Raw genomic sequence first — 141481 nt, 5'->3', positions numbered from 1 at the left:
AAAGTTCTTCTTATATCAAAATATAGAAAATAATCTTTTGTTATAAATAGGTTTTATTTTCTTTGCTGATCATTTTGAACATAAAAAATCATAAATCCATTGCAAAAAAAATAATTTCGTGAAAGTGAACTATTTCCTTTAACTGCGCAGGACGTGGGGCTCAGGAAGTTGCGTCGCATTTTCCTGACTGGGAAGAGACAAATGGCGACCTTGAAACGCTACTGGAGCGCTTCGATGCGTTTTGCATCCCACGGCAAAATATCGTCATGGAACGATTCAAGTTTTATAATCGAACCCAAGGGCCGGGCGAGCCCATCCTGCAATTCGTGGCAGCTTTGAGGACCATGGCTGCAACATGCGAGTTCCCGGATCGCGACAATATGCTACGGGACCGCGTTGTGATGGGTGTGAGGGACTCCCGCACACAGCAGGCCCTTCTGAAGAAGTCTGGCCTCTCGCTCACACAGGCGATTGACATCGCACTTGCCGAAGAAGCGGCCAGCCGTGACTCCAAGTTGATCAGCGCCGGAGACGAGCAGCGGCCGCCGACTGAGAGTGGAGTAGCTGCATCTATGGTGGCCCGACAGTGTCGCTTCTGCTGCCAATCTCACCAGATGGCTCGAAAGTATTGCCCAGCGTGGGGCAAAACGTGTGCAGTGTGCCAAGGCACGAACCACTTCGCCGGCAGCCAGCAGTGCCCGGGGCGCGCCGCTGAGCCGCGCCCGCGCCGCCCAGCCGGCGGCAGCGCTCAGCCGACGGCGCGCCGATCAGCTGACTGGCGGCCGGCTCCAGCCGCCGCGCAGGGACGGCGGCCGGCGAGTCGGCCGGCGGCGGCGGCGGTACAGCCGGAGGTATCACCGCCAGCCAACGTCAGCCCGGAGGCTGAGTTCGACATCATGACGACCGAAGGTTTTCCAAGTAAGGCCCACAAAACACTTTTCACTGCGGGTGGAGTGCCGGTGACATTTTTAATCGACTCCGGTGCTGAATGTGACGTCATTACACGTGCTGACTATGTGCGGCTGACGGGTGACGAGCAGGGTGAGCGGCTGAGGCCGTGCTCGACGGCACTCCGCATGTATGACGGGGGACTCGTGTACACGGATGGAAAAGTGAATCTTGAACTAAGTAACCCTGTGACGGGGCACAACTGTACGCTACAATGTAAAGTAGTCAAGGCGGCTATCGCGCCGATCCTTAGTCTAAAGACATCGCTCCGTCTAGGGCTGATCGACGTCAAAGACAGTGACCCGTTGGAGTATGTGTACCACTCACCTAACAGCCGGTCACGGGCACCGACCCCCGCCCCTCCGCCCACTGGCCGGTCACGAATTATCGACCAGTATCGGGATGTGTTTGATACAAGCAGGGTGGGTCTGATTTTGAAAGACTACGAGATTGTCACCGATCCCTCTGCGGTCCCCGTGGTCGACGCTCCTCGCAGGGTCCGTATTCACGTGAGGGACAAACTGAAACGGAAGTTGGACGAGCTCGAGGCTCTTGGCGTCGTGTCACCGATCGTTGAACCCACTGACTGGGTTTCCCACCCCGTGATCGTAGATAAGCCGTCAGGTGACATCCGACTCTGCATCGACCCCCGCCATCTAAACAAGGCGGTGCGCCGGGAGCACTATCCAACCCCGACTGTTGACGAGATAACCGCGCGTATGAGTGATGCTAAAGTGTATAGCGTGTTGGATGCCGCAAACGCCTTCTGGCAGATCGGATTGTCGGAGGCGTCAGCGCGTTTGTGTTGCTTCCACACACCCTTCGGCCGGTACGTGTGGAAGCGCCTGCCGTATGGTGTTACTTCGAGCCCTGAAATCTGGCAGCGAGTCATCAATGATCTAGTTAGTGGTCTACGCGGTGTAGAGGTTATCGCCGATGATGTAGTGGTTGTAGGCAGGGGGGCGTCCATGTCTGAGGCGGAGGATGATCACGATCGAAATCTCTGTGCGTTCCTCGATCGCGCTCGATCCAGGAACTTGGTGCTCAACCCGGACAAATTCCGCTACAAGGTCCCGGAGATCAAGTGGATGGGTCATGTCCTGACCTCCGAGGGAGGCATGCGGCCAGATCCGGCGAAAGTCGCGGCTGTTCACGAGTACCCAGTCCCCACTGACGTGCCCAGTCTGAAACGGTTTCTAGGCATGGTCAGTTTTCTCTCCCGCTATATTCGAACGTCTCCCACCTCCTGGCGCCGCTCCGCGCGCTGACACAGTCGCGCAACGAGTGGTCGTGGTCCCACGTGTGTCAAAGCGCATTTGACCGGGTCAAAACGCTGCTGACGAGCGCGCCAGTTCTGAAATTCTACGATCCGCGGTCACCGGCTACCGTCCAGTGCGATGCCTCGAGCTATGGCCTCGGCGCCGTCCTGCTTCAGGGGGGACAGCCTGTCACATATTGTTCCCGCTCACTCACGGCATGTGAAATCGCGTACTCCCAGCTGGAAAAAGAACTACTGGCGATCAGTTTTGCGTTGACGCGGCTCGATCAGTATGTGTATGGCCGGCACGTGACTGTGGAGACAGATCACAAACCGCTGGTGCCGATCATGGCAAAACCCCTGTGTGATGCCCCGTTGCGTCTTCAGCGGATGCTGCTTCAGCTCCAACGGTACGATTTTAAAATTGTGTATCGTCCCGGCTCACAGGTCCCTGTAGCCGATGCCCTGAGCCGAGCCCCAGTCAAAACGCCGCAAGCCGCGTTCGCTGTGGAGACCTCGTCACTTCGCCTCGTTGATGGCATTTCTGTGTCTCCGCAGCGGCTGGAGGCGATTCGGGCCGCCACTGAGGCGGACCCTGTTCTGACGACGGTCATCCGACAGCTGCAGCTGGGATGGCCGGATGACCGGCGCCGCCTGCCGGCCAGTCTAAGGGCCTTCCACCACCTCCGTGGGGAGTTGGCCTCGGAAGACGGCCTGCTATATAAGGGACGGTGGTCTGGTGATACCCTCGTCTCAGCAGCGGGACATCATTACCAGACTTCACAGCACCCACATCGGGGTCGCCTCAATCCTCCGGCTGGCGCGACAGAATGTGTTCTGGTCGGGATGACAGCCATGATTAAGAGGCGGTCCTCCGGTGTCCGGTTTGCCTGGCATACCGGCCCTCGCAGCCACCAGAACCTCTGTCCCCGCACGAGATACCGAGTCGGCCTTGGGAAAAAGTGGCCATGGATTTGTTCGACCTTCGTGGAGAGACGTACCTGCTGATTGTGGACTATTTTACGAATTTTGTGGAGGTCGAGCCCCCAGCCGCTTCACGGCCGCACATGTGATATCTGCCCTGACCTCTCAGTTTGCTCGGTACGGCCTACCAGAGACCCTTATCAGTGATAACGGACCCCCTTTCAGCAGTGAAGAGTTTCGGTTATTCACTAAGGAGCTGGACATTCAGCACAAGACCAGTAGTCCGCGCTATCCCCAGTCGAACGGCAAAGCAGAAAATTCTGTTAAAACCGTGAAAAACCTTATGCGCAAGGCTATGGAAGATGGCAAAAATCCACTTTGGGCGCTACTCATGTGGCGCAACACCCCCAGTGAGGGGATGTCTGTCTCACCGGCACAAAAACTGTTCGGTCGCGCCTGTCGCACGTTCCTACCGGCCCTCCGGTCCACCCTCCTCCCGTGCCACCCCTCCGACGTGCCGGAGGCCCTCGCGCGTCAGAAGGCCCGTCAGGCTTCGTACTACGACAGAAAGGCTCGACCTCTGCCTCCCCTGATTCCCGGCCAGTCGATTCGGATGCGTCTTCCCGGTCAGATTACGTGGTCCCCTGGCATATGCCTTCGCGACGCAGGCCCCCGCTCCTACTGGGTCCGGGTCGACGGCGTTACGTATCGCCGCAACCGCCGTCAGCTACTGAGCACCAGTGACCCGCCTCCGCCGCCCCCGCTGGTGGTTGAGGAGCCGCCCGTTTCTCCGCCGGACCGGCCCGTCTCTGAGCCGCCTTCGTATATGCCCCGTGGGACCGATTCGCCGATGTCCTCACCGCCCTCTGCGCGGCGCAGCTCTCTGGGCTCCGACTCCCCGGCCCCGGCACTGGACCCCGGTGACTATCGCAGTTCCCTCCGCCGATCGGGGCGCGTCTCCCGGCCCCCGGCCTACTTGGCCGATTATGTGCCGCGATAGCCTCTGTCCGGTGAGATCGTGACTCGGCGCCCCTACATCTGACTTGTAGTATATGCGTGTGGTAACTTGTGTCCCCGTTTTGTCTAATACACCAGGTATTGGTGTTATTGGGCTCAATCGGTGTTATTGGTGTTATTGGATTGTTCTGATGAGAAGAGGAGATGCGTCGTGCGTATCTTAAATGCACCGTACATTGCGCGTGCCTCCGCTGAGTGCATCGTATGTTGCGCGCGTGCCGCGATATGGTGCAGTGTGATGTTGCTTCGAGTGTTGCCGCGATTGATTGTTCTGATGAGAAGAGGAGATGTGTCGTGCGTATCTTAAATGCACCGTACATGTGTTTGATGCTGCCCCTAGATGGCAGCACAAGGGAGCTAGCTGTTGTTGGCAGGAGAGCGCCATGTTGTTGTTATTGTTTTGTTGTGTACTGAGCTGGTCGGAGTGACCGCTCCGTGTTTAGGAGATGAGCCTTGCCCTTATTCGTTCAACTTGAGTGCTCTGCTGGAACTCAATACAGATACTCAATACCATTACGTTACCTTACGTTACAGTGACTTTATTCCGACTTGCATTTACAGCAGCTAGCATCGCCTGGTGACAGCCCGTTCGTTTTTTCACGGTATAATGGTCGATTAATATTTTGGTTCTGTACCGTGGTCCGTGAATTGCATCGGATTTCGTCAAACTTAAAACATTTTTGCTGGTTTATTTATATCTCAGCTTCCATTTTGAGCCTATTATTGTACTTCGGTTAGAGTTTTTATTGCAACAACATTCAATTACAGCATGGGAAGTAACGTTATCTCTTCTCGGTAGTCGGTTGGTTTTGTTCCAAGGGCCTATAGTATGGCGATGCCGCCATACAGCAGAGATTTCCTACAAATTGGTAAAATATTTTAATTGCCGCTCAATTATTTCAATAGCAGCTATGCTTCGGATGTTTACGTTTCACAGGCGGCTCTCGCAACTCCACTGTATCGGGGTCTCTGTTGGCGAAAGAACAGCACGGTCGGTGAAAGCTTTCAGGTGGAAGTAGGACGCCACTGTACGCACACGCACTCGCCCAAGGCTAGCGGTGACGTGTTTACTGCGCGCCTCACGGTAAAGGTCACCACAGGCTGTTCACCGATTACACCGGACAGATTCACCGGAGGACAGCAGGGCAGAGTTTGTGAACACCTGGGCTGTATCAACACCCGTAGTTGGAAAATCATGAAATGTTTAACGCATTACAGTAACATTTTATTTCACAATAACAGACATTTAAGGTACATATTACAGTAAATGCTATTTTCAAACTAAAGACTTTTTATCACAATTCAGTTAGTGGTCAAATTTGCTGGTTAAATCTTGGCTTTCCTTTGATGTGCATGATTGTGGAATTGAGTATGACCTTTCGTGTGTTACGTGCTAATTGATCTGTGACATGTGTGTGTGACGCATGAGAATTGATGTGAATGCTTAGCGCTTACAGCGTGACTAATGACACAATGACTAGACGATCATCCCCGTATCAAACAAAACTTTGGTCGACGGAGATTTAATGGATATTAGGTATTGACTTTTAAGAAAGTGTGAGGACCAACAGTAAGCTCAGCTTACCATGACGGAGCAGACGTAACGACGGTTTTGACGTAATGTCTCACAGGATATGTGCAGAACAATCACAGACGGAAATTGTTACTTGGCAGGCGGATACGGTTATTATAATAATTTCGGCACTGATACCTAACGTAGGCACCGGGGTTAATGTGACGGTGATACGGGACGACTCGCCGCCACGAGGTGGGGCCACCAGCACGTTGAAAGACTACGGCTGGCATGAGGTCATCTGGCGATCGGGTGCTTGGAGTGTCCGGACGTAGAGTCTTAGATAGGAGGATAAGTCGCCCAACTCTACGGGCCGGGAATAGCGTATAGGGGCAACTCCCCCTGGGCAATACGCGCTGCGCGGCTGCGCCTGATCAGCCAGCCCAGCAGTTTTGGACACTGCCAGTGACGAGGCGCCAGAGGGGTACAGATCGAATAATGGGTGACGTCTGTGTGACCCCACGACAGTCATTAAGAGAGGATATCAGTTGCCCTCGTTTCCGTTTTCCTTGTTCTAGCGATATGGAAACCCGAAGGCGTGAAGGCGTCTGCCCGCGGGGTATGACGGAATTGGCGTGGACTGCCCAACCATGGCCTCTTCAGCAACGGGAGGAGACGAGAAATATTATAATTCGTGCCTGAAGCCGACCATTCGGAAGGTTTCGCTCGCGGCGGCGATGCCAATGGCAAATTTCGACTCAGAGACGATTCTTTTGTCGAGGACAGGCTCGTGGCCATCTGCTTGACAGTGGTGTCAAGATGTCATGAAAACCCTTGGGAGAGGGTGGAGGCGTGCGGTCGAATTGGTCTGAGGGAGACGATTCGAAGTCTGAGGTCTTCCTGCGGGTAAGAGGATGGGGAAGATGATGCAAAAAGCTACGACAGCGAGTCCGCGGACAGCTTGTCTGGGAAGAATCCCCCTCTACGTTTGCGTCGGTTCATGCAGCGGTCACGCTGGAGGTCCACAGGGACCGGTGACCACCAGGTCGCTTTAGTCCTATAGGGATATAGGGCGATGAGAGTGAGAAAGAGCGTGCACAGTTCGATGCATTTTGGGCAAGGGCCTGCATCTTTAGTGTGTATCTTTGACGATCTAGCTACTGAGCTGGATTATCTTTTATCTGGTTTGACGTAACTTGCTAGGTGTTCTGTGAACCAGGTGAAGCACTTTTTAAAACCTTTTGACAGAATTCGAAACAGAAAATGTCGGAAAGATCAAGTGCGTTGCGATCCAGATCTTGGAGGGTCCATGAGGACAGACCAATGCTCGCTGGCAACAACCGGACGGTTTTGGGGCGTTAGCACGGTGAAATATTTGGTCTTTTGGTTTCACGGAATCAGTCATTTAAGCTTATAAAATATGCAACAAATTGGTGACATTTGTTTCAACATCAAAACAGGGAAACCGGTCAATTACCGTAAGGTTACTTTGGTTAAAAGTTTTTCATATCAAATGACAGTAAAGGTCTTGAGATGAGGTTTTGAATTTACGTCGTACACGTCTGATATCTTGTTGTGGATGAACACGTGATAATTCTCGATGGACTGGCAACCCAATTTACCCAGTGACCGCTACTGAATGTCATAACCGCTGGTCTGTTGACATGGGCGTTTGCAGAGATAAGTCGGACAAAGGTCGGCGAGATCAACTCAACCAGCGACTGCTATCCCATAAAGTCGTGAGTTTCCTTTTAAGACAGCAGAGTGACTATACCCCGCTGTTGGGATAACGTAAAAACATCCTCTGAGAATGTCAACAACCAAATGGTCGGGTGGCTCTTGTCTCGACTAGCACGATGTCCTCTGACTACCCTGAGAGTGCAAAGGCGGAATACGGTGATCAGTTGGCGTTCAGGGCAAATGGTCGCAGGTATCCTCAGTCGAACCCTTACGATGGCCAGTAATGTCACGAGCGGGATCTCAGCTCATCGGTGGCTAAGACGCAGCCAAAGTGGGATGACACAGCATGAGATGCTGTGAGTCTCCAAAGGAACATTCGTTCCCCGCCCCCGGATCGGTCGGCCCCATACACGTGAGGAACACTTCACGAGTACTGGTACGTCGCTTACCGTATACAAAGGTGGCAATGTTTAACTCCTACGAGGGGTCAAACATCACAGGCGAGACCCAGGCGTGGCGGCATGTCAAGAGGTATTCTGTGCGACTACCGGGCAACCATGGCCGCCCCGAGACCTTTGTCACTATTCTCGCCCCGCACACTCAATAAGTAGGGATGAAGACATTTGTTGCAGAAGTTCTGACAACAGATCAGCTCACCATTTCCTTGTATAACAGAACCCTCCCGTGAGGAATCAAACGACAGGGACAGCAGTACGAGTAAAGGTAACTCATGGAAGTAACAGACTTCCAGCCCAATTTCCAACGGACAGTGGGTGAATGACATGCGGTACGCAGCACAAGATAACGGGTCAACCGTCCAGTCTTCAAATTCCTCAGAGGTCAGATTTAACCTTTGATATGGTGTGGTTATGTGGTCGAAAGGATTGCTTCGTTACAGTTATCAAATTATTCATGCTCTGGTGCAGCAATGGGAGACGAAGAAGGCCGGGGGCTAACGAATAGGAAACAGACGTTATCATGTAGGCATGACCGAAGGTCTGTGTTCAATAGTTATAAAACTATTATTTCGTGGAAAATGTTGTTTTACTTAGGGCCATGTACTGGTAACCAAAACAGTCAAACGGCGTGGCAATAGACGTGGGCGACGGAATCGTCATGGCTTGGTGATGTCGGACACTGGACTGTGGGCATGTGGAAGCAACCGATTTTGACACGATTGTCATTTAATTGAATCGTCTTAAAAGCTAGTTCAAAAACACATTGGCGGTAATACGAGTACATAGAGGCAAATTGGTTCAGAACCCATAGGTGGTAATCATCATTTTGTTATAAAAAACGGAGGAATGTGAGAAAATTGGTTCCTGGCTGCAGATAATCGCGAGTACAATAAGGGCAAAACGCAAAGCACACCTCACGGAACAGAGAAACAAAAGACAGTGACAGAATGACAGACGAACGCTTGTTCTCTCCTTCTCTCTCTTCTCTCTCTCTCTCTCTCCTCTCTCTCTCTCTCTCTCTCTCTCTCTCTCCTCTCTCTCTCTCTCCTCCTCTCTCCCCCTCTCTCCTCCCCTCTTCTCCCCTCCTCCTCTTCTCTCTCTCTCTCTCTCTCTCTCTCTCTCTCTCCCTCTCTCCTCTCCTCCTCCCTCCTCTCCCTCTCTCTCTCCCTCATCTCTCTCTCTATCCCTCTCTCCTCCTCTCCTCCTCCTCTCTCCTCTCTCCTCCCTCTCTCTCTCTCCTCCTCCCCTCTCCTCTCTCTCTCTCTCCCTCTCTCTCTCTCTCCTCTCTCCTCCTCTCTCCTCTCTCTCTCTCTCTCTCTCTCTCTCTGCAGAAGAGCAGTGCCTCTCCCCAGGGGCATCTCCATAATTACGCATTTCCAGAGTTCCATGACCCATGGCCTCAAGAAGCGAGCGGCGCGGACCAGCGCGGACGCTGCGAGGTCATTGTGCGTTTCAGCGCGTCGAGGAGATGGCGTGCCCACGCATTTACATAACCTTAGGAAGTAAAGGTACACCTGGTGTGGTTTCATCGCTGTATTATCTGCACACCACAAGGTAGCCTTTGGATATACAGCTTGAAAGAAAGTTTGAAAAAGTATGATCAACTTTCGTATCTATCCTACCCCATTTCATCAACAGGTCTCAGGGAGGGGAAAAGGTGACTATGCTTGTGTTCACAGCTGTTGGCTCCGGTGCACATATCTTGCTATCAACAGGTGATGGCCGATCAGAATCAGCTGCAACATCGGTGCCAGATAACGAGCGGCAGCCCGCGGTTGCGGGAGGGTCGTACACTGCTCAGCTCTGACCCTGAGCGCGCGCTGTTAGTACTTCGGCTGGAATGGAGCGGACAGACCATGGACAGTGCATGATCTACATGCAAAGCAGCAATGCCGGCTCTTCGGTGCGACCGATTTCTTATCAACTCAACTCGTATCTTCTGCACACCTACTTCTGCACAAGTATGAAGTGAGAGACAAACCGAACGACCGAGGTGTTGCTTTCGCGGTCATCGAGGGAATGTGAGATGAAGGTACCCCGTCTAACGATTAATTATGCGAACCGTGAAATGGCGATATCCTGTTATTGGAACAGTGTAACAAAAATATTCCAGATAGGCAGTCGCGCAGTGGATAGACAGTCGGAAATATAAGGGACAGCTGGCGCAATGCATCGGTACTTTTGCAGCAACAAGACATCGAGTGAGTTTCGTGTTATCAACATCAGGAAGGGTGATGGGGAATACACATTTAGAAGGTACATGGTTATGTCCGAGCGATAATTACGGCGTGGCTGTTCAGATACGCGACACACAAAGCACGGCACACTGATTGGAGTGATGGTGCGTTGACCTGAATGTTACGCAGCGACATGTTATTTTGACATGCTTGCGGCAATAGCGGTGACGGTATTTAGATATGCAATTGCAGGTGGCGCCTTAAACGTTGTCGGTAGTATGAACACCGGTACAGATTGTTGTGCATTGTTCGATACTCGATAGGGAGCGGATAATGATGCTACATTGCACCATGGTGGTGGTAGATTAGAATATTGCGATAGGACAATTGGTAAGATATGTGAATGCTATATAGAAATACCATGGCGCCGATCGCCGGCTGCGCCAGCCCCGAGACGGCACGGGCTAGAGACGGGCGCGGCCCTGTGCGGTGAATGTGCGAAGGTATAAATAGGCGCGTTTGAGACCTTCGCTCGCTCTCTCTCCGGGGCTCTTGCTCTCTGGTTCGCGCGCGGGCAGTGGTGGTCCCGACGCCGCCCGTGGTGGTCGCCTTGTGCGTCTGGTCTACAAACATGTAAGTTCTTGGGCCTTATCTCCTGCCCAGTCGGACGTCTCTAACCGGACTCTTGCCAAGCCCTATCCACGCCACTGGTTCCGACCGGCGGAGTGAAAGGGTTAGAGCCTGACTTCGGTTGAGTCTCTGCTGCGGTCGGAGATATGTCTCAGGCACAGACACGCACATATAGTCACACTGGCGTAGGAAACAACACTTCAGGATGGCCGCGGTACTGTGGGCAGTTTTAGGTTCGATTGATTGGTCTATATGTCTTTTTGAGACACCGTGTTTCGGGACTCGACTCAGTCCATTTCGGCACGTTTGGCTGCTATGAGTCAGTTCCACCCCTTTGGCAATATTATTTCGGTGTCATGATTTCGGCTTAATCATTGTTTCGGCTTTCATTGAATGTTTCGGCACTTTGGCAATATTTACTTGATGACTTTAGCAGTGCACGGTTACCGTGACATTGCTCGTTTTCTGGCACTTTTGTTTGATTTGTTCGCTTTTATTTATTTCGGCCTTTTCATTTTCAATACATATTTAATATGTATATCTTACTCCGTTCTTTTTCGAGGTTGGAAGTGATTGTGGAAACGCTGGCAATATGATGATTCGGACGGGTTTGTGGGACACATGGTTTTTGGTCGATCAGTAAATACCCCTAGACAACGGCTAAAGGATTGTTGAGTGTTAAGACGATACCCCTAGACAACGATTGAGTAGGATTGTGCAGATGACACAGATTAGAATACCCCTAGACACACGAGGAATATTAGCAGAAGTTACCACAACAGCCAGTAGGCGGGCCTGAATCCATCCTCACACCCATCCTTTACCCACTCTACATCCTCATCCTTATCCCCATCCCAAACACCACTTATAAATTCACAATATCTACGAGGGTACCAAACTACTGGCGGATCTAAGGGGGACATTTGGGGCAAATGCCCCCGGCCCGCCCTGCAGCACCCGATATCGACGAAAATTTTCGTTTTTTTTTAGGATAAAACGAAAACTTAACAACTTTTATTAGAAAAAGTATCCTTTAAACTGCACAGCAGTGCGAAAGGATTCGAAATCCGATGAGTTTTGAGAATTTGGGGAAACTTTTTGGGGGGTATAGCCCCTCGCAGCGTCCAAGACCGCCTTTCTATATCTACCAATAGGATTTGGAGGAATCTGGAGGATTTTTGTAACTGATCTGGAGGATTACAGCCTTCCCCATCTGGCAGCACTGTTCAGCATGGCTTTGGATTCAACTCAAGGCGCTCAATGCTATAAACATTTTCAAATTTAATGAATTTTCTTGTTGGATTTGTTTTTGATAGGCCACGGAACAGGAAACGGATTTTGAAAGGTATTTTTATTGTGAGTTTATCTGTGCCGGGTGGGGTGGATTTGTGTCAAGTTTCTTTTCTGTGGTTAGTTGAGATACAAATCAAAATAGTTTTTATATTGATTTGCCATCGGGATTATTAGGTAGGTACCTATCCTACGAAGTATGTAGTCTACCTGAAGTCAAGTCTATATAAACCCCTCACCCAGATTCGTTTTGGTCCTCTGCTCTCTTGTTTCCATGATCCTGATCCTCTCCTTCTCTTCTGCGTCTCAATCTCCTGCTTCAGGTTGAGACCCTGCTGTGGTTGGCCATTTCGAGTTGTGCTTTTGGAGCTTGCAGCAATGCGTGTTGCAAGTAACTCACCAGAAAAGATGATGCTCTGAGAATTAATAAACAAAAGCCCACAAACTAGACCTGTAATTGACAAGTTACATGGATAAGTTTGAGTTATTATATCATTAAAAAAGTCTTGAAATGTGTGTAGCGATCATGAAATACATGCCCTCTGCGGGCTTTGTCCACCTCTCCCAAACATCCACCCCTGCTAAGGGTTTGGACAGACAACCTATCCGATGGGGAAGCCTGGAGTTCCCCCAGGGTCCAATCTTATAAAATGTCTTACTATTCTATTGACGGTTTGGTACATTTATTGTGATGTCAGTGTCTGTCAGTGCTGGAGTCTGGGTGACTGAGTCTTGACAACTCACCTCAACCTGGGTCCTGCCCCGACCAATGTTTCCTCATAATGTCTCCAGGTCTCCACTGCTCTCCTCGCCTGTTTCAGCTGTCTACCCCTGCACGCCTGATTCCTGACTCCCTCTCTCATTCGATTTACCCAGTTTTGCCAATGTTCTGAGTGTGCAGTTGCTACTTTTTGGTGCGCACACACCCCATACTCTATCCAATTACGCCTGACAGTTGCTGAAAGTGCCTCCCACCAGACTTCTGAATGGCTACTACTTGCATATGCTATCTGGCCTGAAGCTCCCCCAACTAGCTGCCATGGCTCTCGGCAGCTGGGCTTAATAGGTCACAGGTCAAAGTCATTTGGTCGTTCATAAAATGTCAAGGACATGTGTAAAATTGATCAACTGGAGGGTACTGAAAGTTTCGTCGCAATTGGCGTCTTTTTATGCGAGTTATGAGTTATCCGCGAAAAACCAAGGAGGGTCCGTTCGACCCCCCCCCCCCATACGGGCGAGGGTTAGGCCACATTCGGAAAGTCAAGCTACATCTACTAGGCATCAGCCTATCACGGGCGTTTGACTAGTAAAATATAGACATTTGCAGCCTTTTTTTGACGTTGAATTTGCTGATTTAGTTATAGGTCGTCAATCGTCATTATGTGCCTGCCGCCGCTTTTGTCGTCTTCATTGTTGCTTTGTGGTTTTTTAGTTTTGATCATATCATCCTCCATCAGGCTTGTTTCTGGGTGGTTCTGGAGACAGCGTGTCGATCCAGCTGTAACGTCATCCGGAGGTGCAGAGTGATGGCCAGCCACGCGGCGCGCGTATCGACATTGACCAGAAACTATCACATCATCTCCAGGTCAGTACCTAATTGTGAACCAACGCGTCCACAGGTCAGCTGTGTCCCTTTTCGTCACTAGATCAGCGACGTGATGGCAATTCTGTGACCCGTCACCGCGTCCTTATGTAGGTGGGTGGCTCGGGAGAACTTTTGTGTTGCCGGGATGGGATGTCTGCTAATGCAGGTGCCGCTGCAACTTAGTGTCGTGACTTATGATGGGTCTCAGGTTCGGGTTTCGATTTCTCGAGTGAGAAATGTGTGTACAGGCTTATGTACTGTTATTATAGCTGAGTGTGCGTCAGGAAACGTTATGAGCTATGAGTCGTGGTCGCCGTGGCTCGTAGTGGTATTTGACGACCGTCGTGACCTGTGACGGTCACCGTGACTGCTATGTGATGGTCGCCGCGGCTGGCATATGACGGCCGCCCGTGACTTCTATAACGGCCTTCGTGACTGAAACGTGACGGTCGTCTTGACATGCCGCGACTCGCTGCTTTACAGGTCACTGGTCGAGGGCGCTCGAGCTGACGGTGTCTTCCGACGGCTCCACGGTGACCAGCGCCGCCACCGCCGAGACCATCCGACTCCTGAAATGCTAACGGCCGTGCACGAACAAGAGGCTCTAAGCATCCAGGTGCAAGGCAAGCGCCATGCTCAGATGTTTCCGAAGAAGGCCGCACAGTGCACTTTAGGGGTGAGCTCGGGTGTAGTGCGCGCCGACGGATAGGATGAAATGACGGGCCGGCCATCAGATTTCACTTCAGTGCGGGGATCAAGACGGTCGGAGCCGATGTGGCTCGGTTGATGGCAGGCTGCGGAGTCGGAGTCGGAGTCGGAGTCGGAGTCGGTCGGAGTCGACAGTTGTGACCGGAGTCGGAGTCGGAGTCGGAGTCGATTTTAGAAACCCGAGCGGAGTCGGAGTCGGAGTCTCGAAATCTGTCGACTCCGCAGCCCTGTTAGGTCTGCGGAGTCGGAGTCGGGAGTTGGAGTCGGTCGGAGTCGACAATTCTGCCGGAGTCGGAGTTGGAGTCGGAGCTGGTTTTTGAAAGCCGGAGTGGGAGTCGGAGTCGGAGTCGCCGAAAATCCATCGACTCCGCAGCCCTGGTTGATGGTGTGGCAGGGTTGATTGAGAGTGAAAGCGAGACCCGGATCTGTAAAGAATACGCCGATACGGGTCTCGAACGTCGTCTCGCAATTTGTGCTCTGTAATATGGCGGCTATGCCGTGGTATCATTCACTCTCGGTGCGCTAATAAATAATAAATAGGACAGAGGCTGGAATTAAGATATTATATTTGGATGTAAGGGGCAGGTTTGGGCCAGCGCTATTTTATAAATCGTGAGCGTGCTAGTTGCAATCAATCGTGCGCTTCTTGTTGAGCATCTGTGAGCGAGAAAATACTTTCTTTGGAACTTAGCAGTTCGTCGTGAAATATTTGTATCTTTGGAGTAAGTTGTCAGAACATGAATGCATTTTTGGTGTCCACTGCAGCTGCTGTTCTGGAACAGAAACATGCCGAGATCGGCTGTGTTTGTATGTTGTGGCAAAATCAAGCAGCCGTACCATGAATCAAAAGCGATATGTGAATTAAAGTGAATATTTCACTATTTTTCAGTTTTATCATACAGATCACAGAAATGCGTCAAATACTGATCTCACCCGGTTCCAAACAAAAACGCTTGCGATCACTGGAAAATAAATAAACAATAGATACCCATGTGGCTGCCTGGCGTGATCCGAGACTCTCTCTCTCTCTCTCTCTCTCTCTCTCTCTCTCTCTCTCTCCTCTCTCTCTCTCTCTCTCTCTCTCTCTCTCTCTCTCCTCTCCCTCTCTCTCTCCCTCCCCTCTCCCCCTCTCTCTCTCTCTCTCTCTCTCACTGTTGTTGCTGACGCACACGGCCGAATCGGCCAAGATGGAGAGCACGGAACGATGCTGGTGACTGGCGGACCAGCGAAAACAGGAAAGGAGATGAAAAGCTCTAGCTCCCGTCTGCGCGCGGAAGGGCGCTGATTGGCGCGGCTCACAGACTCCATTGGCTCATCAGACTGTTGTTGGTTTTCTCCTCCCCTCCCACAGGCCTAGCCAGGTAGCTTAGTTGTGCGCGGAAGCGAGCGGCCAGAGCGGGGCTAGGCGTCGCCCTCCCAGGTACCGGGCAGTGCAGCTGGACTTGCCGCGGATGGTCCCTCTCTGATCTCGGCACACTCGGCAGAGTGCGGCCGGACACGCCATGGAGTTGCATAGCGTGGATAGGCCGTATGGTGTCGCTGTCGTTGTTATAAAAGCGTAAGTAGAAGGTTGAAGCAAGATAGAATGCCATCTTTTTTCGAGCTTTGTTACAAATTATTAGTATTGGCCGTTTCACTACATATAATATCGCAAAGCACAGCTTTATGCGCTGGCTACAATATATGCGCGTCGGTTGCGGCAGTAATCATCGAAGAAATGTATGATTTATGAACGTTTCTTGGTCATAGAATGATAATACATTGCAATGATTACCTGTTGTAAAGAAAACTCCTATACTGCCGCTCTATCGTCCGGAATTATTCGTGTTTGATTACGGTGATTCCGCCACTCTATCAGCTGATTTTTGTTTCCGAGTCACGTGACCAACCGGTGTCTCCCTGGTTTGTCCGTATGACGTTGGTGGACGGCTCGCTGTGGTCGTTTGCCGCCGCCCAGCTGTCTCGCAGCGGTCACCACTATTTATACAGGGTATATTGAATTATTTATACAGGGTATATTGAATTAGGGGGTATGTCCAAGTTTAGTATGCATGATCTCCAGTTATACAAATTATTGTAATTAAGGATTAATATCTACATTACAATTTTTTTAAATTTAGAGAACGTATACTATTTATATCACTGTGGGTTTGTCGATTCTCCATCAAGGCCGTATCCATATTGACGTACTACCGTGGGCATGTGGATAATATCAAGATACCGATAATATTATCTTACCTGAAAATCTGTCAGGACTAAAAGTAATTCTTCAATCAAGTGATTAATTCCTTCCTTCCATTCATTCATTCATTCATTCATTCATTCATTCATTCATCCATTCTGATTCACTTATTCATTTACTCATTGTTAAATGTGGGCCCTGTTTCACCGGTGATAGCAGCACCCTGCTATTCCATTTTGCGAGCTGACAGTTCAGTTCAGTTCAGTTCAGTTTATTTTGGTAACCAAGGACAAGAAACCGGAGAAAATACCTAATCGCGGATCGGCGCAAAAGCAAAATGCTTAAATTAAAGCGCAAAACATAAACACAAATAGACTCACAAAAAGGAAATATTTGCATGAAAATGAAGTGCAAAATAAGACCACCTGGCAACAGGTCACAATGGCCCCGCCAGCAGCCCGCCGTGCAGCCCTCCGGACATAGTCACCACTCACCAGATTGAGTCAGGTCAAGGTATCAGGTCAATGTATTTCACTTTCAATCTCACCTTGCTTAGGTAACTTTATTAGCTAGATATTTATTCCATTTTTAAAGATTACGGTTGAATTGTTGAATGTGTGCCTGACACTGAACACATGACAGGAGAAAAGGGTCCTACTGGCTCGCAGTGCATGTTGCAAGTTTTACAGCTCAGTCGAGGGAGGTTTGGTCAATCGTTGTCATTTTTAGCACGTGCTATTTTTGTCACACGTGCTAAAAATGACAACGATTCTGCTATTTTTGACAACAATGAGGCCGATTTCACTCCTCAGCGAGGAAATCAAGATTTTGGAAAGATAAACACTGATTTTGGAAAAGAAGTGCTGCCACCTGGTGCCCCGACTGGAAAAAATGCCTCCACTACGCTGAAGTTCTCGGCGGAGGTGATGCGCCGAAATTTCGGCGCAAGGGTTTATGCGCCGAAATTATTTTACCAAGCCATGCTTCATGCGCCGAAAATTTTCAAGGCTTACTGATGGCTGCAGGCTGTAGCCACGCACTTTTCGTCGAGGGGGGGGGCTGGCGTGTGTGTGTGGCTGTCTTCCAGTGACTACTGTCTACAGACGGTTGTTGGCACGGTCGACGGGATCGGGCAGACAATAGACATCAGCAGGCCATGCGGGACCGAGCACCAGCGTTCGCTATCACAAAATCTCCTGACTCACAAACTCACTGGCATGTTCCATAATGTAACCTTTATTTTGTTGCCCGGCTCTGATCAGCAGTAGCGCCCAACCGGTGACCGACGCCTGACGGGGCAGATACCAGGCCACGCGGGACCGATTGCCAGCGTCCGCTCGCAAACCACACGTCGGAAATACAGGAATCACAACGGTCAATACGCACACGATAGCATACGTTATCTGAACTAGGGAATCCGACAATCCATAACCTCACTCTCGACCGGTGAACTGTTCCCGCCGTGGGAGAGTCACAATGAGGTTCACTGAACATGACTTAAATACCCTGAGACGAACACGAGACAAGATAAGTGATATTTAAGATGTTTAACTCCCGAAGACATTTAATCCTCGCCGGCCGAGGGGGGGTTGGTGCCACCCCCTGACGGTTTTTTCGCGATTTACGCCGAAGTACGTCGAAAATTTTCGGCGCAAACGCCCAACTACGCTCGAGTTCTCGACGAAAGCGTGCATTTTTTCCAGTCGGGCCTGGTGCAAGACGAAGAAGCCAGCTATAATATGCCCGTTATTTGTATGGTAGTTTGTTTTGTGGCCTGAAGTTGGAACTTAAAATTGAAGCATCCGAAAATGATCGATATTGATCGAAAACATGATGTTGATGAAAAAAATAATATTTTAAGTTGAGAGAGGAGGCCATTTTATCCAGATGCAGTAGTTTACTTCTTGAAATTATTTTTGCTAATGACGGCTGCTAATTATCCCTCATTACATGGCAGTCGTCGTAAGCAAAAATAATTTCAAGAAGTAAACCACCGCATCTGGATAAAATGGCCTCCTCTCTCAACTTAATATATTATTTTTTTCATCAACATCATGATTTCGATCAATATCGATCATTTTCGGATGCTTCAATTTAAAGTTCCAACTTAAGGCCACAAAAAAGGGTATACTTCAACGTTGGACTACCATACAAACAACGGCCATATTAAAGCTGGTTTCTTCTTCTTGCACCAGGTGGCAGCACTTCTTTTCCAAAATCAGTGCTTGTATTTCCAAAATCGTGATTTCCTCGCTGAGGAGTGAAATCGGCTTCATCGTTGCTAAAATAGCTGATAGCGTTGTCATTTTTAGCACATGGTTGCCAAAAAATGGCATGTGCTGAAAATGACAACGATTGACCAAACCTCCCCCGACTGAGCTAGCTTGTGGCACTGTCCTGGCATTGGTCTAGCAAATTTATCAGTATGCATATTTGTCATAAGAAATAACTACCTAATAATATTGGCCAGTGTGGGAACTGGGATGAGTGTTTAGTTTGTCCTGTTTTCAGAAGACCTCCAACTGAAACCTATTTCTTTATGTAACATATTTGCATATCAAAGATTTTCATATTTGGATGGGCTATTTCCTTTGTTAGATCAATGCTAGATTAATTAACACTTGTCCATGGCTTGCATCTTTTGTGTGAACTTCTGACTACCTACCTGACTTGCTACTTGTTACATTACAGGTATTTTGATTTATGGAAGATGGAGGCTCACTTACTACCATTGCTGCTGGCAGTGATGATTTTCCTAAGACCAGCACCTGTCAGCAGCCATGACATCAGTGAGTCAGTGCTGGGCTCTTTCCGCCACTTTCTGCCAGCAGCGTTTGGCGACTACAATGGAGACAAACAAACGGACCTCTTTGTGCTGGACATGGACCGAAAAGGCCTGGAGATCCTCCTAGCGCAGCGATCCGAGACCCCTATGATGCGCCGCAGTGGCATTCACTGCGTTTATCCCGACCTAGTGATTGAGTCGGTGGTGCCCAGCGACTTTGATGGCGACGGCGCCATGGACGTTCTCGTTGTCACTCGAGAGGCGACTGTAGCACCGCCCACGCACGACCTGACCGCCTTTGTGCTCTGGGGCGACACGCATAACCTCAGTTGTGCACGGAACGAGTCGCTGAACATCCTCCTTCGCGGCCAGCCGCTGGCGGTTGATTACAACGGAGACATGGTGACCGACCTCTTTGGTCAAACCCGTAACGGCTCTCGCACGTTCTGGCTGTTCGGGCGGGACCGGCACGTGAGGAGGGTGGTGCTCGACCACGCCGACTCTGCGCCGCTGCGGCTGCCCAGCTCCAGCGCCTTTGTGGACGTCACCGGCGACCTGACAGCTGACCTGGTCATCGCCACCGAGTCAGGCTACGAGACCTGGGTGCACTCCGACGCCGGCTGGACACTGGAGAGGACCATTGCCCTTCCGGCCGGTGCTAAGATTGTTGGTCAGTCGGCTTTCTTCGACGTAGACTCGGACGGAACAATAGAGCACCTGGTGCCGGTCTGTTTCGACTCTGCGTGTACCAACAGCTCACTCCTCATAGCTCGCCACAACGGAACGTGGACAAACATTCTACTGGAAACGGAAGATTCTGTCCATGGCAAATGGGGCTTTATACCTCCACGCGATGACGTCTACCGCGAGTCAATCACTCCGCGCGTCGGGGACTACAATCTGGACGGCTTCCCGGACCTTCTGATATCGCTGGAGAGCAAGGACGGCCAGGTGGCTCCCCACCGGACGTTCCTGCTCAGCAGCGTGCCGTGCGACTCTCAGCCGGCGTGCCGCTTCCCCCGCGGCTTCCGCGCTGAGTGGAGCACGTTCGCCGGCTATCCCGACTCCCCCGCGGCCGCCTTCTACGACATCAGCGACGACGGCCTCCTGGATGCCTTCGTGGTCCATCGCGTTGATGGCGTGTATACTGTATCCGCCGAGCGTAACAGCGCGGATTACGACGCTCTCTTCCTTAAGGTCATAGTGCTGGACGGTGGATGTTTCAGCAACTGCAGTTACGGTATCCACATACCGTATGGTACGAACAAGCCGGGGCCGGCGATGCGCGGACGTATGACGTTGGTGGACGGCTCGCTGTGGTCGTTTGCCGCCGCCCAGCTGTCTCGCAGCGGTCACCACGCTCTACAGCTCCCCTACACTGTCCTCGGGCTGGGACGAAGTCCAAATTTCGTGGACGACCTCGTGATTGGGGTTCCTCGTGTGGCGCACGTCGAGTCGCCGTTGACCCAGCAGTGGACGCAGCTTATTCCCAACTCACAGATGATTGTGGTGCCCCATCCTCCCGAGGAGCCGTCACACTGGGTGAGCAAGCTGTACGTCACCCCGGGACAGACGATCCTGGCCACGCTGATAGCGCTGCTGGGAACCCTGGCGTTGACGCTGCTGGTTATTGGCCTGCTGCACTGGAGGGAGAAGAGACAGGACCGACGGGAAAGGATGCAGGAGGCACACCGGTTCAACTTTGACGCCATGTGAACAGTGCTTTGTGACGTTTGCAAATAGGACGTCCACCAATGTGATGTTATTTAGCGGGGATAGTCCAATCAGTGTTCATAAACCGGAACATTCGTAACGACAGAAGACTGCTCACGAGAGCTTCTGAGGTACGACTGTGCTCTCGGATGGCCTTATTTCATCGTGATGAGTGATACCCAAGGACCAGGACATTTGCGAGAATTTCCTGATCGATGACTGTACGCTGCTGGGGTGGAGAGCTAATTTACGTATCACGGATGATCGTATTTATCCGCTAAATCCCGGCGAAGGCTTCCAGAGTAGGTTGACAGCGCGTGATTGGAGTGATTTCCGGATGTGAATGGTGACGTCGGATAGTATTCGCTCTCTTTAAGTGGTAAGATGCTGCTAGTCCTGGTACGTTGCTAACTATTTGCTTGCCATTGCTCCTGTAGAGGCAATCTTCGTCTCACTAAAATGGTTAAAAGTGTTTGGATTGCCAGGGGTGTGCCATTTTGGCTATATTTTGAGCGTGACTGGAATTTAGTCGGGTGAATGTGTGTGTAGAGGGGGGGGGAGGGGTCACTGGTCGTGCTTTGACGCCACATTCATTAGCTGCTTCAGTACCTATCGTATGTGCTCATGTTGCGGAGAATGTCTAATGTTGCGTGTTATGACTATCAAGGGATATCGAGAGTTGTAGAGCTAGTCCATTTTCTGGTGAGGAGCGCTGGGAACCCTGTTTTTATAGGAGCGCCGGTCCAAGTTGAAGAAATTAGCGGGGAGTCTTATCAATTGTGCGTAGGCTTATCTAAAGGTCTTTCGTTCGTTTTGTTTAATCAAAATCATAGAATGCATACCTAGCCGCTGCGTTTTCGGCGACGTATCCACATGACGTTCCTTGTTGGAGATAGTCGGAAGTAGGTATGTTATTCACCGTCGTTTCTGTGTTTGCACAATGCTTGGTTTAACAAGGCAATATTTATTTGGATGTTTATTCATAGTGTATGATTTAGTGGCGTCTCTGTGTATAGTACCTATAGGGTGAGACGTGCCTCGCTTTTGTTTGTGGGCTGCGAAATATATCATGTTGTACACTTGCATTCTTCTGCTGGAAAATGGTTGTATCTTATTTATGAGTAATAACTACGTTTATCTATTTCTTAGTTTAGATGTAACTAATCCGTAGTGCGTAGAACTAGAGACCATGGCCAGATATATTGAGTTATCAGTTCACCATTGGAGCGGGATGATTAACTAACGTCTACATGGTGGTCACGGGGCGTCGATGCCCAACGCAATCTCGGCGCCCCTGAGATTGAAAAATACAAAGCTAGAGGTGAATGTAGTCTGGTATAATCGAATATCGTTCCAGCTTCAGCCGCCCCTGAGCGGGCGGTGCTGCTGTAGGCGGTGGGCGACACAACTATTGATATCCCAGGGGCGCTACGGGTTCCTGTTACGATAGGCAGACCACGGGGCACGGACCAAAGCGAACGAAATGTGGGCCCTGGCCCGAGCAGGTAGGTGCTGATTGGTGAGATAGGTCCTCAAATTATCATAACTTCCTTCGATTCCTCTGATCCATGCTAATGACGTACCAATCATTTTCTACGTCTCAAACCTGTGATTTGGCGTGGACGGTAATCTCTATCCGGCGTGAGCACTGAGCAGCTCCTCAGCCATCGGGGACGTGATCAGGGGTTGGACGGAGGCGTTCGCAATTGCTGTTATAACTGCTTTACCTATGGCTTTATTGCCCCCGCTGCCCTATATAAGAACGGTTAGGTATCTGACCCGAACTCAGTTCAAAGCTATAAGCTATGAAAATGTCTGATGCCCTAGCCCACGCCCCACAGTCTAAATAGGTATCTAATTTGATAACTGTATGCGTCAGACGTCAGTCTTCGAGAAACGAGGCTTTTGCTGGTCTATAAGGGCCCCAAGCCAGTCTATGAGGATCCAAGCCAATCTCTGAGGGCCCTATGCCGAGCTGTGAGGACACCCAAGACGATCTGTTTTGGTCCAAGCGGATCTATTATGAATTTATGACCCATCATCGGATTCATTTAGCTGCCTCTGTGGCCTCAGAGGGGCCCACATACGTCTAAGCGATTTCCCATCCCACTGACGTCCTGATAAGGCCTTTGCCCGACGTCAGCTTCTGATGGCCGTGTGCTGAGCTAAGCTGAGACCCCACACCACCCGGCTTCTGATGGAACGGACCGAACGGGACCAAACGCTGTAAAAGTCGCGAGAGCCAGCGCTAACGTTCGCAATGTAGGGGAGACCCGGGAGATGTGGGCTCCCGGAAGGTATGGGCCATCGCAGTTTTGAAGAAGTGTTGCGTATTTTTACACATTGGACCGCGTAAACTGGAAGCAGCCATTCCGTTATACAACCCACGTGATTTCCAAAATCTTCCTCAGTCTTTGGCAATGAGCGGTCAGATAAAGCGTTTTTGCCCTCTTCGAGTAAAATACGGTACATACAGAAAATTCGTGCTAAATTTTAACCAGGCTCGTTTTATGATGTCAGACGATCGGTAATAAAAAGTTTAAAGCATGCAACTTACCTAACCCTCGCCGGCACAGGGGGGGGGTAAGGTTTTTCGCGAATAACTCGCGTAAAAAGCGGCCGATCGCGACGAAACTTTCAGTACCCTCGCATTGATCAATTTTACACTTACCCTGAAAATTGCATGACCCTGACCCTAATGACCTTTGACCTGTGACCTCTTTTCCTTGACCATGTTTGGCCGAAATCGCGATTCGGCGTATATCGGCTCGCATTAGCCGCGCGTTTGCAAGCTTTTCGTGGTTTCAAACGTTCAAACATGTGATTTGATGTTGCTCCCATGCATTAGGATGGGTGTCAAGGTCACCTGAAGGTCAGGTCAGGTCATTGACCTTTGGTGATCTCGGTTCACTTTAACCCTATTAGTGGCAGGGGGGTTGTTTTTATCCACCCCTCAGGTTTTTCGGGAATATCTCCGAAACCGCCGAAGCTACGATGCTGAAATTTTCTGCTTTTTCCTAAAACTAAATTGGGCACATTCCCTGAAAATTTCAAGTTCATAACTTTACCAGGGGCGGCTCCAGAGCACTGGGAATTGGGGGGTCCTATTCGTAAAGCGAGTCATTTGGGCGAAGATCACGATGCTGCACCAGTTTTACGAACAGTGAATGAAAGGTATCATGTGATAGATAACATATACAGTTATTGTGCATCCTCTTTTTACACGTTTTTGCTATAAGGCGGATCCAGGCGTCCAAAAAGGGGGTTATGTTTTACCTCCCAACATAGGTGCCCTGACACCACCTATGCATGACCAATACAATTGTAGTCGTTCTCTCATAAGAAAATTGTAACATAACAAGACCATTACCACCCTTTTTAGAAACAGTACCAACAAAACCTTATTTACTATACTTTTTGTGTACCCCCAATCTCAATGATCTGTATCCGCCTATGATTTTTGAAAATGCATATTTTAGGATCCATGTGAATTCCTGGTTCATTCTCTATCGATCGGCAAAAGTTGCGTTAAAGGGACCCTCCCACCTTAAAAAAAGTTAATGAATTGGCACGAAAGTGATGTCGCTCGGTTCAGAAAGAGCGAAAACGAATATCTACCAAATTTCATCGAAAAATATTCACCGGTTTTCAAGATATTAGACTTTTACTTTTATTTACTTTTTGGGATCTCCGCTGTTCCTAGCGACTTTATTTGAAAGTGCGGCATTTGTTGCGCGCAAAGCAGCATATACCACCGCGTGCTACCAAACGTTTTAGTAAAAGATTTAAAAATCGTTAGATCTCCGCTGACGTCACAAATTCTAAGGGGGCATACCAATGCACTAGCCCCTTAGAATCCGAAAACTGCAAGTTTGAAATTCCATATCTCCGAATTAAAGCATTTGTCGATGTTGTGAGTGCCCAAACCGGTATTTGCAGGCCATGGCCACCAATTTGGCTATCTCAACTCAAAACTAATGTTAAGGTGGGAGTGTCCCTTTAAGATTGGTTCAGAAACCTGGCCGTGATAAACAATCTAAAATGTATCTGCAATTTGCCCGTTTTTACCCCCCTCTACCCCCCCCCCATTGACATTTTTAATTTTTATTTTTTAGAAATGTAGATCACGTTGAGCGAAATCGAATGCCGTTTAAATTTTGAAAATCGGCCGGTTAGATCTCGAGATATCAAGGGGGGGGGGGGGGTCGTAAACAGCCCCCCCCCCCTGCCACTAATAGGGGTAGCCAGGAGCCTGCCACTAATAGGGTTAACGAGTTTTACATGTTTCTAGGCTAGTTTTTGGAGCTGAATTCGAATTTAGCAACTATTAACATTTACGAAGTAGTTATGGTACTTTCGTAACATGTTACGAAGCTGTCAGAGGCGGATGACATGTATTACGAATACCCGTCGCGACCCCTACCGGTTGACCTGACCTGACCTGACCTGACCTGACCCGACCTGGTCTAAACGCTTAACGACATCATCTATGATAAAAACTAACACGATATTCGTGATCAGCACCCCGGAAAACCCCTTAGCAGCCACGCTTTACGACTTTCTAACAGGTCCCGATATTCCCGATTTTTGGGTCATTGACCTGACCTGGAAGGTCAACCGATGACCTAGGACCTTAAAATTGGGTATCATTGGCTTCCTCTCGTGACGGGCAACACGCTCGTTTTTTTTCCGCGAAGCTCTAGCTCCATCACGGGCCAAACGCGAGGGGGGGTCGTACCAACCCCCCCCCCCTTGTGCCGTCGAAGGACTCAAAATGGCCTGTGCCGGCGAGGGTTAAGACTGGATAGACAATTTGAAGCTCTTGAAAGATTATGAGCTGAGATACTAACGCACATTCTGGCATCCTAACCGGGAGGTCGGGCCACCCACCCCCGTTGATCCTAAATCAATAAAATGATGCTTTCATTGAATGTCCTCTTCAATAAGTTTTATTTTTGTCGCGCAAGGTCGAAAATTTAACTACAAATTTCATTCAAACAGAAAAATATTATTTATTTTATTCCATGGAGCCTGATTGAGTTTACCAAAATACGTACCTACCTATATGTGCCCACGTGACCTCCATGAAATAAGATGTTGGCCGCTTATGCGGTTCCTGGGCTCTGGCCTCTGAGAGAGATCAAAGTAGATACCACTTACCAGCTACGAGTATTGTTCTCATATCGAGAAAATGATATGAAATATGGCACCGGCCCATACCTCCCGGTGTATTTTGATGGATCGAAAAAACGCATGATTTATTGAAAGTTATCTCGAGACAAAATAGTTGATCCCAGATGCCTAATATCAGGCAAATTTTGCAGGCGAAATGCAATTTCACGTACACAGAGTGAAAAACCGGGTCTAGCCACTTCCCACTGGAAGAAAATTGCCTGGTCACAAAAACCGGCCCATACTAATTTAGCGTGAGAAAATATTGGCATTTCGTAAATGAAATGACCTGGCTAAGGAAAAATCCTTATCTTGGATATTGAATAGCCTAATCGGAAATAAAATAAATTTGCAAAATAGTTGGCATACCATAAAAAACCTTAAAAGCCATCGTAACAACCGGTAATAGAGCGAGCAACTGGCTGAGCATTGTCCGCGCACACCTCCCGCCTCCTGCCGTGTGTTTGACCCATGCACGTTCACTACGAAGAGAGAGAGCGTCAGGCTTGTCCGCCCGGTGGACTCCCGTGAGACCCATCGCTCCGGCGCCGCGCGCGACGATGGCGCCGCGTGAGCCGCGCCGTTCCGCGCCGCTCGGCAGACCTCGACGGTCGCGACGCCTCGTCGCGTCGCGATTGTCCTCGCGCGGTGCGCGCCAAATCGATTTTGTGCCGGCTGCGCACAGATAAAGCACACGCGACGGCTTCTTGGTGCAGTCCCTGGACAGCTAGGTCAGCTCGCGCAGCGGCGCGGTGACGGCGGCGGCGGCGCCATGACCGGTGCGAGACGGCACGGCGGAGGATTTTACCGCGCCCCGGCCGCCCTTCTGGGTGTATGAACCCGCCATCCGGTTCTCTGTAAAATAAAAATGCTTATAGGCTACAGCGGTAAAAGGCGGCTGCGTTTTCAGCATAACTTATAAGCTACGTCTTCGCTGCACATGTGAAAATCTCAGACTCAGGTTATTTAATGTCAGGGCAGCTGGTCACGTAGGTCATTCAGCTTTAACTAAGAAACACAAACAGCCAAAAAACACGTCGGTTTTTATGGAACATATTTTCTGACGCCATCGTGTAGACCTCACAATGTATGTAAATGACGTTTATGAGACCATTGAATCTTTCTCGTTACGATGCTCCTAATGACATGATTTTGATTCAACTTTATAAAGCCTACCTCAGGTCAAGGTAACCACCTCCCTAAGGTCGACCATGTTGCATGCGAAAAGATGCGCTAAGATCATCCCCATAGCTCTACCTTGTAATCAAAAGTTATTTACGAAATAGCTTATGACTGCGTATGACCTCAGTTGACCTTTAGCATGACTGCTGACCACCAGCCGCAGCTTTTCTATGACAGATGGGTAGATATACCTGTCTTAATATTTCTCGAAAATATATCGTGGTTTTTAGGAGGCTATTTATTCAAAACAAGAGGCGTTTGCAGTTGCGGTTACAGTTGTATCATCGCTTTATTGTCCCATTGCTTTATAATAGACATGGTGAGGTGGCATGTTTTTGACCTGAGGTCAAGTAGAAGCGATAAAAGAATCTGATCTAAACAACTTTGCATCACTAGTACCCCATGGCTGGCTGGCTAATAATTTACAAAGTTCTAGCAAAATATAATTCAATCGTGTAGTTATTTCTCGATCAATCCCTTCCTGCAGTCGCCCCTTACTTAACCCTCGCCGGACCTATTGGTTTTCTACATACGCGCCGGCCGAGGGGGGGGGGGGCGGGTACGACCCCCCCTCGCCGTTTCGCCCCTGGTGGAGCTAGCGCGTCGCGGAAAAAAACGAGCGTGTGCGCCGTTACGAGACGCAGAGATTGGTACCCGATTTTAAGGTCCTAGGCCAACCGGTGACCTCTGAGGTCAGGTCAAGTGCCCCAGGGTACGGTTCAGTTTTTGGTGAATAACTTCGCAAAAAACGGCCGCAGAGCGCCGATTTTGGCAGCATCGTGTTCGCCTCGCTCAGACGCGTCGAATGATATACTTTTTGTCCGGGTCAGGTCAACTTGGGGTGTTGACCTCAGGTCAAGGTCAGGTCAGCACCCCAAGGTCACGAAGTTGGTCGAAAGAGGTCATGTCGCATATCATTCGATTCGGCAGGCCTTCCTGAGTCCATTGGTGCCTTTCCCGACTCGCTAGCTCAATTTGATCAAGAGTTATTGACGAAAAACTAATTTGACCTTGATGACGTCATAAATGACGTCACGCAAGGTCAACATTGCAAAAGTGACGCATCTTACCTTGCAAGGAGTGCATCAAATCACGATTCTGTGTGCTTGAGATAGTTGCAGATCGTTCCCGGCGCCAGAATAGCAGTTTGAATTTTTCCCCATTGACTTATAATGGTGAGGTCACGAAAATGACCTGACCTCATATGACCTTTAGGAAAAATCCGAGATATACAAGTTGTGGGACTCATAATGGATACTAGATCCTGCAAGTTTCATTTCCCTGTGACATCTCCTCTGGCAGTGAGGGCGTTGCGAAGTTGCGACATCTGAAGACCGTGCAGAGGTTCACTTATGACGTCATAGGTCAGTGACCTGACCTGACCCAAAAATGCGGTTGGTGTCAAAAGATCCGGCTTGGATCAAAGGTCAGGTATGCCAAGTTTCAGCTCTCTATAGCCAGCGTGTTCGGAGCTATCGCGAAAAAACCCTATGGGGGGGGCGGCACCCCCCCCCCGGCCGGCGAGGGTTAATGTCCCATAAGACTCAGCCGCTGACCGCATGACTGATACAGTGGCACATCTACCTCTGATTGATCGGCCCATCAATCAGTACTGATTGTAGCCGCGGGGAGCTGCCGTGTGCGGCGCGACAGGACACCGTGTCACATATTTACCGACATGCACCCCTGTTTATGACCACACGTGCCACGTGGCACACACAAAAGCGGTTACCAGACGGAATAGTGTGTGTGTACGGGCATTGTACAAATGTCAAGCGGGTATCATCGAAATGAAAATCAGCGCCAATACAGACATCGTGTGTGGGATTGGGGCTTTCCTAAGAAGCTAATTAAAGTTATTTGTAAGTACTATATCTGCAAGCGTCCGGCCCGCTGCTGAGTTCAGCGAAATTTTGGAATACGCTCTTGCCTGTTTTGACATCTCATCGTAGATGTGGCAAGTGGTAAAGGGCGGATTCACGGAAAAGGACATTATGGGATTTCTGGGATTTGAGGCATCATCAGTCCCACATGCAGCATCCGAAATCCGAATTGGTAAAGATGTGCCACATTCCCGCAAAGATGGGATAAGAAGCCGTGGCAACCATAAAAAAATGGTTTGCTCTGAACAACAGAGCAACGCATAAGAAGAGAAATATGAGGAGCTCGTTTTCTTATTCGAGTGCCTACCTACGTACGAGTCTAGTCTCATTTCTAACATCTACATAATAAGCTGCACGGAAGACGAATTGATGGAATATCTATATCTTGAACTCAAATAACGGTGATATCATGTTCATAGTTCAAGTTATTAGTAAAATGAAACGATCTTCGATAATGTATTGTTACGATTTGTGATTGAGAAACAGTGTGGAGTGTAGACCACTCCATTTGACCACAGACCTACTGCGTCTTCTACTTTACTTCCCAGCTAGCGCCCGACCACAACACCATGCACCGATCGGACCACACGCACACTCGCTCGTGCACGCCCACCTGGCAGTCCCGTACCGTGGGGACCCTCCCCTCCGCTGCCGCCCGCGCGTACTGGACAACACAGGAAATGGGACGGCTGGCCACTCTTTCAATTTGGCGCGAATCGGGCGCGTGATAAATGGCGCGAACGGTGTGAAAATTGAAAGATGATAGCTGGCCAGGTAATGAGCGAACAGACCGATCCTTTGTCCAGGCGGACGTAATTAGGGGCTAATTAAACATGCCGCCCGGCGCCGCGCCACGCCGAGACGGTAATGGCGGTGATGGGGCAGTTTTGGCGCCACCAGTTTTCTGTCGACGAAAGTGGCGCTGGTGGAAGCGGCCGAAAATATCGTGCCCTCCCGGAGTCGGGCGGCTCGTTTGATCGGCAGGGCTTATCCTGGTGCCCGCGGACCAGCCAGGAAGGCCGGCGGTGGTCTGTGCGAACCGGACCGTCTTGGTCCGTGGACCGTGAGGCCTAAGGACCATGTCGGACCGGTCCGGACCGGTTGGACCAATACTACCGGAAGCTAGTGTCACGGAGACCAAAGGGACTATATTTTCCTTCATTGCAATATCTTCAGACGTGGGCGGTAAGGCGTTCTCAAAGCTAATGAATAGCGCACACACAACTGGCAAGTGGCAACCACAATCACTTGTGCGTTCATTGTAAATTAATTACAATGATACCTACTATGATACAATGATATTACAATGATACAAATTAATAACAATAAAATTACAAAACCACTAAAAGTAGGTGTGTAGCTGCCCAGGCTATTCACATGAACATAACAACCATGTTTCGAGACATACCTACAGCGTGCCTCCATTCAATTGACATCAGCTCTGTTTTGTGCCGTGTGGATGGTCGAGGTCAGTTCTTATCTTTCCGCAATAAGTAGATAAGTTCTTTGTGATAGCGACATGATGCATCAATTACAAGGCTGGTGCTGTATCACATCAGCCGTTATCATAGGTGGGTAAGTCCGTTAAATCGCTAATCCGTTAGGATGGAACTAAATTTTGGGTTAACGATTAACGGACTCGCTAATTTTTTCCACGTGTAACGGACCGTTATAGTTCCGTTACTTTTCGGCTCCGGTAATCGTTAAAATTTAGTCCGTTAATCCGTTAACCGTTACTATTATTTCGAAGCAAAAAGATTACTGTTTAGTTACTGGTGTGTATGAAACCTTCATGTGGCAAAGTTTTTTTCCTTTTTGGATCTGGCAAACAAGAACATAAGTTACTTGAGTGCGCCTCTTGAGCTGTTTGTGTGCGCCTCATCTCTGGTATTCAATGTGTTGCGGCAATATACGTTGCAAATTGTGATGCACACGCCTGTCATTGGAACGCTGCCTGGCTGAGAGGCGGAGAGAAAGGGTAGAGCTGCTTGTCAGGCGAGCTGAATCGTCGGTAATGCAGGTTGAAATCGGTCGCAACTCGCATCACACATATCATCACCATGTATTATATTTATAAATAGGTATATCTTATCCATGCCGTCACCGATCAGGCGCAATTGTTGGCAGGTCTTCGAGTGCAGAACCGCGCTACGACAAGTGAGTGGCACCTAGCCGTTAGCGTAGGTTGGTCGAGTTGTCCTCAGAAAAATGCACAAGCATTTCATATTGTTTATTACCGTGTAAAATGTTAACGATTAACGGACTAAAGCAACTTCCGTTACTCTTGTTGTGAATTAACGGATTATCGTTTAACGGAACTAACTTTTTAGTTAACCGATTAACGATTAACGAAACTAACTTTTTGATTAACGAGAGAGAGAGAGAGAGAGAGAGAGAGAGAGAGAGAGAGAGAGAGAGAGAGAGAGAGAGAGAGAGAGAGAGAGAGAGAGAGAGAGAGAGAGAGAGAGAGAGAGAGAGACCATTTATTCAATAACAAACATATGAATATAACAAATAAAGTATGCAATTGGCGCAAAAGTGCTACGCACTTAAATCATGGCGCCGCTTGCTAAACGAGAAGTACTTAACATATTTAGCAACAATAATAATGATGAAACACAATGAAACAAGAAGAACGGAATAAAAACATTTATGTTGCAAAACATGTCAAAGTGATCGTCGATCGACCGGACCGCCCAAGCCCGGTAACGCTCCACGACCCCGGCGGCACTGCAAGGCTGCCCCGCACCGCGCCCACTCGTCCGACCACGGTAGTGGTGAGGATTGGGACTGGGATGTTGTATATTATAAGCGATGGGTATGGATGATGAAGGATTGGACAGCGGTGGCAACCACACGGCCCTCCTCACGACTCAGGTCTGTACCGTGGATAAGGATGTCGAGTTGTTTGGAGGAAGGGAGAGTGGAAAAGTCAGTGCGGATGACGGGCGACACGGTGTTGTAAAGAATGTTTCGCTGAGTATGATAAAGTGGACAGGAAAGTAGGAAATGTTTTGTGTTCTCAGAATTATAGCCGCAAGTGCAAGAGGGTGAATTAGCTTGTATGGAGAAAAGATGAGCATTAAGTTTTGAAGTATTCAGTCGTAGTTTTGTGTGTAAAATGTTGCCTGTTTTTGTGCCTAGGAAATAATACAGAGGTGGACGGGGTTGTGTAATCAGTTCTTTTAGGTGTTTTTTAAAGGTAAAGTAGTTATTGTTTGTGCGTAGATGTTCGGGCAATGTGTTCCAGAGGCTTGTAGAGGATGGGACGAAGGATCGGTGATAGGATGTGGTTCTAGCCAATGGTATTGTTTGAGCTGAAATATTTCGTAAAGTTCGTGTTGTGTTTTGCTGTCTTGTGTTAGGAATAATGGTCTTAATAAATTCGGGAACTATAGGATTGAATATTAATTTGTGATAAAACTGAAGTTTGTGGATTTTCCGTCTGTCGGTCAAAGAAGTCCATCCTAGTTCTCGTCGCAGTCCGTTAGTCGATGTCCGAAGTCCAGTCCCAGTGATCAGTCGTGCTGCTCTGTTTTGTGCTTTTTCTAGTCGCATGCCGTCAGTCGTTGTGATGTGTCCGTCGTAAGTGATGTCACAATAGTCGAGGAAAGGTTGAACGTAAGTAATATAGAGAGATAGAAGCATTCCTTTAGGTATGTGTTTTGCTATTGGGTATAAAGGGCCCATATAACGATTAAATTTTAGAAGGACGTCATTAATGTGTGTGTGAAAGCGTAGATCTGTGGATAGTGTGAGGCCGAGATGTTTATGGTCATTTACTATTGGAATGGGGTTACCGCCGAAGGTAAGGGTTGGTCGATTAGTTTGTTGTCGATGTGAGAAAGTTTGTTGTGTGGTTTTCGTTGCATTGAATGTTATAGCCCATGTTTGTCCGTAGTTGTGTATGATGTCTAGGTCTGTCTGTAGTGTCGTTTGTGCGTCGTGAAAGTTGTCAGTTGGAGAGTAAGACGAGTATAAAGAACAGTCATCGGCATAAAAAAACATTTTGTTTGTGGTTTTGTCCACATAGTCCGTTTAAATATAAAATCGCCAGAAGTGGCCCTAAAAACCGATCCTTGCGGTACCCCAGCGTCAGTGTCAGTGTCTGTGATGTAATATTATTAATGTCAACTGTCTGCTGTCGGTCCGATCAGATAAGATTCAAGCCACGTCAGTAAGTTGTCCGTTATTCCAAACTCCTTTTTACACTTAATAAGAAGACCCTTGTGCCAAATCTTTTCAAAATATCGAGAAATGTCTAAGCATATTGTGGTGAAGTCGCGTCCGTTGTCGAGAGATTTGTACAGTAAGTCTGTCATGTATGTAAGTTGCAGTTGAGTGTTGTGTCCTGGTCGGTATCCACTTTGTCTGTCGGTTAGAAGCGAAAATTCAGTAATGTGTTGATATAATGAGCGAATATAATTTTTTCAAAACCTTTTGATATGCACGGAAGTAAACTGATTGGGCGATAATTATTTAATTCAGACGGAGTTCCCTTTCGCTTAAATATTGGTCGAACTTTAGCCTTTTTCCAAGATGTGGGTATATTCCGGTGGTGAGAGATTTGTTAAAAAGTTGTGTCAAAGGTTCGTAAATCAGTAATGCTGTCATTTTTAAAATTTTCGTAGGCAATCTGTCTGAACCACAAGCTTTATTAGCGTCTAAGCTGTTCAGGGTTCGAAGGACTTCACCAGGGGTGATGTCAATGCTGCTGAGAGTGGGTACTGGTTCAGTGTTTCTTGCTGTGTATGTTTGAAGCTGTGCAATGTGTGCGTTTGTGATGTCAAGTTGTGTTTGTGAGGCAAAGTATGCATTCAGCATGGTGGCTTTGTCAGTGTCAGTTGTCGCTGTTGTGCCATCGTGTTGTATGAGTGTCGGTATGGAATGGTTTTGTTTATGACCTGTTATGTCTCTTAAAATTTTATGATATTTGTGAGGGTCGTGTTTGTTCTGAAGTAGAAGTGATACTTTATTTTTTACATGTTCGTCGTAAAGTTGTCTATTCAAATTTGTCACGAAGTTGCGCTGGGTTTTCCATTTTACCCACGCTTGTTTGTCGGTTTTTCGTTTTCGGGCAGCATTAAATAAACGTTCACGTTTCCTAATTTCCTTCAAAAGTTCTGGTGTCACCCAAGGTTTGTCATGTCTTCGTTTGCTTTGTTTTATCGGTATGCACTCTTTGGCTGCGTCAATTATACGGTTAGAAAAATCAGTCGCTGCGTCATCAGTGTCCTTGTTAAGAATTGTTGTCCAGTCTGTTTGTTGTAAAATGTGTGTTAATTTATCGGCGTCTGTATTTGCATAGTCCCAGTACTCGGTCACATATTTGTCATCATTCCTTTCTCCCTGGATTGATAGCGTCACAAATACAGGAAAGTGGTCAAGTGTTGAAAATGAAGAGAGAAGTCCGCTATCAATGATTAATTTAGTATTGGATGTAAAAAAGGTCTCGTAGGTTGTATGTGTCATTTTCAATACGCGTAGGTTGGTCGATGAGTTGCGTTAGTCCAATGGTGTCAGTTGCGTCTCTTAATTTTCGGTCGAAAGCTGTCAGTCCACTATGTTGATAGGTATCTGGAGGGAGGAATAGGTTGCCAACATTTAAGTCGCCTGTCAATAATACATTTGGGGAGTAGAGATGTGCACGAGTCACACTGTCGGTTAGTCTGTCTATAAACTCTTCTTGTCGATGTGCTGGAATATTGGGTGGGAGATAGATTGAGCACAGTAAAAATGTAGAGTCTTTTGTTTTTATTTTTATCCAAATCCATTCTTCACCAGGCAATTCGGGTGAGGAAATTCTGGAAAATGTAAGTGAGCTGTGAATGTATACTGCCGTGCCTCCTCCGTGTCTGTCTCTGTGTCTTGTAATGGGTGGATGAAAATTGTCAATAGTATAAAGGTTCGGGTTAATTGAGTCGTCCAATTTAGTTTCAGTGAGTGCGAGAATTGTGATTTTATTAACGTCGACAAAATTTGTTAGCTCTTGGACCTTGCCAGTGGCCGTTATACTGTTTATATTTACATGGGCTATCGTAATATTATTCGATAATTTCTTGTTATTTATTGGCCCAGGGTTCGATTCAATTCCTCCGATAATCAAAAGAATACGCATGTCTGGAGGATAATTAAATAGTTTAAATGATGCATGATTTGACACAGAATCGGGAGAGAATTGGGTAAGGTTGAAGCGGGTTTTGGGAAGCGTTGGGGGAAAGGAGAGGAGGGGAGAGGCGGCCTGAGCGTGTGCTAGAGGGCGGCGGGGCGTCCACCGCGGTCCGGACGAAAGAGAGGAGGAGCAAACGTACAGAGATACACTATGCAATTGGGTCAGGGGATCAATGAAGCTGACGGAGAACAAAGTAGTATAACAACGTTTCAGAGAAAGAAAGGGAAAATAGGACCGGGATGAGGGATGTTCCGCAGTCGGACGGTGGCCCGGCGCAGGGACAAAAGTCACAGGTCAAACGATGCCCACCTATGGCCGTTATAACGTCAGTCACATCCGTATCCGTCGTTCCACATCACTCGTGACACCGTGACGCTGCTCTGTCTGTCGTGACGTCACACACAGTCCGTGACGTCACAGTGCGCGGCGGCACATAATCAGAAATGTTCCGTTGTCGCCACGGCTTTTATACCCCTTTGCAGCGCATTTCCACGGCACTAACAGGCGTCTGAAATCCATGTTTTCGCCCATTACCAGTGTGTCCAGTGGCCGTTTTTACAGCGGGCTCTACGGTGATCAGACCGGGAAAGGCGGTGAAGACTGGGGCGGCCCGTGACCGAGAGGACCGAGCACGGTTGGAGGGGCCGGGTGGAGGGAAGGGGAGGAGAGGGGCTGAAGTCCCGGTCGAGGACGGACCCCGGATGGAGGACCGATTCCGGATGACCCCGGAAGACGGCGTTTGGAGGAGAGCTGGCGTTACAAGTCGACAGATCTCGTGGCGGTGGTATGCCATTCCTTGATCATCTTGCACCTGCTTGGCCCCTTCCCATCCAGAGCAGCGGTGCAACAGCACAGTTATAGGTACCAGTGTGACCGCATGTGTCTCCCCAATACCTCTCCAAATGACCCGATGCTTATTGCTTTGGTATGACGAATGTTGACATGTGTACCAAGTCCAAACAAACGATATGTCCATAAAAGTTAGAATGATACGCATATTTGATTGCGATAGTGTGCATTTGAACTGTAAAAAAATGGGCAAAGGACTAAAGCAGATTGATCACCAGGGTTCGCACTTCACACGATCAAATGGCGTGCCAAGTGGAAGGATTATTTTCTGTTTTACGCTACGGGATAACACTAGTCTACAATGCTACATCACATTTTAGCTATCAAATGGCCATAAAAATGCTTAGCTTTTACTAATCTTTTTATGTCGTCTGTCCAACCGTTTTGCCATTTCCAGCATAAGACCAGCCTGGCGAGACCCAGGGCCAGGTGCTCCTGGCCCGACAGGAGGTCCGTTTTTGCGCGCGCCGCCCCCGCGCCGGCGCCGGTTCCGCCTGATTTCGCGCGCCTTTGGTTGCCATGACTACGGAAGCACGGTTGTTACGCCGTGCACAATGAATCGCGTCACGGCGATTTCAAATTACTATAGATGTAAATAAATCACTTTAATCAAGCCCGCCGGCGGTGTCTCCTGCTACCGGACTGCGACCGTGGGCTCCGCGTTTCACATGGTGGTCAGTCCATTGGTGAGATAGGTGAACGTTGTCGCATGGCAGTGACTGGTGCTACTGCTGACCGGCGACGGCAGACTTGATATGCCTAGTAGTTAGCATGATGGGGTTTTGAAAGAAGGAAAGCATACCAATTTATATATGTAGTCGGAAAAGTGCTTCCTAAATATATTTAACTTTTGTTTGATCATACTTATATTCATAAAGGCCGCCATGGCGCCTCACATTTTTGTCATGAGCTGCTATCCAATTGATATGTTATATTCTAATGAATCTCGCTGACATAATAACCTCACCCAATCATTTTTGCATTTATATTCTGTACTACATTGTCAAAAGCACGGTGATCAAAAGCGGCCCCCAGTCAGGCGCCCGTTAGCCGCGCCAGCCCGAGCCAGCACCATTCACTCTGATGGTGCCTCAGCGGCGATCGCGGCTCGCCGGAGCCATTTTCGGCGCGGTGCGGCGGGTAATTGTCGGCTGTCGTGACCGACGGACCGCCCCGCCGCTGCGCACCGCCCACCGCCCACCGCCGCCGCCGCCGCCGCCACCGCTGCGTCATCCTGGGACGGAGCGGCCGACATTTTTATGTGAGCTGCAATGGAGCTGGCCGGGTGAGGGCCGGGCTGACTGCGGCCGGGTGGGATGGGAACTGCCGAGGGCAGCTGGTGCCCTGAGACCAGCCATCGAACTTCCCGGAGGTCCAGTCACGACAATTCGTCGAGGCTGCCGAGACGAGCCCGGTTGGAGTGATTGTAGCTATACTAGCCATGGAACTAGCAGTATCTCGCAGTTATCCGCTCCATATCCACCATTTATCCTTCACCGTTCCCCGTTTACTGTTCGCCGTTTAGGTACCGTTCAACGCACACCGTCTGCCGTTCACCGTTTATCGTTTACCGTTCGACATCCACCATTCGCCATTTACCGTTCACCGTTTACTGTCTACCGTTCTCTGTTCCCCGTTTACCGTTCTCCGTTTACCGTTTTCAGGTTAAAGTTCTTTGTGGCCGCCGGTACGGCGTGTTTTTAATTTGGTTGCGTCGAGCCGATCTTGTGACGTCATTTTCGCTCACTCTCACTTCCGTTTCACAATTGTTTACGTTCCCTCGCGTTTTCCTTATTTCCGTTGAACTGATCAGCCCACGAGGGAGAAACGTATGTTATTTATTTTTTCTAATGTGTTTCATGTTTTTGCCATATATTATTGATGCGTGTACCCTGTGAGCTCGTTGGTTCCGCAATTTAAATAGGGCAAATGTGTTATATGACTAGAAATCGATTGGCTGTGGGTCGGGAGAGTGCGCCAGTTTGTGTGACAGCGGCCACATTTTGCCCCACAGGTCAAAACGTACCAGTACCTAAGTACGTGCCAAAGTACCAAAGAACCAGAGCCACTACGGACAGCTATGGCTGATGCTCATCGTTGATTTAGTGTCTTTTGTTTTGTTTGCCAATTCGTTGTCTTTTATATACATGTAGTTTATTTTATCCTTTGTTTTTCACCACTGGCGTATGAAGGCCGGTTCAGTTTTGACGTATCCCAAGTGGGATGTAGAGTAAATGAATTGTATTGATTTTGTTGCCATGAGTAGTGTTTGGCAAAGTCGATTAACCATGTACTTACCCACTGACTCGTATTTGCCCACTGATGCTGCCCTTGACTAACTCGAGCACTGACCAATGATTGACCAGCTGATTCCTGTTGACCCACTCCGTACTTGCCTGTAGTTAGCACATGGTCTTCAATCCTGTCTTGGCTGTGATACCTACCTTACCTACCTGATGATGGATGGTCAGAACAGTCAAGATGAGTCGTCGGACGGAGCCAGGGCTCGGAGGACCACAGAGAAGGGTGCACAGTACCAGCTCAGCGTGAAGCAGAAGCTGTACAAGCGTGCACTGAGTTCCGTCCGTGCATCAGGTCAGAGGTTGTGCACAGCAGTATCACAGAATGAAAGGCACGAGCAAGTCAGAAGTGAGTACGAGAAATGGAAAGGGCTCTGCCAAGATCTGGTGGCGGCTGATGAAGGGTTGCGGCTGCTACTACCTCCAGAAGATGTTGTCTACCATGCGGACAGACACTCCAGGCAACTTGAAGAAAATGATGCAGTCTCAGCAAAAGTGATCAAGTTCCTGAGTACTGTTCAGCAAGTAGAGGCAGCTGATGATGTGGAACCACAAGACAGTGCGTCCAACCTGTTTGCGACCACCAGAACAGCTCTGTCGACCAGGGTAAGTCATCAGTCAGGTGACTCGACTACAAGCTCTGCAAGGCTGAAAGAAATGACAAGACAAGCCGAGTTAGCAACAAGAGCTGCCCTAATGAAGAAGAAACTTGAACTGAACAAGAGAAAACTTGAAATGCAGTATGAAGAAGAAAGGACAAACTGATGACCGAACTCGCTGTGAGTGAGGCAAGAACAAGAGCGATTGACAAGTTTGAAAGAGAGCTCACCAACAGTGCTGAAGGATGTCGACCTGAACCGGATGCAGCTGCAGAAAGGCTACAAGTGATGCACCAAATGGAACTGAATGATGGTGTAAGAAGAGGCCAAGAAGCAGAGCAAGCGGAAGGTCAACAACTACAAGCGACTGTGGTACGACCCAGTCAAGAAACTGAGCAATCCCGAGTGGCTTCAAACCAGAACACAGGTGTGGTTGAAGATCTCGTGAACCTCCTGAGGGAGGAAGTGAGGCAGAATCATCTTCCTTCACTGGAGCCAGATGTTTTCCATGGTGACATTGGCAAGTTTGACCTCTGGCTCAAGGGCTTTGAGACTTACATCGAGCACAGAACCAGCTCACCGATTGAACGCCTTCACTACCTTGGCAAGTATACCACAGGAGAAGCCAAGCATGCAATCATGGGATATCTTCAACTTCGCAGTGAAAATGCCTACCAGCAGGCGAAGACCAAGCTCATGGACAGGTATGGAAATGAGTTTGTGAAGGCATCAACACTCAAGAACAGAATCCGTAGCTGGCCTGCCATAAGAAGCGGAGATGGAAAGGGGCTAAGGGAGTTTGCTGACTTCCTGGAGCAGTGCCAAGCTGCGTCAAGTGCAGCTGGCCACCTGCGAGTGCTGGATGACCAGCACGAGAACAGCATCATGCTGAAGAAGCTGCCAAAGCCTCTTGTTGACCGCTGGAGAAGGTATGTAGACCAGAGGCTCTACGAGCCAGCTGAAGGTGATACGGCAGGGTTTCCTCGATTCTGGGAGTTTGTTAGATTCCTGTCCAAGGAAGCCAGAGTTGCCTGTGGACCTATCCAAGATCCTGTCACACGAGATGAGAGAGGGTGGACGTGGAGACAGGAGGGTGGCCAGAGCTCTCCAAACCGGTGCGACTGCAGCTTCAAGAGACGGCGCCCCTCGCTCTGCTACTCATGGCTGTGTTGTGTGTGCTGAGGATGCTTCTGCTGAAACCGTACCTGTCCCTCATCCAGTTGACAAGTGCAAGGTGTTCCTCAGGATGAAGCTGAAGGAGCGACAAGCAGCTGTCATGAGGCATGGTCTGTGCCGAGGATGCCTGAAGCGGGGTCACATCTGGCGATCCTGTCAGAAGAGCAGAACTGTGAACCTGCGGAAGAAGCACCCCACCGCTCTACTATGATAGACATTCACCGCTCCAACCTCAGTCGGACAGGACAAGCAGCAAGGAACAAGGGACAAGCTGGATGCGAAGCAGGTCAGCCCAGAGTGGAAGCCACATCTCTTCGTGTGGCATCTGAGCTGGGACGTGCGTCCAGGCTGCATCCATTCCATGATCATTCCTGTGTATGTCCACCACAAGTCTAATCCTGACATGAAGTCCTGGTCTATGCAGTCCTGGACCCCCAGTCCGATGCGTGTTTTGTATCAGACTCAACCTGCGCAGCACTGGGTGCCAAAGGTCAGCAAGTTTCGTTGGAGCTGAAGACTGTGAGTGGACCATCTGTGTATCAAGCTCTCTGTCCAGGATCTGGTGATGGAGTCGACACAAGGTGACTGCACTGTCGAACTCCCACAGTGCTTCTCAAGAGAGGCGATACCGGCAGACAGGTCCTGCATCCCGAGACGGAAGACAGCTAGGATGTGCCACATCTTCATTGCTGACGAGTTGCCTCTCCACTACCCAACTGCAGAGATCGGACTGCTCATCGGGGCAAACTGCCCCAAGGCAGTGAAGCCAAGAGATGTTGTCACTGGAGAGATGATGACCCCTGGGCTGTGAGAAGTGCTCTGGGATGGGGCATTGTCGGCCCAGTGTCTGACTCCAGGACAAGCATGACTGCCTGCCAGTACGTGGACGCTGGTAGTGGCGAGCGAAGGCTGTGTCACTTCGCTTTCAGAACTGCTGCCCGAGAGATGACGCCTATGCAAGTGGCTCAGCTGTTCGAGCAAGACTTCAGAGATACCAAGATGGAGAAACCGCAGTCTGTGGAGGACAGATTGTTTCTCAAGAAGATGACGGAAGGAACTCGTCAGAGGGAAGATGGGCATTTCGAGATGCCTCTCCCCCTGAAAGAAGATGTGAGACTGCCCAACAACAAGGCCGTTGCCATGCAGCGCCTGAAAGGACTCAAATCGAAGTTGGTCCGGAACGAAGCCTTCAGACGTGACTACACGACCTTCATGGAGGCTACCGTGGCCAACGGACATGCAGAGAAGGTCCCAGAAGGTCAGCTGCGGCTGGACAATGGAAGGGTCTGGTACCTGCCGCACCACGGGGTGTACCACCCCAAGAAACCCGGTAAAATTCGCGTCGTATTTGACTGCAGCGCGGAATTCGGTGGGCAGGTCCTGAACAACCATCTTCTCCAGGGACCAGACATGACTAACAGTCTAACCGGCATACTCTGTCGGTTTCGAAAGAACCAGGTAGCCGTGACATGCGACATACAAGGCATGTTCAACCAGGTGGGAGTAGACTCAAGAGATCGGGACTTTCTGAGGTTCATGTGGTGGGAGAACGGAGATCTGAAACAGGCACCACAGGAGTACCGAATGACTACCCACCTGTTTGGGAGCAAGGTCATCACCCGCGTGCGCCATGTTCGCGCTCAGGAAGACTGCTGACATGTACGAAGACGCAGAAGGAAAAGAAGCAGCCGAGTTTGTGAGAAAGAATTTTTACATTGATGATGGTCTGACCTCTGTTGACAGTGAAGATGAAGCCATCGACCTGATCGACTCAACTCGGAAAATGTGTACCCGTGGCGGGTTCACCCTCCACAAGCTGCTCTCCAACAGCGTGAAGGTGCTGGAGTCGGTGTCACCCGAGAGCCGCTGCTCAGAGCTGCAGAGTCTCGATGTTGGCACGGTGTGTCTGCCAGTCCAGCGAGCTCTGGGTGTCGAGTGGGACACCGAGACAGATGTTCTGCAGTTCAGTGTACAACCCTGCAAGAAGCCATCGACGAGAAGGGGGATCTTGTCCACAGTAAGCTCAGTGTTCGATCCCCTAGGCTTTGTCTCGCCTTTCATCCTCAGGGGTAAGCAGATCGTGAAGGAGCTCTGCCGCGACGGTATCGGTTGGGACGATCCCGTTCCAGATGATATCCTGACGCGCTGGGGCGACTGGACTTCTCAGCTCGAGGCACTGTCGTCACTGCGCATCCCAAGGTGCTACAGGACGAGCGACTTCGGCCTCGTGAAGCGGACAGAGCTACATCACTTCTCAGACGCCTGTACGCACGGCTATGGGCAGTGCAGCTACCTGCGTCTCATTGATGAGCAGGATCGGGTCTGCTGCAGGCTCGTGATGAGCAAGGCCCGAGTCACTCCCTCAAAACCCGTGACGGTGCCCAGACTCGAGCTCACTGCTGCCCTGACCTCGGTCCAGGTGAGCTGCTTTCTCCGAGAAGAGCTGGACATCGAGGACCTGGCAGAGTACTTCTGACAGACAGCCGAGTGGTCCTCGCTACATCTCGAACGACGCCAGAAGGTTCCATGTCTTTGTAGGAACCGAGTGCAGCAGATCAGGAGCACACCGAAAAGGACCAGTGGCTGCACGTGGAGACAAAGTTGAACCCACTGATCTGGCTCCAGGGCGCGAGTGCTGCAGAGTTGAGAGCATGATCTGTGGTGGAATGGACCTCCGTTTCTCAGAAGCACCGACCCGCTGCCGGGACGAGATCTTGACACGACTCTGGACCAGAAAGATCCTGAGGTGACGCGCGGCTCAGACTGCCGTGACACTTCAGACGACCACGTCAGAGACGGTTCGCTTTGCAAGTTTGACGGAAAGGCTTGAACGCTTTTCAGACTGGCACCGAGCAAGAGAGCAGTCGCACTCTGCCTCAGATACATGGACGCACTCCTGGGGGGCGTCGCACCTGACCGCCCGTTGACTGTGACAGAACTCGAAGAAGCCGAAACTGTGATAGTACGAGCTGTGCAGGAAGAAACGTTACAGAGGAGCTGAGGACGCTGAGTTCGAAGATGACGGCGTCAGAGCAGGGTGAAACAGCTACAAAGGCCATCAAGAAAACAAGCAAACTGCACAGATTGGACCCCTACGTCAATGAAAATGGAGTGATCTGCGTCGGCGGCAGAATCAGGAGAGCGGACCTGCCGCGCGAGTCACTACACCCGATGGTACTCCCGAGCAGGTCACGTTACACGCCTCGTCATTGACCACTGCCACAAGAGAGCTCATCACCCCGGACGAGGAATGACGATCGCCGAAATCCGCTCAGCAGGATTCTGGATCGTTGGCGTCAGAGGCGCCGTGTCCCGTCACATTCTGCACTGTGTGATGTGTAAGAGAATCCGCGGCACCTTTTCAGGGACAGAAGATGTCCGACCTGCCTGAGGAGCGTCTAGTGCCGTCTGAGCCATTCACTTACAGCGGCGCGGACCTCTTCGGTCCGTTCTATGTGAAGGAACGGCGCAGTGAACTGAAGAGGTGGGAGTCATGTTCACCTGCCTCGCTTCAAGAGCGGTACACATCGAGACGTGAACTCTCTCTCCACAGACTCGTTTCTGAACGCTTTCAGAAGGTTGTTGGACGACGAGGCCCTGTAAGGACTCTACGCTGTGACAGAGGAACGAACTTTGTCGGAGGGAAAGCAGCTATGGAAGCCGCTTTGGACGAAATGGACGCGGGAGATATTCAGCGAGAACTGCTGAAGAACAACTGTGACTGGGTCGACTTCCAGATGAATGCTCCCTGTGCTAGCCACATGGGCGGCATCTGGGAACGTATGATCCGCTCCGCTCGAGCAGCGTTGGACGCTGTGTTGAAAACCCACGCCGAGCAGATGGATGACGAAGTGCTGCGGACAGTGATGGTGGAAGTGGAGGCGGTAATCAACAGCCGTCCTATTCCTTTCCCAGAGATGACCCAAGTAGATGTAGTAGAACCTCTGACCCCAAACCAGATACTAACACAAAAGACGAAAAGAGTACTCCCGCCCCCCGGTAGATTCTTACCTGTAGATGTGTACTGCCGCCAGCGATGGCGCAGGGTTCAGTATTTAACTAACCTCTTCTGGAGCAGATGGATGGCAGAGGTACTGCCGACGCTACAAGAACGCCGGCGCTGGACGAGAGAGCAGCGCGGGGTGGAACCTGGCGATGTCGTCCTCTTGGCTGAACCCGACTCGCCGCGTAGCAGCTGGCCCCTGGCGAGGGTTCTGCAGTCGCTCCCCAGCAGAGACGGACTGGTCAGGAAGGTTCGGATCGGGTCCGGCGGGAGAGAGCTGGAGAGACCCGTACACCAGCTGGTGATGCTCGTACGACAGACGGCGGCGAACGGCGAGCACAGCCAGCCGCCCGCTCGCCGAACTGAAAAGTGAGTTTCCCGGCGGCGACGGGGAGGCGCGGCCGCGGGCCGCGGCAACATGGACGACCGGACTTCAGATGGAGGTTCGCGGCGGCAACGGGGAGGTGCAGCCGCGAGCAGTGCGGTTAGCGTCCAGTGAGCGCCGACCGAGCGCCGAGTGGACGTCGTGAGTGCTCGGCGTCGAAGGGATGGTGCGATCACGGGCGGCCTGGGCGGCCCGCATGGCTAAACGGACGGTGGATGACGTTCAACGCTGTGGACGAGGAGGCGCGTTTCGAGCGGCTCTCTGAGCCATCAACCAGGCGCTGGACTACTGGCGTTCACAGCTGTAGATGAGGAGGCGCGGTTCGAGTGAGTGGCGCCCTTCGAGCGCCAGCCGGGCGCTAGACTGACGTTTACCGCTGGCGAGGAAGCAGCGATGGTGCCGAGAGCGCTCTGTGATTGGAAAGTGTATCGTGTGGGTGATGGGTAAATCACTGCAGAGTGAGTGATTTAGAGGAGGCGTGTGGCCGCCGGTACGGCGTGTTTTTAATTTGGTTGCGTCGAGCCGATCTTGTGACGTCATTTTCGCTCACTCTCACTTCCGTTTCACAATTGTTTACGTTCCCTCGCGTTTTCCTTATTTCCGTTGAACTGATCAGCCCACGAGGGAGAAACGTATGTTATTTATTTTTTCTAATGTGTTTCATGTTTTTGCCATATATTATTGATGCGTGTACCCTGTGAGCTCGTTGGTTCCGCAATTTAAATAGGGCAAATGTGTTATATGACTAGAAATCGATTGGCTGTGGGTCGGGAGAGTGCGCCAGTTTGTGTGACAGCGGCCACATTTTGCCCCACAGGTCAAAACGTACCAGTACCTAAGTACGTGCCAAAGTACCAAAGAACCAGAGCCACTACGGACAGCTATGGCTGATGCTCATCGTTGATTTAGTGTCTTTTGTTTTGTTTGCCAATTCGTTGTCTTTTATATACATGTAGTTTATTTTATCCTTTGTTTTTCACCACTGGCGTATGAAGGCCGGTTCATTCTTCGTTTACCGTTTACCGTTCACCGTTCACCGATCACCATTCACCGTTCACCGTTCCCCGTTTACCGTTCCCTGTTTACCGTTTCCCGCTTACCGTTTCAGTCTACCGTTCCCCGTTTACCGTTCTCCGTTTTCCGTTTACCGTTCACCGTTTACCGTTCGTTCGCCGTTCACCACTGGCTGTTCACCGTTCTTCGTTCAGCATAGCACGTTCACCGTTCTTCGTTCAACATAGCACGTTCACCGTTCTTCTTTCAGAACGGCGTATAAAACTGCAACTACCAAGCTTGCGCGATTGCAAATGCTGACTGCAATGTAGTCAATATAAGTTTTGCCTTAGAATAAACATTAAACTGGACAACTAGCAATAGCATGACTATTTTCATTTACCATTATTTCATTTCATAATGTAGATGCCGGCCTTGCATGTATGTGTTACAGGCAATGTGTGGAATCAGGCATTCTATAGAATGCCTAGGCATTCTGTAGAATGCCTGACCGACCAGGCATTCTATAGAATCCCTAGGTATTCTATAGAATGCCTGACCCACCAGGGATTCTATAGAATCCCTAGGTATTCTAAAGAATGCCTGATTTTCAGGCATTCTATAGAATGCCTAGGAAATACACGAATCTTTCCAACATATAAGTGTATGTTGTATAAGATTATGAGCACAGACCGACATGTAACATTATTATTTTCTGCCAGGCTACCTTGCGTTCAGCTATTTATGTTCATTCAGTCAAATGTTCATTCAGTCAAATTTTCCGGTCAGGTATTCAATCTGACCTTATTAGGTCAAATTGTATCAGGATTTCATTCTGAGAGTACAGAGTATTTATCTTAACGCTAGAAAGACGATGGTGGTAATGTCAATATCGGAAACGCCTTTGGTAAAAAAAGTTACACAGAAAAAATTGACAAATCGTCCATTTTTGGAGGTGTTTGCCTTCTAAAGAATTGATTTAAGGTCAAACTGGAGAAAACGGCTACGAGCCAAAAATGGACAAAAATTGGGCTGACCTAAAAAACTTGGGCATCCAAATGCAGTTTCTTAACAGAAATAGAGCAGAATGACTGTCAATGTATTGTAGACGACCGGCCATTCTGTCAAATTCCTCGTACTTCTTGGTAATGACGGCTTCAGCAGCTTCGTCAGTCACAGGCGCTCCTAGCATTATGGCCTCTGATTCTTCTGTGACTGTCGCACCTGGGATGAGCCGGTGTAATTGAAAAACATTACCTTCGCGCTTCTTCTTCGAACATGCCCTCGGTAGGATGATCTCACATTTATTGGGGTTCACATCAAGACCAACCCGAGCCAAGGCAGGGATCACACGCTCCAAATCTTGGCAAACCGTTTCGATGTCACCTCCGATAACCGCATCGTCCAAGTACCATATGTTAAATGGAGACACCACTTCCTTTGACGCTGCTTGCACAGCAAGGGAGAAAACGGCTGGACCGCATGGGTCTCCTTGCTGCAGTCCTGTGGCCGACTCGATTCTGGTGGTGCCAAAGTACAGGGAGCTCGGCTGAGAATAGGCTTGCCACATCAAACGATACAGTGACGGCGCGTGTTGTCTGACGGCGCTAAGGAACTTGTCGCGTCTAACAGTGTTGAACGCATTCCGCATGTCAATCTTGACGAGTACTTCGTTATCAGGCAAGTTAGCTGAGAAATGCCGTACTGCATGCACTGCCGCTTCACAGCCACCAGGGCTGCCGTAGCCGAGCTGAATCGGCCTCAGCTGCTGACCTAGCTCCTGTGTAATTGACCTCAATGTTATCTTGGTAGCAAGTCGCCTGTAGACTGAGCCGACGGCAATCGGTCGCAGGCCGCCATCAGATTTTCTTAGTGCTGTCAGTGACGCGGAATAGAATGCGTCGCGTGCACAGGCTGGAAGGCGGCCTGCGGCGGCAGTGTTCACCAGCGCCGTCAGCGCGGTCACCAGGCGGGCGCCGGCCTCACCTGCAGACTTCCCGGTCAAATCTTTCAGGTGAGCGGGTCGGAGACCATCCAAGCCGGCACTAGATCCCGAGTTAAAGCCGTTTATTGCCGCCATGACATCCGCCTCTGTTGCGTCTGCCGGCTCCTCCAACTCATGATCCGGACAGGGAGGTAAGTCGAGATCAGTAGGTGCGGCAGGATGCTTAGCTTCGAGCGCTGTAACGTTACTAGCGGATGGAAGCACCATTTCTTCGCCAGAGGTCAGCAGCCGAAGCGCGCCCTTGATGTCTCCATCGGACAATTTTGCACAGACGCGTTTCCTTAGAGCCTCGCCAGCTTTCCGGTGTCGTGCTCCGGTGCCGCTGCATTGTGTGTGTGAAACTCGTAGCCTTCTACATTCGCCGGTCTGTGTCTGGCTGCCGGGTACGTCTTGAGTGACAGCTTCAGACATATATGTTGCGGACGTCTCTGGCTTTCTTGTGTGGACTGTATAGTGTTTGTTACGTCTCGCAGCATTCGGGTTGGCGGCCGGGGGAAATTGTGAGAGGATGTAGGATTAATAGAGGCAGTGAACGAATAATGAAGAAGGGAAGTATCTAATCGGTAAATAAATAAACACAGATGAATAATTTACGGATCAAGGTTCAACAGCGCCCGTCTCAGAGCGCACAAGGAGCACACCTCGCGGCATGCATGTTGGGTCGTTCAACAGCGCCCGTCTCAGAGCGCATAAGGAGCACACCCCGCGGCATGCATGTTGGGTCGTGCAACAGCGCCCGTCTCAGAGCGCATAAGGTGCACACCTCGCGGCATGCATGTTGGGTCGTTCAACAGCGCCCGTCTCAGAGCGCATAAGGAGCACACCTCGCGGCATGCATATTATGTAGGATGACAGAGGATTGATAGGAATAGTGAATAGACCCGGCCACCGTGAAAACTGTGAGCTGCGCGCCGCTCTCCTTTCCTCCACTCGCCACTTCGGTTTCACTCACACCACCACCACTTAAACACAGTCTTCTAAATAGAAGAGTTCGCTATTGACCGAAGACGGCGAGATGGCAGCAGTACAGCACAGACACAGTTGTTAGAAAAGTTAGACGTGAGCGGCAGTAGAGCGCCGCCGTCCACGTTTGAGAGCGAAGTGAGCTCGTCGGCGACTAACAGTGAAGTGAGACCGAGCAGAGCCCGGTATCGGTTCAAATACGTGGCCAAATGTCACTCGATACAGGGGTCGTGACATAGAGCACAAAAAAGGCGGCCGGCACGCCGCGTCCCCTCACACACCCTTCTAGTTCCCAGGCCCAGGGCCCCGCCGGCCCCATTCGGAACAGGCCACAGGTCAGCCGGGTCGCAGGGTCACAGGGGGACGCCAGTCCACCGTTCGCGGCGTCGATATGGCCCATTGCTTGTCTCAGAAAAACCATGCGCGGCGACAGGTGGCCGCTGGGCGGGCGGCGGCCCGGCTCGGCGTCGGGACCGGCGGGCGGGGTGAGGGGCGGCGCGGCGGCGGCTTGGCATCGGCGGCGCGACATTCGCCTAGTTTGTCGGCAACATCACTCCCCCCTGTGTTCGGTCGTACATTCCGAACACACACAAATGACCGACAAACTTCTCACACGCTATTCCTATGACTACTCACTAGTAAGCGGCACACATGGACATCAGACATTTGCCGAGCGAATAAGCCAAGCCAGACCAGGCCGACCAACACGGCGCTCGCTGGCCATGTGCTGACTTTTCTCCTCTCGTTTCGTCTCGTTCTCAGCTTCAATTCACTTGTGGTCCTCTACTTCATCGTCTTCTTCCTTCTTCGTCTTCCTTCATCTTCTCGACATCCTCCTTCTCCCCGTCTGCACAGATTCACTTGCATTCCTCTTCTCAGAAGCAGGTCTTGGTGGCTGGTCGCGTGTACAGTTCGCGATAGCCGTTTGAAGCTCAGCCGACCGGACTCTGCCACCGCTGCCGGAAACACGTGGCGGATGCGTGCCAATGGCCCCGAGCCCCGAGACATGTTTCATTCTTCTATCAGCACCATGTCCCTGACTTCCAGGTTTCGCTGCTCTTTGCGCCACTTGCTCCGCTGGATGAGAGTCGGCACGTACTCTCTTGTCCACCTCTTCCACACATGTTCCGCCACAGCTTGGACATGCTTCCATCGGCGTCGGCGGCGCATGTCTCTGTCTCTCACGAGCCCTGGCGCGAGATGCCTCGAGGCGTCACCGAGCAGAACATGATTTTGCGTCAGAACCTCTGGGTCTGGCGGCTCCGAGCTGACGTGGATCAGGGGTCGATTGTCGACCATGTGCTCAACTTCCGTGGGTGCCGTCACAAGCGCTTCGTCTGTGAGCGTCTGTGGACCCACCACCTTCTTCAGAGTGTTCTTCACCGATCGCACAACTCTCCCCCACACTCCCCCCATGTGGCTAGCAGCCGGGAGGTTGAAGAGCCAGTCAAGTTCGAAGACACTGAGCTTTCCTGCGATCTCTCTTTCCATGGCTTGCAGCTCCGCCTTTAGCTCGAGACAGCTTCCCACGAGGCTGGCGCCGTTATCGGAGAGGATAACTGATGGTCTCCCTCGCCTTGCGTCGTGGTATGGTGAGTGCGGAGGCAGACCACTCTTCCCAGGTAGCTCTTTCCCCAGCGCCAGACTGTGGGTTTCCTCCGGATAGCTTGTCCTCTGCACCCGTTTGAGTATCCAGATTTCGGCATCCCTGAGTTCTTGGGCACTGAGAGGTCCGCTGAGACGCGTTTCGTCGTCTGAGGCGCATATGGCTGTGTTGTGAGTGAAACGTCTCACACAGGCCGCCGCTCGACGGTACTTGAGCCAGCACGAGCTCTTCATGACGTCTGGTAGCACGGGCTGTCGTTGGGTTGGGAGTCCCGCGATGTTCTCTTCTTTCACTGCCTCTTGTCCTGGTCTGAGCGGGCTTGCGACTTGCTTTGATAGCCGGCTTTCCTCATCTTGCCACAGAAGACCGCGCCCGCGGAGCTGCTTGCAGTCTGGCGCTAGCTCAGACGCGGCCAGCTCTCTTGAGCAGCCGTCTGCAGAATTCAGCGTTCCTGACACGTGACGGCACTGCTCCTTCCTGGTCAGGTCGTGGTTGCGTTTGAGTTTTCGTTCCGTGGCTTCGAGCCGTTTCATTGCGATCCGTCCGTTGTCGGGGAGCTCCACCCGGTCTTCCTTCCACAGCATGCCTGTTTCACACCTGTCCGGAGGCCCTTTAGTTTTGCCTTTCAGGATTGACAGCGCACGCTCATCCTCCCTGGACTGTTCTACAGGCTTGTCGTACTTGGTCCCAAAAGCCTCCGTGGACCAGTCCTTCACGGCGGTTGCTAGGTCGTCGTCGCTGTTCTGGGCGTTGCGTTGCAGGAACATAACCTGGCGCAGGCTGCTTGGCTCCACTGCTGATATGGAACCAGCTAGTGCCCATCCAAACCCGGTTCTTATAGCTGCTGGCTGGTTGGAACGACCCTTTCGTACTTCCTGTTGGAGAACAGCTTCCAGCACGTTCCCTCCGAGCAGCAGTTTCACTTCACCGCCATCATACTGCGGAAATGCTAGTCCACGGAGATGTTTGCATTGTCTGAGTTGGCGGTGAGATACCGTTGGGGCAGTCACATTCAGTGATGGTACAGCCCAGGCTTCAGGGATTTCGATGTACCCTCTCTTCACACCATCGCCGAGTGCGCTAACCGTCAGGGTAACGCGTTCAGATGGTTTCTGCACTCCGCTTCCCTCCACATTTTGGATGCAGAGCTGGCGAAGGTCCCCGGTGATGCCCAACTCCTGCAGAACATCAGCGCTGCATAGTGATGTCTGAGCTCCGGTATCTAGCAGCGCCAGCACGTCCTTTGACTTGGCCGCTCCGTGGACGCGAACTTGAACGACCTGCAGCAGTGTGTCGGTCTCATTGCTGAGGGAGGCTGCTACAAACGGCGAGTTTCCCCTGCCTTTAGCTTGCCGATGTGGCGCCGCAGCCGTGGATGATCCGCTCGGAGAGTCTTCTTCCCCTGAGCTTCCCTCATCGTGTCTCGCGTTTCCTGAGGTTTTGTGTAGCATTGGATGATGAGTGAGCTTGCAGCCCTCCACTCCGCACTTCCGTGAGGATCTGCATCTCCTGGTCCAGTGGCCCTTCCTCAGACATGAGAAGCAAAGACCGTTCTCGTACACCATCTCCATTCTCGATTCCATTGTTTTCTTCTTGAATGACGGGCAGTCAGCCACCCTGTGCTTGTCGCCGCACACCAGACAGGGTGGCGGCGAACGTGGTTCCACTTCTCCAGCTTCATGAGTCGCTCCAGTCGCGAGCGCTGTCCTCCGCACCGCTCCTTCACGCTGCGTGCCGGTTACACATTTCCGCTCCGACGTCCCAGGCTGTACTGCCGAGAAGCTGAGGATGCTGACTTGTACCTGAAGCCATTCGCTGAAGGTCTTCAGAGTGGGTCGTTCTGGCCTTAGCCGAAACACTTCACGACCCCATTCTCGGGCCAGCTCATTCGGCAGCTTCTCCACCACCCTCCTGAGGTTCTCACTACTGGACAGATCGCTTGAATAGCCAAGATTCTGTAGGACGGTCACTGTGTTATGAACGATGGCGTAGAACTTTTCCATGGCTGGAAGATCCGTGAGAGCTGGTGGGTTGGAAGTGAAGATTTTCCTCAAGTGACTTTGGATGATGTCTTCTTCTCTCCCAAATCTTTCTTGTAGGGTTCTCAGAGCTTCCAGGTAGAGGCCGCCATTGAACAGCATGCCTTCAATAGCTGGGGCTGCCGGCCCTTCTACTGCGTTCTGCAAGTGAGCCATTCGCTCTGAGTCCGATAGAGACGGCTGGTCGTGGACGAGAGCCTTAAATAGGCCGATCCAGCGAGGCCACTCCTGAGGGCTGCCTCGGAAGGTAGGCAGCGTCAGACGTGGTATACTTTTCACGAACGCTGATGGGCCCGGGACGTCACATCGCCGCTCGGAACCCAACGCTGTCACCCAGCTGGTTGGGTCCTGGTTGGCAGTTCTCGGCTGGTTGGCTATCGACGAGGTACTAGTAGCTTTCGGTGGCGGCGGCTCGCGCCGGAGCTCCCCCAAACCACTGATCACGCGTCCTTGCTCTTGCTCGTTTCCCTTCTCGCGGCCGCATCCGGTGTTGTTTTGACGACTAGGCGCCACTTCCACAGCGACCTCATCTTCAAAGTCGTGTCTTCGTTCCCACTCCAACTCGTTGCCAGCTGCCTTCCAGAGACGCGCCTTCAAAGCTGCACGTTCCACCTCCTCTTCTAGAGCCCTTTCTTCCAGCAAATCTTCCTGCTTTCTCATCTCTCGTTCTCTTTCTTTCCTTGCTTCTTCCAGCATATCTTCCTGTTTTCTCATCTCTCGTTCTCTTTCTTTCCTTGCTTTGAGATGCTTTAGTTCGAGAGCTTTTAATTCCGCGGTGATTTCAGCCTCCTTGAAAGTGGCTGAAGCCTTTGAGCCTCGTGATATGTGAGACCCACACACTTTGCTTCCTTCCTCAAGTTGCACCGATGGTAGGGGGAGCATTCCTGTGCGTGACGCTGAGCGGCTCGCTGATGGGCGAGTTATCGCCTCTTCAATTCTTGCGACCGTTTCGGCGTGCCGTGCTGTTATTCTTGTGGCGTACTCCTCCGCTTCTTCCAACTCGCTCACATCTTGCAACTTCTCTACGAACTCCTCATTTGCCTCCATGAAGGCGTCCAGCGTTGTGTGCAGCGTCTCGAGCCGCTTCTTCAATTCCTCTTCCCTGGCTCGCCGCGCTATTTGCGCGTCAGCCCTGTTACACGAGCGTGTGAACATGGCCGCCTTGCGACCGCGATGAAGCTTTAATGCCTTCCGTTCAGCGGTGATATCTCCATCCTCTCCTCCTGCAGGGTCGCAGTTCTCTGGCATCGTCTCCCGGTTCTCCGTCTCCGTCTCCTCTTGCCCTGCAGGCTCGCAATTCTCAGGCGTCGTCTCCTGGTGCTCCGTCTCCATCGCGTCTTCCATCGGTCCACGATGCTTCTCAATTCGACTGACACGGTGGGAGCAGAACTTATCGACGTCACGGACGGTCGTTCACGCACAGTATCGACTTATTGTACATTCTCTTCTTGACTTCTTACATTCTTAACTGATACTATCCGGCCCGGAGGACCAGCGAATGTTGCGGACGTCTCTGGCTTTCTTGTGTGGACTGTATAGTGTTTGTTACGTCTCGCAGCATTCGGGTTGGCGGCCGGGGGAAATTGTGAGAGGATGTAGGATTAATAGAGGCAGTGAACGAATAATGAAGAAGGGAAGTATCTAATCGGTAAATAAATAAACACAGATGAATAATTTACGGATCAAGGTTCAACAGCGCCCGTCTCAGAGCGCACAAGGAGCACACCTCGCGGCATGCATGTTGGGTCGTTCAACAGCGCCCGTCTCAGAGCGCATAAGGAGCACACCCCGCGGCATGCATGTTGGGTCGTGCAACAGCGCCCGTCTCAGAGCGCATAAGGTGCACACCTCGCGGCATGCATGTTGGGTCGTTCAACAGCGCCCGTCTCAGAGCGCATAAGGAGCACACCTCGCGGCATGCATATTATGTAGGATGACAGAGGATTGATAGGAATAGTGAATAGACCCGGCCACCGTGAAAACTGTGAGCTGCGCGCCGCTCTCCTTTCCTCCACTCGCCACTTCGGTTTCACTCACACCACCACCACTTAAACACAGTCTTCTAAATAGAAGAGTTCGCTATTGACCGAAGACGGCGAGATGGCAGCAGTACAGCACAGACACAGTTGTTAGAAAAGTTAGACGTGAGCGGCAGTAGAGCGCCGCCGTCCACGTTTGAGAGCGAAGTGAGCTCGTCGGCGACTAACAGTGAAGTGAGACCGAGCAGAGCCCGGTATCGGTTCAAATACGTGGCCAAATGTCACTCGATACAGGGGTCGTGACATAGAGCACAAAAAAGGCGGCCGGCACGCCGCGTCCCCTCACACACCCTTCTAGTTCCCAGGCCCAGGGCCCCGCCGGCCCCATTCGGAACAGGCCACAGGTCAGCCGGGTCGCAGGGTCACAGGGGGACGCCAGTCCACCGTTCGCGGCGTCGATATGGCCCATTGCTTGTCTCAGAAAAACCATGCGCGGCGACAGGTGGCCGCTGGGCGGGCGGCGGCCCGGCTCGGCGTCGGGACCGGCGGGCGGGGTGAGGGGCGGCGCGGCGGCGGCTTGGCATCGGCGGCGCGACATTCGCCTAGTTTGTCGGCAACAATATACTTAAACACTTGTTGTTTGATTTTGCTGGTCAATGACCCCTCAGACACGGAATTAACCCGTACTGTTGGAACCGAGAGGGCCAGGAATGGGAAGCTGAGCAGCCTTGACCAAGCGGTTGCTGACTTCACGTTCAGTGCAGTTTCAATTAATCGCGACAGAGCGTCGGCGGTTGAAATCCTTGCTCCCTTAGGAATTCTTGGGATGACTTTGTGACTCGTTCTTAGCTTGGCGATGGTATCGGTGATATCCGGGTCCTCAAGACTGTCAGCATTGCTATAAACGGCGGCAATAAACGGCTTTAACTCGGGATCTAGTGCCGGCTTGGATGGTCTCCGACCCGCTCACCTGAAAGATTTGACCTAAAAAATAGCTTAGCTATTTGTTTTAGAAATGGCACCCTTTCGAACATTGCCAAAGAAGAACTGAAGTAAAATTTCATAATTTTGAGTCTTTGACGACCTTTCGAATACCGCATGGCCCAGAAGTCAAGCTGGAAGGGGAGATCGAACAACACCTAATCCGGCTCTTGTTACGGCCGGGCCACCGCCCAGACGTGGAATAATGAACCATTTATTCAGGTTATTCCCTGACATTACGGTGTAGGTTGAGCTGTCCATATATGTATATTGAGAGTCGTTACACGAAGTGCTTATGACGACATAAAATGTGACCTTTGGTGTATTTTTCACTTTCATTTCTAACATCAGAACAAAGCCATAGTCATTCGCAATCACTTTCTATTCAAGCCTACGGTCCACCCTCCCAGCCAACACTCTTCTAATGCAGCTTCGTATCTGTAGCAGCATAATCCTCCGAGGGTAACCGTTTAAGCGACTGGTTGGCCTGTGACTCTCCCGCGTGCCTTGCGCCGTGGCTCTCCCGTGCCAACGGAATTGGATCAGCTGCTGCTTGCGGCGCGCCATTTGGTGGTCGGCATAGCCCAATACCTCCCTCGCTTCCTCTCAGCTCATTGCCCTGAAATGGTGTGAGGTGACGACCGGTCTAGGCCAACAATGAAAATTAGGTAAACAAATAGCATTACTGTCACTGACCCCTAATTTTCGAAGTGTGTTTCGGACAATCAAAATACTTAGGCATTCTATAGAATGCCTGGGAGCTTAAGCCAGGCATTCTATAGAATGCCTAAGCAGTCAGGGATTCTATAGAATACCTAGGGATTCTATAGAATGCCTGGTCGGTCAGGCATTCTATAGAATGCCTAGGCAATGCACATTGCCTGTAACATATGTACCTACATACATGTGGTGCCTAATAGATAGAAATCTCTGCTCGGCTCTGCCCTCATCTTCTTGGCTCCTGCTCTCTACTTTATTGTGCTCTCGTTTCATCTCTTTTCCTCTCTCTTCTCTTTTCTCTCTCTCTCTCTCCTCTCTTATCTCTTTCTTTCTTTCTCTCTCTCTCCCTCCGTCTCTCTCTCTCTCTCTCTCTTTCTCTCTCTCTCTCTCTCTCTCTCTCTCTCTCTCTCTCTCTCTCTCTCTCTCTCTCTCTCTCTCTCTCTCTCTCTCTCTCTCTCTCTCTCTCTCTCTCTCTCTCTCTCTCTCTCTCTCTCTCCCTCTCCGTCCCCTATCTCTCTTTCTATCTCGTCTCATCTTACCTATCCTCTTCTTTCCTCCACTCACCTCCCACTATCTTCCTTTCCTGCTCTCTTCCACCCTCCTCTCTCCCTGCCACTCTCTGCCTATAATTACGGTGATGTGATATGGGAGGTGATATGTCCAGCGTTCAGGATGGGCAAACTCACACCCACCCAGTGGGCTGCCTCGTCAAACGACCAATTACCGCACAGAAAACATCCCAAATTGATTTGTAATTGTTAATAAGTGTTTTTAGAAGTCGGTGGGTGCGTCGATTCATCCATCACAATTTGTGATACGCGAGCCGGCGCGGGCATTCAGGCCATTCTTCGGGCGGCGGCATGGTGTGGAGCACAGGTGGGCCAGATTATTATGGTGGAGGTCACAGGTCAGCCGTATTACAGCGCCGGAGGTCACAGGTGGTCAGATTTTCGTACACATCCGGTCAGAAACTGACAAATTCAAGCGGTAGGTCAATAATGGTGTCAGTCAGTGGCAACTGGCAATGATACGACATCGATTCGATTCGATTTACCCGATTTCCATGGGTAGGCTGTGATCGGGATCAGTAAAAGTGGATTTGCTAATACACTATGCCTAGACGCTATAGAAATAACTGCACATAATATCCTGAGTACTAAGATGTGTTTCTCTAATGATTGCTGAAAAATGGGTTCTTGAACAAGAAAGTTCACTCTCCATTGTGCGCTTCAACGGCAAACGTAGCCTTTCTATGGGATTCAGAGTGAAAGTGGCCTAATGAGCCCTCTCAGAACGCCTGCAGCCTTCAACCGTCTTTGACCATTGTCTGATGTGCTCGATCGTCACCACCGCTCTATTATGTGCTGTTGCTCTGCTTCCTACGGCCGGTGCAGCCGCTGCGGTCAGGACGATCGGTCGGCCCTCCACCACCTGACCAGTGACCACCCACCATCTTCCGGCGCCGGCTGTCGCCAACACCGCCGGCAGTCTGATCGAACACGGAGCGCCAATATCGCCGCACTATAGAGCGGCATCCGGTGTGCCGGCGCCGCCGCCGCCGCGCCAGTAATTGTCGCTGCCGCGCCGCGATCGGCCACGCCGCGAGCTGTTGCCGCTGATTGCCGCAGCTGATGAGACATCCGGTGCGATGGTGGTCACTTGTAGACGAGCGGGGTACAGAGACGGAGAGGAAGAGAGAGAGAGAGAGAGAGAGAGAGAGAGAGAGAGAGAGAGAGAGAGAGAGAGAGAGAGAGAGAGAGAGAGAGAGAGAGAGAGAGAGAGAGAGAGAGACAGACAGACAGACAGACAGACAGACAGACAGAGAGGGACAGAGACAGAGAGACAGAGAGACAGAGAGAGACTTTTGTGGAAGAGCAAGGTGAAAGAGATGGGCAAATAACATTTAGGAGCGCATAGGAACGAAATAGAACGAGGGTAGATAAGAGAATGAAACAGAAAAGATGTTAGGTAGGCTAGAGTCAAGGAAATAAGAAGGAAAATGGGTGGAACAGTGAGAAGTGAGTAGTAAGCAGGGCAAAAAACAGATCGAGTGCACTGAGGAGTAGAAGTTAATTTCAATTCTTATAAAACAAAAAATTGAAAAGTGAAAGCGATTGAAAGCGAAATGAGCGTAGCTCGAAGTTCAAATGAAAGCAGCTAAGTAGTAACCTAAATAACGGCTCAGCCAGGGTATAATGAATTAGGGGCTCAGCTGTCCATTCTCCTGCTGATCTGCTCATCAGGTTACCTCAAATTCATCGCCTCTTGGCATTCGGACAGCGAATCAATTAGAGATAGCTTCGAAAGTTTGCGAGTAAGAGGCTCCTGTGATAAAAATGAAAGCTGAGGCCTCTTGCACCAAACTACCTAGCTAGGTAAAATCGAAAAACCGATTTCAGAATAAGCTAATCTAACGGTGGTAAATTTGTTGGCAATAGCCCAATACGTAATCCTACATGTGCTTGCAAAATTTTGCATGCAAATTGTTACATTTGAGACTTGGACTGGGTATACGATGCAAAATAATCCAAGCATTGGTGCAAGAGGATTTTGGTGCAAGAGGCCTCAGATGTGCACCATTTGTTCCACGACCAGCATAATATGCGTAGCTTTTCACGCAACATCCAACTGCGAAGGCAGCATTGCACACAAAATGAAGTCTTGAATTGCTTGCGAAATGCTCAGTGAACAGTCTTTCTTACGCACAATACATATATTAACTTAGCCGCTGACCTTTTCATGCCCATGAAATACTACACCGATACACGATACTCACCGAGAATGGCGGTTATAGAGCATGCCATCTCGTCTTATCCCTTTATAACCGTCTGATGAGGTCATGCCCCGCCGTACCTGGCCGGCTTCTGTCCGGGCCCGTCCGGCCGGGTCGATTGTCTCCGATGACACCTCTATAACTGTCGCCGGCCGGCTGCCTCTCCTGTCCACCTGACCCTGTCCTGCTACCTGTCCGTCTGTCCACGGTCCGCCCGTCTGTGTTTACGGCCGCCCGCCGCGCCGCACAGACGCGCCCGATGACGGCTCTCAGCGCTGTAAAGACATCAATCAGCCGGCAGCCGACTGCCCCGGCTACTTTTACGATTATGCCCCTTTCTCTGGATATTATGCGCCCGGCTGGAATGCCTGGTAAAAAACGACGCCGTACGCGAAACAACGGATTAAGAGGTGGAGGGCCGTAAAATTGGAGCCGGCAGCCGGCGATAATTTACAGCGGAGCCGGTATCAGCGACCGACAGGCGTCTTCGGGGGCTTCTTATGGTACCGGTGGCACGTGATAAGGGACCGTCATTGGACCTCTACCCCCCTCCTCTCCCGTCCTCCCCGGACGGGCGGAAGGACGGAGGCACGCCTAAACTGTCTCAGGTGAGCCTGAAGTGTCTCACGGCGTGTAGAGGCTGGCTGCTCACAAATATTCAGAAGTATATTGGCATGAAGAGGCAGAATGTTGCATAGATTCTTCATGTGCAGTCCCGTTTATATGCTATATTTCATTTCATGCTGGATTTGTGACATTTGTCGCGAATCCAGAAAACATTTCCAGAAAACAAGCCTATGCCATTGTTTGGAATGCTAGGAATGTCATTGCTGCTACAATGACATCGTTCTTGAAACCATCAAAGAAATAGGTAATATATTATTTACTATTATTATTATTACATCGTGTATTTCCTCTAACCACCAGACGGTGGGCATTACAGGGAAAAAAAGGCAGCATATAATGCACAGGTATCAATTCAAAACTACAAAAATAGGATTTCGATAGAGTAAGGTGTGTCCACTCTTTTGAAACCGGAGGTGCTCTCTCCCCTTTGGCTTTAACCGGCCGGTCCCGGTACGGAGGGGAGACGGCGCCGCACGGTCTGGTGGTGCCGCCGGTTCCGACGGGAAGGCGCCGGTTCCGACGGGGCTGCCGTCGGGGTGGGGAGGGGACAGGACGGCGGTATGGCAATGCGTGAGCGGGCATCTCCACTTAGTGACGTCACAAAGGCCCGCCGCTGGCGCCGGTTCAGAGGGGCGGGAGCAGGCTTCCGACACACGTCAACTTACACCGGACATGGTGGGGTCGCCGGTGAGGAATCAGGAACCACGGGAAAAGCTGCACGAGTGGAACAGAGGAGAAATATGTGGCTTGGATTTCTTGAGCCGATTGTCAGATTACCGGTTCTCAGTTGCTAATTCATTCTAGCAATATAATTTCACAAAATAGAGGTGTTATTTCTTGTGCCTTTCAACACATCCACTTTACCTAACTCCCTGTGGTTCATTGAAACTCTCCCCGCCCCTGCCTAATACCGCGTGCTGCTACACTGACCGATTCTCATCTCCTCAGAGCGGAGGCAGCGCTGGCCCGTCTGCGGCTCAGATCGTCAGCAGTGGGTGTGCTGACCACTACCCATCCCCCTATCTCCACACCAGTAGCTGGTCCATCGCAGTCTCTGAGCCTGCTCACTCGTCTCTGAGCCTGCATCAGCGTCTCTGAGCCTACATTACCGTCTCTGTGTCTAGATCTAAATCTCTGCGGCTACATCACCGTCTCTGTGGCCACATCATCGTCTCTGTGCCTACCTCACATCTCCGTCTTTACCTCACCGTCTCTGTGCCTCCCTCCGTGACCCGTCACGGCCAAACACGACCGTTCCACAGCTCAGTCGAGTGTCAGACCGCAACGGCAGTCGCCACGGTGACGCGACAAACACGCCAATGGGACGAATTTTTGGCGCCAAAACTGGCCCGAATGGTCACGGATTGAAACACAGTTGATAAGGGCAAGTCACCCCCGAAAATGAATAGATGTAGTGAGCCAGTTGCCACCTGGGGCATGAGGCTTGGAAGTACACAAAATTGGTGTGCCTATAGACGTCAAAGTTTACCTTGGTTTCAGTCTTTTACCTATACCAATCTTACCTAACATACAATTTCAAGGAGATGTCATCCAGAAAGTATTTTCCTTGGTTTCTTTGAATTCTACCAAAGTCATAATTTAGCAGGAATTATCATAGCACAATTTCAAAGGATTAATTCAGGTCAATAGCCATTTCTTCGTAGAAATATGAGCATTATGAATTAGCGTTACCTATATAATTTACGGAACTTAAAATGCACAGAAAACGTGGAATCTATCGAAGGTTTTGCTTATTCCGGCGGCGAATCTGATCGCATGTCGGCCTACTATTCATAATTGAGTGATAAAGTCCATGAAATAATACGCCCATCCCCCTCGGGCTTCTGCCGGTATCAGGTGGCCGCCTTCATGAGTCATTTCACAAATTAACCGGGCGGCTGGGGTGTCATTTGTCACTGGCTCAGAGCATTGGGCCGCCGCGCGCCTGACGGCCGACCCGACGTCAAAGCGGACCGCCCCGCCCGCCTCTGCCAGCACCCGACGACGGAGTCGACTAGTGGTGTCAATCGGAACTTGAATCTTCGGAATTCCGATTTTGTCCAATGTCCAATTCGGAATTCGGTTGGACAATGGCAGCAGGCTTTGGACAACTTTGGACAATCGCTTGCTACACCTCAACATTTTTAAAAAGTAGTCGTGTTTAACATTGATTGGCTATTAGAAAGCTCAGCTTTCGATATGATTAACACTTTTGAGCTTGTAACGGTACATGAAAAGCAAATTAAATAACAGTGTTGAGTGTAAACTATTGCGTAGGTGTTGGACATCTTTGGACAAATGGCTGGCTTGGACATTTTTGGACGGACAATCGACGTAAGCACTGGACATTGGACGGACTTTGGACATACGTTTTCTGAAATTGACACCACTAGAGTCGACATCGCCCCAAAAAACGGCCGGTCGTCGTGTCGGCTGCGACGGTGGAGGCGACGTCGGCGGCGGCGGCAAAGGCGGTGTCGTTACACCGATTTGGTTGCGCCCTGTTGGCTTCCAACGGCCGTGACACCGGCTACAGATGTGGCTCCGCCGCCGCCGCCGCCGCCGCTGCCGCCGCCGCCGCCGCCGCCGCCGCCGCCGCCGCCGCCGCCGCCCACATGGCAGCCGAGAAGTGACGGATGAATCCGGGTGACAGATTGTATAGATCTTGACGGCTGTGACTACAGTAGTGACTAAGTGTGCTGACTGGGGAGGGTCTAAAAGTGACTCGAATCGGTACCTCAGCTTGTGTTCTCTGCTTGGCAGCCAATGCGACCCATAGCGACCGGCTCAGAAACCTATTCTGGAGATTGCAGTTTACTGAAATAAAACATATTTTATCATAATGCATGAGTTTACCATGTGCCAACTGTGACAGTCGACGGAGCAACAAGCTCGCAAATTTCCACAAACGAAACAACTCGCGCTGCAGAAGATGAATATGCCACATCTTAATCGAATTAAACGCCATGGTCAATCCCTCACTTTGCAAAGCGAACCGAAGCGAATGCTGCGCTTAACACTTAAAACACCGTGAATAATCCATTTGACCCCCGACTAAGGCGTCCGTCTCAGAAGTGCCCACTTATCGTCTGCCATCCCACATCTTATGACACCGGCGCCGTCATATCTTTCCATGTGTCTGCGGCCGAGATCCGCCGAAATTTACGGCCGCGTCGGCGCCGGCGGCAGTGGAGTCGTCGGTGGCGACGATGAGGGGCGCGACGCGGCACACCAAGCCCGGGAACCTGGTGGTTTTCGTCTACTGTCCAGACTAAGAGAGGTCAGAAAACTTATATCTTCCCACTTACCCGCATTTCTTCTGAGCACAAATCGATCACCTATTTTGCCCCATCCCTCATGAAGTCTGTGGCTGTAGTTGTGGCTTTTGGATCATGCTTAGCTTAACATGCAACTTATTATTCACAGCCTGTACATAGTAACATAGGTTGTAAGTATTGGCAAGCATTAAGTAGTAGGTACAAGCTAATTAATGAAACGATCATACTATTTAACAGCTGAATCAGCCATTTCCTATCAGATCAAAGCTGTTGGCGTGTACGCATCCACTGTGGCCACTGTACCCGTGAGTCGTGAGCTGGGTTACGGACAATGTTCCGTATCCGTGATATCCTCCGCGGCGCCACCGCCGTCGAGTAAGGGTTTGTGCTCACTGCTCACCGTCACTGAGAAATGGTCAATGCCGCGCCGGTCAATCAGCGGCAAACACTGTCAAGCAACAAAAAGGCAGCGATGACACAAAGACCAAAAAAGAGCTCTTTTGGCTCTAATTTGGTTCATCTGTCAGACAAACTGAACTTTTTTTTCTTCGGGTGCACCCAGCTAATGAGACAAGCGTTTCTGGCCTATTTTGACCTGTTGGGACAACCACCTCCCGTCCTCAAATTTAGCGCCCCTGTGCTCTCGCCGTAGCCGCCCCTGGCCGATCGGCGACGTCTTGTTAGCGGCAATCCATCAGACGCGGCGACGGTCGTCGGGCACGACCCGGGCAGTAACGCGACCGACGGTCGACGCCCGCCAGCTGCGGCGCGCCAGTCTCGCCGCCGCCGCGCCGCAGCCGCCGCAGCACTTCAAACGAGCCGCCGCGGCGCACATTCCCGCCGCCGCCCCGAGGGAGTCGCCCCCCCCCCGCAATTTCACGGAAATTGTCCGGATGGCGCACAGGCTGGACCATGGGGCCGGGAAGCACTGCTCCGCCGATAAGGTGTTACAAGTCGCCGCTCGACGCTCATGAGTCCCGCTTCAAAATAGGCATGGAAGATGAAGCAAATAAGGGAAGACTCCCAAAGATCAGTCGCATGGCTGGCGTCAACAAGCACGCGGAGCGCTGGATACTGATTAGACGACTCAACGCGGTGTGCCGCCTGGTTCCGGTCTCGGCGGTGATATTTCTCGGCTCATCTCCGGCGAAACGCGCGCCGAGGGCGTCGCGGTCGGACCGCGGCGGACCGGGGCGGGCCGGGGCGGGGTTGCCGATGAAGGCGGCATTGTGCGGCGGCCGTCACCGTCCGTCACCGATGACGGGAAGTGGCGGCGGTCCGCGGCGGCGGCACGGCACCGCCGCCATTCCGCGCCGCTCCGGTGCCCGGCTAATGGTGCCGCCGGGGTGGGCGGGCCACCCACCGCCGCGCCGCGGCCACACCACGCTGCCCGGCGGGTACCTGCGACAATGCTTTGCAATCCAACACACAAAATGCATAAGCTTTGGTGCAGGAACTTGGACCTGCCACCATCCGTTCCATGTTTGTAGCGAGGTCGGTGATCTCGAACCGCTCAACTTGCTCCACAGGCGCAGGCCGGCTCAAGCTGCCGCCGACCGCAGTGCAGACTGACATCTACATAGTTACATACTGCATATATACCCAGCGTATCTTCAGATATCGCGCCACTGTCACCTGGAATTATCCGCCGGCTGGAGTCACTGAACTGCGATCCATCCGGCAGTTTAAGCGCGCTATTCTTTAGTTCTTGCTTTTAACAGTACACTTTCTTAAGCTATTATGTTTCAGCACTTTATCGTACAGCATTTATATGTATTTATGACCCTTATCTTTGTATCACTTTTACAGTGTTTAATGCCTCGTTCTATGCTGTACCATGCTGTAGCGACGCAAATCCCGAAAGGCCACTCAGTCCCGGTGTATGGATTTTTAATTTTAGGCCAATGTATTACATACATACATGCATATACACTGCGCTCCGTCACAACAAACTGCACACCAACCCCTCTAGGAATAACCTGTCACCTGTTTATCGCTCGAATGCCCGACGGTCACCGTTCACCAGCAGACCAGTGCGGCAGAGCATTGATCAGGCCAGACCAACAACACAATTGATATTTTGTTATTTCTGATTAATGCTGTCAAACTCATGAATTCAGCAGGGCTTATCATGGTTGTAGCCATTTGGAATGCTAAAATAATTTCAAAAATGTATTTTAGGGCTCATCTCTGTAGCTGGGTGGTCAAATCATGCCGTGTTTTTTTTTTTTTTTGCATCGATTTTGTACGAGTAGTAGTTGTCACACCCAAACAAGCTTGAAAGATGCACAATGCACATATATGTTCTACTCTACTGAAGGCGGTGTGCACAACACACGCTCACATCGTGCACAATCACTGTGCCGTGCCGGCGGCCACGGTGGCGCAGAGGTGGCGAGTGGCGGCGCACCGGCGCGCCATTCATCGTGTCGGCGACGCGGCGACTGAATGAACGGCGCGGCGGCGGCGGCGGCGCGGCGGGCGGTCCCGCTGCGCGCTGCACGGTCGGCTCTCACGCTCCCGACACTGCCCCCCGGGCGGGTGCTTACAGAAACAGAGCGACAGTGATTCGGCACTGTCACCGCCGCGCCATGAACGCCGCAGCGCCGACAGACACTGGAAATGGCTGGTATTGTATTTAGGGCTGTAAATGGAAACATTGGTGACCACAGGGGCTTTTGTAATGGACTCACGAGTCATGGGCGTCGAAAGCGAGGGGACCAATTTTGTATTTATAACTGAAGCAATAAAACCAGTGACGTTATCAACAAAAAAAACGACTACTCTGCACCGACGTGTGACTTTTCGCGCGTATTCATTCATAACCAGTCATATTTATCGTCATTCGTCAGCATTGATGCACATTTAGCTGGAGGCTGGCATCTTACAGATAAAGTGGAAGTCGAGGTCGCAATTGCCGTCGTTCCACCTTTCGGCTGTAGGGTCCCTCATATCAGGCACTTCCACGCAGTCCTCGTTGTCGTGGTTATCCGGCTGCCCCGGCCGCCAGTTTGTGAAGTCCACGTCTGTGCCGTCGGACCAGACGAACTGGCCTTCGGTGTCGATGTCGTTGAGGCCTATCCACGTCTCGGCATAGTTGTAGGTCTGCATGATGAACGAGTTCTCGACCAGTGAGTGAATCGAGGCGAGCTGCGAGCTTTCGCCCAAGGTCTGGCATGCGGCGACTGCCCCCGCCCACGTGGAAGGATACGTGGAGCGCCAGTAGCAGAAGTCCTCGAACTCGACCCAGTCGACATTGGTCGGACAGCCGGCGCGAACGGCTCCCGCTGACATCAGCACGGTCAGCAGCAGCGACGGTAGCGGAGACATCGTGACGGGAGCTTCTGCAGAGCAGTCAACGTCAGAGACAGAGCAGTCGACGTCAGGGCTGCCGGAGACAGGATTGGAGGAAGAAAATTGGTCGGGGGCGAGCAGTTTCAGCTAACAAAACCACTTCTGCTCTTATCCCAATGCAGAAATAATAAAATGAAACAAAATGTCACACAAATTGTTGCAGGAAATGCGAAAACAGGGAAATATAAGAAAGCAGAACTGGATCATAGCAATTTCGCTTACCTAAGCGGCGTGAAGAATGTACCGGCGTCGCCCGCTCACTTGTCGTTGCCTGTGTGGCGTGTTTTGTCACACGTCTATCTGAAACTGCCAGCTGTCTGGAGGCCTCATGGGTCTCACCTAATATCTAAGTAGGAAACATATGTGCATGCTCTCATGACTAGAGTGGTGGGAGCATATTGCATATTGGCACGTGTCTCCTGCAGATTTTTATCGGTGGCCGGCAGTGGCGTGCGTCACAAGTAAAAGTGCACTCGAGACGCAGTGCACTATGCACACATCTTGCGTTGTGCTTATTTTCACTGACATATAACTCCCTTCACAGGTTGTCTGGTGGACGCTGACCGTTACCCCGCACCGGATCTATAGTGATCATAGATGCATAGATGCGGTTGGTCCCGTTTAGAAGGCCCTGGTTAGAATGTGATCATATAGGGGAAGTTGGGGCAATGCCGGAGTTGGGGCAAAGCCGAAATTCGAGATATTTCGAAAACCGTAAGACATGGATGCCACCTGTCAGTGATGCTCTGAAGCTTAAGTGACTACAATTATCGCATGTTTGTTACGAGTCGTCATTCGGAATACTTCGACTGTGAGGGCGCCAAGAGCGTTTTCAAGGTACGTTTCCCTTGTACTACATGCACCTTTGAAGCTGCATTTTTTACTCATTATGCTACCGTTTGTCTGGCCAATTCGGTCAAGTAATCTTTAGCATGTCTTTGCATAAGTGTGCTGCCTATTTGAAATTTATACAGCACGTTGAAAAGTTATGGGCCTGCAAATGAAAGTATGGCTGGTTGGGGTAATGCCGAAAACGTGCGATTACGCACGTGTTAAAAGCACGCTACGTGGACTTTACTGCTGTAGAATAGCAACGCGTATTTTTAGTCACACAAATTACACTTTCAACCGACACAACGGCCTGTTACCTATAAGGAATGATTTACCTGGCATTTTCTTATTATATCACACAATTATAACTTCCAGTGTGCACCGCGTCCTCAAGCTCTTGAAACGTGTGTCAGCTTTGATGAATTCTGGATAAAGTTTGAGATAAAATGGCAAAACATCAATGTCGGCATTCCCCGTATAATATATAGCCTGCAGGAATCCGCACCAGCCATGACACCATACAGGCTCCAAATAACTATCACGAAAACATTGAGAATGCTTCATTTCTGTCGATATGGGTAAACTAAATTGCAACAAAAGGGCAAAAATTCCCTGACCGAACAATGGTGGCTCATGTGTCTACAAAAATCTTATTTGACAACATGGGTACAGTGACAGGAATTGCATAAAACAGCACCTCACCGCGCTCACTGGTTGAGTGCCCAACCAAAAATTAGGTACAATTAATTTCTTGTTAAAGGCTTAATGCGGTTTTAGTGTGCAACATGCTCATTGCTCAGTCCGTCATATGTACTTATATGTAGACGTCAATTGACAGTCAACAAATGAACAGTGTCTCCAACCTGAGACCCTCTAAAGCCTGGTTGGAGGGTCAATTGAAAAGAAAATAAGTGACATAGGTACATAAACCACACTAAAACGCCAGCAATATCTGCACTGATCTTTCCCATAATCACTCACCATATACCAGTAAGGATGAAAGCCATGTCCAACAATCCATATCATTTCACTGTTTGACTTCTTATTATTCTTATTGTTAACACCACAGCAGCTCCTTATATACTGCACACGCAACACTTATACGCCACAGCTCAGCTCCTTCACAACGCACACGTCCTCTCCCTTCCCTGACAATTGGCACAGACTGAACAATGGCGGGCGCAGAGGGGCGCACAAAATGGCGAATTTTTCAATTAACTAAGGTCTTTGTAATGCTACAACAAAAAGGGTAGTAAGAAAACTAAGATTGTGAGTTACAACATGCGTTTGATTTGTTAGTTAACACGTTATCCAGAAAAAAGGCAAAGGAAGCATAAACAAACATGTTTGTCAAATAACACGGCATGGTTTGCACGGATAATATTTGTCGGCTTACAATAATGTTAGCTTTTCTGCTTCGATGAAATGGATGTGGTGTTAGGTTGCAAACATATGTGTTATCTGACCCGTTTTTGCAACAACGTGTGTTTTAATACTAGATTTTGCTTGAAGAATTAACTAACTGGTTTGTTAGCATTTTTTACAGTGTAGATCATTTCTCCCATTTTCGGCTTTCCCCGCAGTCCGGGGCAACGCCGAAAAAGTCACTTCTTTGATATTTTTAGTTTGTGCGCTTAACGGTATGCGAATTCATCAAATGCGCCTGGTATGTTTGAAAGGCAAAAGACTGGCCTCTCGAATGACGCCAACAAGAATAGCGTATGTTGTCTACCTTGCGTGCTACGGGCGTCAGAAAAAAAGTCTTCGGCGTTCCCCCAACTTCCCCTATATGTATGTGATATAATATATATTCTTGTCTATTCTCTCTGCTTGGGTGTTGTGTGTTCCCCTACATCCTACCGAGAACCACAATAGCCGACTGTTCTGATTACTGCCTGGACATGGGACATATGCGATGTGCCCGTTGTCCATGTCTGGACCGATCTATACTTAGACCGATGTCCATGTGTGACCGTTCTATCGATGCACCGATGTCCATGTTTCCATCTCTCCAGCGCTCCATGTAGATTCCTATTCGGGGCGATACGGTGATACCTATGTTGGGTCCCTATCGTGTTACTGATGTACTTTCCTATGTGCTTATTGTATGCCCCTCAGTGTCTGTCTGTTCATCCCTAAAACATGTCCCCCGTTCCCTCAGTGCCCGCCTCCGCTGTCGGCTCCCACCAATGTCCCCGCTCTCACCACCTCCCACTGTGAATTCAATTTGGCCGCTGTCCGGGCGCAGACCACGTCCGGTGTCGGCCGGGGCCCGGCGCTCCGCCAGTCACCGCCGGCACCGCCGCGCGGCCCGCGGCCGGCCGCGGGCGGCGGCAGCGCCACCAGCCACCGGCACCTTTGATCTCGGCCATATGGGCGGGCCCGAGCGCGCAGGTGATTAATTGAGATGACCAGTCGCGCCCCTAACAGCTAGGTAATGATAGTATTGTGGCCGGTGGCTGGGGGTCCGCTAACCGGCGGGGGTCGCTCGGCGGCTGTAAACAGCGCCCGACTCGGCTGATCACCTATTGTCCACCGCTGCTCTGGCTGGGGGTTCGGCTGCACGGGCGTAACACGGCGGCAGGGCGCAGTCACGGCCCGGCCCCAGCGAGCCGTACTGAGGAAGGCGGCTGCACCGGTCGCGGGGAGCCGTACTGGGGTGGGCGGGGCTGGGGGACGTGTGGGTGGGGGAGGGGGGGGCGGTCCGGGGGATGTCCTGGATCATGTGAGGGGGAGGGGACGTGTTCGGTGAGGTGGAGTGGGAAAATTTGGCCTGTTGGTTGAGACTTGAGGATTACGGCGAGATTAACTGTCGTAGCGGCAATCGTGCGACATTTAGCAGTAATGTGTGATGTAGAAGGCACTGAGTGAAATCTTCACGTTTTTTACGCGAATCAGCACCGTTTTGATCGGTGGTCAGCCAGGCAATGGTTCCAGAAATGATCCTCACCACCTTGGTGAGCCGAGGTGGGTGAAAATATTTCCCACCAGAATCGAACTCAGTCATGGATAAGTGGGCCGAGTGACACCATGGTGCCAGTTGTTTTCAACAAAAGGGTCCGCGGCTGAACCAAGACGCAAGCTGAGACACGTTGATTTTTTTCGACCATGAGCCTTCACCCTCTAAACCAAGCTAATCTGCATGAACGGTAATTTTGTCTTCAAGGGCATAGGCGTAGGAACAGGGGGGGCCGGGGGGGCCATGGCCCCCCCACTTTCGGAGGTGGGGGGCCAGCAATGTTAACTGGCCCCCCCCCCCCACTTTTTGCTGACTTAAGTGTCTGTCTGTACCTAACCTACCACCCGGTAACTTGACAACTATTCAGCTTGCCCTTTAATGAGGATTCCTTTTTGTTTCTACAGCGTTATTGACCGCAATTTCCTTCACTCAATGAATGAAACCATATCAGAGACAAGACTGTGAGTCCTGGTGACAGCATTTTGTTGAATACGAGGCGCGGGACAGCGAGCACTAAAAAGGTATAGGCAATACTAAGACAATACTAGCACGGTGCAGGAGAATGCGTATACAAACGACCAACGCTTGACCTTATCTGCTTGGGGTCGGCATAGTTCGTCAAAGACGTACTAGCTGGGGGCCAGGGTGACCGTGCCTCAGCCTCGTTTCAAACAGGCTGGGGGCCAGCAATGTCTGTTTCTGCCCCTCCCCCTTCCACTTTCAGTGCAGTGACGGTCGCAGAGGGGGATCAGGGCCATGCCCTTCCCCCCTCCAAAGGCTAATCAGGGGGCCATCATATCATTTGGCCCCCCCAAACAACCAATGGGCCCCCATGGGCGTATGGGGCTCTGGCCCTTATTCGATTGTCACGAGACTCAAGAATCCCACGCATGGTGTGTCAAAAGTGGAAATAGCCGGTACGCCGTCTGGCAACCCGGCAGCCCGCCGCCATAGGGAAATTCATGCTTTTTGTCGCTTTTTCGCTCCTTATGAGTCACTTGATCTAATTAGAGCTTAACTAGGAACGAGGCGGGTCACTTGGACGTATTCGGGAGCCGAATACGGTGTTTTGGAGCCAATACCTGGGAAACCCTACCCGCCCAATGCGAGTTTTTAAGAGTCTGCATGCCCAAATTAACGTTGAGCGCGGCCGTTTTCGGTCGGTTTTCCGCGACCTTGTGGCGAAATCGCCTTATTTATTCAACCAGGGTGGGCTAATTCGCTTAACTAGGAATGAGGCGTTGAAGAGAATTATTCAAGGAATAGAGCTGTGCAAAAATATTCTTTGTATTGTTAAAACTGTATCCGCCCTCGAACGATAAATATTGTTGACACATCAGAAACACAGCCCCTGGAATGCGTTTGGACTTGGCTGGATCTAATATTAGCGAGTATCTGCTAATGCAGTTCCTTGGCTTACACAGTACGCACACAAGCATACATACTTCCTGCCCTTGGTTATTCCTCACTTGAATGAAAATTTTGCTATAATAACTATTCCAAGCAGTTAACAGGTTTTAGTGCAGTGCCAAGTCGGAACCGTTCAGCGCCGCTAGTCTCTCAGGCGGCGCGTAGCGGCCGCCGCCGGCCGCCGCGCCGCCGCTCTGGCAGGGTGTTTGACTTCATATCTCTGTTGCTAGAAAAGTTGTGGACCGATTTACTTGATTCTTGCATGAAAAGATCCGCCATTCAATTCTTAGCAGATAACGAAAATTTGACGTCAATTGCACGATCCGCTGCCCATATTGTGGTACTGCCATCTATTGACAAGGCTGGCGAACTAAAGCCGGGCGGCTATTTCCACTTTTGACACACCATGGCTAGCTATTAACAGCTCCCAAACCAGTCTTTGAGGGTCCTACACTGATCTCGGAGGGCCCTTCAGTGGCGGTCAAGCGCCCACATTGACCGCTGAGAACCCACATTGACCTCATTTGAGGGCCCCTAAACCGGCCTCAAGGGCCCAGCCGGCGTCTGAGGGCCTCACACCGGCCTCTGGTGGCCTCATTTCTGTCTCTGGGGTGCCTTTAGGTGCCTTTGAGGGCCCCGCACTGAATTCTGAAGACCCGATGCCGGCCTCTAAGGGTCCGCATCGGCCTCTGAGGGTCCACCTTGGCCTGAGGGGTCCAACGCCGGCCCATGCCGGTCTTTTAGGGCCCCACACTGACCTCTAAGGGCCCATGCTGACCTGTAAGGACCCACATTAGCCTATGAGGCCTTGCACGGGATTCTGAAGACCTGATGCCGGCCTCTGAGGCCCATCTTGGTTTTTGAGGGCCTTCTGCTGGTCTCTGGGTTCCAACACCGGCCCATGCCGGTATTTTAGGGTCCCACATTGACCTCTAAGGGCCCCGCACTGGATTCCGGAGATCCGATGCCGGTCTCCAACGGTCCGCATCGGCCTCTGAGGGCCCACCTTGGCCTATGAGGGCCCTCCGCTGGTCTCTAGGTTCCAAGTCCCTCCCATGCCGGTCTGTTACGGCCCCACACTGACCTCTAAGGGCCCATGCTGGCCTGTAAGGACACGCATTAGTCTCTGAGGGCCTTGCACTGGATTCTGAAGACCCGATGCTGGCCTCTGAGGCCCATCTTGGTTTTTGAGGGTCTTCTGCTGGCCTCTGGGGTCCAACACCGGCCCATGCCGGCATTTTAGGGTCCCACACTGACCTCTGAGGGCCCATACTGGCCTGTAAGGACCCACATTAGCCTCTGATGGCCCAAGTCGGCATCTTAAGGTCTCATCCTGCCCTTTGCAGGCCCTGTACTGGTCTCTGAGGGCCTTAACCCTCGCCAGCCGGGGGGGGGGGGGGGGGGGTGCCGCCCCTCCATAGTTTTTTTTTTCGCGATAGCTCCGAACGCGCCGGCGATAGAGAGCTGAAGCTTGGCATACCTGACCTTTGAATCAAACGGGATCTTTTGACACCAACCGCATTTTCGGGTCAGATCAGGTCACTGACCCATGTGGTCATAAGTGAACCTCTGCACGGTCTTCAGATGTCGCAACTTCGCAACGCCCTCACTGCCAGAGGAGATTTCACAGGGAAATGAACCTTGGAGGACCTAGTATCCAATAGGAGTCTTTCAACTTGTATAATGTATATCTCGGATTTTTCCTAAAGTTCATATGAGGTCAGGTCATTTTCGTGACCTCACCATTAGGTATAAGTCAATGGGGATAAACTGAAAACTTTTTCTGGCGCCGGGAATGATCGATCCGTCCAACTATCTCAAGCACACCGAATCGTGATTTCATGCACTCCTTGCAAGGTTCGATGCGTCACTTTTGCAATGTTAACCTTGCGCGACGTCATTTATGAAGTTATAAGGGTCTTATTAGTTTTTCGTCAATAACTAGGTACCGATCAAATTGAGCTAGCGAGTCGGGAAAGCCACCTATGGACTCAAGAAGACCTGCCGAATCGAATGATATGCGACATGACCTCCTTCGACCAATTTCGTGACCTGGGGACGCCGACCTGACCGTGACCCGAGGTCAACACCCTAAGTTTACCTCACCCAAACAAAAAGTATATCATTCGACGCGCCTGAGAGAGGCGAACACGATGCTGGCAAAATCGCGGCTCTGCGGCCATTTTTTGCGAAGTTATTCACCAAAAACGGAACCGTGCCTTGAGGCACTTGACCTGACCTCAGAGTTCACCGGTTTTTGTTTGTTTTGTTGGGTTAGGCCCTTTCGGTCCAATGAGACCATTTCAGAGCCGGAAGGATGATATGATATAGGGGGAGACATTGGTCTGGGCAGGCACCCTAGTGAGTCGCCGGGGCTGAGCCCGTCCAGAGGACAGGCCACCCAGCCCCAAGGCACTCACTGCACCCGGCTACGGGGTGCGCTCCCTCGGGAGCAGCGGTGCCGCTCCAAGGGAGCAGCCCGCATGAGATAAAGTTGCCTGTCCAGCCCGGAGGGGGTTGCGGTGTGGAGGAGAAGGATTTCAGTATCCTGAGGATAGAAGCACGGAACGGTGTCAGAGGTCACCGGTTGACCTAGGACCATAAAATCGGGTATCGATCTCTGCGTCCCGTAACGGCGCACACGCTCGTTTTACCGCGACGCGCTAGCTCCACCTGGGGCGAAACGGCGAGGGGGTCGTACCCGCCGGCCCGCCCCTTCGGCCAGCGCGTATGTAGAAAACCTATAGGACCGGGCCGTGGAGGGTTAAACTGGCCTCTGAAGGCCCAGACCGTCTAAAAATCCCACACCGGCCTCTGATAAGTGATAGTCAATCAGCCCAGTTGCAGTGGTCGCTGATATAAAACCTCTTAAAAACGTTATAGGCCTGGCTGAGCCTAGCTGGGCCGTTCATGCTGCTTTTTATAGGTATATTGAAAAGACTCGCTTTGCACGTTTCACGCTTGCTCGTAATGAAAAAGTTGCTGGATGCCTCTGGAATTTGCAAGGGTGCCAACGGCTGCGGAGGTCAGGGGAACGCGTCTATCAGTTTGAGCTTATGGACGGGAGACTCCCTGAAATTTCAACCAATTTTTTTTCTTTTTTTTTTGTCTCGATTTTTTTTTTACCTCTAAGCATGTTTGCGAAAACAAAGTGGCCGAAATCCGAGGAAAAATCGGATTTTGGGGGTAGGTTAGGTTTTGGACCTCTGGGACCCTGGCCCCCCCACTTTCGAAAACGTTCCTACGCCTATGTTCAAGGGAATCGAGAACCCGCTCACAGCGCCATTGCCTTGCAAGTTCAGCTAATGAAGAGCTCCGAGAGCCCAGTTCACTTGTGACAGGAGAGATAGACAAGATAGAAAGGCTCTGGATAGTGGAAGGGAACGCCCCTCTTGTAAGCATGTACTCGTACTTGCTGAATTACTTGCTGCTGTACTTGCTGTACTTGCTTAATTAGGCCGCATAGCCTCGTCGGGCTCACCGCTCAAGCGTCCGAAGTGAGCAGCCTACAATACCCGGACCTCAGTAAGCTTGAGTCGAATCGTGGCATGCCGCAGTAGATTTCAAATAAATCGAGAACCTATCTCGTAGATGAAGAGTTGTGTGTTGTGCCTTGTTTCTCATCATGACGAGTAGAAATTTGTGCCATGATTCTGCCTTATTTTTCGCTATGCAATTGCATGCTTCAGGTATAGATATAAGCCGTCTCCTCATTGGCAATTATGTCAGCATTATGAAGTCATAAAATACCAGCATTTGCGACTGATCGACGAAAAGAAAGACTTGCTATGCATATTGCTGGCTGATTTGTAGCTTGCGGCTGCTCTGCCATGACACCAGGCTCGCTTGTTGATTCATTGAAAAGATATCATCACTTCACGCTTCACCCCCCCCCCCCCCCCGTTCTTGACGTTGAGGGCTGAGCTGATGGTTATGGGTATTTATGCATTTTACGGTCCATCCGGCGTTCACTTGCTCCATTCATCCGCGCCGGTCGTATCGGCTCTCCCGTTATACCAACAGCGCCTGCGTGGGGCTCGCAGCAGATCGTTCGCCTCCCCGGAGGCTGGGCGTCGCCGGCGGCCATTTTGTATCTGCTGCGCCGGTAGCGTCGCACGCTCTGACGCCGATTGTGATCGATGGCCTGTAATTGTCGGAAGTGATCAGCCGTCTGACGGCAGTGACGTCAGTGGATCTCAGTGGGCGGCGGAGCTGCTCTGACGGATGGTGGGAGAGAACAGAGCGCGACCAATTGTCACCGAGAGGAGCCGGTCTCCTGTCGCAGCGCCTCCTCTATCCTATCCCCACGGCGCCGGGAGGTAGCACGAGAAACGGTCATCTGGAGAGGTAACAATGAAAAACTACTGGTTTTAGGAAAGAAACTGGATGAAAATGATAAACCTATTACCTAATTACAGAGGAAGGTAACGATCTAAATATTGTTTATGTCATTGGCATTTAGCAGCAAAAGCAAAATAACCGAAGGTTTGTTGTCAATAGTTAAAACACTATTCTTTAGAACTGTGTTTTTCTTTTGAAAAACAAATCTGAGTTCCCTGACAATTTGGCAAAAGCTGCCTGAGATCAGTAGGCAGTGGCATAGCAGTTAGAAATAAGATATTTATATTTTGATGTCAACAACTCATTCAATCATTCACTTGACCATCTATCCATCTATCTATCCATCCATCCATCCATCCATCCATCCATCCATCCATCCATCCTTCCTTCCTTCCTTCCTTCCTTCCTTCCTTCCTTCCTTCCTTCCTTCCTTCCTTCCTTCCTTCCTTCATTCATTCATTCATTCATTCGTTCATTCATTCATTCATTCATTCATTCATTCATTCATTCATTCATTCATTCATTCATTCATTCATTCATTCATTCATTCATTCATTCATTTTCATTCATTTTCATTCATTTTCATTCATTCATTCATTCATTCATTCATTCATTCATTCATTCATTCATTCATTCATTCATTCATTCATTCATTCATTCAGTCAGTCAGTCAGTCATCCATCCATTCATTCATTCATTTGTTTAGTCATTCATTCATTTATTCAATCAATCAATGATTTTTTTATCATCCATTTGCTAGCCTTTTTTGTTTGTCAATTAGCTTGTTGTTTTCCGTTTGCCCATTCATTCATGAATTCAGTCAGCCATTCAATAAATCAACTATTGATAACTTCTCTGTCTGATGTCTCCCACAGTTATATCTGTTTATTTGCATTTTTATCCTTATGTTTATTTACTACAGGGCTCTGTGGTCAAAGTTGTCAAATTGCTGTACCATTTACACATTTCAACTTCTTGAATTTCCCGAGAAATAAAAAAGAGCATTTTAAATCACCTGAGTAAGATCCCTCTTCATAACTATATCTACGAGTATGTTGACTATAGAGCGTATGTTATTGTAAATTCAACATTGGCCGCAAGACCTTTGTGATACACAGAATGCAAAAAAAAAATGTCAGTGCAGCAATACCCATAGGCATAGACACAGACCCAGCAGATGAAAAAAAATGATGAAACCCTAACATGAATCATATGAACCCAGCAGATAACGATGCCGTAGGCCAGGGCATAGAGTCACGAAAAGCAATGAAGTTTTCAGTAACCTTACTTGTGTCAGCAATGGGGTCTGGTAGGTGGGGTAATGGCCCTGCCTGGAACCAGGGTTGTATACCAATCAAGTCGATTGAATTGATTGATTTGATTCAACGCGTATTTTGAGTTGATTGGATTGAGTCGATTGACTTTTCGAGATGACTGGTTGACTGACTCGTTTGACTTTAGCGACTGGTTGACTGATTTGATTCCCGAAAATTACAGTGACTCGTATGATTGAGTCGATTGAATGGAAAGTTCAAATACGTTTTAGTTGACGAACAATAATGACACCAATTGATGACATCAAAGATCACAAAACTGCACCGAAAACTGCTTGTCATCACAACTGCAATATGGGGTAGATGGCCAAATAAAGAACAGGGCCTAAACATGAACAGCCAACTTTGACTTTCAACTGCAATAACTGCTCCAATCCTGGTGGTAGAACCTGGCGATGCACCTACCTACCTTTCTGCACTCAGCAGGAAACGTTTTTTTTTTAATCCAGATGATAAAGTGCAAGGCCCTATATAGGTACTAATAAAGTGTGATTAATTAATAATTCACATCTCCACATCTCCTCAGAAACAACCCACTAAACTCTATGAATATCTGAAACCCCTACAAAAATAACTGAAACAAAAGCGCCGTTTTCGTCTTGCTAAATTTGCTGCATTGTTTAATTTGCAGCAGAACGTTTGTTGATCCTTTTCTCCTGAGAGCCTAAGCATAACATATTTAATATATTTCATTTTCCTTAAAATATTTTACCGAATATTATTAAGTGGTTTTATTTCAAATGAAATAATAATTAAAACGAAATTGGTGTTGTACAACCGATTTATTTTATGATGATCTAGGTACCATACTACATGATTATCAATGACGTCACCTTACCAAAAAATCAAAAGACGTAGAATAAGGATTTATAAAAGCTTAGCATACTTGTTGGCAAAACGTTTTCTTTGTTTTTTTTTTTCGCAGTCGCACCTTGCCGTTTTCGCGTTTTAATTTTCCTTGTTCCTACTTCCTTTGTCCTTAACTTATCCTGTGGTTCCAGAGTCCCTGTCCTCTCCATTTCCTTTTAAATATATTTTTAATCCTCATCCCTATCCCCCAGTCCTAACAGTTTCAAATTGTATTGCAATAAAATGTTTTGAATTCTTCACATAACCTATCTACCTTCGTTGGTACTGTTGGTAGCCAGTGACACATCTAGGCAGGTAAGTAGGTACCTACCTGCTTTCCTGCTGTCTTCATAAAGCATACCTAATGAAGTTGTCAAATTTGTAGCACATTTTCAACACTTTCATATGGTGTCAGTGTGGCATGAAACCTAGCTAGGTTCCTTATGTTTAGGTTTCATTTCAGAAGAGCTCAGCATAACTCACATAAGAGACAGACAGGGGCTTTACATGGGGTAGATGGCCTGAATGACTTAGCTGGAATATGAGCAAAATTAAATTGACAACTTTTAGGTGAAAGGTGGTGATTTGGGTTAAGGGGCGAGTCAACTACTGGGTTATTTTGCACCCATTAAATGAAACGTCTGCTCCAATTCTACCCATTGAACCTCAATATCATGATCCACCTGTCCATCACTAGGTATCCTTCCTTATTACATAGAATCTTTGAATGGCACGGCAATTTATAATTTTAAATGACAATATTTTTATGTTTCTTCTGTAGGTAGGTAGGTAGGTAGGTAGGTAGGTACACCAGACTGCTATGGACACTTTTCTGGTGGGGCAAAAAACCTAATGTGTGTCTTGGTTTGAGTCGTTTGATTGAGTTGATTGATTCCTTTCATTGTCGCGTTTGAGTCGATTGAATCAATTCCCGAAAACTGCTCTGACTTGATTGATTTGATTGGTTTCCCAAATTTGTCGCGATTGAATTGATTGCTATTGATTGAGTCGTATACAACCCTGCCTGGAACCCAACAAAGGGGTAAGGACCTGCCCCGGATGACCTGCCGATCGCTGCACTAAACGAACATTATATTCGTAAAAGAAATCGTTATTAACCGGTACGCTTATGGGTGGCACACAGCTAACTGCGGGTGGTTGGTGCTACAATGCCGCCAGCTTTGAAAATAAAGAGAAAAAGTCTTCAGATTTTTAGATTCCACCATGTAATGTTGAAGCGGTCATAGAGGCTCCTACATATGGCACATTGACACAGAGGCACATTGTAAGTAGGTACATACATATATGACACATTGGGCGCTTGTCTGGCATCGAAAGTGTCTCTAGATTTATCTAGCTAATGATAATGATGAGATGATAATGATGACTGAAAGAGGAATGGGCTTATAGAGAAATTATTCAAGCATACATGACGGTATACCTATGTATAGGTATGTTGACAGTTAGGAATACTGGCTGGCAGACGGACGGAACTTTGGAGGACCAGCATTTGAAAATTAGGCAATTCGGGGACGATTGACTTCGGATTGGAACCTCTGCTACACTATTCTAATCGTTACACTAAAGAGGTAACTCCAAGATTTTGGGAAACCCCCGATATTATCTTCAAACAAATGCAGGGGGCGCTTTTACATCTAGAGAACGGCTGGGCCGATTGAGACGAAATTTATAACTTAGTACACCGTTCGTGACCAGTCGGAGATCTGCCCGGCACAAGTCAGCTGGGGTCTCATTTTGCACGTGCATACGTTCAGTGGCAGCTCCTCCATAGGCGCGGGAGCCGGGGGGGGGCAGTGGGGGCAGCTTGCCCCCCCCCCCAACTCCAGGGCCGTGGGGGTGGTGCCCCCACAACTTTGAGACGAAATACCGCACTTTTTTGGCAAATGTTTGTTCTTTTTTGTTTGAAAAGCCAAGGGATGAAAAATAAGTGGCCTAAAACCGGTGAGAAAACTAGATTTGGGGGTACCCTATGTTGATCTCCATTATGGTGTGCCCCCCACCCCCCCCCCCCCCCCCCCCCCAGTCTGAAAGTAGTTCCCGCGCCTATGAGCTCCTCTCCTTCATTTCAAGAACGGCTGAGCTACAAGGACGGCTGTAGCTGAGCTCAATGAAATTTGGTCGGATTGGCAAGGAGCGGAACTGCACAAGTCAATTAGATCTTTTTGCAGGCGCGCAAGTGAGGAACCGCTTTTGTTCTGCATCTCAAGAACGACTGGGCCGATTGAGATAAAAGTAAGTGCACCGTTGAGTGTTGTGAACCGACGAGATGGATGAGTCTAACTCCGACTCCGACTCCGACTCCAACCCCACAGCCCTCATTGTTTCAAATCCAACAGCTAAAAAATGTGCAGGTAAGCACGAGCAATGACGCGTTGTCTACCTAGATGCCTACTAGTTTTGCAAGTTGCTTTTAGATTCCCAAGCAGGGACAGATTCAACCACTCACAACATAAGCAAAAAATGGTCACACTTTGAGCAGCATTCAGGTTGCGAGAGCCATTACTTTGTAATGAAAATGTAGAATCCTCCCATCAACGCTGAGCGCGGTTTGACACATGATATTAGGCCGGGCAGCGGAACGGAGCATCGCTGGCGACTATATTGTAGATGCGCACCATACACTCCGCCCGTGTCCGCGCCCGCCGCTGCAGGTTTTCCACGCACCATTAGGTGCACATGACGCCTCAATGGCACACACAGACACCGCCGCTGCAAATTGCCGGCCCGTTCCATTTCCGAATAGACACCGGCTACCGACTGCCTGCAAATCTTCTCCTACATATGTATCGCCTCCCTTAGAATGGTCCCCATGCACCTGACACAGCGGCCACCCATTTATTACAGACCCGGCTAATTGTTGCCGGTTTCGATTCACTCCGTGGACGCGCGGTGTGGCGGAAAGGTCGGTCGGCCGGCACGGACATTCAGTGGTACGGTTCGCCGCTCGCCCGTCCATCTTTCTGCTGGTGCGGTGCGGCCCGGTGCCAGGCGCGCCGCATCGTTGGCAAGATAAATCGTCCGATTCGGTGGCGGCAAAGGTAACCAAGCCGCGAATTATTGTCATTACTACAGTGTGATAGCCATTCCTGAACGTTAATGATAGCGACTCAAATTAATATTTCACGTCACCGGTCGTAGCCCAGCGCTATAGCTTCTGTGGTCGCTCACGGCCGCATTTCCTCCCCCAATCCTGTAAGTCACCGCAGATAATGCCCGGCAATTTGCCTGTCATTACCACTGGCTCCGCCCACCGGGCCTCGCTAGGACCAATCAGAACCGTCCAACCGGCGGCCGGCGGCGAGGGCGGAGCCGGGGCCGCGCGGCAGGCGGAGCCAGGCCGGGCCCGTGCCGAGACCGCCTCAGTCGCGCCAGTTTTGTGGCGCATTAGAGCGCGAAAGGCGCGGCGATTCGGCGCTCCCGCGTGCGATATCGGATTGTGACGCCCACAGTGAGCCCGGCCGAGGCAGGTGACCTTGATGACCTTCAACCACCCTGCCATGATGCAGTCCTGCTTTGTCGGATACCCTTTCCAAGGTAGGTGAAAGTTCATAGGTGCATGGGGCCGACGAATAACGTCAAGCGGATCATCTGAATAATGATATCTAAATACTCTGAAATCAGTTACCCAAGTCCGGATTTCCAGGTGTGGTGGGCGCTCGATTTTTATGAGGCTCCGAACGGGTATGCTGTGGTTGCGGTTGGTCGCAGGCCGTAACCAACCGAATTTAATGAAAAGAAACGAGTAGGTACGTACCTATCTCAAGAAACATGCAAGTTCTCAAATGCAATAGGAGGCTGAGACTCTCTTTTCTGGCAGAGCGTATTTGCAAGTACCTACTTGTACTTAGCTTGCTATTGCTATTGCAAGCAAAGCAAGTACCTACTAGTGGTGTCAATCGGTTACCGAAAATTTCGGTTACCGAAAAGATATGCTGACCGATTTGGTAATCGGTCGGTCAGGCCCCCCAAAAATCGGACACTTTCGGTCACCCTGCCAGTGAAACCATTTTCAAAAAGAGAAAGTATTCCATTTTTGCCTAGTTAAAATGAAATTTATTGGGATGTTAATGATAGAGTTGCAAAATTTCCCCCAAATGCCAAATGCCACATTTTGGCAACTTCATTAGCCAACCCACACAGCAGGCAGCAGCCACCCATTGTCCAACCACAACTACAAGCAGGCTGATATTGACTCAGTTGGCCCCACAAGTACACACAATTTTGAAACTCGTCTATTTCATTCTAACTGTTAAAATTTCACCTGTAATCAAAGAAGTATTGGCTACAAAAATCATTATACACTCATCAAAAATGCAAGGACAAAAATAACTTGAATTACTGAAATGTGTTTCTAAAGACTGGACAGTTAGCACTTGCCACTTAGCACTTAGCAGTGATCACATTTACATTTCACAGGTGTTCTACTATCCCACATTCTCCTTGATTGATTCTTGACAATTCTAATCAACTAAATCTCTGAAATGCTGAGGTCCATGTGTTGCTACCCTCAGCAAGGTAACTTCTACCACAACATGTATTTTGCAGTGGCTAAGAATTGACTGAACTTGGACTGAAATGCCATTTCCCATTATTTTCCATCAGAATTTACCAAATATTTTAATTTTGGGGTAGAGTAATAGCAAATAGAAGTTCGGTCAAATTTCGGTCAAATTTTGGCTTGGGATGTTATCGGTCGGTATTTGGTCGGAAATTTTTCCCAAATTTTGGTTTCGGTCGGTATCGGTCAGACATTTTTTGGAAAATGACATCACTAGTACCTACCTACTCTCTTGGTATTTGTAATACGGTGGTGCTTCAAAGTTCCATACAAAAAGGCTGTTATGAATCAGGAATTGCGTGATTGGAGGGCTCAGGGCAAAGGGGGCACGGCCAACGCAGCAAGCTCTGCTTAGCGGGGCTTCTATCCTTGTGAATCCTTCAATTCAAAAGGTTTGTACTGAATTCATAAAAAGTGCCAGGGCTATTTAGTATTTACCGAAGGCTGATACACACAAAAGGTAGGTAGGTAAGCTGGAATATCAGTCCTACAGATGAAAAGGAAGAAGACTGCAGTCAGCTTGCGAATTCAGATTGCGTGTAAATTTATTTTGATACTTTCCGAAAAGTTATAGTTAATGCTTTTTATATAAATTTTAAAGCTTTTAGTACAAACCATTTAAATTTAGGGCTTCACAAGGAAAGAACCCTAGCTAACCAGAGCTTCTTGCATTGGCCCTGCGGCCTGCCCTCTGTCCTTCAATCGCGGAATTCCTGATTTATGACGGCCTTTTTGTTTTGAAGCACCGTATTACAAGTACCAAAAGCATAGGCGCGGGTACCGGGGGGATTGGGGGCATTTTGCCCCCCCCCCCCACTGTGGTGCCGTGGGGCTGTGCCCCACAACTTTGAGACGAAAAATTGCACTTCTTTGCAAATGTTTTCTTTTTCTTGTTGAAAAAGCCAAGGGATGAAATATAAGTGGCCTGAAACCGGTGAGAAAACTAGATTTGGGGGTACCCTAGGTTGATCTCTATCATGGTGTGCCCCCCCCCCCCCCAGTCTGAGAGTAGTTCCCACGCCCCTGACCAAAAGAGTAGGAAGGCACGCTCTTCTAGAAAAGAGTCTCAGCCTCCTATTGCATTTCAGTTAGTCGCATGTTTCTTCAATATTCATGTCTAAATATACAGTCATGAGCATTGAACAATCATTCTAGCACTTGAGTGGTGGATGGATATGAATCTATAATATTATATTTAGATCCATAGTATTCATGATACACATATATCATTTAGCCCATGATTTAGTGACAGTACTTTGTTCCCGTAATCAACATATTCAGCTTCCCTCTCGTATTTAATCTCCATTAATGTGTGTTGCCACAACTTCAGATCTTTCCTAGTCGAAAAAATCCCTCAAATTCAATCAATATGAGTTTAGTATTTTCTACACAAATGCAAATGCTATTTATTTTACAGACAACCGCAAAAATAGAACAAAGGTTCTCGAAAATGAATCGACGGTATAAATAAACGGAGGGAGCCCAATCTGGACCTGATTGGTCATTGGGAAGCTCATGTAGGGAGGTGTTGTAAACACGTGTGGAAGCCAGAAGGTTAATGTTTTATCTTTCTTTTTATTATTGTCTGCATGCAATTGGCAAAAATTTGATTTATTTTTTAATGTGACTTAAAGATATAGGTTATGAAGCCATTCATAAAGTTATGCTCAGCAGATATAAATGGATAGGGATAATGGCTGCATTTACTTTCAAAATATCATGAACAGAGGATCACCGATCACCTGATGGTCAATGTGCTGATTACTACGAATGTTAGGCTTGTCCGAAGGAGCTGAGAGTGTGCATTTATGTTCCCATCCCCCTTTGTGCCTTATTACGTACCAATTTGCATCTTTCGCTTTGGCTGATTATTTACCAAGAATACATTTCAGTTTGGAGTCTAATTTGCAGATAGGACGCTATTACCGGCTGACTGAATTAGGCATGCCCTATTCACCATTGCATGTTGTCAATTGGGGTTATGCTCAAAATATTCAGTCCCTGCATTTATCCAGCCAACGAAACACCAACATCGAATGATCAGAAAATAGGCGTCGGCAAACAATCTTCGCTAGCTCAATACCAATTACCACCATCGCAGTTAATTACAAAATGACCTCTCAGGTGTAAGCATCAAAACGTACTGACAGTTTAACACCGGTGCACATAATTTAGTGACGCTGACCTCGGTCGGCGCCTCCAATCCGACCCTGGGCCGCCTATCACTGTCATCAGGTACCGGAGCGTGCCTACAATAGTCGTTAACCTGTCCGGAGTGACGACTGCTCAGCGACTCCTGTGTCGGCTGATCCTTCCGTCCGCCCTCCTTGGCCCTCCGCCCGCCCCTGTTCGGCCCGGGACAGTCTGTTACTCGTTTATTGACGATTGGGTACCAAAGGGCGGAGGGCAGGGGTGGGTGACGGAGCCCTGTTTTTGTGTATGCCGCGGTGGCCATCATTTAATTACTGGCCCCTGCCGACTGCCGTTTTTGTGGGCCGGGTGATGTCGAATGGCCGGCTAAAGGGGGCAACGTATAACGTATTGCTCGTAAGCATAGGCAAGGAGCAAGGAAAGCGCTTTTAGAGTAAAGTGAAATTGTTTCAGTGTTGATAAAACAAATAACACTACCTACACAAGAACACATCACTCCCACTGCATTGTACTATAATGCGCTCTGCACAATGGCATCCACACTCCCACAGTCGACACTTCACACTCCTCACGTGCCGTCGACATCGGAGCCCCTGAAGTCATGACCCACCCCCCCCCCCTCCCCCTCTGAGTCAGCGGATCATCCGCAGACCAATCAGCGATCTGAGCTGGCCGGATCAGATGGCCAAACCCGCCCAGGTGGCTAGAGTTCGGCATAGCCGGCCGTGAAATATCAGACGGGCAAGCAACACAGTAGCTGTGCATAGTCTCACCATGGATGATATAACTGCATAGAACAACACCTAACAGCACAGTCGATTGATGCACAACTGCCGGGCCGGGCACCTTTCACCGTTTATAAAATAGAATATCAGAAACATTCATCAATTCGTACTGCGCTGTCATTCAGCGTTAGGTAGCGATACCTACCTAAATCGCATCAATCTTGCGTGGATATTTTTAGGCTTGATGACCGCACAAAAATGAAATTGCACAGATGCTCTATTTATCATTCAATCAGTGTTGCGACCAGGGGTAGGTACGGAGCCGGAGCCGGAGCCGCCGGTGCCGGCCCCACATTTTTGCCCGGAGCCGGAGCCGGAAACGGAGCCGCCATGACCTTTCACCCGGAGCCAGAGCCGGAGCCGGAGCCGATTTTATTACTCCGAAGCCGGAGCCGGAGCCGAAGCTGTCTGAAATTTCCACTGCTCCGCATCCCTGGTTTTGACAGTGTTGTGATCGGTCATGATGGTTCACTCAGCGTGTGACCAGCAACACCCATGTCCCTGGGAGCGAGGTCGCCGGGGCGGGGTCGCCCGGGCGCAGAGGTGCCGCGGCGGGGTGACCGCCGACCGGGGCGGGGAGGTGCCGCGGCGCGCGCGAGGCCGTATCTGCCGCCGTCTGCCCGCCGGCACGTTTCAGCAGTTAGGGCGCACCTTTATTGAGTCTGGACGGGCGGCGAGGCGACTCCTCCAGAGCCGTGTGCCCCGGCACGGCGCGGCGGGCCGTCGGGGCCGAGGTGGGGAGGGGGGCAGGCAGGGGCGGAGTTGGGGTTCAGAAAGGTGGAGGAGGGATCCGGCAGGAGCGATAGATAAGGGGCTCGTCAGAGGAAAAGGCATGGGAAATCAAATACAATTCAACAAACAAATATAATTCCAATTCGATAAAATACAATTTTCAATAAATCAAATGTAATCTGTGTTAGCTAAGTTTTTATCCGTGACTCTGTCCATGCCCTGATGCTCTGGGTAAAAACATTTCAAAAACGTATGCAATAAATCTATTATTATCATTTAACCCTATTAGTGGCAGGCTCCTGGCTACCCCTATTAGTGGCAGGGGGGGGGGGGGCTGTTTACGACCTCCCTTGATATCTCGAGATCTAATGGGCCGATTTTCAAAATTCAAACGGCATTTGATTTCGCTCAACGTGATCTACATTTCTAAAAAATAAAAATTAAAAAATGTCAATAGGGGGGTAGAGGGGGGTAAAAACGGGCAAATTGCAGATACATTTTAGACTGTTTATCACGGCCAGGTTTCTGAACCAATCTTAACGCAACGTTTGCCGATCGATAGAGAATGAACCAGGAATTCACATGGATCCTAAAAATATGCATTTTCAAAAATTATAGGCGGATACAGATCATTGAGATTGGGGGTACACAAAAAGTATAGTAAATAAGGTTTTTGTTGGTACTGTTTCTAAAAAGGGTGGTAATGGTCTTGTTATGTTACAATTTTCTTATGAGAGAACGACTACAATTGTATTGGTCATGCATAGGCGGTGTCAGGGCACCTATGTTGGGAGGTAAAACATAACCCCCCTTTTTGGACGCCTGGATCCGCCTATTATAGCAAAACGTGTCAAAAGAGGATGCACAATAACTGTATATGTTATCACATGATACCTTTCATTCACTGTTCGTAAAACTGGTGCAGCATCGTGATCTTCGCCCAAATGACTCGCTTCACGAATAGGACCCCCCAATTCCCAGTGCTCTGGAGCGCCCCCTGGTAAAGTTATGAACTTGAAATTTTCAGGGAATGTGCCCAATTTAGTTTTAGGAAAAGTCAGAAAATTTCAGCATCGTAGCTTCAGCGGTTTCGGAGATATTCCCGAAAAACCTGAGGGGTGGATAAAAACAACCCCCCCTGCCACTAATAGGGTTAAGCTGCTTTGTCTTGCTCGTTTTGAGAAGACAGACATTAATAAAGATACATGCTATGGTCCTTTGACCACGTCTTGTTTCGAGCCATGCTAACTCAGTTTAGTGTTCACGCTAAATATTTTATCTGCCACTTCAGGGTGGCATGTGGCGCTGCTGCGCCCGCCCGCCCCATCCCATTTCCTGCGCCCCGGTAATTTAATCCACCCTTTCCGAGCGGCAGCCGGACGGAGGTGGTCCCCTCAGCAGACTGCGTGCCGCCACTTCAAATACGCCGACTTCAAAGGACGCCGCCGCGCGGCCACCTCCGCCGCCACCGCCGCCACCTCGCCGCCACCTCGCCGAGCTACCCAACACCGCACACTCTAATGGAAAAACGAACTGCCCCAGTAAATTAATGATTTCTCCCCGAGCTCCTGTTTCCTAGTACCTATTAATACCAATTAGCGGAAGGCGCTGCAACGTGTCGTAATGGCCGGCTTTGTGTGTGATGATGACGGCATTTATCAGTGATTGTGCTCCACTGATGGCCGGATATTGGTCCAGATGACGCGCCGTCCCCTCCCCCTCCTCCCCGGTCCAATCTGTCCCGGACCGCGAGCGGCACTGAGAGACGAAGGTGATGGATCAGTTGGGGGAGCGGACGGGGAGGCGGGGTGGAGTGAAGGGAACTCCATGTGGGGTGGACAGTGGTCAAGAATTTACCAAATTAGCATGCCGTGTAGATTATTATTTCTTACTCAGGAATATTGAAAGAAAGTGGTGTTTGGAAGACAAACCTGCCGTTTACCCTTTCTTGTAGACAATGCAATGCATGAGAAACCCATCTCAAGTCTCGTCGATGAAGACTTGGGATATGTTTTTTTGGTGATCACCAACATCTCTTACCTACTTATTTAGCATCCTCCCGCCTTTCTCGCTGCTATTGCTTGTTTGCGTAATATTTGTTCGACATAGGTAATAGTTCGTCCAGCTCCATGGGTCAGGCTCAGACCAAGACGCCTCCATGGGCGGTCCTCATGGCACACCCATTTATATGGGCTGTGGAACAGGACACACCAAGCAGACTGCAGAGTAAGCAATGTTGGCAGCCCCACGGCCGCCTGCGGCGCCTACCGTTACCTCGTCCCCATCCCTCCCGCCTCCTCATGACTGCTTGCTCGGTGAACAGTCGTTACATCACCGAGCTGCAAGTTGCAGAAGGCGGCGACTGCAGCTGCCACCAGTTGCAGAGGCCATGCCAGTAACTGGCGGCAGTAGCTGCTGACTCAGAGTTGGCATATAACGGTCAGTCAGTCAGAATTCAGTCGCTTGAGCCAGTCGCCAAGTCAGTCAGTAATGGCACTCCGTATAAGCTCAGGAGGTGTTGGTCGCTGGAGTCGATTATCACTTTTGGTCTCTAAACACACACCCATCACGGCTTATACCCTACTTTTGGCCTTCTACCCACTCTACCACCGCCGTAAAGTCTTCTCCGTTTTCGTCGCCACCTTATCACAGAGTGAGGCCTTCTGTTGGTCTCCCCTATGTACACCTGCACCGAGCTCACGACCCTGGTCGGCGTCATCAAGCCGATGCTGTTTCGTCCTGTGCTGACGCGGGATTAACACGTCAGTGTGCGAGTGACACGGAGATTAGCGGCGCCTAGCTTTCCAACATATGGGCTCCATCACGGATAGCGGCTGGTGGGAGGTATAGGGGAACTGGAGAGATCGACAGCCCAGGTCGTCTGAGCTGACTGAAAGCTGATGAATGGCAGCTAGCGAAACCTACCGAAATATGTAAGGCAAAAAATATCGGAGGTGAAAATGCTGACGCTCGAACTTCATTTGTTCGGCATTGTCACCACCAACCATATCATCATCACATTGTGATCACTGATCATCGTTCATTATCACTATTAAATCAGTTTAGTTGCATGGTGATATTAATGAACATTCTGAATTAGCTTCCAGCTCCCTAAACCTTATGAAAATGAAGCCACTCTTAAAGGTACCTAAAAATGATCCCTTCCTAATCCTCAGCCTTTCCAATAGAGGGGCTGGTCACGGCCTCACCTCCAACCCCTCTCTCGAACCCTCCCCGACCCACACCTTTCCCCAGCCCCGCCTCGCTCGCTGCAGCCTGCCCCATCGATCCAGGTAATGATATTCGGCCGCTGGCCGCGCCAGGCATACAATAGCACGGCGCAGCGCGCCACCATTGTCGCACCAACGCGCCGAAACAAGATCATTAGCCGGGCAATGGGCGCTAGCGCCGCGCCGGCCGGTGCCGTCCGTGCCGCCGCCGCGGGCTATAATGTGACCTCGGCCACCGGTGTCCAAAGACTGATACACAGGGGCTGGGGGGTGGGGGTATCGGTGTCCAAAGGCTGATACACATGGCTGTAGGGACGGGGCATCGGTATTCGGTGTCAAACGACTGATAGGTAAGCCGCAGGTTGTTTGAAATACACTAACACTTTTTATTAGAATTATGTTTTTCTATTGAAAAGTAATGCAGCGCTGGGGACATCAATGTCCACTGTCCAAGGACTGATGCATAGACCTGGAGGGGAAGGGGAGACATCGGTGTCCAGTCACCAATTGATATTTGATACACACCGCTGGGGGAATGCCGGCCTCCAACGACTGAAAGACAGGAACAAAGACGGGGTTGGAGTGCAAAGTAAGAGGTTCGTGCCCGGTGTGGAGACAGGCGACAGCTCCCCTAAGGTCGAGGTTGCAGGCCTGCCTGCTGCCCGAGGTCGACCGGAGCATGACCGCGGCACCACAGGACGATCAGACTAAATGAGAAGTAAGTGTCGAACAGGGCTGCCAATCGACAGGATGTTGGAGGCTGTTCTGACTTCTGAATGTTCGACGGTCCAGATAATTTTGCAAACACATGACAGGTGCTCTCGCCTGTCAAGGAGTTGGTCGCTGGTCTGTGTCACTACTCACTTGTTTAGCCGTCTCGATAAAAGCCAACACCAGGAAATGGAAAACAACCTCTTGAAATCTCAAAATATGATCATAACCTTATCAAAACTGGGGTTGTAAAACACCGTTAACCGCGTCGAGCTACAATTATTCCCGAGTTCTCAAAGGCCCGTCTCCCATCTATGCTGCCCTGAAACCTCTCTCGGGAGCGCGTGCTTCATCACGCCTTGTTTTCGCTGACGTCTCTCGAGCCCATGTCATCTGCCAGAGGACGACACGGGTGCGCCGGCGGCTGAGCGATGGCCGACCGTGCCGCTCTCATAGATCACGAGAGTGTTACAACTCACCGCCGCTGTCTGGGCTGCCGGCGACCGCCAGCGCTCGGTCAGAGATGTAGAACGAGGCAAACCCGTTGGGAGTGCCGAGTGGGGGTGGACATGTAGTAAAATGTTGGCTCATTTTAGTGATACTTGTAATGTAGAGCAGTTGTAAAAAAGTAACTACCTCTGATGTCGCGACTTTCATAGATCTGACAGTCGACACTATCATCCGACCAGCGCTGATACCATCATCAGCAGCGATGGCACCATCATCAGAAGGGCCGAAGGTGACGCCATCATCAGCTATCGCTCGCCAAAGGCGCAATGATGGCGGCGTAACTTACCGAGCCGCCGTTGGTCTGCGGACCGTGACGCTAAATGATGACGACCGTGACATGACGGCTGATGTTGACGACCGTGGCATGACGCTCGGTGGCGAAGACCGTAACGGCACTGGTGCCGCTGTTAACTGTCCGGCGGCGCTGGCAGTTGTTTGGACACAAAGAGGAACTGTTCTCGCAAAACTTTGACCTATCCAGCCACACAGAGAAGTGAGAACTGATGTGATGTTACATGTTGAGATACACGACAATCGACAAAATGATCTTGAAAAACCGTCAGCCACGTTGAAGGCAAAATTACCTGATCGGTTTTCTTCACTTTCACTCCGTCACATCCTTCGCCTCATTTGTTATCTCCCAGAAGAGCATTAAACATATGCAATGGAAACTTCATCCCTCCTTTTCTCGGTCGGATATGTTCTTGAATTCAAAGGCGTAAAGTTCCCGACGGTGTGGATAGGTCGGCAGTTCTTGAACTGAATTCTACCGGTTCAGCGGTTCGGTTCTGCGCCCCACGATCTCTCGTCCCCCGTCGTCCCCCGTGTTCTCACCATGTGACCTGTGTCTGACCTGCCGTCCCGTCCGTTCACAGGTCAGGGCCGGGTCAACCAGCTGGGCGGCGTGTTCATCAACGGCCGGCCGCTGCCCAACCACATCCGAATGAAGATTGTGGAGATGGCGGCGGCCGGCGTTCGACCGTGCGTCATCTCCCGGCAGTTGCGCGTCTCACACGGCTGTGTCTCCAAAATACTCAACCGATATCAGGTGGGAACGGCACCAGGGTCGGTATAAGCATATCAAATAAGCATATCACCAGCAGCCATGTGATGTGTATATGATTCTAAATTGAAATGGCGACTCGCAGAAAATGGTACCCTCTAGATTCATATGCAAAGATAGGGGACATAATCAGTATCATGTTTTGCTATGAATCGTACATTAACGATAAATATACAATCATAATTGCGAATGTCTATAAGCTGATGATGGAAGCCAATTACAATGGCAGTCCAACGTATCGTGCTATCCAAACAACTATTCTGGTGAAGTAGATATGGTGAGGATGCCTTATACGGCGCAACCCCAGGTGTTAATCGTTCTCTGACCAGACCCGCTTCGGCCTCCAGGAGACGGGCAGCATCCGTCCCGGTGTGATCGGCGGCTCCAAGCCGCGAGTCACCACTCCGGAGGTGGAGAACAAGATCGCCGACTACAAGAAGGAGAACCCGGGCGTCTTCAGCTGGGAGATCCGCGACAGGTGAGCACATGTTCGCAGCCGCTGAGAGACGGTCATGTCAATCGACGGCATTCCATTTCCTCCCCTCTTTTCCTCTCGAAGGCAGGATGACTTTGCGGAGACCTGCGTTTTCTGGATGTGATGCTGTCTGTCGAAGCCACGCTGCGTCTCGGAATCATTGTGATGAGTGAGGCGTAGTATTGACGCGAAAGCAATCTGGACCACTGCACCGTTTTATGCAATCAAATCGAAGCTCTGCTGAAAGAGACACTTCATCACCTAAGCGGATGTGTAACGGTCAGCAGAAGACCGTGTGAAGCATGAAGCTATCATCGAACAGAACACCCAGATAGGGCAGAAGAGCCGGCCACTTCTAATCGCCGCAACGGTGCGGTTTTAGCCAATCACTTCCGGTGCTTCATTGAGCGCTCGCTTCCCTCGGGCGCCAGTGTTGCTCCTCCGCCGCCGTCCGCCGGTATCCCGGCTCATTCATTCCCTCGCACGGCCCGGGGCGGGGTGGTCACTTGACTGTGTCCGCGGGCGCCGGGTGGGCGCACGTGACCGGGCGCCGGAGCACGTCCGCGCCCGGGGCGTCAGGGCGCCGAGAGAGCCGGAGACGCCCCGCCGTCAGCGGGATGGCCACGGCAGAGCGACGACGCTCCTCTCGACCGGTGTCATGTTAGGGTGCTTAGTAATGACGCGGCCAGCCCATGACTCTGTCAGCGGGGAACAAAGATTGAGATGATTATACCAAAAATAGGCTCCTTGAGATTGAATAGAAATCGGTCGAGAGGATAGGATGACTTTGCTTGTTTTACGGGTTTATATGAAGGCGGACCGACACTTACCACCTGACATAACCGCTTTATGACGATGCACTTCCCACGCTTCTGTTGATTAATCGCATTGTGTCCTTTCGCCCTCAGGCTGGTGAAGGAAGGACTCTGCGACAAGACGACGGCACCCTCTGTAAGCGCCATCTCCCGCCTGCTGCGAGGCAGAGATGACGACGAACCGGTCAAGAAGAAGGAAGATGAGGAGCAAGGTAATTATTTTCATACAATAAAGCATACAATAAAGCACAAACAAAAGCCAGAAACACAATGGGTGGTCTGTTTCGCTAGCTTGGCAAGCTCCCCTGCCCAATTTTTCGGCTTATTTTACTCTGAAGCGAGAGATTAAGCGTCCGCTACCGAGTGTTATCTCTCTTGGTCACGCCGTAGGATTCCAAGAACATGCTATATGATTTCTTTCGTCAATTTCGTTCGCCTCTTTTCGTCTAAGGACACCGCTTCTACCCAATCTTACCGCCCACTGTGTCCTGCAGTGAAGTCGGACGCCGGCTCCGAGGACGATGACGAGACCGAGCCGGGCCTGGCTCTGAAGCGTAAGCAGCGTCGCTCGCGCACCACCTTCACCGCTTACCAGCTGGACGAGCTGGAGAAGGCCTTCGAGCGCACCCAGTACCCGGACATCTACACCCGCGAGGAGCTGGCGCAGCGCACCAAACTCACCGAGGCGCGCATCCAGGTACGGCGAGCGACATCAGCTTGTTTGGGGTCAAGTACCGGCGACAAAGACAAAGCCCAGCTTGTGGAAATGGTGGCAGTTCTTGAAGTCCATGATTGACATCTATGTATAGTTCAGGTGCTGAATGTTTATCTAAACTTTATTTCGGCTCCCTGAAGAAGCATTCATTTTCACCCTCTTGACGGTGGTCGCCTCACAATGCTGAAGTGCGATAACGTGGACCATGTGATGACATATGTGTGGACTGTGGATTTAATGTAGTTATTCACACTATATCTTACAAGTCCTCCCGCTTATAACCCTGGTTGTCTGCTCCCTCCGGCAGGTTTGGTTCAGTAACCGTCGTGCACGTCTGCGGAAGATGATGACCAGCCCCGGCTCCGTGTCCAACTACCCAGGAGTCGGTCTGCCCATGTCGTACTCCTCCGGCTCGGGCGTGTGGGGTCTGCCAGAGCACCCGTTCAGCTCTGCGGCCGCTCAGGGTAAGTTGGCGTTACTTTGCGACCGTGTTGGCAGCTAGGGGCCGCCACATTTAGTCTTCACACTTTTTTGTCAACTTTGATGCGGACTGGTTCCCATTACGTACGTCTTTTCTTCACAAAAGACGTACGTGAAGCTTTCATGCCAATGAGTGACTGTTTCGATAAAGTAGCTTATCGAGTTTTATCTGAGGAACCTTTACGTGACTGCGGCTGTGCGTCCACAATATGTGCCCGGTGGCCCAGTTCGGTGCCTTCCCACCTGACGTCGCCTGTCTCTCCCACAGACTCTGGCTCTCTGTACCCGGGAATGACATCGGCCGGCCCGCGGATGTCGTCCTCTGCAGCAGCAGCGGCGCAGGCTATGACGAGCCCCACGGGCTACTCCCAGGGCCTGGGTTCGTACTCGGCCCATCCGTTCAGCCCGTCCGGCCAGCCGCTGGCCAGTCCGGCGCTGCCGGCAGCCAGCGCCGGATCTGCCGCCGCTGCGCCGTACTCGCCGCCGACAGCCAGCGGCGCCACCTGGCCGGGCGCTCAGTGTCAGCCGGCCAGCGTCAACAGCGCCGCGAACGCCGCCTTCAGCGCTGCCGCTGCTGGAGGCCTGGTGGCGCCGCGCGCCGCGCAAACGTTCGCCGGCGTGTATGGATGGTACTGAGGAGACCGACTAGCGCTAGGGAGCATGACTGACATCAGGAAAATGTGCTACTGAAGAGCACGAGTGCTACTGAAGAGGACGGCTGCTTCCGAAGAGCACGGTTCCTTCTGAAGAACACGAATGCTTCTGGAAAGCATATGTGCCTCTGAAGAGCACGAACGCTTGACGAGCATGGCTGCTTCTGAAGGGCACTGGTGGGTCAGAAGAGCGCGGGGCTTCTGAAAAGCACTGGTGCTTCTGAAGAGCAAGGTGCTGTTGAAAAGCATGGATGCTACTGCAGAACACGCGGGTAATTGTGAAGAGCAAAAGTGCTAATGACGAGCGCGTGTGCTTCTGAAGAGCACGGGTTCTCAGGTGGCCAGAAGGTACCCAGACAGTTGTAGCGATTCTGGCGATTGTTGCACTGATCTGGCTGTACTCCGGCTGGTGGCGTCAGTCACGTTCAAGGTCTTGCAGCCTAAGTTGCTGACAGCTGGATAAGAACCAATGAAAAGTGGCTCGCATGTTGCGTTTAGCAAAATATGAATATGGAAGGGGCCATGACGCTGCTCCGTTTGGCGTACCATTGGAGTTGTGCAAGCCGTCGCATCTCGGATAGGACAGCATCAATATCTGTCTACGAAGATATTTATTCAATGTCTTACCTCCACCCATGACATCTTACAGAAAGGCGCTGCGAACCCTCAATACTCATCGCATCGACGACTTCTTGCTTCAGGCAGCCTTTGACCTGCCTCATCATGATCTTATGGACTAGTTGCAATCATGTGGAGTCGGGAGCCACGGGAAGGTGGAATTACTCTAGGGATCATTCGTCCCTTGCCAACACTCAGGAATAGAGTCTTAGAACAAAGACGGGGAAGATGGTGGTTTGTGATGCACTGTTGAATGCGTGAGTGCAAGATGACATATGAACCCTTTATTACGAACTTCGATGACTTCTTATCAGTCAGGAACCTGCCTTAGTATCTTGCATCATACAGTTGTTTTTCTGTCCTCTCTTAGCCATGTCTATTGCTGACGCACACAGGCACACTGCCAACTTCTCTCAGCTTTGCTGAACTCAACTCTCTTTCAGATATGGTAGAAATTTCACGATCGGCGGCCGAGGAGCTGGAAGTTCTTGGACGCCTAGCCTAATCGTTAGGTATAACAGCTTTGAAATTGTATGAACCATGACTGAGTTGCAATGCTTCATCACAGTCAGCAGCAGAAAAAGACATGCATAGCGACTTTATCTCGTTCCTCATGTTGTCGGGTTTGTGAGTGCAAATATGTTTGTGTATTGTGTGACTTTACCAAAGATGTGGCCGGTAGTTGGGTGCATCAGATGATCGGATTGCCGTTCCCAGATGGCTTTGTCAGTGCAGTGTCCTCATGCTAACTTTGTTGAAGGGAGGATAACATTAGCTGGGAGGGCTATAATCCCTTAGAAATGCTCTGATAGACCCAAACTGCGTGATAGTCGACGCGTCTGTTTCATGTCTCCCTTAGGGCAATTTAGAAATGTCTTGAGAGTGTCGGCCTCTTTCACTCATTTTACCAGGCGTGGATAGGAAGAATGAATGTTTTTGATGTGCACTTATTTTGATAAAAATAAAAGGAGCTTGTGCTTTGAAGGACTTTGAAACACGAGGAACTTCCCGCGAAGCTGCACGCTGCACTTTCATGGCCTTTTGAAGGTTCTAATGAATTATTTGCCCAGTTCGATGAAACATCAGGGCCGAACTAATTGATGTTGTCACCACCACTCTGTTAAGCAATCACTTACCTACCTCCGATACGAATGCTCAGGTAAACGGCTACGTCACATCGATTTTATATTTGCGACTCATAGCACCGCGCACTGGCGAGTCCCTCGCGATCCCACACGTTCTGCACACACATGGAGCCCGCACCGTCAATTGGGGCGTCAGAGCAGGCAGTGACGTCACACTATATCAGCGCCGGTGACGTCACTCCTCTCTGACGCCGTGTGACATAGCACAGCGAGCACGACACAATAACACAGCGAACACCGACCACATCGCTGCCTGACCTCCTGGCGTCACGTGTCTTCATCGAACACGTGACGGCGACACTAACACATACACATACATACACTGACGCCTTCACGAGAAACGCTAAACGAGCCTGCATCTGCTCAACGCCTAATCATAACACTATGCCAACTCTCAGGTCATAAAGCCTAACATCAAACGCATAGCAGTACGACAAACGCATAACACTTCCGCCTATCCTACCAACATCAAACGCACATCGACTTTTCTACTTATAACCAGCACTTCATATTGCAACAACAACAACATTAACATCAAAACACTAACATGTGACGTCTGGTCTGTCCTAAGCGCCCGGCCTGGTCCGCCCGCTCGATTTCCACTAGCCCCGGTTACATTTTGTGCGCGGTGTGTGCATTGATCTGTGCTTCGTCCAGCTCCTTCCCAGTCTCTCGCCGTTCGTCGTCATCCGTCCGTTATCCTGTAAGATGTCCTTTGATCGACTCCATCGCCCGCGAGAGGGTCGACTGCTTCTGGCTGGCCTGTTCCTTCTGCTTCTGGCGTTCCTTCCGCAGCGCGTTGGTGTGCGGATTCTCGGCCATCACGTCGATCACCTCTTCTTTGTCGGAGTCGACGCGACGGTCGGGCAGCTTGCCATGCTTCCCGATCAGCCAAAAGGTTTCCATCGCTCCGCCAACGCTCTGAGGAAACAGCAGACAGTGCAAATGAGGCGGCGAAACACACATACAAGGGAAATAGCGCTGATGTGTATGCGAGCACACGTTTGAGGTTTTACATCGTGAGATAGGTACATTTGTTCTCATTATGTTACCGAAATATATCGGCCTTCGTTTACGTACCGAGTCCTTGTTGAAGTGGACACGAATCTCCATCTCTCCACGTAGCTTCATGATAAAGCCTCCGGCGCGGTCCAGCGCCTCCTTGGTCGCCGCCGTGATGTGGATCTTGAACGCTGCGAAACGAGGTATTTGGTCAGGGCTGTGGAACCCAAGGACCATTTTAGGATGAATGACTTTTAGAGCATTAGGTACCAAGAGGTACTTGTCATCAAGACTGCAGAGGGTTGATGTCAAAATTAAGAAGGTGACTTGTTGGAATTAACCTTGTCTATGCCCATAGACCCGGGAACAGGGGGGGCAGCGGGGGCGCTTGCCCCCCCAACTTCAGAGCCGAGGGGGCGGCGCCCCCTCAACATTGAGGCAGCGTGAAAGGATCTTTCCTCCCTTTTCCGGACTTCTTTCCTTCTTGTTTCCTTTATACATCTAAACATCAACACACGGCATTTTCCTAGCCATCTGAATGGTTTCTGCTGATACAGTATCGATTTGACAACATCTGCTTTTGTCATCCCGCTTTGGTTTGGGCCTGGCGTTCGCCATAAGTTTGGCAGGCCAGATTTTATACTGGACCATTTTGAGTCAACTTTGAGAAATACACGGTAACGTAAAACGGTGGTAAACTCGTTGCTATAGGTATAACACAGTTTACCCGCTCCGGGTGTGAGCTGGAGGGGTGTGGGGCAATGGGTACACTGACGTGGCGCCCTCGGAAGGCCGGTATGGGATTAAAGCTCAGTGACACTAAGGGCTTATGTGGTGCTTTCGGTGATCGGTAGCACCCTCAGAATCACCGGCGTAGGGCCCTCAGAGCCGGCGGTAAGGGGCCTTTAGAGGCACTGGTGTGGGGCCGCCATGCAGTTGCCGGTGTGGGCGCTCAGAGGTGCTAGTGTGATCTCTCAGAGGCGCCGGTGAGGGTCCTTAGTCTTACAGGCGTTGCTGTGGGCCCTCACAGAGGCTGGTGTGGAGCCGTTACAGACGGGTGTGGGGTCTTTAGAGGCAGAGTTGCTGACGCGAGCCCTCTACAAGCCGGCAGGGGGTTCTCAGTGACCGGCAAGGAGCCCTTAGGCCGACAGAAGAAGTCCTGTGGAGTCCTTAGAGACCGGCATGGTACTGTCAGACGCCGGTGGGACCCTCAGGGCTCAGAGTCACCGGTGTGGGGCCCTCAAAAGTCACCAGTGAGTGGCCTTTAGATTCGCAGGTGTTGACTGTTGGGTCCTCAGAGCCACCGACATAGGGCTTTAATAGGCACTGGTGTAGACACTCAGCGTTTGGGGTGTGAAACGCTCAGAGACACCGGTGTGGGCCCTCATAGGCGCCGATGAGGGCCCCACAGTTGCCGTTATGGGGCCCTCAGAAAAATAAGTGTGTGACCATCACAGGCGGGAAATGCCCCTAGAACTGGCCCCTCATAGGCCGGTAAGAACTCTCAGAGGCCAGTAACGGGCCTTTGGAGACCACCGAGGGGCCCTTAAAATCTGCAAGAGGCCCTCAGAAGCCGGCGTGGGGCCCTTATGGTTATCTTAGTGTGGTTATTTAGGGCCCATGAGGTGCCCTAACGAGCCCCATGGGGCCCTTCTGAGTCGAAATATGACCATTGTTAGCCCTCAGCGGTCAAATGGCGCCGCAGGCCCTCTCGGACCCGAGGGTCCCTTTGAAACCGATGGGGGGGGGGGTACGTGTCCCCTTAGACCCCTAGCCACGCCACTGTTTCATATGCATCATGTTAGGTATTTTAGGCTCGCCCCCCCAACTTGAAAATCGTTCCCGGGCCCCTGTCTATGCCTAAAATGTACGTAATAATAACACAGCTGATGACCTGGCGTTCGTTACTTAGGTCACGGCGCATCGGTCTGACAGTCTCTCCGGCCGCTACTCACGCAGTCCGGTGGCCTCCATCTTGCTGGTGATGTTGACCGTCTCGCCAAAGAGGGTGTAGCGCGGCATCTTGGTGCCCACCACGCCGGCCACCACCGGTCCCGTGTGGATGCCGATGCGGATCTGCAGCCGCTCACCGGGCATGTGCGGCACGACGAAGTTTTCAGTGGCGTGCAGAAGGTCCAGGGCCATGGAGGCCACCTCGGCGGCGTGGTCTTTGCCTGGGGTGGGGTCACGCAGTGGTAACGTCACATACAGCTCAGCATCCGCGTGATCGACGGAATAAACGTACTAAATTATCTAACTTTCCGAGCTATTGGCATTATACTTATCCATGAACTTTATTTAGGCACCGAAAATCACTAGACTACTACCAGGAACAGTGATTTTACTTGAAAAACGTTCTTTGAATCATCGAGGTTGATTCATTACGGTAACAAATACCTACCTAACAATGCAACTTGCAAGAAAGTAGTTAAATAACGATTCAACTAGGAAACGCTGAAAATATGCATCGTTACACATTTCTAAAATACCCGTATGCCTGCAAATTCTATATCATGCATCCGACTGCTATAGTGCCTATTAGGCATTAGGCACCGCCTAATTCAGACGACAGACCATGCGGGAAAATGACGAATATCAGTGCTGACCAGTGCTGCTCCAGTGACATGCCTCCGAAGACCTAGCGAAGAATGCCGTAAGAACGCCGTTCTTGCTCCATGCCATAAGGCGTTTCACCCAGGGATGTAGTAAAATGCCTGATTTGCAGTTGCTTTACAAATCACTTTTTAGCAGCAAATCCGATCACGTATGAATAGAATTAACCCGCGCCCCGTAGGGCTACCGGCGGACCCTACCACCCGTAGGGGAGGGGGGGGCGTTTCGGCCCCCCCCCCCTAAGATCTCGGAAATTTACCGGCCGATTTTCAAAATTCAAACGGCGTTCGATATCCTCATCCAGGATCTACCTTGTGATCGAATTTCATTGACCTAGGTCAAACTGATGACGTCACAGGTCAGGTCAAAGGTCGGATTTTCACCGTTCACAGGCATTTCAAGAAATGTGTTGTGAAATCGAGTAAATTTGTAAGTTATTGAATTTATCGATGGCACATTGTTCGTCAGACACATACTTTCCTATCTGAGGTCACTGATACAAGGTCAGGTCACAGAGGTCAGGTCACTGGGGGGTCACAATATGAATGTGTCGTATGATACATGTTTTATGGTCTATTTTACATGACAAATGCGATTATGTGGGTCAGGCAGCCTTTGGGGCAAGCTTAGGTCACGTTTTGGTGAAGGTCAGGTCAAGGTCAGGTCATATTAGGTCAAATTTCAAAGTTGATATTTTTGCATAAAATGGGTATTGATTCGATGCAGCTCGTCACGGGAAGTCCAATGGTGGTCTTTGTTTTGCCCTACGTGGCCTAAAATTGCCAAAAATTGAGTTTGAAAGTTTGACGTCATCATTTTTGAACAGTTTTTTTCCGCTATAACTTGGCCAAAAAACGAGATATCGATCTGAAATTTGGTATGTAGATAGAAGACGGTAGGTACTATCACATATATTCCGGTTGTTTCGAAACTCAAAAAACTTTTTGGATTTTTTGGCTAATATATCCAAAAAATCGCATTTTTTATTTTTAGGGGTCACAACTAAAAATTTTTAAAAATCCGAGATGGCAGTTTTGTAGCCCTGTCAATTCTACACCTTTCATGTCTTGATTATTTTTCTGTATCTTTAAAGCTGTAGGCCTGACACCTCTTCTCGCGAAGGTCTTTTTTCGGTCGAAAATGGCAGAACATGACGTCATTCTGACGTCATTTGTGGCCAACCTATCATAGCCTCTAGAATTTTGTTTGGTCACAATGTGTAAAATTGATGCACGGAGGGGTCCTGAAAGTTTGGTGGCGATATCTTTAGCCACTTAGGAGATGTCGACGGAAAAGGACAGGGGGGCGTTTCCCCCCCCTACGGGGCGCGGGTTTTAAGCAATGAAATTAAAAATAGAAAACCGTTCAAATAAGCCACTGAGAAAAAAAACTAACCAACAAAATATATTTCTGGGACAACTTGACAAAGATTGAATTTTCCTGCTAAGTATTTGTTACTTTAGGCATTCCATGCGTTTCGTAGTCAGTGAAGTCACTAAAATGTTCGATATCACACCATAGGCGTAGGAACAGGGGGGGCCGGGGGGGCCATGGCCCCCCCACTTTCGGAGGTGGGGGGGCCAGCAATGTTAACTGGCCCCCCCACTTTTTGCTGACTTAAGTGTCTGTCTGTACCTAACCTACCACCCGGTAACTTGACAACTATTCAGCTTGCCCTTTAATGAGGATTCCTTTTTGTTTCTACAGCGTTATTGACCGCAATTTCCTTCACTCAATGAATGAAACCATATCAGAGACAAGACTGTGAGTCCTGGTGACAGCATTTTGTTGAATACGAGGCGCGGGACAGCGAGCACTAAAAAGGTATAGGCAATACTAAGACAATACTAGCACGGTGCAGGAGAATGCGTATACAAACGACCAACGCTTGACCTTATCTGCTTGGGGTCGGCATAGTTCGTCAAAGACGTACTAGCTGGGGGCCAGGGTGACCGTGCCTCAGCCTCGTTTCAAACAGGCTGGGGGCCAGCAATGTCTGTTTCTGCCCCTCCCCCTTCCACTTTCAGTGCAGTGACGGTCGCAGAGGGGGATCAGGGCCATGCCCTTCCCCCCTCCAAAGGCTAATCAGGGGGCCATCATATCATTTGGCCCCCCCAAACAACCAATGGGCCCCCATGGGCGTATGGGGCTCTGGCCCTTATTCGATTGTCACGAGACTCAAGAATCCCACGCATGGTGTGTCAAAAGTGGAAATAGCCGGTACGCCGTCTGGCAACCCGGCAGCCCGCCGCCATAGGGAAATTCATGCTTTTTGTCGCTTTTTCGCTCCTTATGAGTCACTTGATCTAATTAGAGCTTAACTAGGAACGAGGCGGGTCACTTGGACGTATTCGGGAGCCGAATACGGTGTTTTGGAGCCAATACCTGGGAAACCCTACCCGCCCAATGCGAGTTTTTAAGAGTCTGCATGCCCAAATTAACGTTGAGCGCGGCCGTTTTCGGTCGGTTTTCCGCGACCTTGTGGCGAAATCGCCTTATTTATTCAACCAGGGTGGGCTAATTCGCTTAACTAGGAATGAGGCGTTGAAGAGAATTATTCAAGGAATAGAGCTGTGCAAAAATATTCTTTGTATTGTTAAAACTGTATCCGCCCTCGAACGATAAATATTGTTGACACATCAGAAACACAGCCCCTGGAATGCGTTTGGACTTGGCTGGATCTAATATTAGCGAGTATCTGCTAATGCAGTTCCTTGGCTTACACAGTACGCACACAAGCATACATACTTCCTGCCCTTGGTTATTCCTCACTTGAATGAAAATTTTGCTATAATAACTATTCCAAGCAGTTAACAGGTTTTAGTGCAGTGCCAAGTCGGAACCGTTCAGCGCCGCTAGTCTCTCAGGCGGCGCGTAGCGGCCGCCGCCGGCCGCCGCGCCGCCGCTCTGGCAGGGTGTTTGACTTCATATCTCTGTTGCTAGAAAAGTTGTGGACCGATTTACTTGATTCTTGCATGAAAAGATCCGCCATTCAATTCTTAGCAGATAACGAAAATTTGACGTCAATTGCACGATCCGCTGCCCATATTGTGGTACTGCCATCTATTGACAAGGCTGGCGAACTAAAGCCGGGCGGCTATTTCCACTTTTGACACACCATGGCTAGCTATTAACAGCTCCCAAACCAGTCTTTGAGGGTCCTACACTGATCTCGGAGGGCCCTTCAGTGGCGGTCAAGCGCCCACATTGACCGCTGAGAACCCACATTGACCTCATTTGAGGGCCCCTAAACCGGCCTCAAGGGCCCAGCCGGCGTCTGAGGGCCTCACACCGGCCTCTGGTGGCCTCATTTCTGTCTCTGGGGTGCCTTTAGGTGCCTTTGAGGGCCCCGCACTGAATTCTGAAGACCCGATGCCGGCCTCTAAGGGTCCGCATCGGCCTCTGAGGGTCCACCTTGGCCTGAGGGGTCCAACGCCGGCCCATGCCGGTCTTTTAGGGCCCCACACTGACCTCTAAGGGCCCATGCTGACCTGTAAGGACCCACATTAGCCTATGAGGCCTTGCACGGGATTCTGAAGACCTGATGCCGGCCTCTGAGGCCCATCTTGGTTTTTGAGGGCCTTCTGCTGGTCTCTGGGTTCCAACACCGGCCCATGCCGGTATTTTAGGGTCCCACATTGACCTCTAAGGGCCCCGCACTGGATTCCGGAGATCCGATGCCGGTCTCCAACGGTCCGCATCGGCCTCTGAGGGCCCACCTTGGCCTATGAGGGCCCTCCGCTGGTCTCTAGGTTCCAAGTCCCTCCCATGCCGGTCTGTTACGGCCCCACACTGACCTCTAAGGGCCCATGCTGGCCTGTAAGGACACGCATTAGTCTCTGAGGGCCTTGCACTGGATTCTGAAGACCCGATGCTGGCCTCTGAGGCCCATCTTGGTTTTTGAGGGTCTTCTGCTGGCCTCTGGGGTCCAACACCGGCCCATGCCGGCATTTTAGGGTCCCACACTGACCTCTGAGGGCCCATACTGGCCTGTAAGGACCCACATTAGCCTCTGATGGCCCAAGTCGGCATCTTAAGGTCTCATCCTGCCCTTTGCAGGCCCTGTACTGGTCTCTGAGGGCCTTAACCCTCGCCAGCCGGGGGGGGGGGGGGTGCCGCCCCTCCATAGTTTTTTTTTTCGCGATAGCTCCGAACGCGCCGGCGATAGAGAGCTGAAGCTTGGCATACCTGACCTTTGAATCAAACGGGATCTTTTGACACCAACCGCATTTTCGGGTCAGATCAGGTCACTGACCCATGTGGTCATAAGTGAACCTCTGCACGGTCTTCAGATGTCGCAACTTCGCAACGCCCTCACTGCCAGAGGAGATTTCACAGGGAAATGAACCTTGGAGGACCTAGTATCCAATAGGAGTCTTTCAACTTGTATAATGTATATCTCGGATTTTTCCTAAAGTTCATATGAGGTCAGGTCATTTTCGTGACCTCACCATTAGGTATAAGTCAATGGGGATAAACTGAAAACTTTTTCTGGCGCCGGGAATGATCGATCTCCAACTATCTCAAGCACACCGAATCGTGATTTCATGCACTCCTTGCAAGGTTCGATGCGTCACTTTTGCAATGTTGACCTTGCGCGACGTCATTTATGAAGTTATAAGGGTCTTATTAGTTTTTCGTCAATAACTAGGTACCGATCAAATTGAGCTAGCGAGTCGGGAAAGCCACCTATGGACTCAAGAAGACCTGCCGAATCGAATGATATGCGACATGACCTCCTTCGACCAATTTCGTGACCTGGGGACGCCGACCTGACCGTGACCCGAGGTCAACACCCTAAGTTTACCTCACCCAAACAAAAAGTATATCATTCGACGCGCCTGAGAGAGGCGAACACGATGCTGGCAAAATCGCGGCTCTGCGGCCATTTTTTGCGAAGTTATTCACCAAAAACGGAACCGTGCCTTGAGGCACTTGACCTGACCTCAGAGTTCACCGGTTTTTGTTTGTTTTGTTGGGTTAGGCCCTTTCGGTCCAATGAGACCATTTCAGAGCCGGAAGGATGATATGATATAGGGGGAGACATTGGTCTGGGCAGGCACCCTAGTGAGTCGCCGGGGCTGAGCCCGTCCAGAGGACAGGCCACCCAGCCCCAAGGCACTCACTGCACCCGGCTACGGGGTGCGCTCCCTCGGGAGCAGCGGTGCCGCTCCAAGGGAGCAGCCCGCATGAGATAAAGTTGCCTGTCCAGCCCGGAGGGGGTTGCGGTGTGGAGGAGAAGGATTTCAGTATCCTGAGGATAGAAGCACGGAACGGTGTCAGAGGTCACCGGTTGACCTAGGACCATAAAATCGGGTATCGATCTCTGCGTCCCGTAACGGCGCACACGCTCGTTTTACCGCGACGCGCTAGCTCCACCTGGGGCGAAACGGCGAGGGGGTCGTACCCGCCGGCCCGCCCCTTCGGCCAGCGCGTATGTAGAAAACCTATAGGACCGGGCCGTGGAGGGTTAAACTGGCCTCTGAAGGCCCAGACCGTCTAAAAATCCCACACCGGCCTCTGATAAGTGATAGTCAATCAGCCCAGTTGCAGTGGTCGCTGATATAAAACCTCTTAAAAACGTTATAGGCCTGGCTGAGCCTAGCTGGGCCGTTCATGCTGCTTTTTATAGGTATATTGAAAAGACTCGCTTTGCACGTTTCACGCTTGCTCGTAATGAAAAAGTTGCTGGATGCCTCTGGAATTTGCAAGGGTGCCAACGGCTGCGGAGGTCAGGGGAACGCGTCTATCAGTTTGAGCTTATGGACGGGAGACTCCCTGAAATTTCAACCAATTTTTTTTCTTTTTTTGTCTCGATTTTTTTTTTACCTCTAAGCATGTTTGCGAAAACAAAGTGGCCGAAATCCGAGGAAAAATCGGATTTTGGGGGTAGGTTAGGTTTTGGACCTCTGGGACCCTGGCCCCCCCACTTTCGAAAACGTTCCTACGCCTATGTATCACACCCAGTCACAACCTCAGTAATCACAGCAATCGCATCTATGGAGTTAAAATGGAGAACTTCAGAATAGCAATGCGAGAAACTGGAATCAATTAGGTACAGTGTTTAGTGACAAAGTGACATTTAAAGCAGCTCAATCCAAAGCAAGCGAAGACTTAGGTATCAATAACCCAGTGAACGTCGAAAGATATCCGCATGCGAATGTCCAAAAAAGGACACGATAAACGAGCATTCAGAAAACACTGAATCAACACCAGAACAACATTCGAAAGTGATGCACAACACGAAAAGCAGAAGCAAGATGCGAGCATCAAAAATCACAAAAAGCAGATGAAAAGAAGAGATGAGTAGAAAGAGAAAAAGGAGTGATAAACAGAGAAAGCACAGGGTGATGGAGAGAGGGAGAAAGATGTAGGAAGAGAGGAACAGAGAGAGAGCGCGGACAAATCAGGCCGGGCCTGGATGCGTTGCGGAAACGCCGGTGGAGTTTGAACGAGACGGCTGCACTGATTGAGCGACGTTTCGACAACGCACCCGGGCGCGCGGCGCCGCCTACCTAGCCGCTGGTGGCTCATGATCTTATAGCAGGGTGTGGTGAATATCAGCCGCTCCAGCGTGCCGGCCTGTAGCTGCTCTGAGGGAGCCCGGCCCGGGCAGGCGCCGTCAGCCCGCGAGCAGTCACCGAGCATCGCTCAATCAGGCACGCCCTCGCGCCCGGCGGCACTACAGTCCACCCTCCCTCCCCAGCGAGATCCTCCCACCCCACCCACCCCTGTCGGCGACCGGACATCACCCGCACCATGCCCCCCCCCCCAAAAAAAAACTCCGGCCCACCCTGAAAGACCCACTCCGACAGCAGAACCACCCAAGCAGCCAAAAGCACCGCTTCCTCTTCGAGAAAGAGGATGGTGACCTGTTTCGATCATATAGGCAACGCTAACGATTGCGCATGATTTTGCTCGCTGAGTGCAGAAAGCAGATTCACATATGCACTGAGACCCGCCCAGCAATGAATGGCAAAGGAGAGCTTGATAAATGCTCAAGGCAAGCCGCAAGACGAGAATACACGAAGACCACTGCGACGCAGGTGGCGCTGAGGTAGTCACTAGTGACGGTCACAATTCTCCAGGTGGCGCAGGTGCTCAGTCTTTCCGCGTGCATCGACGCAAGTCATTATTTGAAGGGCTTGGAAAGACGGTCCCAGACGCGGCGCACGCGGAACCCTCTCCAGTCTCCACCTCCCGAAACTGTTTTTATGCCCACGAGTTATTCCCGCAGCCCCTGTTTCCGTTTTGCAGATCAAAGCACCCATCCGCTTAAAAACTACCTATAACCCACTGTTCGATGAAGCCTTACGAGTCTAACAGGGCCACTCACCTTGTGATCTTTGCGGTACGCCGGACGCCACCATATAGGCATCACCGATGGTTTCGATCTTATACACGTCGTACAGCTCGATACGCGAGTCGAACATGCGGTACAGCGCGTTCAGAAGTGAAATCACCTGCAAATAGCGCCCGTGATTATTGGAGTGAGCAGTAAAAATCGTTCTGTCAACCGGATAAAAAAGATGTTCATGGGATAATTTACGGACCCAGATTGCAGATCGGGGTCAAGAGAGCAGCCTATCGTTTTAATTCAGTCGGTCTGTTACACTAGTTCTGCGCACACATGCCTCTCCTTACCGTTACCATCTTTTGGGTAGGTACAAGGAGAGATATGGTAAGTGCTGCCTCCAGACGCGCCACCCTGCTCACCTGCATCGGAGTGCTCTCGGAGGCCATCTCGGTGAAGCCGACGATGTCAGAGAAGTAGATGGTGACCGACTCGTACGTCTCTGCCGACACCTGCTTCCGCTGCTTCAGCTGCTGCGCCACCGTCGGCGGCAGCATCTGGTACAGCAGCATGTCCGACCGCTTCTTCTCGTAGCGCAGCTCGTAGGTTTTGTATTGTAGCGTTTCCGTGAAAGCCTGGGCAGGCGAACGATCGGCGTAATGAATCACACTACACGAATCTTCTCACTTCGCTTCCAATTAAATCCAAGTTTCTATGGAGGTGTTCACCGTTCTCTCAATTTTACCAAAAAGGTTGGCAAAATGAATGGAAATTCATTGAGACGTGAAAGTTAAAAAAACTGCATAGATGATAAATGGCACATCGGGTTCTTCAAACGGCCTATTCAATGCTTTTAAAACATGAAATAAGAACACTGGCAAAGCATTACGACAATATTTTGTTATGCAGGGCTGCGGAGTCGGAGTCGGAGTCGGTCGGAGTCGACAGTTGTGACCGGAGTCGGAGTCGGAGTCGGAGTTGATTTTAGAAACCCGAGCCGGAGTCGGAGTCGGAGTCACCGAAAATCTGTCGACTCCGCAGCCCTGCTAGGTCTGCGGAGTCGGAGTCGGGAGTTGGAGTCGGTCGGAGTCGACAATTCTGCCCGGAGTCGGAGTCGGAGTCGGAGCTGGTTTTTGAAAGCCGGAGTCGGAGTCGAAGTCGGAGTCGCCGAAAATCCATCGACTCCGCAGCCCTGTTGTTATGGCACTGAAGGACATTCTAACGAAAACGGTCCGCGCTGTCCATTTGTTTGCCGAGTGCACGACCGTGATGACCTCACTGACCTGCAGTGTGCGGGTCACCTTCCTGACCAGGATGATGATAACGGGCGAGATGATAAGTACTACCACCAGCAGCGCAATGCCCACCACCACGTGGCTGTTGGAGGAGCCCACCTGCGCACAGGGCGACGAGGCGGCTCATTAGCGATATGAGTAATACGAACGGTATGTTTGGGACTAACCAGCAATACGGCACGCAAATTGAAAGCGTAGGAAATTAAAGCGGCTTACATTTTTGAAAACTATTAACATGCTTGCGCAAAGCTGTAACGGCATTGAAAAAAGAAAGAGAAACATTATGTTACTTTTATCCCAGAAAGATTAATATACGTTTCAGCCTTTTCAAGTCACAATGCAAAAGAACGACTTTTTATTTCAATAGGTATAACTACTAATGATTGCAATCTGTTTCAAACTTACCTCCGACAAGATGGTGTTTTCAATTTTTCCTCTGATTTCGTATTGGATTTTCTGTAGCGAGTCTAAGTAACCGAGCATGGCGTAAAAGTACTCAGTGGCCTTGCCGAAGTCGGGCTCAATTTTGACACGGTTAACAATTTCCTTTCTTCGACGAGTGATGTTCGAATACCATGGGTATTCGTGCTGCAACATTTGATACCTGGAAACAAGCATCAGAGCCATCACAAAATGGCATTGTCCTTTCTCCCCTAATGAACTTATGCATAGTGTAATTAGAAGCTTTAAACGATAGAGCTATATAAAAATGTCAGGCATGAAATTAAACTGATGTGTCTTATCCTCGTAAAAAAGTAACTGAAAATAAACTTGTGTACCCTTGGCTTAGAAAACGAAGCAGATAGTACTTTATAATAATAGTATTTATAAAGTCTGGCTTAATCTACTATTATCTACTATTATAAATCTTAACCCGCGCACCGACGGGGGTCTGCGCCAACTTAGTACCGACGGGGGGGGGGGGGGGCGGATGACCGCCCCCCCTGAGATCTCGAGAACGAAGCAAGATAGCGACAAGCGGTAAACGGCATCGGATACGCACGGTCAAGATCTACAATTTTTACCAAGGTCATTTTCAGGTCAGGTCAAAGATGACGTCACAGGGGTCGAAAAAGTCAAAATGGCGGCGCTGAATATGGAGAGAGTTTTTCTCGAATAACTTTCGAATTAGTCAAGATAGGAACAAACTAAGGGCATCATCGTGATCCTCTCGTCAATCCGCATCGAATGATATATATGTTGACCTCGAAAGGTCAAGGTCAAAGGTTGACCTCAGGTCACGTGACCTCGAGGTCATCATGTATATCATTCGATGCGTCTTGACGAGCTGAACACAATGAGACCATCCAGGCGTCTGTATCTTGTTCCTGTACGGAGTTATTGGCCAAAAACCTTTGGTGACCTTTGATGACGTCACATGACCTCACAGCTGCCCAACAGCAAAACAGACCTCAAGGTAGTGAAGGTTGATCGTATATGAAGTCATGTATGGTATATGGGGCCATTCCGACCCGTTTTAGTGGTAAAAACAGGGAGTTGATTTTTCCCCCATTGACTTATAATGGGGAGGTCGCGAAATTGACCTGACCTTAGGTCACCGATATCAAAATTCCGAGATATACAAATTGTAGCTACTAATGACCTAATAACATCCTGCGACTTTTAAAGGCCTCCGACAGCTACTGTAGCTCTGGCACGGTGACAAAGTTGCAAAAAAGTGACTTGAGGTTGGGTCATTCAAAGTGACCTGGTGACCTGACCTTGAAAGGTATGAGGTTCAAACTTGCACACCATGTGTAAAATTGATAAGGGAATAGTCATACCAAATTTCGCGGCGCTACACGCCGCGGTTTTCCCGCTATTCGCGAAAAACCTCAGGGGGGGGCGGATATCCGCCCCCCCCCCCCGTCGGTGCGCGGGTTAAAAAGTCCGCCGCCGCCGTCGGGGTTACTCCCTAAAAGGCTTATTACGGCGCCGTCGATTGACGCAGGAGGGTGAAATTTTCACGACTCGTGGGTCACGTCATTCAACAGGTCGTATTAAATTTTGGGCACGATGCGGCCGGGGGTGCGCCCTTGGCGCGTGCTCACGTGGTGTGCCATAGGGTTAACACTAGAATCGGCAACAGGCTATTGCTCGGGAACGGTAAGGGCTACGGGAGTGAAATTTTCGCTGTAAGTCGGACGCGTGCACTTAATTGTCGTATACAATTTTTGAGGGTGTGGGTTCAGCGGTGTGCACGTGGTGCGGCCGCGACCGGCGCCGAGCAGAAGGCACGTGCTTTAGGCTCAGTTGTTCGCTTAGAAAACTGAGTGAAAAGCATCAGAGCCGGGAGGTCGTTGACCTTTGACAACGAAGGCCGACACAAGGCACCCCTCGCCAAGGGGATTCGCCAGTAAATACGATAAATTTGTTTTTGCAATATCTCAGCCGTTTCTGGGCCGATTTAGCTGAAACTTGGACTGTCGGTGGTAGTGTAGGGTAGTGTAGTGTAGGGTAGGGCACGGGTAGGGTAGGGTAGGGTAGGGTAGTGTAGGGGTAGGGTAGGGTAATGTAGGGGTAGGGTAGGGTATGGTAGGGTAGGTTAGGGTAGGTTAGGGTAGGGTAGGTTAGGGTAGTGTAGGGTAGGGTAGGGCATGGTAGGGTAAGGTAGGTTAGGGTAGTGTAGGGTAGGGTAGGGTAGGGTAGGGTAGGGTAGGGACTAGGGTAGGGTATGGTAGGGTAGGGTAGGGTAGAGTTAGGTAGGGTAGAGGTAGGTAGGGTAAGGTAGGGTAGGTATGGTAGGTAGGGTAGGGTACACTGAGAAAAATCCTGACTCCGCATGACACCCCCAGGGGGAGTTCACCAAAACGACACCCTTAAACTCCCAGGTGGTACTCCTCATTACACCCCCTCCAAAACTCTCCATTACACCCCAAAACTTCCCTCGAGAAACTCTCTGCAACTCTCCCTACCGTTCTAGAAAACTCTTCATTTCTCTCCTTTACCCTATCAAAACAAACAACATACTCCCTGAAACTCCCTTCCATTACTCTCAATGACTCTCTTACTGCCTCATAATTACTCCCAATTACTCCTTTCCATTATTCCCCAAAACTCCGTTTACAGCTTCATGGTATACCTCTATAGTTACTCCCCATCAAACTCACCCAAACTTCCCATCACTCCACTCCAGCCCCCCCCCCCTCGAAAATAAATATTGGACGAATAGCGTAACCACCCAAAGCTCGTGTACCGAAGCACAGATAAAAAATATATTTCAATAAATGTGTATTCATAGTCCGGGGCGGTGGGAGGCTTAAAAATTAACAAACGCTTTCGACATCCCGCCGCGGCACGATCTCCAGGGATCTCACTCCATATGCTTCACGGTCGCGAGTTTTGACGTTAAAAATCCAAAAGGCGGCCTACCACAGCAGGAATGCTTGGTCTGGTGGTGCCGCTACCACCTCCTGGGCATCGACGAATACTGCGTCTTCTTCGTCCGGCTCTCCTTTCACGATGGTGGGATGGATATTTTGCGGGCCTCCGTTGGCTTCCGACGTGTCTTGCGGGATGCGATGCAGGCTCTCCAGCTCATCCCCTGCAAAATGTTAATCACCATGAAATTATAGGTACACTTAACATTGCGTGGGAGGAAATAGATGAGAAAGAAAAAAGAGAAGGAGGGAAATAATGAAGGAGGGAGGGAAGGAAGGAAGGAAGGAAGGAAGGAAGGAAGGAAGGAAGGAAGGAAGGAAGAAAGGAAGGAAGGAAGGAAGGAAGGAAGGAAGGAAGGAAGGAAGGAAGGAAGGAAGGAAGGAAGGAAGGAAGGAAGGAAGGAAGGAAGGAAGGAAGGAAGGGAGGGAGGGAGGGAGAGAGGGAGAAAGAAAGGGAGAGAGAGGGGAGGGGAAGGAGGGAGTTAGGAAGGAAGCGAGGAAAGATGGAAGGAAGAAATGAGGGAGGAGACTGAGAGGTAGACAGATGAGACAAGATGGACGAGACAAGACACACGCGACCTGACATGTTGGCACTGATACTGCATTTCCGCACATGATGTCAAAATAATGAAAGCAAGAGATTGCAAAGTTAGCATACTTTTTATGCACTACAATTTTGATAAAGTTAAGTTTCAGTGAAAGTCTAAAGGGCAAGTTAACAGCCTTCATCTTAGTTGCAGACACATTAGGGAAATGCTACAAAACGTACTTGAGCGCTCAAAAAGTTGAGCAGGTCGCTAAAAATAAGCTAAGGACGTTACACGCTGCATACGTACCCATGTTAACATTAAAGAACGAACTTCATTTATGGATACTTTCTAAAAAAAAAAACAATTTAGACAAAATTTGTATCAACATGCTGGTTTGTCGGTGGTTTTCCCCATTGGGCAGTGGCAGTGGTAGGTAACTGATTTTTTATATATAGGGGCTAGGAAAATCAAGGCTTTTATGCCAAGATAGTTTAATTTTCTGACTCTGCTTTGAAAGCCCTTCAAATTTGATATTTGTCATTGACATGGGTGTTAAAACAATTGGGCAATAACAATAGGATCCATGACGTGTAAAGCTTGTATAACCCTAACTTTCCAATTTATTCGAGGGGAAAAAATGTATGATATTTGCCAATATGTAGAAACTCAGAGCATGCTGTTTCCGATCTTTATCTCACTCAGGAACGAAACAAATCGATTTCCCTTACACAGACCATTCCAGCCCATCAAGAACATGGGGTTACCATATGTTCTCATCACAGCATTATAACTCTTTGCACTATAAAAGCATGATGAGAATACAGCTAAGCTTACCTTTAAATCCAAAGTAAGGTCCAATTATCCGTCACTGTACAGGTCAGGTCCGTCTAAGTCAACACGCTCTTCACTAACACCTCGCCAGCCGCCCCGCACAACGTGCTGTATACTACGCGCAAAAGATGGCGGCCACGGCAGCCTCGCGACGTATGCTAAAACCCCTTCGTAACTCCCCTTTTACTCCTGTCGGAACGTTCGGGAAAGGTTTTTCGGGAGTAATGGAGAGTTGCGTCACAGAGTTATGGGGTATCACACATGGAGTCATTTCGCCATCCATTGAGAACTCTTGAAAACTCTTTCGCAAAATGAGGAAGGCTCAAAGTTACCCTAGAACACACTCAATAATTCTGCTGGAAAGGGTGTTATCGATGGTTTTCAGGAGTTTTCAGGGGAGCATTTTCAAGAGTTTTGACCCATATGGAGTCAATTTTTTTCTCAGTGTATGGTAGGGGTAGGGGAAGGGGTAGGGTAGGGTAGGGTAGGGTAGTGTAGGAGTAGGGTAGGGTAGGGTAGGGTAGGGTAGGGTAGGGTAGTGTAGGGGTAGGGTAGGGTAGGGTAGGGTAGTGTAAGGGTAGGGTAGGATAGGGTAGGGTAGGGTAGGGTAGGGTAGGGACTAGGGTAGGGTAGGATAGGGTAGGGTAGGGTAGGGTAGGGTAGGGTAGGGTAGGGTAGTAGGGTAGGGTAGGGTAAGGTAGGGTAGTAGGGTAGGGTAGGATAGTAGGGTAGGGTAGGATAGTAGGGTAGGGTAGAGTAGGGTAGGGTAGTAGGGTAGGGTAGGGTAGGGTAGGGGTAGGGTTGTGTTCAAAAAGGGCTTAACATACAAAACACTTGAACACTCCGCAACTATCACCATCCCTTACAGTTCAATTAAAAACAGCTACCCAAATCTACCCAAATAATACAGCTAAAAATACAAGTCAATCAGCCAAACGAATGCACCCGTAACATAACATAACTCAAAACATACAGTTATCGCGTAAACCTGTACCTCTAGTCTATCTACTATTATAAATCCTAAAAAGTCCGCCGCCGCCCACGCCGCCGCCGTCGGGGTTACTCCCAAAAAGCCTTATTGCGGCGCCGTCGGTGGACGCAGGATGGTGAAATTTTCACGACTCGTGGGTCACGTAAATGAACAGGTCGTATTAAATTTTGGGCACGATGCGGCCGGGGGTGCGCCCGTGGCGCGTGCTCATGTGCGCCATAGGGTTAGCATTAGAATCGGCAAAAACAGGCTATTGCTCGGGAACGGTAAGGGCTACGGGGGTGAAATTTTCGCTGTAAGTCGAGCGCGTGCACTCAATTGTCGTATTAAATTCTTGAGGGTGTGGGTTCAGCGGTGTGCACGTGGTGCGGCCGCGACCGGCTCCGAGCAGAACGCACGTGCTTTAGGCTCAGTTGTTCGCTTCCAAAACTGAGTGAAAAGCATCAGAGCCGGCAGGTCATTGACCTTTGACAACGAAGGCCGACACAAGGCACCGCTCGCCAAGGGGATTCGCCAGTAAATACAATAAATTTGTTCTTGCAATATCTCAGCCGTTTCTGGGCCGATTTAGCTGAAACTTGGATTGTCGGTGGCAGTGTATGGTAGGGTAGGGTAGGGTAGGGTAGGGTAGTGTTGGGTAGGGTAGGGGTAGGGTAGGGTAGGGTAGGGTATGGTAGGGTAGGGTAGGGTAGTGTAAGGGTAGGGTAGGGTAGGGTAGGGTAGGGTAGGGTAGGGTAGGGTAGTGTAGTGTAGGGTAGGGTAGTGTAGTGTAGGAGTAGGGTAGGGTAGGGTAGGTTAGGGTAGTGTAGGGTAGGGTAGGGTAGGGTAGGTGAGGGTAGGGCAGGGTAGTGTAAGGGTAGGGTAGGGTAGGGACTAGGGTAGGGTAGGGTAGGGTAGGGTAGGGTAGGGTAGGGTAGGGTAGTAGGGTAGGGTATGGTAGGGCAGGGTAGGGTAGGGTAGGGTAGGGTAGGGTAGTAGGGTAGGGTATGGTAGGGCAGGGTAGGGTAGTGTAGGGTAGAGTTAGGTAGGGTAGAGTTAGGTAGGGTAGGGTAGGGTAGTAGGGTAGGGTATGGTAGGGTAGGGTAGGGTAGGGTAAGGTAGGGTGGGGTAGGGTAGGGGATTGTAGGGTAGGGTAGGGTAGGGTAGGGTAGGGTAGGGGATTGTAGGGTAGGGTAGGGAAGGGTAGGGTGGGGTAGGGTAGGGTAGGGTAGGGGTAGGGGTAGGGTAGGGTAGGATAGGGTAGTGTAAGGGTAGGGTAGGGTAGGGTAGGGTAGGGTAGGGTAGGGTAGGGTAGTGTAGGAGTAGGGTAGGGTAGGGTAGTGTAGGGTAGGGTGGGGGTAGGGTAGTGTAGGAGTAGGGTAGGGTGGTAGGGTAGGGTAGGGGTAGGGTAGGGTAGGGGTAGGGTAGGGTAGGGGTAGGGTAGGGTAGGGGTAGGGTGGGGTAGTGTAGGGGTAGGGTAGGGTAGGGTAGGGTAGGGTTGAATTGAGTAACATCCTAACTTACAAAGGGCTCGAACAACTCGCATGCATCACCATCATACTTTACAGTTCAATTAAAAGCAGTTACCCAGTTCTTCACAAATAATACCAATAAAAATGCAAGTTTCTACACCCAAACTAATGCATCCGTTAATCAAGCATATCAAAACATACAGTTATCGCGTAAACCTGTACCTCTAGTCTATATTATAAATCCTAAAAAGTCCGCCGCCCACGCCGTCGGGGTTACTCCCTAAAAGGCTTATTAAGGCGCCGTCGATTGACGCACGAGGGTGAAATTTTTACCAGTCGTGGGTCACGTAATAAAACAGGTCGTATTAAATTTTGGGCACGATGCGGCCGGGGGTGCGCCCGTGGCGCGTGCTCATGTGCGCCATAGGGTTAGCATAAGAATCGGCAAAAACAGGCTATTGCTCGGGAACGGTAAGGGCTACGGAGGTGAAATTTTCACGTCAAGTCGAGCCCGTGCATTCATTTGTCGTATTAAATTTTCGAGGGTGTGGGTTCAGCGGTGTGCACGTGGTGGGGCCGCGACCGGCGCCGAGCAGAGGGCACGTGCTTTAGGCTCAGTTGTTCGCTTAAAAACTGAGTCAAAAGCATCAGAGCCGGGAGGTCGTTGACCTTTGACACCGAAGGCCGACACAAGGCACCGCTCGCCAAGGGGATTCGCCAGTAAATACAATTAATTTGTTTTTGCAATATCTCAGCCGTTTCTGGGCCGATTTAGCTGAAACTTGGACTGTCGGTGGCAGTGTAGGGTAGGGTAGGGTAGGGGTAGGGTAGGGTAGTGTAGTGTAGTGTAGTGTAGTGTAGGGTAGGGTAGGGTATGGTAGGGTAGGGTAGGGTAGGGTAGGGTAGTGTAGGGGTAGGGTAGGGTAGGATAGGGTAGGGTAGGGTAGGGTAAGGTTAGGGTAGGGTAGGGTAGTGTAAGGGTAGGGTAGTGTAGGGTAGGGTAGGGTGGGGTAGTGTAGGGGTAGGGTAGGGTAGGTTAGGGTAGGGTAGTGTAAGGGTAGGGTAGTGTAAGGGTAGGGTAGTGTAGGGGTAGGGTAGGGTAGGGTATGGTAGGGTAGGGTAGGGTAGGGTAGGGTAGTGTAGGGGTAGGGTAGGGTAGGGTAGGGTAGTGTAGGGGTAGGGTAGAGTTAGATAGGGTAGTAGGGTAGGTTAGGGTAGTAGGGTAGGTTAGGATAGTAGGGTAGCGTAGGGTAGTAGGGTAGGGTAGGGTAGGGTAGTAGGGTAGGGTAGGGTAGGGTAGTAGGGTAGGGTAGGGTAGGATAGGGTAGGGGTAGGGTAGGGGTAGGGTTGAGTTCAAAAAGGGCCCAACATACAAAACACTTGAACACCCCGCAACTATCACCATCCCTTACAGTTTTTAAAACAGCTACCCAAATCTACCCAAATAATATAGCTAAAAATACAAATCAATCACCCAAAACTAATGCACCCGTAACATAACATAAATCAAAACATACAGTTATCGCGTAAACCTGTACCTCTAGTCTATATTATAAATCCTAGAAAATCCGCCCACGCCGTCGGGGTTACTCCCTAAAAGGCTTATTACGGCGCCGTCGATTGACGCACGAGGATGAAATTTTGCCGACTCGTGGGTCACGTCATTCAACAGGTCGTATTAAATTTTGGGCACGATGTGGCCGGGGGTGCGCCCGTGGCGCGTGCTCATGTGCGCCATAGGGTTAGCATTAGAATCGACAAAAACAGGCCATTGCTCGGGAACGGTAAGGGCTACAGAAATGAAATTTTCACACCAAGTCGAGCGCGTGCACTCATTTGTCGTATTAAATTTTCGAGGGTGTGGGTTCAGCGGTGTGCACGTGATGGGGCCGCGACCGGCGCCGAGCAGAGGGCACGTGCTTTAGGCTCAGTTCTTCGCTTAGAAAACTGAGTGAAAAGCATCAGAGCCAACGAAGGCCGACACAAGGCACCGCTCGCCAAGGGGATTCGCCAGTAAATACAATTAATTTGTTTTTGCAATATCTCAGCCGTTTCTGGGCCGATTTAGCTGAAACTTGGACTGTCGGTGGTAGTGTAGTGTAGGGTAGGGTAGGGTAGGGTAGGGTAGGGTAGGGTAGGGTAGGGTAGGGGATTTTAGGGTAGGGTTGGGTAGGGGATTGTAGGGTAGGGTAGGGTAGCCGGTAGGGTAGGGTAGGGGATTGTAGGGGATTGTAGGGTAGGGTAGGGTAGGGTAGGGTAGAGTTAGGTAGGGTAGAGTTAGGTAGGGTAGAGTTAGGTAGGGTAGGGTAGGGTAGGGTAGGGTATGGTAGGGTAAGGTAGGGTAGGGTAGGGTAGTGTAAGGGTAGAGTTAGGTAGGGTAGGGTAGGGTAGGGTAGGGTAGGGTAGGGTAGGGTAGGGTAGGGTAGGGTAGGGTAGTGTAAGGGTAGGGTAGGGTAGGGTAGGGTGGGGTAGGTTAGTGTAGGAGTAGGGTAGGGGTAGGGTAGGGTAGGGTAGTGTAAGGGTAGGGTATGGTAGGGTAGGGTAGGGTAGGGTAGGGGTAGGTTAGGGTAGTGTATAGGGGTAGAGGTAGGGGAAGGGGTAGGGTAGGGTAGGGTAGGGTAGTGTAGGAGTAGGGTAGGGTAGGGTAGGGTAGGGTAGGGTAGGGTAGTGTAGGGGTAGGGTAGGGTAGGGTAGGGTAGTGTAAGGGTAGGGTAGGATAGGGTAGGGTAGGGTAGGGTAGGGTAGGGACTAGGGTAGGGTAGGATAGGGTAGGGTAGGGTAGGGTAGGGTAGGGTAGGGTAGGGTAGTAGGGTAGGGTAGGGTAAGGTAGGGTAGTAGGGTAGGGTAGGATAGTAGGGTAGGGTAGGATAGTAGGGTAGGGTAGAGTAGGGTAGGGTAGTAGGGTAGGGTAGGGTAGGGTAGGGGTAGGGTTGTGTTCAAAAAGGGCTTAACATACAAAACACTTGAACACTCCGCAACTATCACCATCCCTTACAGTTCAATTAAAAACAGCTACCCAAATCTACCCAAATAATACAGCTAAAAATACAAGTCAATCAGCCAAACGAATGCACCCGTAACATAACATAACTCAAAACATACAGTTATCGCGTAAACCTGTACCTCTAGTCTATCTACTATTATAAATCCTAAAAAGTCCGCCGCCGCCCACGCCGCCGCCGTCGGGGTTACTCCCAAAAAGCCTTATTGCGGCGCCGTCGGTGGACGCAGGATGGTGAAATTTTCACGACTCGTGGGTCACGTAAATGAACAGGTCGTATTAAATTTTGGGCACGATGCGGCCGGGGGTGCGCCCGTGGCGCGTGCTCATGTGCGCCATAGGGTTAGCATTAGAATCGGCAAAAACAGGCTATTGCTCGGGAACGGTAAGGGCTACGGGGGTGAAATTTTCGCTGTAAGTCGAGCGCGTGCACTCAATTGTCGTATTAAATTCTTGAGGGTGTGGGTTCAGCGGTGTGCACGTGGTGCGGCCGCGACCGGCTCCGAGCAGAACGCACGTGCTTTAGGCTCAGTTGTTCGCTTCCAAAACTGAGTGAAAAGCATCAGAGCCGGCAGGTCATTGACCTTTGACAACGAAGGCCGACACAAGGCACCGCTCGCCAAGGGGATTCGCCAGTAAATACAATAAATTTGTTCTTGCAATATCTCAGCCGTTTCTGGGCCGATTTAGCTGAAACTTGGATTGTCGGTGGCAGTGTATGGTAGGGTAGGGTAGGGTAGGGTAGGGTAGTGTTGGGTAGGGTAGGGGTAGGGTAGGGTAGGGTAGGGTATGGTAGGGTAGGGTAGGGTAGTGTAAGGGTAGGGTAGGGTAGGGTAGGGTAGGGTAGGGTAGGGTAGGGTAGTGTAGTGTAGGGTAGGGTAGTGTAGTGTAGGAGTAGGGTAGGGTAGGGTAGGTTAGGGTAGTGTAGGGTAGGGTAGGGTAGGGTAGGTGAGGGTAGGGCAGGGTAGTGTAAGGGTAGGGTAGGGTAGGGACTAGGGTAGGGTAGGGTAGGGTAGGGTAGGGTAGGGTAGGGTAGGGTAGTAGGGTAGGGTATGGTAGGGCAGGGTAGGGTAGGGTAGGGTAGGGTAGGGTAGTAGGGTAGGGTATGGTAGGGCAGGGTAGGGTAGTGTAGGGTAGAGTTAGGTAGGGTAGAGTTAGGTAGGGTAGGGTAGGGTAGTAGGGTAGGGTATGGTAGGGTAGGGTAGGGTAGGGTAAGGTAGGGTGGGGTAGGGTAGGGGATTGTAGGGTAGGGTAGGGTAGGGTAGGGTAGGGTAGGGGATTGTAGGGTAGGGTAGGGAAGGGTAGGGTGGGGTAGGGTAGGGTAGGGTAGGGGTAGGGGTAGGGTAGGGTAGGATAGGGTAGTGTAAGGGTAGGGTAGGGTAGGGTAGGGTAGGGTAGGGTAGGGTAGGGTAGTGTAGGAGTAGGGTAGGGTAGGGTAGTGTAGGGTAGGGTGGGGGTAGGGTAGTGTAGGAGTAGGGTAGGGTGGTAGGGTAGGGTAGGGGTAGGGTAGGGTAGGGGTAGGGTAGGGTAGGGGTAGGGTAGGGTAGGGGTAGGGTGGGGTAGTGTAGGGGTAGGGTAGGGTAGGGTAGGGTAGGGTTGAATTGAGTAACATCCTAACTTACAAAGGGCTCGAACAACTCGCATGCATCACCATCATACTTTACAGTTCAATTAAAAGCAGTTACCCAGTTCTTCACAAATAATACCAATAAAAATGCAAGTTTCTACACCCAAACTAATGCATCCGTTAATCAAGCATATCAAAACATACAGTTATCGCGTAAACCTGTACCTCTAGTCTATATTATAAATCCTAAAAAGTCCGCCGCCCACGCCGTCGGGGTTACTCCCTAAAAGGCTTATTAAGGCGCCGTCGATTGACGCACGAGGGTGAAATTTTTACCAGTCGTGGGTCACGTAATAAAACAGGTCGTATTAAATTTTGGGCACGATGCGGCCGGGGGTGCGCCCGTGGCGCGTGCTCATGTGCGCCATAGGGTTAGCATAAGAATCGGCAAAAACAGGCTATTGCTCGGGAACGGTAAGGGCTACGGAGGTGAAATTTTCACGTCAAGTCGAGCCCGTGCATTCATTTGTCGTATTAAATTTTCGAGGGTGTGGGTTCAGCGGTGTGCACGTGGTGGGGCCGCGACCGGCGCCGAGCAGAGGGCACGTGCTTTAGGCTCAGTTGTTCGCTTAAAAACTGAGTCAAAAGCATCAGAGCCGGGAGGTCGTTGACCTTTGACACCGAAGGCCGACACAAGGCACCGCTCGCCAAGGGGATTCGCCAGTAAATACAATTAATTTGTTTTTGCAATATCTCAGCCGTTTCTGGGCCGATTTAGCTGAAACTTGGACTGTCGGTGGCAGTGTAGGGTAGGGTAGGGTAGGGGTAGGGTAGGGTAGTGTAGTGTAGTGTAGTGTAGTGTAGGGTAGGGTAGGGTATGGTAGGGTAGGGTAGGGTAGGGTAGGGTAGTGTAGGGGTAGGGTAGGGTAGGATAGGGTAGGGTAGGGTAGGGTAAGGTTAGGGTAGGGTAGGGTAGTGTAAGGGTAGGGTAGGGTAGGGTAGGGTAGGGTGGGGTAGTGTAGGGGTAGGGTAGGGTAGGTTAGGGTAGGGTAGTGTAAGGGTAGGGTAGTGTAAGGGTAGGGTAGTGTAGGGGTAGGGTAGGGTAGGGTATGGTAGGGTAGGGTAGGGTAGGGTAGGGTAGTGTAGGGGTAGGGTAGGGTAGGGTAGGGTAGTGTAGGGGTAGGGTAGAGTTAGATAGGGTAGTAGGGTAGGTTAGGGTAGTAGGGTAGGTTAGGATAGTAGGGTAGCGTAGGGTAGTAGGGTAGGGTAGGGTAGGGTAGTAGGGTAGGGTAGGGTAGGGTAGTAGGGTAGGGTAGGGTAGGATAGGGTAGGGGTAGGGTAGGGGTAGGGTTGAGTTCAAAAAGGGCCCAACATACAAAACACTTGAACACCCCGCAACTATCACCATCCCTTACAGTTTTTAAAACAGCTACCCAAATCTACCCAAATAATATAGCTAAAAATACAAATCAATCACCCAAAACTAATGCACCCGTAACATAACATAAATCAAAACATACAGTTATCGCGTAAACCTGTACCTCTAGTCTATATTATAAATCCTAGAAAATCCGCCCACGCCGTCGGGGTTACTCCCTAAAAGGCTTATTACGGCGCCGTCGATTGACGCACGAGGATGAAATTTTGCCGACTCGTGGGTCACGTCATTCAACAGGTCGTATTAAATTTTGGGCACGATGTGGCCGGGGGTGCGCCCGTGGCGCGTGCTCATGTGCGCCATAGGGTTAGCATTAGAATCGACAAAAACAGGCCATTGCTCGGGAACGGTAAGGGCTACAGAAATGAAATTTTCACACCAAGTCGAGCGCGTGCACTCATTTGTCGTATTAAATTTTCGAGGGTGTGGGTTCAGCGGTGTGCACGTGATGGGGCCGCGACCGGCGCCGAGCAGAGGGCACGTGCTTTAGGCTCAGTTCTTCGCTTAGAAAACTGAGTGAAAAGCATCAGAGCCAACGAAGGCCGACACAAGGCACCGCTCGCCAAGGGGATTCGCCAGTAAATACAATTAATTTGTTTTTGCAATATCTCAGCCGTTTCTGGGCCGATTTAGCTGAAACTTGGACTGTCGGTGGTAGTGTAGTGTAGGGTAGGGTAGGGTAGGGTAGGGTAGGGTAGGGTAGGGTAGGGGATTTTAGGGTAGGGTTGGGTAGGGGATTGTAGGGTAGGGTAGGGTAGCCGGTAGGGTAGGGTAGGGGATTGTAGGGGATTGTAGGGTAGGGTAGGGTAGGGTAGGGTAGAGTTAGGTAGGGTAGAGTTAGGTAGGGTAGAGTTAGGTAGGGTAGGGTAGGGTAGGGTAGGGTATGGTAGGGTAAGGTAGGGTAGGGTAGGGTAGTGTAAGGGTAGAGTTAGGTAGGGTAGGGTAGGGTAGGGTAGGGTAGGGTAGGGTAGGGTAGGGTAGGGTAGGGTAGGGTAGTGTAAGGGTAGGGTAGGGTAGGGTAGGGTGGGGTAGGTTAGTGTAGGAGTAGGGTAGGGGTAGGGTAGGGTAGGGTAGTGTAAGGGTAGGGTATGGTAGGGTAGGGTAGGGTAGGGTAGGGGTAGGTTAGGGTAGTGTATAGGGGTAGAGGTAGGGGTAGGGGTAGGGTAGGGTAGGGTAGGGTAGTGTAAGGGTAGGGTAGGGTAGGGTAGTGTAAGGGTAGTGTAGGGTAGGGTAGTGTAGGGGTAGGGTAGGGTAGGGTAGGGTAGGGTATGGTAGGGTAGGGTAGGTAGGATAGGGTAGGATAGGGTAGGATAGGGTAGGGTAGGGTAGTGTAGGGTAGTGTAGGGGTAGGGTAGGCTAGGGTAGTGTAGGGTTAGGGGTAGGGTAGGGGTAGGGTAGGGTAGGGGTAGGGTAGGAGTAGGGGTAGGGTAGGGTAGGGGTAGGGTAGGGGTAGGGTGGGGTAGGGTAGGGTACAGTAGGGTAGGGACTAGGGTAGTGTAAGGGTAGGGTAGGGTAGGGTAGGGTAAGGTAGGGTATGGTAGGGTAGGGTAGGGTAGGGTAGGGGTAGGGTAGGGTAGGGTAGGGGTAGGGTTAAGTTCAAAAAGGGCCTAACATACAAAACACTTGAACACCCCGCACCTATCGCCAACCCTTACAGTTTAATTAAAAACAGCTACCCAAATCTATCCAAATAATACATCTAAAAACACAAGTCAATCACCCAAACTAATGCACCCGTAACTTAACATAAATCAAAACATACAGTTATCGCGTAAACCTGTACCTCTAGTAAATCTTAAAAAGTCCGCCGCCGCCCACGCCGCCGTCGGGGTTACTCCCTAAAAGGCTTATTACGGCGCCGTCGATTGACGCACGAGGGTGAAATTTTCACGACTCGTGGGTCACGTAAATGAACAGGTCGTATTAAATTTTGGGCACGATGCGGCCGGGGGTGCGCCCGTGGCGCGTGCTCATGTGCGCCATAGGGTTAGCATTAGAATCGGCAAAAACAGGCTTTTGCTCGGAAACGGTAAGGGCCACGGGGGTGAAATTTTCGCTGTAAGTCGATCGCGTGCACTCATTTGTCGTATTAAATTTTCGACGGTGTGGGTTCAGCGCTGTGCACGTGGTGGGGCCGCGACCGGTGCCGAGCAGAAGGCACGTGCTTTAGGCTCAGTTGTTCGCTTAAAAACCTGAGTGAAAAGCATCAGAGCCGGCAGGTCGTTGACCTTTGACAACGAATACCGGCGCCGGGCACCCCTCGCCAAGGGGATTCGCCAGTAAATACGATAAATTTGTTTTTGCAATATCTCAGCCGTTTCTGGGCCGATTTAGCTGAAACTTGGACTGTCAGTGGTAGTGTAGTGTAGGGTAGGGTAGGGTAGGGTAGGGTAGGGTAGGGTAGGGTAGAATAGGGTAGGGTAGGGTAGGGTAGGGTAGGGTAGGGTAGAATAGGGTAGGGTAGGGTAGGGTTGGGTAGGGGATTGTAGGGTAGGGTAGGGTAGGGTAGGGGATTGTAGGGTAGGGGTAGGGTAGGGTAGGGTAGGGTAGTGTAAGGGTAGGGTAGGGTAGGGTAGGGTAAGGGTAGGGTAGGGTAGGGTAGGGTAGTGTAAAGGTTGGGTAGGGTAGGGTAGGGTAGGGTAGGGTAGGGTAGGGTAGTGTAGGAGTAGGGTAGGGTAGTGTAGGAGTAGGGTAGGGTAGGGTAGGGTAGGGTAGGGTAGGGTAGTGTAAGGGTAGGGTAGGGTAGGGTAGGGTAGTGTAGGAGTAGGGTAGGGTAGGGTAGGGTAGGGTATGGGTAGGGTAGGGTAGGGTAGGGTAGGGTAGGGTAGGTAGGGTAGGGTAGGGTAGGGTAGGGTAGTGGTAAGGTAGGGTAGGGTAGGGTAGGGTAGAGGGTAGGGTAGGATAGGGTAGGGGTAGGGTAGGGGTAGGGTAGGGGTAGGGTTGAGTTCAAAAAGGGCCCAACATACAAAACACTTGAACACCCCGCAACTATCACCATCCCTTACAGTTCAATTAAAAACAGCTACCCAAATCTACCCAAATAATACAGCTAAAAATACAAACCCAAACTAATGCACCCGTAACATAACATAAATCAAAGCATACAGTTATCGCGTAAACCTGTACCTCTAGTCTACTATTATAAATCTTAAAAAGTTCCACGCCGCCCACGTCGGGGTTACTCCCTAAAAGGCTTATTACGGCGCCGTCGATTGACGCAGGAGGATGAAATTTTCACAACTCGTGGGTCACGTCATTCAACAGGTTGTATTAAATTTTGGGCACGATGCGGCCGGGGGTGCGCCCGTGGCGCGTGCTCATGTGCGCCATAGGGTTAGCATTAGAATCGGCATAAACACTTATTAAACAGGCTATTGCTCGGAAACGGTGAGGGCTACGGGGGTGAAATTTTCATGCCAAGTCGAGCGCGTGCACTCATTTGTCGTATTAAATTTTCGACGGTGTGGGTTCAGCGGTGTGCACGTGGTGGGGCCGCGACCGGTGCCGAGCAGAAGGCACGTGCTTTAGGCTCAGTTGTTCGCTTAGAAAACTGAGTGAAAAGCATCAGAGCCAACGAAGGCCGACACAAGGCACCGCTCGCCAAGGGGATTCGCCAGTAAAAACAATTAATTTGTTTTTGCAATATCTCAGCCGTTTCTGGGCCGATTTAGCTGAAACTTGGACTGTCGGTGGTAGTGTAGTGTAGGGTAGGGTAGGGTAGGGTAGGGTAGGGTAGGGGATTGTAGGGTAGGGTTGGGTAGGGGATTGTAGGGTAGGGTAGGGTAGGGTAGGGGATTGTAGGGTAGGGTAGGGTAGGGTAGGGTAGAGTTAGGTAGGGTAGAGTTAGGTAGGGTAGGGTAGGGTAGGATAGGGTAAGGTAGGGTAGGGTAGGGTAGTGTAAGGGTATAGGTAGGGTAGGGTAGGGTAGGGTAGGGTAGGGTAGGGTAGGGTAGGGTAGGATAGGGTAGGGTAGTGTAAGGGTAGGGTAGGGTATGGTATGGTAGGGTAGGGTAGGTTAGTGTAGGAGTAGGGTAGGGTAGGAGTAGGGTAGGGTAGGAGTAGGGTAGGGTAGGGTAGGGTAGGGTAGGGTAGGGTAGTGTAAGGGTAGGGTATGGTAGGGTAGGGTAGTGTAAGGGTAGGGTAGGGTAGGGTAGGGTAGGGTAGTGTAAAGGTAGGGTAGGGTAGGGTATGGTAGGGTAGGGTAGGGTAGGGTAGGGTAGGAGTAGGGTAGGGTAGGGTAGGGTAAGGGTAGGGTAAGGTAGGGTGGGGTAGGGTAGGGTAGGGTAGGAGTAGGGTAGGGTAGGGTAGGGTAGGGTAGGTAGGGTAGGGTAGGGTAGGGTAGGGTAGGGTAGGGTAGGGTAGGGTAGGGTAGGTAGGGTAGGGTAGGGTAGGGTAGGTAGGGTAGGGTAGGGTAGGGTAGTGGTAAGGTAGGGTAGGGTAGGGTAGTGTAGTGTAGGGGTAGGGTAGGGTAGGGTATGGTAGGGTAGGGTATAGGGTAGGGTATGGTAGGGTAGGGTAGGGTAGGGTAGGGTAGTGTAGGGGTAGGGTAGGGTAGGGTAGGGTAGGGTAGGGTAGGTTAGGGTAGGGCTGCGTTCAGTAACATCTTAACTTACAAAGGGCTCGAAGAACTCGCATGCATCACCATCATACTTTACAGTTCAATTAAAAGCAGTTACCCACTTCTACAAAAATCATACCAATAAAAATGCAAGTTTCTACACCCAAACTAATGCATCCGTTAATCATACATATCAAAACATACAGTTATCGCGTAAACCTGTACCTCTAGTGCTATCTAAATAATAATCATTTACAAGAAAATTAACGGTAAAGATTTTAACCTTATGGGACACATGGCTGATACATCGCAGCACTCTATAACCCGAAGATTCCGATAAGCCTCTGACCAACCTGTCCTTGATCCAGTAGGCGAAGCTCTTGCTGGCGTTGAGGAAGTCCTGGCCGAGGGCGTCGTTGGTGACGAAGCTGAGGTAGCTGTTGTGGTCGAGGTCGCCCCGGCCGAAGTACTCCTCCCCAAACACCATGCTGATGCCCAGGTGTTCAATTGCCCGAATTAAGTTCTTGTACGCCAAAAGAGGTCGCCAAACACCTGTCAAATCATGTCATTTGTAAATATAAAATTTTATCAGGATCGCTCTTAATCGTGAAGTTTATTAGCTTCCATCAAATTAATCTATTTCGAATGATTAATGAGCATTGAGACTACAACATGCTTCAGGTAGCACGGTAACCATTTTTATGGGTATGCAGTGATGCACAGAAAATTAATACGAATGAGACGCGGCTAGCGATATTCAATATATCTAATGAATGTAACATAGAGACCATCATATCACCTGACTGCTCACACCGGCGCGGGGGCGCGGCGGCTTTTTACGAAGGTAATGCGGAACAGTCTACCTCCCAGGAAGTGCCTTGCGGCGCAGTATTTTACTAGTTCCGCTGTTAGTGGTCACTCAGGAACAAAAGATACGTTACGATGATGCTTGCTCGACGCATACTTACCTGAAGAATCTTTTTCTTTAATTTCTCTGGTCAGCTGGTCGAGGAAGATGTAGTTAGCACGATTGTAGAACTGGATACCGGCGTCTATTGAAGGCGTATCGAAACGGGTAATTTTGTCGCGAAAGTCATCCAGTCGAATTCTGAATAGGATTTTGTTTTGGAAAAGCTGGTCGCCGATGCGGAATTTTGGCCATTTGAGTTCATCGATCAAAAGGTTGGTGTACTGAAAATGTTCAGAGAGGTTTCTCCGGATCACAGAGCCGTTGGTGAAGAGGAAGAAGGCGATCTCGGCTCGCTCCGACTGCAGCGCCTCAGTGACGTTTCCCAGTCCAGTACTGATTTGCACCTGAAACATTTGAACTGCGATAAAATTGAGATAATAATAGCAAATAAAAACGACGCAAGATATCACTGCATCGTCATTTAGCTCATCAAATGAGGCATTAAAATAACGGATACGTTTATAAACACTGTCATGAAACCAGCGATGAATGTATGTAGCTTCATCCCTTTTATATCAAGGTTCAAGTTGCACCTATTTACCCAGATAAACTTCAGAGGGCACTGAGAGAACACTGAGGACACCGGGAGTGCTGACCTGGCTGATGGTCTCCTGCATCTCGTACTGGTACTGCAGCACGCTGATCATGTTGACCGCGTTCTGAATGATGAGCGCCATGATGGGGATGAAGGGCAGGCAGAGCATCTGGGCCAGGTGGATCTGCTTGCCGCGGCCGGTGGTCGGGTCTAGGCCGCAGCATCCTGTCTTCACCTGAAACCGAGTACATACAGACGGCGCTCCATTCTCGGTCGAACATTCTTTTCAGCCTTTTTAGCCTTCGCCCTGATGGCCGGGGCTGGGGTAGGCGTTTTCGGTCACACTGTCTAGTTTTGTAAGTGTGTGGAAGACAAAAATGGCGCGTAACGCCACGAAACTTTGAATAGTCTATTACGCACCGATATTGCATCGAGTTTCAAAATAAATTTCTGACCCAGGTGACCTAAGATCAGATCATCAGGTCAAGTTAAGTGACTAATAACCATGCCACTACGAAAAAAACTGCTAGGTCAAGATCTTGACCTGAAGTCAATTTTTTTTACATTCGACCTTCTCGACGAAAAAAAAAAACCGCTATGCTAGCAAAATGTATGCAATTGCATATTATGATTGAATCTAAAGCAATGGCAAACAACTGTCTCGGCATCTTCTGATATATTTTTTACTCTAATGAGCCAAACAGCTGAGCCGAGGTCAAATATCAAGACGTGTCAGGGAAGAGGCTTTTAAAGAGTTTTTGGATGCGTTTTCTTTGCGATGCTGTAGCTGTTATTGATTCACCAGTACCTATTGTGCCGATTTGTAAAAAGTATCAACAACGTAAAACTTTAACGCAAAAAAAATGCTGCCTTATGACATCCTGTGACCTAAGCCTTGACCTGAGCGAAAAATGCCTTAAATACTTTCGAAACAAATTAAAGGTTACATGCTTTGTAAGGGAAATTATCGTCCCTCATGTTAAGAATGCAAGTAGCAAAATAAATCGCAGAGGTGCACCGTAAAATTTGGCAAATATTGATAGGTAGGCAAGTACCCATGAGCGGCTCATGATCTTTCCAGATGCAACGCATTGAAGCTTTTCACAATCAAACTACTTACAATGTCGTCTGTCGGTATTCAACAATATATGGGAAAAGTAAAGTTTCCGTCATTATAAATCGTAAGACAGGGACAAGCACACATAAATACATCCTCGCATACCATGAGCTCCAAATTAGTGAGCATGATGAAGGATCACTGTTCTGGATAGCGCTGAGTCGCTGTCACGATTAATATGCGCTTATGTCTTCATCAGTTGAAATTAAAATTGAAATATTAACCTAATTTACTTATCCCATTAGGCTCGAATAAGTATACATCTTCTCACATCCCAAGACTGGAGGACGGGGCAAAAATGTGATATATTTCTTTTGAGCAAGCAAAAGGACTAAACACGTCTATGTCCATTGCTCAATGCGTCAATATTAAACCCAAGGCCATACATATTAACCCGGCAGTTGCTGGGGTATTTCGCCACCCACCGTTTGCTGGGGGGGGGGCGTTAAACGCCCCCAGCCGATAACTCGAGAACCAATAGGCGCAGCGAAACGCACGAGGCGGCAAACGAAAGAACGCGACAAGACGCTTCAGATGAGTACTTTAAAGTTGAATTTTGAGGTCACAGGTCAGGTCAAGGTCAGGTCAAACACCTGAAATCGGGCTTTCAGTAGCATGGACTTCAGGACTTCGCAATGGGCGCCTCTCGTCATAAACTCTGTCAAAACGGTGCACAATTCATCATATAAGGCCTACAAGAGTGTCAGCTCCATGCAGGGGTCAGTCAAGCATAGGTCAGGGTCAAGGTCAGGTCAACCGGGCAGGCACATTATCCCCGAAAATAAAAACTGATATTCGCAACCTGTGACACATGTTTTATGGGTAATTTGGGGCGTAGAACACGATGGTGACATTCATTTTATCATATGTGTACGTGTTTGGCTTAAAAAGTTCAATTTAAGAAATTCATGTATCATGGTCGTGAAGTAGTTATGAGAAATTGCCAAGATTCAGTTCAAGATTTTGGAAAATGCGGAACGATAATCAATAATCGAAGATAGCCATTTCATTCTTCATGGTATTGGCAGTCTAATGGCGTTTACGGCATGTCTCTATGTCTGTTCTGTGATTTTATATGATTTTTTGAACATATGCCGTTTTTGGTCGAAAACTCAGAAAACATGACGTCACTAAAACCTCGATATCTCAAAAATTTTCCGACCGATTTTTTTTAAAACTTTGTCACAATACACTTCAATCAATTCCCTACAGGTACCCAAAATTTGGCGCGCCTGCGGCGCGCCGTTTTTATGCTATGGCGCGACGAAAAAAGTGGGGGCGTTTAACGCCCCCCCCCAGCAACTCGCGGGTTAAACCCATGCATCGCTCACATCCCCTCATCCTCTCGCAAAAACCCATCCCACCTTGTGCAAAAAAAAAAAAATCCAAACAAATTTGCGTGCAGTTATTTCGCACGCTGAGTCTCACCTTGAAGACGCCGCCGTTGAACTCGACCAGTTTGCTGTCGTCATCGCTGTCCTCTAGGGAGAGCGCCGAGCTGCGCCGGCCGGCCGACGTGGCCTCCTTTACCTTGTTGTTCCTCAGGCCCATCTTGGCGTGTGGCCGCCCAGCATGGTGCATGCAGGCTGCCGCGGCCGCCCGCAGAACGGCAGTGGAGCGCGGCCGGCCGGCGGCCGCTCCCCGCCCCGCCCCGCCCCGCCCCGGCGGGTCCCCCCAGTGGGGCACGGCGCCCCTGATCCACCCTCCGAGACCGGGCCAGATTAATTGGGCAATATCAGGTGAGCGCGCAGCTTCATATCGGCCAATTATTGTCTTTTTGTTAGCGGACGGTCGATGGACTGATGAGGCGAAATGAGGCTCTTGTCATAAGCTGCCGCTGGTGGGGACAGTGGGGAGGGGCGAGGGGGCTGCTCCGAAGGGGTGGTCGCTGAGCCCAGGAGCAGACTTGGAGCTGGGGCCCGCACGGCAGCGGCAGCACCCTGAGGACCGGCCCACCAGCCGGCCCGCCAGCACGCCGCCAGCCATGCCCAGCAAGAAGAAGAGCAAAGATGGCGACGTGAAAGAGGTAGGTTGTTTGACCTCCAAAAACTGACTGTATCAGGGACTTGCCAAGTCGAATAATTAGGTTGCTGACATCCTGTTAGGTTTTGCTGGCATCCTAGATATAACCGGTTAACTACATTTTGTCGGTTACATCGTAACTGCTATGCGTAGATGGCTGTTACAGACGTGCTTGAGAGACGTTTGTAGGCTAAAGGGACAATATAAATGTGTGAAAGCACACTATGGTCATATAAGCACGATTATGATTATTGTAATACGAGTTAACTCACGCAGCCCCATGGGTGTATAAATTGTAGTGATGCAGCTTCCAATAAGGCGCCCATCGCGACGCGAAAATGTACGCGAAAATGGGACCTGCGAATCTAACGTGTAGTGCGGCACAGCATAACCTCAGGCGCTTGATCAAAACGCCATCTAGTGACAGGAATTCAAATGAGTGGGAAGTGGAAACGCTCTAGTCGGAGACTGCGGAGAAAGGAAGTCCAAACTGTTAGTTAAGACGACTATTTGTAGCTGCAGTTTGCTGTTAAGCCACTGTGATCCGTCCACAGTTTTCATTTCACGATTTGTTTCCAGCAGCGGCGGTATGCCCCGTATTTTCTTTCTTTTTCTTGTTCATCTTTCATTCACATCGGGAAGCCGCCATGGTGAGCATTCCTCTTCATCTGATGACTGATTTCTCATGTTCACGATCAAATCCTCTCCAAGCGGTGGTCCACCTCATTCTTATGATTATTCTCTGTGACTCACAGAATCCAAAGGAAGGCGGCAGCGGCGGAGGTGGCGGAGGAGGCGGCGAGAGGAACGAGAGTGAGACGATGGAGATGAAGCTGCCTCCCAACCCGCGGCGTCTCTCCGGCATCTCCATCGACAGCGAGGACTCTACCAAGATGGTGGAGGTTAGTGGACTCACTTGTGTCTGTGTCTGGCTATATGGCCTATGGGTATCGGGTGCAAATCGTGTTATGCAGCATGAGTGCAAAACGAGCGCTGTAGCCGACGCACCCTAAATTCCCGATAAGTAAACGGCGTAGTGTTTGGTATTGGCCACTTGCAGCAATGGTAGATTATAGTTATGTAGCGATAAAATTTTACTAAAGTAATATCTGATTTTTCTCAAGCAAAAATATATCATTAAATGCGGAATAAGTTCTAATGTGACTTGATCCTAACTAGTTATTCCATTCTTAGCTAACTATGTATTTGCATTTTCCCATTCGACACAGGTGAAGACGGGCTGTTGTGGTATGGATCCGACAACCGGCCGAGGGAAGCAGCTCCATCTGATCCAGATGCTGCTGCTCCCCTTCATTCCCATCATGGCGCTCATCATCCAGAACGTGGTCAACATGGTGACCGTGCTCGAGTCGCAGGCGGATATGCAGAAGACCATCGAACAAGTGGGTAAACTCTGTGTTTAGAATTAATCAAACGCATTGTCGCCAACTCAATCGTCAAAAGAATCGTGGGTCAAAGTTAACCCTAGAACGCCTAGGGGGGGTTGTATCAACCCCCCCCCCTGAGGTTTTTTCGAAGTGCACGCTAAACGGCTTGTCGTAGCGGGCTGAAATTTTCAATACCCTCTGGGGCAACCTTTGCGCATCTTTTGCCGAAAAAAAATTGATCGGGTCATGTCAGGTCACGGAGTTATGACGTCATAAGAGGTACAGCCTCCGGCCGACAGTTACCAAACGTGTGCGCCGAATCCCTAGGTTTTCTGCCGGTGATACCCACATTGTTTGATGGATCATGATGAAACTTCCCATGCATGTTATGTTGAGGCAAGCATTGGCTATCGTGTGGTGCAAGAAAATTGACCGGGTCAGGTCAGGTCACGGAGCTATGACGTCACAAGAGGAACAGCGTCCGGTACTATTTTTGAAAAGCGCCCGAACCACTATTTTGCTAATTCTTGTCACCTCAATGGGAATATGCAGCAATATTAGCTTCTATAGGGAGCAAATGGACCTCCCAAATCCAAAAATACAATCAGATTTCAAAAATTTAAATTTTGATTTTTCGAATTTCTGCCGCCGACTGTGACCTTGCCGACTTCCGGCGCTCCCAACGCGCCATTTTTAGAGCTAGGGAAACGAAATACATACCAAACGATAGAGAATTGATCAAGAAACACGATAGTGAAGGTTTCAAGTCGATATCTCCCACCGTTTTGCCGCAATCGCCGCGGAAAGTTGAAAAAGTTTGATTTTTTCGGAAAATTTGACCTTTGACCGGTCATAAGTAGGTCAAATGTTGACCTAGGACCAAAAAATATACCACCAATCGCGAGATCTCGTTGAGAGCAATCCGTTGGTTTTTTCCGCTAAGCTCTACGACCTTCCGTTTCGAAACGCCAGGGGGGGGGGTCGTAACAACCCCCCCCCTGGTCGTTCGTGTTATGAGAAATGGCCTGGTCGTGCGAGGGTTAAAATAGCCTTTGTGCCAAGTAAACAGTCGATACTAATTAACCCGCGCCCCGTAGGGCTACCGGCGGACCCTACCACCCGTAGGGGGGGGCCGTTTCGGCCCCCCCCCTAAGATCTCGGAAAGTTACCGGCCGATTTTCAAAATTCAAACGGCGTTCGATAGCCCCACCCGGGAACTACCTTGTGACCAAATTTCATTGATCTAGGTCAAACCGATGACGTCACAGGTCAGGTCAAAGGTCAGATTTTCACCGTTCACAGGCATTTCAAGAAATGTGTTGTGAAATCGAGTAAATTGGTAATTTATTGAAAACCATCGATGGTACATTGTTCGTCAAACACATACTTTGCTATCTGAGGTCACTGATACCAGGTCAGGTCACAGCGAGGTCAGGTCACCGGGGGTCACATTATGAAAGTGTCGTGTGATGCATGTTTTATGGTCCATTTTACATGACAAATGCGATTATGTGGGTTAGGTAGCCTTTGGGGCCAGCCTAGGTCACGTTTTGGTGAAGGTCAGGTCAAGGTCAGGTCAAATTAGGTCAAATTTCAAAGTTGATAATTTTGCATAAAATGGGTATCGATTCGATGCAACTCGTCACGGGGAGTCCAATGGTGGTCTTTGTTTTGCTCTACGAGGTCTAGAATTGCCAAAAATTGAGTTTGAAAATTTGACGTCATCATTTTTGAACAGTTTTTTCGCTATAACTTGGCCAAAAAACGAGGTATCGATCTGAAATTTGGTATGTAGATAGAAGACGGTAGGTACTATCACATATATTCCGGTTTTTTCGAAAATCAAAAAACTTTTTGGATTTTTCGGCTTATATATCCAAAAAAATGCATTTTTGATTTTTGGGGGTCAAAACTCAAAAATTTCAAAAATCCGAGATAGCAGTTTTGTAGCCCTGTCTATTCTACACCTTTTGTGTCTTGATCATTTTTCTGTATCTTCAAAGCTGTAGGCCTGACAGGTCTTCTCGCGAAGGTCTTTTTTCGGTCGAAAATGACAGAACATGACGTCATTCTGACGTCATTTGTGGCCAACCTATCATAGCCTCTGGAAAAATTTTTGGTCACAATGTGTAAAATCGATGCCCGGAGGGGTCCTGAAAGTTTGGTGGCGATATCTCCAGCCGTTTAGGAGATAACGACCGAAAAGGACAGGGGGGGGGCCGTTTCGGCCCCCCCCCCCCTACGGGGCGCGGGTTAAAACTACCACAGAACTGGGCGTGAAACGGTGTATCTTTTAATGTGACCAAAAAGCTCAGTCATTGCTGGTCGTTGTTGTTACCAAACATGTATATTCTGTTCCGTCAACCGTCATTTTTCGAAGGCATAAATTACTGTTTAGTGGCCAAGCTGTTCGGTTCAACTTCATATATGTTACCATCCATATTTTACTTTCAGGTGCAAATCAGTACCGACCTGGGAAACGTCACTGAAGCACTGCAGTCGGAGCGAGCCGAGATTGCCTTCTTCCTCTTCACCAACGGCTCTGTGATCCGGAGAAATCTCTCCGAGCACTTTCAGTACACTAACCAGCTGATTGATAACCTTCAGTGGCCGGAGTTTCGGATAGATGACAAGCTATTCCTGAACAAGTTTTTGTTTCGCATCAGGCTCGACGACTTTCGAGATAAAATTAGAAAGTTTGATACGCCATCAATTGACGCGGGAATAGCGTTCTACAACCGGGCAAACTACATCTTTCTCGATCAGGTATGTCTAAGCATCAGATCGTCAACAACGATGATATCGTGGATTTCGCGCTACGCCAGCTTCCTATCTTTTGGACTTGTCGAGATATTCTTGCGCCATAGACTTGACAGTAGCTGAACAATATTGGCAACCGTTTGTAATTGCAAATAAATTCGCGCACTTCATGTCTGCAGCTCACCCGGGAGATCAAGGAAAAGGATGCCAGTGGCGTCTGGCGTCCGCTTCTAGCCTATAAGAACATGATTCGAGCCATTGAGCATCTGGGTATCAGCATGGTCTTCGGAGAACAATACTTTGGCAGAGGCGACCTCGACCAGAGTAGCTACATTGAGTTTGTCACCAACGACGCCCTCGGCCAGGATTTTCTCAACAGCAGTCAAAACTTCGCCTACTGGATCAAAGATCGGTAGGTCAACTGAAGGAATTGAAATTTCAAAGATGCCTCTTGTAATATGTTACTTCCAAAGTCGCGCTTGCAAAAGAGGCGTCTCGTGCAGTTATGACTTTATCTTTCCAAACTGATTTGGTAGATTCCATCTGCAATATTGTGTCCGTTAGTTGAATTCAACAGCCATATCCGTCCTAAACACTTTTTCATCGGCGTTTCGGTCGTTCTTCCGTCGCCAGATACGTCCAGCTACAGAGCATGTACCCCTGGTACTCCAACATCACCCGACGTCGCCACGAGATCCTTCTCAGAGAGAAGATCGAACCCGACTTCGAGAAGGCCACCGAGTACTTTTACGCCATGCTGGGCTATCTAGACGCCCTGAAAACCATCCAGTACGAAATCAGGTGAGAACTGAAACTCCCATGGGGTGATGAGACTCTAAAAAAATGATGCAGATTTTTTTAGCCCCTACTGTCTATGTCTATGACATTCAGTGAAAACTGAAAAGGACTCCCTGCATTGAGAGAATCTCGTGGCGCGCCCTGTTTGCAGACACGAGGTGGAGAACACTATACGGGAGGGCGTGCGAGCGCTCAACTCTGAGGTGGTTGTCGGCCTGGCGCTGCTGGTTATCGTGCTGCTCATCTCCCCCATCATCATCCTGTTGGTGCGCATGGTCACCAGGACGCTGCAGGCGAGTCACTGAACGTGCCACTGACGAGGGTGACATCTGGCCGCTAGTGGAGCTCCGAAAGTTTTGGAATGATGCAGAGTTATTTCATGAACATGCAAAAGTTTTTTTTTTCTAGCAATAAATGCTTTTTGGCTTGATAAGTTGGCATATGTAACACAAAGTGCTTTTCAGGCCTTTTCGGAAACACTTCTGGAGAAGACACATGAGCTTAGCAACGAGAAGAAGCGATCCGACAAGCTGTTGTACCAGATGTTGCCGCCAACGGTGGCGCAGCAGCTGAGACAGAGGAAACAGGTGGGTATGTTGGAAGGGAGAGGACAAGAGAGAGAGAGAGAGAGAGAGAGAGAGAGAGAGAGAGAGAGAGAGAGAGAGAGAGAGAGAGAGAGAGAGAGAGAGAGAGAGAGAGAGAGAGAGAGAGAGTGAGAGAGTGAGGAGAGAGCGGAGAAAGAGAGGGAAGACGATGTTTTTCGTATTAAAGTTTTGCTTATGTTTGGGTCAATCACAGTTTGTTTTAATCGCATAAGACTAATGGGCGAACTTCACGAAATTTGCCCTATGATATCAAATACTGCCAACCGTTTAGAGGGGTACTTTACTTTTGAAGCCAGAAAGCAATGGCTGTTTCACATCTTATTTACGTGCAGGTGTCCACGGAGGTGCACGAGTCGGTCACTGTCTACTTCAGCGACATCATCGGCTTCTACGAGCTCGCCGCCGAGAGCACTCCTCTGCAGGTAGGCATGAATTGTGGCATGCGCTTCCACGCTTCTCGTAAAAAGGCTGAGAGTCTGCTAACTTACACATTACTTGCGGTTTATTGTAACTGACTCCTAATGAAAAATGAATTAGTTACTTATTTGGAAGAAAAGTGTTGAATTTATTAGTCGCTACTCACTGGCAATCCAAACCACATTCTGCGCTGCTATATTTCAGGTAATTTCGCTGCTGAACGTCATCTACAAGATGTACGACTCTCAGATCGACTGTTATGACGTGTACAAGATCGACACCGTGGGTGACGCCTACATGGTCTCCAGCGGTCTGCACATGAGGAGACCAGGTATGGAACGGATGATACCTGATCGACGAAATGAGACGAAACACCATCGCGAGCTTTGGGAAAAGAGACGTTTCGAATCAATAAAATTGCATGATTGTGTCATCATTCGAAGACATGGGTGTGCATTATATTAGCCGTTTTCACGACAGCCATCTGGTACACATTTGGTGCAGATTAGGTGCAGATTTGGTGCAGATTTGGTCAAATTAGGTTCAGTGTGTTTCTTAAAAGTTATCAGTCTGGGCTATACACACACTTATATGCCTCATTTGCTCAATTATCAGAAATCATTTTTGATTAAAGGGATGAAACAAATTCATGATACGTAGATCTTTATTGTAAATGAGATTTGATGCAGATTTTGTCAAATTAGGAGTGCATTCGCCAGATAGCCCGTCGTTGAAAATAGCTATTACCACCAATAGGCCTAACACGAACATTATTCGCTGTGTGGAGCTTTCCGCCTGCTTGTAAGAGCGTCGATGAAAGAAAAGGCCATTTCATTGGCAACGCTCGTGTGCTAGGTACTGCACGAAGATCTGGCACCGCTCCGTTACCTGAAGCTAATTTTGACCTGACCTGAACTGGTTCGGCCTGACCACTGACCTCCCACTTCATTGACAGACACCAACCACGCGGCAGAGGTGGCCCACATGGCGCTGGACCTACTCACCGGTACTGAAAACTTTGTCATCCCGCACATGCCCGGGGAGAAACTGAAAATACGGTACGTCAGTGTACGCCAAATCATTTCGCGCAACAATTAGGCGATATCCCGCGCCCCAGTGGGAATCTCAGCCAACTTCGCCCTAGTGGGGGGGGGGGGGGCATATGTTACCACCCACCTCTAACTCAAAAACTAAGAGGGCTAGAAAGACGCGGTAAAAAGCAGTCGATAGCTCTCAATGCGTACGTTTGAAAGTATTTCAATCATTTTTCATCTTAGAGCAATATTGGGGTCACCAGAGGTCATCAAAGGTCAAAATTTGCCAATTGTCATTATAATTTTCAGAAAACATGCCGTTATCTCAGGAACTATGGTAGCTAGAAAAACGCATGGAACAGCAATCGATAGCTTTTGACCTCTTCTTTTGATAAGGTCACTATCACAATTGACCTCAGGGCAACGGTTTAGCCTCCAGAGAGCAAAAACTCCAAAAATAGCTGTTTTTACGAAAAGTGTTTTTCGACAATAGCTTTCGACTACACAAAGCCACGACATTTCCATTGCCAGAATCGTGTTCCCCTCGCCGAGACGCGTCGAATGAACTATAATTTGACCTTGAAAGGTCAACTTGAAAATTTGACCTCAGGTCAAGGTCATGACCTGACCGGGAAAGGTCATGTTGCATATCAGTCGATGCGTCTCAACAAGACAAACACAATGAGACCATCCCCAGCGTTCTAACTCTTTCCAATCGCGAGTTATTGGCAAAAAGCTGTTTGTAGCCTCGAATGACCTCGGATGACCTTTCTAGAGGCTATCAGCAAAAATGACACCTAGGTCATCACGGGTGGTCCAAATCATTGTGATTCTGAAATAGTTGGACTGTTCCTATGCGTACAGACGGATCTAGAGGCATTTTGATTTTTCTCCATTGACTTGTAATGGAAAGGTCACGCCACTGACCTGAACCTAGGTCACGGATATAAAAAATCCGAGATATACAAATTGTAGGCGCCTATAACAGCATGCAATCCACCAAGTTTTAAACCTTTCTGACAAACACTGCAGGCTGGACATGATTGCAAACTTTTTTAGGCTTGGTCAGTTAACTTGACCTGGTGACCTGACCTGACATGACCTGGGGTCAAAAATTTCACACATTGTCCAAAATTGATGTACCAAAAGCTAAGGGTTTTTATTTACACGCAAAAAACGCGACAGGGTGGTAACATATGCCCCCCCCCCCCCCCACACTGGGGCGAAGGATATATGTTTTTGATCTGAAAAAGGAGAACTATTCAATAAAACAAGTCAAACTTCGTCTCACTTCCATTGACTTCATTCAAAAATAGGAGCTCAAAATAATTTATTGTTTTGCATTCACGATCGATACGAAGCAGATGAACTCGTCTATATCCTGTACATTGTCCCCTGTTGTTTGGTTATTGCATGCGCTGCTCGTATGGCGGCTAGATAAACTATTCCTTAGCTAACCATCACATTCTGGTGATGTTGCAGGATCGGCATCCACACGGGACCGGTGGTGGCCGGCGTGGTGGGCACCAAGATGCCGCGCTACTGCCTGTTTGGAGACACCGTGTCCACGGCCTCACGACTGGAATACACCGGACAGCGTGAGTGCTACGCATAGTTGGTGGCTATGGTCCGAAGCATGAAATATTGCTTTTTTTAGCAAAGCTCAGGAATTATTTCGGTAAAATCGCATGATTAATACCATGTTTTGCTCGCAAGACCTCTGCGATAATGAAATCATTACCTAGTGAGTCACTTTTGCACCATTTTGCAAGGCGGATAATGATATTCAGACAATCCTCTTCTCGTATCAACCAGTTTGCGACTATAGGTTATTAAAGACAACGGGACACAATACCTTTATAGATATATCACTTCACTGACGCGTGTCTCTGTTCCTCAGCGTTCAAGATCCACATCTCGAGCGCCACCCGCAGCATGCTGGAGCCCACCCAGGGCGGTTTCATTGTGGTCCCGCGCGGGGAGGTGGATGTTCACAGGGTATGTATTGGAACCTTGCCGCTAAAAACATCAGCTCGGCGGATTAAACTCCTCTCTTAAACTTTAAGATGCTTACATGCCCTACAATAAATGCCCAATTACATGATCAAGTCATAGAAGTATATAATAAAACTGGATGCCTAAGAAGAGCATCTTCTTTGGAGCTACTGACGATGTTTAAAAGCATATGGGAAAAATCGCGGATTGGTTTAATTCAACTATTTTGGTCCGCGCAAACAAAGGTGATTAGTAACTGATGAATAGAAATCAATTCTGCAGCCAAGCATCAAATTCGTCTTTACCTGACGTTGGCATGCATTTGTTTCAGAACAAGCCGAAGATGGAGACGTTCTGGCTGGTGGGTCGCCACAACGACACGAAGAAGCGCAAGGAGAAGTTGGACCAGGAGAGCGTCAGCAAGGGCACCAGCGGCAGGAAAAAGAGGGGAAACCCTTCAGTCATCAAGAAAATCCTCTGCAAATAGTCGCACTTACCTGTGGCGAGCGATTCGCGGAACTACCATTGCCGCCTGGTGCGAGTAGGGCTACTGCCATCTAGGGCTACTGCTGCTGCTGTCACTACCACTGCTGCTCCTGTCGTTTCTGGTAGTGATGGTGGTGGCGATGTGGTCGATAATGATGGTACTTCTGCTGCCAGTGTGCGCAGAGGCCACAGTGACGAGACAGATTCCGTCGCGGAGCTGCGAGTGTGGTTCGAAATGGACCGTGAAAACCCGGCAGAGACCAGAGTGTCCTAGTCAATGTGAGCGCACTGTGGAGAGCTATGGGCTGTTGTGCACTGAATACAGACCGAAATAAACTGAAGATTTAGATGGCATAACAAAAACAACGCGCGTTTCTATTGGCACAGCAAAAGGTATCGGATCGCAGAATATCGAAGGCACTGACAAAATTATAGGTATGAAGTTTCAAAATATCAAACGCAAATTATCAAAGTGCTGTAAAAGATGACAAGAAAATATATCAATAGCCTAGTCAAAGTCACAGAAAATCAAAATCGCTTTACCCGCGCCTGGCCAGGGAGTATTTTAACAAAAAACAATACGGCCAATATTTAGGTCATGTCAAAGCTCAAAGCTCAAGGTCACTAGAAATCATCAAAGGTTAAAGTTTGCGCCTATTTCGACAATTTTCGAGAAAGCGGCGTGTACCTCGGGAATACATAAAGCTGCAAAAGGGAAAAGAGAACGAATAGAGATACAGTGCCATCTCGATATCGAACCGCATTCGATTCGATAGCGCTTGCTGAAGAATGCTCTCAGATACTAAGAGAGAGAGAGAGAGAGATAGAGAGATAGAGAGAGAGAGAGAGAGAGAGAGAGAGAGAGAGAGAGAGAGAGAGAGAGAGAGAGAGAGAGAGAGAGAGAGAGAGAGAGAGAGAGAGAGAGAGAGAGAGAGAGATTCCTGTATTGACAGACTCTTAGTCCATATCTAGGCTAGTATGACAAGTGGAGATGATCACTTGAACAGAAGAGTAAGCCAAGCTTTCCTTACAGAAGACAAGCACGCCAGGTCACTGTTAACCGGCAGGCGGTGGGCCTCCCGGCCACCTTCCGCGCGGTCGGGGGGGGGG

General features: G+C 50.0%; 7 protein-coding genes and 1 long non-coding RNA gene across 14 annotated transcripts; 6 read left to right on the top strand and 2 right to left on the bottom strand.

Moving 5' to 3' along the window:
• The first annotated feature begins 194 nt into the window (after positions 1 to 194).
• On the top strand, positions 195 to 2928 carry LOC122377730. The gene is made up of 2 exons (XM_043358104.1): positions 195 to 918; positions 2765 to 2928. Exons 1-2 carry the CDS (start codon positions 267 to 269, stop codon positions 2791 to 2793), a joined length of 681 nt encoding a protein of 226 aa, XP_043214039.1. The 5' UTR covers positions 195 to 266; the 3' UTR covers positions 2794 to 2928.
• Positions 2929 to 11822: 8894 nt separating this feature from the next.
• LOC122377731 lies at positions 11823 to 15076 on the top strand. Its single transcript, XR_006255912.1, has 3 exons — positions 11823 to 11950; positions 13353 to 13480; positions 13964 to 15076. It is a non-coding gene; the product is annotated as an uncharacterized LOC122377731 (long non-coding RNA).
• Positions 15077 to 16078: 1002 nt separating this feature from the next.
• LOC122377727 (T-cell immunomodulatory protein-like) lies at positions 16079 to 21950 on the top strand. Of its 5 annotated transcripts, none has more exons than XM_043358097.1 (2): positions 16079 to 16178; positions 19062 to 21950. In XM_043358097.1, exon 2 carries the CDS (start codon positions 19081 to 19083, stop codon positions 20869 to 20871), a length of 1791 nt encoding a protein of 596 aa, XP_043214032.1. In that variant the 5' UTR covers positions 16079 to 16178; positions 19062 to 19080; the 3' UTR covers positions 20872 to 21950. The 5 variants fall into 5 exon arrangements, with proteins under 5 accessions (XP_043214032.1, XP_043214034.1, XP_043214033.1 ...); XM_043358099.1 differs by lacking the exon at positions 16079 to 16178 and adding an exon at positions 16330 to 16449; XM_043358098.1 differs by lacking the exon at positions 16079 to 16178 and adding an exon at positions 16330 to 16883.
• A 19881-nt stretch (positions 21951 to 41831) lies between these two features.
• LOC122377676 lies at positions 41832 to 42677 on the top strand. Its single transcript, XM_043357988.1, has one exon. It carries the CDS (start codon positions 41832 to 41834, stop codon positions 42675 to 42677), a length of 846 nt encoding a protein of 281 aa, XP_043213923.1.
• A 21637-nt stretch (positions 42678 to 64314) lies between these two features.
• Positions 64315 to 66225, bottom strand: LOC122377726 (lectin BRA-3-like). 3 transcript variants are annotated; one of them, XM_043358092.1, is made up of 2 exons: positions 66130 to 66215; positions 64315 to 65897 (listed from the first exon to the last, which is right to left on the bottom strand). In XM_043358092.1, exon 2 carries the CDS (start codon positions 65881 to 65883, stop codon positions 65419 to 65421), a length of 465 nt encoding a protein of 154 aa, XP_043214027.1. In that variant the 5' UTR covers positions 65884 to 65897; positions 66130 to 66215; the 3' UTR covers positions 64315 to 65418. The 3 variants fall into 3 exon arrangements, with proteins under 3 accessions (XP_043214027.1, XP_043214028.1, XP_043214029.1); XM_043358093.1 differs by having other exon boundaries at positions 64432 to 65941; positions 66130 to 66225; XM_043358094.1 differs by having other exon boundaries at positions 64432 to 65894; positions 66130 to 66212.
• A 14800-nt stretch (positions 66226 to 81025) lies between these two features.
• LOC122377725 (protein gooseberry-neuro-like) lies at positions 81026 to 96128 on the top strand. Its single transcript, XM_043358091.1, has 7 exons — positions 81026 to 81186; positions 91205 to 91377; positions 91740 to 91870; positions 92776 to 92894; positions 93177 to 93379; positions 93705 to 93861; positions 94146 to 96128. Exons 1-7 carry the CDS (start codon positions 81129 to 81131, stop codon positions 94511 to 94513), a joined length of 1209 nt encoding a protein of 402 aa, XP_043214026.1. The 5' UTR covers positions 81026 to 81128; the 3' UTR covers positions 94514 to 96128.
• Positions 96129 to 96320: 192 nt separating this feature from the next.
• Positions 96321 to 130533, bottom strand: LOC122377724. Its single transcript, XM_043358090.1, has 11 exons — positions 130295 to 130533; positions 127811 to 127984; positions 127213 to 127558; positions 126598 to 126796; positions 108903 to 109101; positions 108486 to 108596; positions 107625 to 107837; positions 107245 to 107371; positions 99251 to 99469; positions 97374 to 97486; positions 96321 to 97214 (listed from the first exon to the last, which is right to left on the bottom strand). Exons 1-11 carry the CDS (start codon positions 130445 to 130447, stop codon positions 96990 to 96992), a joined length of 2079 nt encoding a protein of 692 aa, XP_043214025.1. The 5' UTR covers positions 130448 to 130533; the 3' UTR covers positions 96321 to 96989.
• Positions 130534 to 130769: 236 nt separating this feature from the next.
• LOC122377722 lies at positions 130770 to 140727 on the top strand. The gene is made up of 14 exons (XM_043358089.1): positions 130770 to 130892; positions 131644 to 131790; positions 132118 to 132291; positions 134731 to 135042; positions 135216 to 135448; positions 135670 to 135837; positions 135986 to 136127; positions 136299 to 136421; positions 136772 to 136861; positions 137061 to 137187; positions 137812 to 137914; positions 139373 to 139488; positions 139791 to 139888; positions 140217 to 140727. Exons 1-14 carry the CDS (start codon positions 130851 to 130853, stop codon positions 140370 to 140372), a joined length of 2031 nt encoding a protein of 676 aa, XP_043214024.1. The 5' UTR covers positions 130770 to 130850; the 3' UTR covers positions 140373 to 140727.
• The last annotated feature ends 754 nt before the right edge of the window (positions 140728 to 141481 follow it).

Source organism: Amphibalanus amphitrite, unplaced genomic scaffold, assembly GCF_019059575.1.
Source record: "Amphibalanus amphitrite isolate SeventyFive unplaced genomic scaffold, NRLGWU_Aamphi_draft 000049F_arrow, whole genome shotgun sequence".
In the NCBI taxonomy this organism is placed as follows: domain Eukaryota; kingdom Metazoa; phylum Arthropoda; class Thecostraca; order Balanomorpha; family Balanidae; genus Amphibalanus; species Amphibalanus amphitrite.
This window is presented reverse-complemented; position numbering and strand designations above follow the sequence as displayed.

Bases quoted from the DNA above. Each gene is read 5' to 3' on its own strand.
- LOC122377676 (XM_043357988.1), top strand. From the start codon at position 41,832: ATGTTCGCGCTCAGGAAGACTGCTGACATGTACGAAGACGCAGAAGGA.
- LOC122377722 (XM_043358089.1), top strand. From the start codon at position 130,851: ATGCCCAGCAAGAAGAAGAGCAAAGATGGCGACGTGAAAGAG. The intron at 136,422-136,771 runs GTGGGTATGTTG...ATTTACGTGCAG, and splicing joins AGCTGAGACAGAGGAAACAG to GTGTCCACGGAGGTGCACGA. The intron at 139,889-140,216 runs GTATGTATTGGA...CATTTGTTTCAG, and splicing joins GGGAGGTGGATGTTCACAGG to AACAAGCCGAAGATGGAGAC.
- LOC122377726 (XM_043358093.1), bottom strand. From the start codon at position 65,883: ATGTCTCCGCTACCGTCGCTGCTGCTGACCGTGCTGATGTCAGCGGGA.
- LOC122377727 (XM_043358097.1), top strand. From the start codon at position 19,081: ATGGAGGCTCACTTACTACCATTGCTGCTGGCAGTGATGATTTTCCTA.
- LOC122377725 (XM_043358091.1), top strand. From the start codon at position 81,129: ATGACCTTCAACCACCCTGCCATGATGCAGTCCTGCTTTGTCGGATAC. The intron at 93,380-93,704 runs GTACGGCGAGCG...TCCCTCCGGCAG, and splicing joins TCACCGAGGCGCGCATCCAG to GTTTGGTTCAGTAACCGTCG. The intron at 93,862-94,145 runs GTAAGTTGGCGT...TCTCTCCCACAG, and splicing joins CAGCTCTGCGGCCGCTCAGG to ACTCTGGCTCTCTGTACCCG.
- LOC122377730 (XM_043358104.1), top strand. From the start codon at position 267: ATGGAACGATTCAAGTTTTATAATCGAACCCAAGGGCCGGGCGAGCCC. The intron at 919-2,764 runs GTAAGGCCCACA...GTGTCTCCGCAG, and splicing joins GACGACCGAAGGTTTTCCAA to CGGCTGGAGGCGATTCGGGC.
- LOC122377724 (XM_043358090.1), bottom strand. From the start codon at position 130,447: ATGCACCATGCTGGGCGGCCACACGCCAAGATGGGCCTGAGGAACAAC. The intron at 127,559-127,810 runs GTCAGCACTCCC...CAAATGTTTCAG, and splicing joins TGCAGGAGACCATCAGCCAG to GTGCAAATCAGTACTGGACT. The intron at 109,102-126,597 runs GTTGGTCAGAGG...GCTTGTTTCCAG, and splicing joins GCCTACTGGATCAAGGACAG to GTATCAAATGTTGCAGCACG.